Below are 142,649 nucleotides of genomic sequence, written 5' to 3'. Positions count from 1 at the left end.
ACAAAACAAACAAAACCCAACTTTCCCAAACACTCACCTCGGTCAAAAATTAAAGGCGCATTGGGCCCGATGAGCAGAGCAACGGCCCCGACCCCGCCTGTAGGTCTAGCGTTCCCTGTGGCATACACAGCAATATCCCCCGCAACCACCAGGGCGTACCGTCCTGAAAAACAGTGTCCATACAAAAGAAGGTGATCCACACTATAAATGCTGTACATGGAGACAGAAGAGTTACGTTTTCCCCAGAATACGCTTTCCAACTTTCGTAAAGAAAGAAAATGTCTGACTAAATTTTGATAATTACCATACACGATAAAGACAACCAATTCATAACTCAGGAAAGTTGAGAGTCATAGCTATCCCTCCTGCGTACATTCCAACAAGCCCAAGTGCTGACGTTTGCACACAGCAATGACTCAAGGTAGCCTGGGCCCATCTGCCTCCCAGGAGCGTTTCTGGGGAGCAGAGACATACCATCCCACGAGCTGGACTCGATCCAGTTCACAGCGTTGAAGACGGCGGCCGTGCCGCCGTAGCAGGCGTTCATGGTGTCCACTCCCTCTATGTCCGTGTTCCCAGACTCCTCGAAGAGCTGCATCAGGTTGCTCTTCACGGACTTGGACTTGTCGATGATCGTCTCTGTTCCCACTTCTAGCCGCCCAATGCAGTCATAAGAAAGGTTGTTTCTCTCCATCAGATTCTGAACCACAGTCATGCAGAGAGAGTTGATATCTTCTCTATCTGTACAGAAGCCCATCCTGGCCTGGCCCAAGCCAACAGTATACTTTCCAGCATCTACACCATCGTATTTTTCCAACTCTGCTTGATCAACATATTGAGAAGGAAAATAGATCTCCAGCGCAACAATTCCCACATCTTTTGGCCAACAGGCTTCTGCATTCAGAGGAAGCGACCCAGGCATGGTGAAAGAGCTTTAGAAAGAAAAACAGAAAAATACTGTTTTGTTATCAATTGTCAAGTTCAAACTTGATAAATTGACATTAAGAGTTCAACTATCACCTAAAATATTAGTTTACTTCCTAAGTTTAGTATGTTTTCTCAGGGCAGTCAAATCTAAGTTTTTGTGGCAAGTAGCAACTATAGCGAGAATTAAATACTACTATTTAAAATGATCATCCTTCAGAAAGGCTTGCACTTTATTTAAAACTAGATAGGTTTATAGATTTACAATACTATTATTAGAAATAAAAAAAGCTCAAACAAGAATCTTACATGTTGTAAAGAACTGTAAGATGAAATACAATGGCAGTTTAGTAATACAACCCACGAATCAGAAGTACCTGATGTATTTCTGGCCACCCGAAGTTTAAATTAAGTCAGTCAGCCCTTCGTTACAGATACATTGGTTATTCACAGCTACTGACTTTACAAATTGTTAGATCAAACAATACTGCATTCTCTATTAATCTAAACAATTCCAGCAAGTACAAAAGCCACACTGCAGAAGTCTACCAATCTATACAAGCCAATCTGCACACAGCCTTATACCTGGTCCTATCCTTCCAAAGAAACCCCCTTTCCAGAAACCCAAATGATTATAATTTTGTGCAAAGACAAGTTCCAGAACCTATCACAGGGTCAAATGTCAATATTCTATACTTCCTACAGCTAGTGTATAGGTAATAAATGATCATAAAACCACAAGGTATCACTTTGCTTCTAAATTAGGGAAAAAATCTGATTAAATTTGAAAATTGGTAGTTCACACATTATTAGTATGGCAACTAATTCTGAGATAACGACTCTTAAAACCACCCCTTCTCTTTTTAAAAGGGCACCAAAAGTCTGGACACACTGTCAATACTTACAGTTATTAAGATACACTTATTAACAGCAAAAAAAAAAAAAGGTTCTGGCCACTTAAGACCATTGCTCGGTGCATATAGGCAAGCCACATAAACTATCAGAGCCTCAATTTCTTCAGAGGTTGTATTAACTAGGAAAACAGAAACTATTCTATATACTTCAGGAGGGACTTTAACACAGGGAAATGGTTCCAAGGCTGTAGGCCAAGGTGCAGGAGCAAAGAGCAAAGAGGTGGTGGTTATTGAGATCCCGTGAGCCTGTTCCTCCAGAGCTGCCGGAGCCACCAGCACCAGCCCTTTTGCTGCCAAGTTAGACCCAGAGACCCAGGCCAGGCTGCTGCCGCCCACGAGGACACAGGGCCCTCCTTTTTCCTCGTGATCTCACTGGAGCGCTGCGACCAGGGGTATCCCAGAGCCCAACTGGCACAGGGGGCAGAGAAATATAGGTGTCAGGCTTTGAGGAGTGGCACAGCCCTTATTTTTAGAGAGAAAATTCTTTCCATACCTGGCCTCTGCAACTCAATTTCCTTTTTGGGTTTCCCATCACAGGATGCTTTGCTTCAGTGGCAGGTTCACAGTTCCTCCAAGACAAAGGTCCTGGCTTACGAGAGTTACCTGGGTCAGACTGCCTCACTAACTTTCCACAGCATTTACCAACTCACCACGAGTCTGACCCCTGAAAATGGAGAGTCGGCTCCTGTATCCGTGTCACTTGTCCTCTGCCACCCTACGAACTCGGGAGCAGCATTAGGTGAAATGAAATTACAGACTACTGCCACGGTGAGCTAGCTGTTGAAGTCTTGAGAGAACATCAAAAGTAGAAAGGATGTCCTTAAATCATGATATCTACCCTCAGCCCATATGTCATTAAATTGTGTGTGCATTAAAACCTAAAAAATAATCACCTTAAGTATAATCAAATAATCTAAGTGAAAGGCTTTAAGGGGTACCTGTTGAATCTTCCTTCTAAATATTACTTATTCATATTTTGTTTCATCCAACCAATGATAACACATTCCATGCCAAAGATCAGGGTAAGTTTCAGAGCGGAGGGCCCTCGCCCTCTCAAACAGTCCCTGCCTGGTGGGAGGGTGAGACACGACATCAGCCGCATTATGGTTGGAGAATTACGAGCCCGCCTGGTGGTGGGGGCAGCGGGAAGAAAGGCTGCCGGTTTCTGCTGCAGACTCGAGTCTCAGGAATGAGGAGGCGCGATGGGTCAAGCGCTGCAGAAGCCAAGGGTGCTGGGAGAGCTTTGACAAGGTGGACAGCACACACAAAGGCACCCTCCAAAGGACCGTAAAATGTGTCACTAATCTGTCGACGTGAAGTGTGAGGCCCAGGGAGTAGATCAGAGAGTTGACAGCTGGACCTGGTGACTGACCAGGTCACAAAGGCTCTGGCCTGCTGACATGGGGCGGGGGGGGGGGGGCATCAGCGTTACCTCGGGGACATTGAGAAGCCATCAGAGAACTGAAAGCGGGAATAACATGGTCGTATTTAGTGTTCAGATGAGTGTTTGTCCAATTCTAGAATCAAGTCCGTGGATGACAAACAACACATTTTTCAATTTAAAAATCAGAAAATATCAGATCGTATAGCACATGGTAAATGCAAGAATTTTTTTTTCATGAAATTTCTGTTTCAATTATGCACACACATATAAAGTGTGCTTCTTACTGAGGGTCACTGTCTTTACAGACACTGGTGCTGTGCAGAAAACGGACTTGAGCTGGGAAGCTGAGGCAGCAGCCCAGATAAGACACAGGTCATGAACTAGAGCATGACCTACAGAGCCTACGGGGTGAAGAAAAAACAGCTTCCAAAAATATGGAAGAAGCAAAAAACTGGCAAAATTGTGACTGACCAGACGTCAGGAAAAGAAACGATCAGGATGACTCCCAGGCAGGTAGCCTGTCCTGTTCTGACCCGAGAGGCTCACTGTTGGATACTCTAAGTGAACAGAGAGAGAGAGAGAGAGAGAGAGAAGCAAGTCTCCACATTGTTTTGCCTTTCTCCTCGCCCACGCAAACATGTTAATTTATAATCTAAAACTTTGTTACACTGAAGTTGAAATGAGGATATAAAGGGCTACGTGACATGTCACTAGGCAGATTCTAAGTTTAGAGAAAAATAAAAATAAGATTAAATCTTCTGCACAGTCCACAGAAAAGAGCTCTACAACTAGTGTTTAAAAAAAAATTCGATCCTGGGTTTCAGCACCAAATCAATCAATGACCCATCCACATAGTTAGGAGAGGAGCTCCTCCTATTGGCTACCTTCTAAGTCACCAGGGCAGAGGCAGGAGGATTAGCTTCCCGGCCTGTCCCACCACAAGGTTCCCCTTCCGATTCTTATTCTTTTCAACTTTCCAGTCTGTGCTAAACACGCTGGAGACAGTGTATCTCCCCTGCCCCGCCCAGTGGCTTGCAGTGCTTTTGGAAATAAAATGGACAGGGATGTATCACCTTCTGAAGGTATAAACAACTTTGTAACAAGCCATGAATGTCACGCTTTAGTTCCAGAATTAATCTGTATGTACCTTATTTATGGTAATTGACTAGCTCTGATTAATTCTTGTATTATGGCACTTACAAAATAAGCTGTATTCTTAAACTGTTTCATTTGGAAAACAAATGTAACTAAACTAAAATAACCCACACACATCAGGTTGAATCATGACTCCGATCTTGGTATGAAAAACATTTTTTTTTACATTGTTTAACTCAGTCAATATTGCTCATTCTCTTGGCTAAGTTTTCATGATACTCTTGGTAAGAAGCCATCTAATGTGAAATATTTAGATTTTGATTAAAATTAAGGAAGAGTAAGATTAAGAAGGAAAGAGGAAAAATACAGGGAAGTAATTAGCTTCCATGACATTTAAAACCACACAAAGTTTGATATGTTTCTGGTCTGTAATGTTTAAGTTTAACTTTCCTATCAAGTGTATGTTCTTATGTTGTCTTCTCAAATCTTCTCTGAAGTAGGCCAGTTACAAATTAGAAAAAGAAAGGGAAAAAAAGCCTAACTAAAGCTCTGAGATGTTCACATTATGGTATCTACCCTTAACCCCCAAGTCATTGAATTATGTGTATATTAAAACCTAAAAAACAAGCACCCTAAGTATAATCACATAATCTCAGAAAATGGCGTATTTCAGATTAATTCACTATTCTGTATCTATCACAAAAAATTTAAATAGAATACAGTTTTAAAATCTGATAGTTTAAAAAATTATCTGCATATCTTTTTAACCTTTTGCTGATAAAAAGGTACTTCGTTATTTCTCAGAGCATTGTACTCATAATAATAAAGAAAAAGAGCCTAAGGAGGATAATGGGGATTCTGTTTTTATAATAAAACATGTAAATTTCTTTAAAGAGGACGCTAAAGGTACACTTTTACCACAATTCTGCAAACCTTTCAAAGTTATCTTCCAACAACAACAGACCAACAAGAGACTCAAGTCTTTTCTAAAGTGAAGGCTCACCCCTTCCGTGGACGAAAGGAGCTCCAGGCCACAGGAGGGACCAATATGACCCACTGAGAACTTAAAATCTGTGCACAAAGGGAACTAGGATGGACATGGAGATAAGCCTGGAACGCAGCCCCCACTAGCCCTGCGGCTGGGGAGGCAGGGACTTCAGCATTCACCCTGGGTGGGGACTGATACCAGCTTCCTCAGTGAGTTCTCTGCCTGCACCCTCACCTGCACTCGGCTAATATTTTCAAAACGCACACCTGACTATTGTCAAGATGCTACTGGAAACTTTGTCAGGTTTCTGTTAATTAGGGTCTACCTCTCTGCATGAGACAAAAAGCTTCCAGAGACCAGGAACTGTGTCTTGTTCGTCCCTGTGTCCCAGTACCTACCCCAGCATTTGGCTTATGGCAGAAGCTGAATGTTGAATAAATGAATTTCTACTAGCCTTCTGAAGTCAGTAATAATCGTGGGAAATTGCAATACTGAAGCACACACACACACAAAATCAGAATTGTGAGTAATAAGATTACTGCTTCAAACACACTGACAATCATTGTTCAACTCACATGAAGGTGAAACTCCACCCACAGCCCAGCTACGCACCATTTCTGCATGTAATCTTCAAAGCGCCATGGGCACCAATGCTTACTGGTGCTTTTCCCAATCACACCATGCGCATGGTTATAGTTTATTATCTTGTGAGTGAGCACTAACTTGCCAAATCAGCGCTAGGTTTTAGCCATTCGTCAACTAAACACAAATCAGATGGGCTCCCAAAGCACGAGTGCGTCACTCATATTTAAGGCTGGATGTAACCCCACACAGAGTCTGCAGACGTGTGGTACGTGGCTATTTGCCCCCCGGGTGGGGGGGGAGTGAAACTCCCCCTCCCATTCAGAGGAACAGCCCTTACCTGTGTGAGGGACAATGAACTTCAGTCTCCAGGTCTGTCAGTGTTCCCTCCTTCAGGCACTAGAAATGGCAAATGAAAACTTTGTTTAAAGTCATCAACAAATAATGGCTTCAATTCAAAGTGAGTTAAAATAAACATATCCTGGTCCAATCACATTATGTACTACAGAATTTGACTTTGAGTAGAAAAAACAGTCCTTAAAGCTCATAAATGAAACTTTTCCCCTTTATTTTATTACCAGGCTCGAACCTCCCCCTAGGGATGAGGGAGGTTCGATCCTGGTAATGATCCAACTGACATAAGTCCATGTTCAGGCTTTCAAGCAAGTACGATGCTGGGAGAGCTGTAGTCTTTATACTAAATTTGGGTTTTCAAGAATTAGGAGAGAGGACCCTAGCTGGTGTGACTCAGTGGATTGAATGCTGACCTGCAAACCAAAGAGTCACCAGTTCAATTCCTAGTCAGGGCACGTGCCTGGATTTCAGCAGTAATCTTATTACTCCCCAGTGGGGGCACGAGACAGGCAACCACACACTGATACACCTCTCCCTCTCTTTCTCCTTCCCTTCCCCTGTCAAATAAATATATAAAACTCCTTTAAAAAAAGAGAGAAAGGAATATAGGTAAGTTGTACTGGGCTAGCAAATTTCCAGATTAAGAGACTTTATACTTTCAAGAGCTTGCTGAGCATTTAGGAGTTTGTGGCTTTAATAATTTGTGCCTCATTGAGCCTCAATTCCCCCATCTGTAAAATGGAGCTAATCCCTGCCTTCCCCAGCTCACTGTGAGGGATTGTTGAGAAGACAAAATATGTGAATAATGCTTTGTAACAGAAAGGAGCAATACAAAATTTTCTGTATTGAGACAGAGAAACGTCAATTTGTTGTTCCACTTATTTATGCATTCATCAGCTGATTCTTGTTTATGTGCCATGATCAGGATAGAACTCACAACCTTGGCGTTATCTGGAAAACACTTTTTTTTAAAGGCCCCTAGGCCCCTCCTCTGTCTCCCCCTTAGCCCTGACATGTTGGGACTATGTCAGTAACAGTAATATTTCTTCTTGAAGCCATGGAAGTATACACATCTGACACTATTTGTGCCAAGGAAGTTTCCCCGAACTGCCTGTTCACCCTCTTTCACTATTGATTATTTTAACTGAGGAAGGAGTGCATTTGAGATTTTGCTCCCCGGCATTATGTCATCAGTTTGGTTCAAATAAACTCTTATAAAAATTCAAAAAATAATAGATAAATAAATTGGGCAGGAAGGTTGGGGGAGAGGGAAGAGAGGAGGGGAGGGGGAAGAGAGGAGGTGGAGGGGGCCAAAGAGGGGGGCTGTGGGGAGAGCAGGCACTGGGGCAGACAGATGAGGGAGATGGAGTCCCAGAGGGCGGCTGTGCTGCTCAGGCTGCCCCGGAAGGGGCCTGGAGAACAAGTGCAGGCAGCAATGCCACTCTGGGGGGGGGGGCCCACTGGAAAGGGATTAGGCTCCCCATCTTCTTCTGCTCTGGCTAGAGGGGCTCTCTACTCTGGCTACAACATCAAGTCTCCAGCAGGCCAGTTTATTTCCTGCTAAGGGTGTTCTCTGAGCACGTGCCAGAGTGGAGCAGGGCTGGTCAGGACGAAGTTAAAGAATCACAAGCCACTGGGCAGGTTGCTACAGGGCAAGTTCGGAGATTCCTGAGAGGCAATCAATTGAGTTTGGCAAAGGTGAAAACTGAAGAACGCAGGCACTGCCCAGGGCCAGCCAGGTTCCTGCCCTGCCGCTCTCTGCCGGGGCCCAGTCAGTGCCCTAGGCCCCTCCTCTGTCTCCCCCTTAGCCTGGACTCAAGCAGGTAGGCAGAGAAGTTCATCCGGTACACATCTTGGTACAAGGGAAACTATAGGCAGTTTTACCTGGTGATCTTTTCCACTATTACAGGAGAGAAATCCAGCTGCCTTTCCACCTTAGGAGTAAGGAGGCAAAACCACTGTTAAGAAAGCCTTGCTGACACTGTACACGCTGCTGGTCTAGTTTTCCAAGCACAAAATAGGGATTTCCCTGCCTATGCCCCTCCCCTCCTTGCACCTCATCCCCCCAGTTACTGCTCTACTTATCAGAGATTCTATTCCAAGATCCTCTAGTAAACTACCTCTTCCAGGAAGATCTCCTTGTTTTCTAACCAGGGCCCTGTACTCCTATAGCAGGCTGGTCACCCACACCTAAGTCTTCACATTCTGCTCTGAAAAGAAAACTACCAGGGATCTCATCCACGCAGACTACTGTTGGGGGAGGGACTGTATTTTGATTCTCTTGAAAGCCCTCTGAGACCTTGGAGTAAAGGCACTCAACTGCCATTTTTTTTAAGTGGCTGAATGTGGAGTTACAACAACTAGGGGACAAATGTTGTAGATGCAAGTACTTGCAGCAGCGCTTACTAGTGCGTTCTTTTTGCTGTCATTTTTAAGATGGGCTGTAGCACCCGTGTCCAGAAAATTGTCTTTCTACTGTTGTTGTTCAAGCAAATGATGGGTTTCAACTGCTCCCAGATCCTAACCTGAAAAATGTGAGGAGTTGAAACAGAATCAGAAGAGACCATCTGTGGTTCTTACAATCATTTCCATATGCACATCCCCGCAACCACAAACCCTACAAAAATGAAGACTGGGAGTCTGAGAGATTAGCTTAGCCCTACTGCTCTAACGATACTCAGTCGGTAGACAGCAAGTGAGCGTTGTCCTGTGCCAAGCATTAGGATGAATAGATTATTGACAACTGAGTCCTACCATGCTTCCATCAGGCTGGGTAATATGTTTCCCAACTTTTTTAACCTATAAAGAAACAAAAATACCACATCCTACTGTTCTTTTTGTAACCCAACCTAAAATTATAAGACTTTATATTCATATCTAAATGAAATTAAATAGAGATTCTGATATATAGCCCAACAAGCTCCTCCATCCACAACCAACTCTATCTCCCCACATTCTGTTCCACTGGATTATGATTTTAAATCATTCTAGGCTACCCAGGAAACACATTATATCAATATCAGGGTTTTGCATTTCCTGGGAGAAAAGCTTCCTAAGGTTCTTGATAAAAAATTCTCAAAATCAATCCCAGTTAAGAGAAACAGGATGTGAAAGCATTTTGGAGGAATATTTAAGTGAACAAGATCAAAAACAAAATCCAGAATTAGCCTAACAGATGGCATGCCCTTCTATAGCTTCAAATGTAACATCTGTAGAACTCTCCCCATTGGAAGCACCTTCTGAGAACTGGAATTATGGACTAAAGCAGAATCAAACTGAACTAGAATTGTAAACTGGGCAAACTTGCAAACTTGAAAGAGAAACCTACAAAGGATAGACACAAAGAAAAGCATGTCTTACTTCCCTCCCATAAGATGCGCTATTCCCGCTCTTCTGATCCAAACAAAAATACGTGAAATTAAAAAAAAAAAGTTTTGATCAAAGAAAGAACACAAACTTCTTAGATGTCTCAAGCTTCAAGGAAACGTTTGGCACAGACATTTGATTAAGGACTTTCTAACACAATTTGTGCAATAAAAGTCCACACTCTATCTCAGAAGGAAAAATCTGTCAACTATATGAGCACTTCCATTTGTCATAATTTGGCCATTTTTCTTGTCATCCTTTTTCCTGATTCCTCCCTGAAACAGCAAATGTTACTCAGTAGCAGCAGAACACACCGCCCTGCTGCAGCAACTTGGCGAGAGCATCGGGAGGGAAGCGCTGCGGCAGAGGCGAGTATCCAAAGGAGCCCGTGAAGCCCTAAGACCAAGGCCACAGGGCAAGCACGACAAGGAGGGGCAACCTCACGTTACCTGTGGTCCAATCCCTCCTCTACCGTGGCTCTGAAATGTCCTTGTGTGTGAAGGCTCGCGGGTGCCTGCTCACTAAACCATCCTAGCAGGTCAGGCTAGTCCTGGAGCTGTTAGCAGGAGGGAGGTACAGGATTTCGGAACACCGCGAAACCTTTTTCTTTTTAACAGGCATAAAGAATATGGAGGCGGGCAGGTGGGGTAGGCAGGAATCTGTGGTATCTGAGGCAAGCACAGTCAGAGCAGTCAGGAGCACGAGTACTCGGCCAGGCTAGGTCGCGGGTGTGATGCTTCCTCGCACCTGCACCAGGAAGTGGGGCTGCCCACCCTCCTTCCTCCCTTCCCCCGCCCGGGTCTGGGGCGCCAGGAGACACACCCCCGGCCACCTACCACCTGAGCGTGATCTTCCCCATCCTTCGGCGTCCACCTTCATCTACCCCAGGCTCCGGACGCCCTGGCGGCCCAGCTCCCTTCTCGCCCCTCCTGATGCCCACCCCCCGCCCCACCCCCTCGGTGGTCACGACCACTGCCCTGGCACAGCCAGCTCCCGGCTGGAACACTGGAACCGTAACCTTCAACGCCCTTTCGCCTTCTCCCCTCCGCAGCTCGCCAGCCCGCACCCGGGTCCCGGACTCTCCTCCCCCCAGGTTCCGTGCGGGGGAGCCCCGCACGGACCAGACTCTCGGCGGGCCGCCCCCGGGGCCAGGTACCCCTCTGTCCTGAGCCAGACCGATCCCGAGCTCCTTCAGGCCTAGTCAAGGGCACCGCCTCCACCCGACCCTCAGCCCGCCCGCGGCCCCTCAGCAGCCCAGCGCCGGTCCCCCTCGCGGGCCACTCACCCGAAGGTGTCCAGGTGGCGGTACAGGAAGAGAAGAGAGCCACGAAAGCGCAGGGTGCGGTGCCGGCCCTCGCCACCAGCTTTATAGCCTTCCAGCCTCCCGACTCCGGCACCGCCGGGAGGCGGTGGAAGGCGGGGCTGGGGCTCGAGCAGCCAATCGTGGCCGGCAGGCTAGGCTGGCAGTGCCCGCCCCGCAGCCCGCCGTCTTCCAATCAGAAGGAAGACGGAGGCGGGAGCTCGCTAAATTTTTCCCTCGTGGATGGAAGGGCGGGAGGAGGGGCGGTGTCGATGTCTGAGGACAGAGGAAGTGGGGTGAGAGAGTGACGTGAAGTGGCCCGAGAACCGGCCTGCCAATGACAGAGCGGCACGAGGCGGCGACAACCAACGGGAGCGGACTGAGAGGTTCTCCGACCAATTGGAGCCGAGCGAGGGGAGACGGTGGCCAATGGGGCCGGCGCGTCCCACCACTGGGGAGAGATGGCTAAGTGTGCCTGACAGGTTGGTCCTCACTGAGAGTTTGTCAGGTTGCCTAGCAACCAGAGCTCGGCTTCTCCTGTAAGATTTGTGAAGTACTTGTTTTACATTCAATCTTAACGTGTTCTAGTTTCCAGACCTGGAAACTACACTAGTACAAGCTGTAGCAGAACACGCCACCCAGAGTGTGTAAAACTGTAAATATTCCAAATATGCGATTTGTAAATACCCAAATGGTCACCTCTATTCAAAGCCACTGTGACTTTTTAACAGACTGCTAGTCGGACAGCCCTTCCTAACTAAACCCAAGACAAGATAGTTTGGGGTGAGACACCAGCAAGGACAGAAAGGGGGCTTGACCCTGATTCTGGGATCTTTGCTAGCCCATGCACTCCGAGAAAGGGGCTCCGCGGGGCTTAGTCCCCACTGCGTCTTCTGAGCTTCAGATGTCGTAGGTGCCAGATCAAGGGCCATTGAAGAAAGGAAGACACCCCATGATTCTCAGTGTAGAGAATCCCCAGAATAGGGAGTGCCCCCAGAAAGCAGAGAGGAGCCATTCAAGCCGGAGGAAATCACTGGAATGCTATTTGGGAGAATCCAAAGGAGGGCAATTAGGGCCTTATGTTAGATTCTGTCTCCTCTCTTCCTCAGATAGGGAAACCCCAACACTTAGCTTTGTTGGGGGGCCAAGGGAGATTCAGAGTTGTTCGTATCTCTCACCCTCTGAGTTTGGAAGCTGCTGATAAAATGGTCATGATGATTCTGTGCATCATGTAACTGCTGTTATGAGAAAATGTATTATCCACCATAGATACTGATCTAGTAGGAGACATTCTGTGCAGCAAAACAGCAACATACATTGGTTATGGAACAAGAGGTGGCATTAAGTTTTCCAGGGGAGAGGAGCACTCCTTAACCGTTTTCTCTCCACAGTGCTGCCCTTGACATTCATTCTGTTCCAGAATCAATGCCATTTCATATTTTCTGAGAGTAACTAGGTGATAAAGGGACAGACACAGCCCAAGTGTGATCAATTGCAATTTTGAGAGAGGGATTAAACATTCTTGGCCTCTTAGAAACCATTGAGAAGCAGTTAAGGACTAACATAAGAAAGAAGACACAGCTTTGTCCTTAAGAAAGGGAGGACAAATAGTTCCAACCCCAGGAGTACACAATGGGAAATGATTAGCCAGATAGTCATGAGGATGATCATTTTGTACAACAGGAAATTTCCACCAGGCACAGACTATCTTTTTGATCAAATCCATCTTCATTTAAAGTGAGCATGACTGTTCATCGTTGGGAACCCAAGCAATGGATAGCAAAATGGGTTTAGTAATTAAATACAGAACGGCTCAACTGAATTTTAAAAAGCAAGCCTCTGAGGTTCTGTAAAATATAGGAGATAATACCAGGCTCCACAAGTATCGGGTATGGCCATGCAATTGAGGACAAAGTATACATACTCCTCCTATATTTACTCTGCAGGGGTTTTTTGAGCTATAATTTGACACATGCAGAGTAAAGTCAGTGTCCTACTTGAATGTGCATTGTTAAGATATGGTAAGATATGTTTTATTACATTGTTTCAAAATGTCCTGCCAAGTAGTATTGGCCAAACCTGGCTGTTCATCAGTTTATTATTCTGCACTACTTTGAAAGGAGCAAAAGTTTCTCAAGAGTCAGGCAGATGTAACGATACCATTTAGTATTATAAATTCGTCCAGTGAATAAATATTTACTTTATACCTGCCCTGTGGCAGGGATTGAGCTAGACCTGTTCTGGCAAACACTAGCTACATGTGTCTCTTGAGTATCTGAAAGGTGGCTGGTCCAAAGTGAGATGTGCTATATGTGTAAAATAATACGCTAAATTTTAAAGACCTAGTGCAAAACAAAAGGGAAACATCTCATTAATACTTTTTATGTTGATTATATGTAAGGATGATGTTTTTGTTATATTGGGTTAAATAAAAAATAATTATTAAAATTAATCTTACCTGTTTCTTTTTAGTGTTAAAGGTAGCTGCTAGAAAAATGTAAAACTGCAGAGGCAGCTTCCACTTGTGCTGGACAATTGGAAGACCAGAGTGTTCTTTCAAGAGTTCATGGTCTAAAGAGTGGAGGAGAGAAAAACAAAGAGCAAAGAACTGGGTTTCCAGCCTGTAACTCACTAGTTAAAGAGTAGGAGAGGGTGGGGTGGGAGGAACTTCCAAATTTGCCAACAGAGATATTTCCATCTCTTCAGATTTAAACAGCTGGATTTGCCTGAATATTCCATCAATTCAAAGTCGAATTTCCTGTCAGGACCATCTCTCCACAAGCCTTCCACTAGGCAAGACGGCATCGGGTTTCATGGAACTTACTGGGTTGTTGTCACATGGGAGGAGGGGTCAGCTCTACTTGTGGGTTCTGGTACTGGCCTCCATGGCTGACCAGGCCCCAGCCTTGGCTGTCCCCAGGGCCGTTGAGACCTAAGGCATCACATTAGGCTCACCCAGCCTATTTGCAGCAAAACGCTGCGGCCCTGCCACCCAGCAGGGCTGGCTATCTTCTGCCCCCTGCTCCACAGGAGTTTCTGTAATCCCTCCACAGGATTTGGGAATGGGGGTGGGGGTGGCAGGGTGACCTGTCCCTACCTGAGTGCGCAGCGACATGTGTCCTACTCTCCGGCCACATTCCAAAGTGGTCTTGTGGGTCCCAGTGAGATATTCCCCTCTCTCCAGGATGTGGCCACCTCAAAAGTTCTGAATAGAAACTTGATCAGAAACCCTACTGATCTAACGCCCCCACCCCAGCAGTCCAGTGTGTTTTCCCACACTGCTCCGCTCTGCAGTTTGACCTCTGGCCCTTCCTCTCACCCATCTCTCACTCCTGAAAAGGTCACTACTGTGGGAGGATGCAAGAATGGCAGTTTTTATTAAAATTTTTTTTCCTTACTCGTGGACATGCTTAGTGATTTTAGAGAGGGGAAGGAAAAGGAAAAGAGAAGGAGAGAAACATCATTCGGTTGCTTTCATAGGCGCCCCAAAGGGTGACCTAAACCGCAACATAGGCATGTGCCCTGACTGGGAATAGAACCCATGACCTTTCGGTTTGTAGGATGATGCCCAACCAACTAAACCACACTGGCCAGGGTGAAAGGCAGTTTTTAAATAACACAATTGGTAGTTTTAATACAGTTCAAGTGCTACACAAAGAAACATACCCAAAGGATAATGCAAGTTCAAAGGAATATGTAATCCATCCTGGGGTCAAAGAAGGCTTTTCAGAGCATGTGATATTCATCCCTGTGTCACATTCTGAAATCCGGATTGAGTACTGCGGGGTACCAGGCACTGTCCTAGGCTCAGAGGTTCTGGGTTGTGCACAAGACAAACGCGGTTTCTGACCCAGTCAAGCTTGGTGGGAGAAAACTCAGCACTATGTAAAAAAACTGGTAAGTTGAGCTATCTTCAGACAGTGACAATGCAGTAAAGAAAATAATGCAGAGCAATGAGACAGCAAACACTATGGGGTGGATAAGTGCCTGAGGTGGTTAGGAGAGGTCTTTCTGAAATGGTGTCACTTGAGGATAAGAAGGGGCCAATCTACGGAACTCTGGGAGCCCAGTGTTCCATAGCTGGGCTCCCAGAGACAAGCGGGGGTGGGGGGAGTGAGGGGGGGCGGGGGCAGCAGGAGCCAAGGTGTGCCTGTTTGAAGAACCGGAAACAAAAGGCCCAGGTGCCTGAGCTGAGTTTTGAAGGACTACCCAGAGTTCTCTGGGTCGAGGACCAGGGGGTGTGAAGAAGAGGAGGGGGAGGGGGAGTCATTTCAGGGACAGGGATACTTCCAGTGTGCAATGCAGGGACTGTGTCTCTAATCACAGGCGAAGTCAAAGTCATGATCAGTGACTGTGAACTCTCTTTTGGGCCGGGGTTTTCAGGTAAAAGGAGTAGGAATGGAGCCAGGTGCCATATTCTCTCTTCACGGGGAGGGAAAGGAAGAGTTCAAGGAAATACCCTTCCCACACTGTGCTCCTGAGAGTAATCCATTACTCACTTGGCGACATCTGTAGTGAGAGTTTGCTGAGTATTTATTCTTTTCCAGATTCTAATATGTGTTCTTTCTTTACTTTATCCCTTCAGTCAACCCCACTATACAAACTCCAAATTACAAATGAGGACATGCAGGCCCAGAGAGGTTGGGTGGCTTGTTCCAAACTACTCAGCCTCAAAGTAGCAAAGCTGGAGCTCACACCCAGGTCTTCTGGTGTCAGAGCCCCCGTTCCTTCCACTGTTCCGAAGACAAAATGACAGCTGTGCTCAGAAATGGGGGGGGAGAGGCAAGGTGGGTAATAACGGGCCAGCCCTGACTACCTTGCGGAATCTCACCTTAGAACAGCTTTGGCGCTTGGCTCGTGGGCTCCAGACTTCTTTTCGGTTCGGTTTGGTTTTGAATATTTTATTGTTTATGCAGTTATGATTGTCCATGCCTGTGGGTCATGCATCTTTATATAAATACATATAAAATATATTTACAAATATAAATGTTCATGTTTATAAATATATTCATAAACATATGTGTTTATATTTTTATAAATAAATTCCCCAAACAGAACTTATTTATTAAAAATTGTGCATTTCCTCTTACACATGTAAACTTCAGTCACCTTCAGAGTACTCTGCATTTGGTGCAATACACCTATTGAGATTTTTTCCCACTGCTCAAAACAGATTTTGAATGCATTGATTTTGATGTCTTTTAGTGCTTCTGCCATTTTTTGTTTCATCTCTTCCACATCAGCAAAACAGTCCCTTCTGAAGTCTGTTTATGTCTGCTTTATTAATGATAGTCATTCCTACAGGTGTGAGGTGATGTCTCATTGTGATTTTAATTTGCATCTCTCTGATGGCTAGTGATGTCGAACATTTTTTCTATGTCTATGGGCCATCTGGCGGTCCTTCTTGGAGAAGTGTCTGTTTAGGTCCTTTGCTCATTTTTTAATTGGATTCTTTGTCTTCCTGGTGTTGAGTCATATGGGTTCTTTATATAGTTGGAGATTAGACCCTTATCTAATATATCATGAGCAAATATATTTTCTCATACAGCAGATTCCCTTTTCATTTTGGTGTTGGTTACTTTAGCCATGCAGAAGCTTTTTAATTTGATGTAGTCCCATTTTTTAATTTTCTTCCTTCATTTCTTTTGCTTTAGGAGATCTATCGGCAAAAATATTGCTACATGAGATATCTGAAATTGTAGTGCCTATTTCTTCTATAGGATTTTTATGATATTGTGACTTATATTTGTCTTTTATCCATTTTGAGCATATTTTTGGTGTATGGTGTACATTGGTGGTCTAGTCCCATTCTTTTTCAAGTACAGTCCAGTTCCATCAACACCGTTTATTGAAAAGACTATCTTTACTCCATCGTGTGCTTATGCTCCCTTGTCAAATATTAATTGACCATAGAGCCTTAGGTTTATTTCGGGCTGTCTACTCTGTACCACCAATCTATGCATATGTTCTTATGCCAATGTCAGGCTGTTTTGATTACTGTGGCCATGTAATATAGTTTGATGTCAGGTATTGTGATCTCTCCTACTTTGTTCTTCTGTCTCAAGATTGCTGAAGCTATTCAGGGTCTTTTTGTTGTTGTTGTTCCATATAAGTTTGGGGAATATTTGTTCTAGATCTGTGAAATATGTCATTGGTATTTTAATAGGAATTGCATTGAATCTGCAGGTCACTTTGGGCAGTATGGACATTTTAATGATGTTACTTCTTTCAATCCATGAACGTGGTATATTCTTGCACTTATTTGTATCTTCCTCAGTTTTTGTCTTCAGTATCAGTATCCTGTAGTTTTCTAAATACAGGTCTTTTATCACCTTGCTTAAATTTATTCTTATGTACATCATTTCTTTTTTGTTGCAATAGTAAATGGGACTGTTTTCTTAGTTTCCCTTTCTGATAGTTCATTATTGGTGTATAGTAATGCCATTGCCACTGATTTCTGAGTATTGATTTTGTATCCTGCTACTTTGCCAAATTCATTTATTAGGTCTAGTTGTTTTTTTCTTCTGATCAAAAGTTAATCAATTTTGTTTATCTTTTTAAAGAACAAGCTCCTGGATTCACTGATCTTTTAAATTTCTTTTCAGTCTCTATGTCATTTCCTCTTTGATCTTGATAATTTCCTTCTTCCTATTTCACTTAGGCTTTGGTTGTCGTTTTTTTTGTTGTTGTTCTTTTAAGTATAGGGTTAGACTGTCTATTTGAGATTTTTCTATCTTCTGAGGTAGGTCTATAATGCCATGGACTTCCCTCTTAGGACTACTTTTGCTGTGTCCCATAGGTTTTGGGTTGGTGTGTGTTCATTTTCATTTGTTTCCAGGTGCTTTTTTTTATTTCTTCCCTGATCTTATTGATGGCCCAATCATTATGCTATTTAGTCTCCATGTGTTTGAATAATTTTGATTTTTTTTTACTGAGGTTGATTCTAGTTTCATGCCATTGTGATCCAAGAAAATATTTGATATGATTTCAATTTTCTTGAAGTTGTTAAGACTTATTTTGTGTCCTAACATGTGATCCATCTTTGGGAATATTCCATGTGCACTTGAGATGAACGCGAATTCTGTTGCTTTGGGATGAAACATTCTATAAATGTCAATTAAATCTATTTGATCTAGTGTGTCATTTAAGGTAGCTGTTTCCTTGTGGATTTTTTTATCTGGAAGAATATATCCATTGATGACAATGGGGTGTTAAAATCCCCTTCAATGACTGTATTGCTGTGAGTCTCTTCCTCAAAGTCCACCAAGATCTTCTTTATATCTTAAAGTGCTCCTGTATTGGGCACATAATATGTTTATAAGGGCCATATCCTTTTGTAGGAACTATACCTTTGGTATTATGTAGTTACCTTCTTTGTCTCTTGTTATGGCCTTTATTTTGAAGTCTATTTTGTCAGATATAAGTACTGTCACCACGGCTTTTTTTTTGTCTCTATTAGCATGGAATATTTTTTTTCTATCCCTTGATTTTCATCCTGTGTAAATCTTTTGATCTGAGGTGGGTCCCTTGTGGACAGCATATATAATGGGATACTTTTCTTACCCATTCAGCTGCCCTACGTCTTTTGATTGGAGCATTTAGTCCATTTACATGTAAGGTTATTATTGATAGGTACTTGTTCATTGTCATTTTATTTATTTTTTAAAAGATTTTTATTTATTTATCTTTAGATGGGAAAGGAAGGAGAGAGGGAGAGAAATATCAATGTATGGTTGCCTCGCATGTGTCCCCTGCTGGGAACTGGCCTGCAACCCAGGCATGTGTCCTGACTGGGAATTGAATCGCGATCCTTTGGTTCACAGGCCTGCACTCAAACCACTGAGCTATGCAAGCCAGGGCGTCATTTTATTCTTTTATACCTATGTCCCCCACCTCCCAATATCTTCTTCTTAAAACAGTCTCTTTAACATCTCTTGTAATGCTGGTTTGCTGTTCATGAACTTTAGATTCTTTTTTGGGGGGGGGGATATGTCTGGGAAGCTCTTTATTTCAATTTTAAATAATAGCTTTGCTGGTTAGAGTAGTCTTGCTTGCAGATCCTTGCTTTTCATTACTTAGAATACTTTATGCCAATCCCTTCTGGCCTGAACTGTTGTTTAAGAAATCAGCTGGCAGTCTTATGGAAGCTCCCTTATAGGTAACTGATTGATTCTGCTGCCTTTAAGACTCTCTCTTTGTCTTTAAACTTTGCCATTTTAATTATGATGTGTCTCGTGTGGACCTCTTCAGGTTCATCTTGATTGGGACTCTGTATTTCCTGAACTTGTGTGACTTTTTCCTTCACCAGGTTAGGGAATTTTTTTGTCATTATTTCTTCAAACAGGTTTTCTATCCCTTGCTCACTTTCTTCTTTCTGGTGTCCCTATGATGTGGATTGTTATATTTCATGTTGTTCCAAAGTTCCCTTAAACCTTCCTAGGTCTTTTTAAGTCTCTCTCTCTCTTTTTTTTGCTTTGATTGAGGATTTTTCTTATCTTGTCTTCCAAATTGCTATTTTGATTCTCTGCTTCATTCTAGTCTGTCTTTAATTCCTTCTAGTGTACTCTTCATTTCAAATATTGCATTCTTTATTTCCAACTGGTTCTTAAATATAGTTTTTATGTCCTTTTTCATGCTGATGTAGTTCCCACTAAGTTTCTTGTAGTTCTCACTAATTCCCTTGAGCATCCTTTTAAATATTACTTTCTCTGATAAATTACTCACTTTAATTTCATTTGGCTCCTTTTCAGGAGATTCTGCCTTTTCTTTTATTTGGGGGTTGCTTCTTTGTTCCCTATTTTAGTTGACTCTTTGTTTATTTCTATTTATTAACCAGGTCTGCTTTGACTTCCTGTCTCCGTGGGTTGCCTTATGTGGTTGGAGTCCTGCGGGGCTCAGTGTGCAGTCTCCTAGATCTCCTGAGCTGGATGCTCTCACCATGCCCCTGTGTGGGTTGTGTAAGCTCTCCCTGTTGTATTTGGTCTTGGTTGTTGTGGCCCATTCATTGTGGGATCTCCCCTCTGGCTTGGCTGACTGAGAGGCTCAACACCCACCAGGTCTCTATGCTGCTGTACAGGTACCAACAGAACAAAACCAAACCAAACCCAACAATAACAGCAACATTAATGACAAAAGAGCAAAGAATAATACAAGTGGAAAAAGAAATAGGATATTATAAGAAAAAAAAGAGCCCTGGTTGGTGTGGCTCAGTGGGTTGTGTGCCAGCCTTTGAACCAAATGGTCACCAGTTCGATTCCCAGTCAGGGCACATGCCTGGGTTGCAGGCAAGGTCCCCAGTTGGGGCCATGAAAGAGGCAGCCACACACTGATGTTTCTCTCCCTCTCTTTCTCCCTCCCTTCCTCATTCTCTAAAAATAAGTAACTAAAATCTTTTAAAAAAAAAAGAATATGAGAAGACCTCAGGAAAGAAAAATAATTATGAGAGGACAGAAGAAAGAAAAACAATAAGAGTAAAGAGTAGAAAGAGGAAATCACCACAAAAGAACAAAGAAAGGGAAAAAATAAAATAAAAAATAAAAAAAAGGAGAAGGCAAAATGGAGTAAGAAAAGGGAAGAGTAAAATACAAGATATGAAAGAAAAAATAAGAAAAAAGATAAAAAGCTATGTGAAAGGAAAATAATCAAAAAGAACAACATGGAATTTGTCTCAGCAGAGTTTACTGGTTGCCTGCTGGGTTCACCCTTTGGATATGACCCTGATGTTGTCTGAAACCGGTGTAAGCCAAGGTTGGATGCTGTCCACGTCTAGTCCTAGGCAGGCTGATAGAAGCTACAAGTGATCCGCAGTCTGTGGCTGTCTCCTCTGGTCACGGCTGCATTGGGGATAGGCCTCGCTGCTCTACAAGGCTGGCTTTTATTAGCATTGGCCCTGGGGTGGGTCAACTAATGACCAAAAGCACCGCAGGACCTGCCCTCTCCGGTTTCTGCCTGCTAAAGCCAGTCTTTGACACCCCCGAGTTTGCCTATGTTGCTGTCTCCTTGGCAGAGGTTAAGAGACAGGTTGAGGGGAAAGTAAGAAACAAGAGGAAAAAAAGCCTTGGCTGGTCTGGCTCAGTAGATTGAGTGCCAGCCTGTGAACCAAACTGTTGCCAGTTCACTTCCCAGTCAGGGCACATGCCTGGGTTACGGGCCAGGTCCCCAGAAAGGGGCACCCAAGAGGCACCCACACACTGATTTTTCTCTCCCTCCCTTCCCTACTGTCTAAAATAAATAAACAAATGAATAATTTTTTTTTAAAGAAAAAAAAAAAGATGCAGGATGGGGTGAGCGGGATTCCGGAGGGTGGGACTCACAGCATTCCAGGGGGTGGGATGAATGGTTCCCCACAGGGTGGGGCTATTGTTTTTTTGCCTGGGAGAGGCTTGTGCTTCTCAAGAACAATGGCTGCCACCGTATGGAGGTCCCAGCACCAGGAACACACCAGCGAGGCTCCTCCGTGACTCTCCCGACAGCGCACCACTCCAGACTCTCCTCACATGACTGCAGACCACGCTGCCTTCCCTTCGTTGGAGTCCAAGGTGAGTAGCTATGAATGAGAAACCTGTGCTTGGCCCCTTAGAAAAAAAGGGAAAAAAGTGGCTTTGTCTGCAGTGGGCTCTGTCTCTAGAGGATAAAAACCCCATGGTCTCTCAGCACTGGGGGCTACATGGGTGGCTGATGCCTAGCTCTGTGTTTGGGAGCCTGGTCTGGGGTCCAGGCTTCAGTCCTTTTGGGGGTGGGGGGTAAGCTCCCACAACCATGCTGCCACCTCGGTCCGCCGCCCATGAAAGCAGCAGCAGCCCCCTTCCCATCCCTGCTCTCCTTACGGGTCTCAAGGTGGCTTCTGCCCATCCTTAGGTAAGTGTCTCCTCTTCAGTTGTTTATTTTGGGTGACCGTTGCCCTCCTTTATTTTCGGCTTGATTCTGGGAAGCAGCACAAGACAGATCCTTCTACTCCACCGTCATCCTGCCCCTGGCTCATCAGACTTCTTTCATCAGCTTGCTAAGAACAAGTTCATCTCTGAGGAGTGGAATACATTAAGCAAGTTTATGATGCATAAAATCAGAATGCCAGTTTACTACTTATAGTACAAAAGGGACCACACCCCTCAAAATCTACATCACTCACCCTCTAGGTCAACCTACACAGGAACAAAGTTGTCCTCAGGGCACCGATTGGCATGAAATCGAGCAGGGAAAAGTTAAACACAGCGCTTCCAAGCTACTGAGGTTCAGAGAAGATGATGTATCCATTTGTCAGTAGGACATTATTCCCATTAGGGGTAGAAATATGGCAAGGTCCTAAAGCTATCAATTGCCTTCCCCCATTCCCCTTTGAGAATGGCTTCACTAATGAGACGAATCCTTGAAGTCCATGGTCAAGCTCTCTTCCTCTGTAGACTGCCCTTAATTGAACCCCGCATTTACAGCTACCACTCCCCTTTTTTACAAGGCCATGGCTAACCATCTCCACTTTCTGCTGTCAATTCTTTAAACAAGTCAGTATGATCAATCAGATTAGAGTCTAAACTGCCCAATTGATATTTGGCTTCTTTCAGGTGACTTCTTCTATACCCACTCCAGTCTGTGTCAACTTTTTCAAGCTTGTTCCTCTGCCGATGGTCTTGTTTCAGGGGCCTGAGGGAGTGCCCCACAGCAGACTCCACCCGCTGAGAACTCATACTGCCCCCACTCTCCCTCACTGCACAGTGTGGTGTGGAACGAATGCATCGGGACAGCTCCAGTCCACGGGTAGCCGCAGCGCCTGCAGTCCGGTCCCACCGCTGCCTTAAAAAGTCCTGGGGGGCATGGAGAGAGGGTCCTAGGAGGAGCATTACCTGCATCCCCTGGGGGAGGGGATGAACACACAGAAACATGGAGATGGGTGTCTGCAGAGTTCTGAAAGAAAACTTGTGGGAGTGGTCCCGTGAAAAAGGTGAGGGTGGATTGTAGTGCTTTCTTTCAGTGCCTTGGAGGAAGATGGCGGAACACCCCCAGCCCAGGACACCACCACCCTGAGAGAGCATGAAAGAACCCCAGCAGCAGGTCCCCCACCTCCAGCGACTCAGAGGACGAGAGGAGCAAGAGCTGCACAGCAGCTGTGTGCAGACCTCACTCTGGTTTTGCTTTGTCGTCTGCCTTTGTCCTCAGGTTTATTCCCCCACAGTGCATCCCACCCCACTTTAGCATGTTCCTGTAATGACGACCTAGTAACTAATAGGTGGCTACAGATAAGCAGCCTGTTTGCTTAAGAACGCCAGGAACTGATTTTACCGCAAACAGATTTCGACCTTCAGGCATTCCAGTTCTGGGATATTTGCTGTCCTTCAGCCTTCAAACCATGTTGATGTCAAATCGGAATGATGAAAACCAGAATGATGAAAGTCAGACCTTCGACTGACCAGCTCTGAGATGGCTATCAGAGCTGGCTGTTCTCACACACAGTATCCTCCACAGAGCCCATGGCCCCCGCTGGTTTTCTTTGTTCTGCCTCCTATTCCCTGTTTATAAACACTCCTGCCTGCCCTGAGATGTTAAGAGGGTCTTTATGATGAGGGTCCACCATCTTTGCAGGCTGCCCGCTTTTCCTTGCACCAGCCCATCTCCTGAGTATTGGCTTTCAAGAAGAGGCAGCTGCACCCGGAGATGCCAACAGCAGGAGATGGTTGCCGCAGGTCTAAGCGTCGCATTTTCAGAACAATATTCCAACGTGAGAGGGGGAAAGGGCATTCTTTTCTAACTCCTTTGGAAGAGCAAAGAAGACTTTCCCAGAAGTTTCCCATGGACTTCCTCTCCTAGCTGGTTGGGCAGAATTACACCACATGCTCATTTCTAAATCAGTGACTACAGGGGGATTGTAATTATCTTCAGCCATTCCTTTGGAAAGTGCTAGATTCTGTTTACAAGGAAGATTGAGCAAAGGGCTGAAGGATGGGCAGAAGCCGAGTCTGCCTGGGGGGCCGGCGTCCCCAGCGGGGAGCTCGTGCACCTGACCGGCCCACTTCCTGTGTGTGAGTGCGGGTGCCTGCGAGCTGTGCGGAGGGTGAGCAATCACAGGACCTCTGCTGCCAGGCTTGGGGTTCTTTGATAATGGATTGCTGGTTGATTTAATTTGAAGATTCCATTTACTGGTATATTAGCCAGTACTCCTTTGGTTTCAAAGAACAGAAACCAGCCCAAAGTTGCTTAATCACTTGGTTCTCATAATGAAAAAGCCAGGTAGCTGCTTTCATTTCGAGAATAATTGGATCCACAGAGTCAGCTGATGTCTTTTACTGTTATTGTGTTCTTCGTCTCTAAGACGTGATTTCCTCGGTGTTGGCGTTTTTCTCAGGAAGCCTCCTTCCTTGCTTAAGGTTCCCACCCTACAAGCTCAATCTTTGGAAACAAGACAGGCCAAGTCCTTGTCCCCGCAGAGCTTACTTTCCAGTGGAGTGGTCTCCTACCTGGGGTGGGGGTCCTCCACCCCGGCACTCTGCGACCACCACACTGCTGCAGTTCTCACACCAGACGTGGGTGTTCCACACGCCAAGCAATTCTTTGGCACCAGCTCGGTGCCATAGAGCTTAACTCAGTTCTGACCCCATCTGCCAGCAGATAATCATCAGATCCCACAGGTTAAGAGCCCAGTCCTGCAAGACTGCCTCCCACCCCAACCCGCTTCCGACGCCAATCTCAGGTCTAGGTCACCACCTGTGCTGCTGGCCCACCAGCTATAATCGGAGACTCCCCAGACCCTTGGTTTACAGTAATTGGCTAGAACAGCTTGCAGAACGCAGGAAAACAATAGCAGTGTGGGAACCGTAACTTTAACCAAAAGAGGAAATCTCATCCTCAAAGTGACACGATACTCCGAGGTGAGGGGACATGTGGCAGGTGTGGTCAGCAGCCCAGAAACCCAGCGTGCTGGGTTCTCCCCCTGTGCCAGGCGGGGCAGAAGGAGTGAGTTCCATGCAGTGTTCTTTGTTCACTGTGATTCTAGGAGTTAACTGCTAACCACACATGCGAAAATGTTTTAATGCTAGCTAGCAGTTACGGAGCATCTACTATTTTCTAGGCATTGTACCAGGCATCTTAGGTACATCATCCTCCCCATGAACCTTTAAGTAGATATTATTCCCAATTTACAAGTGAAGAATTGAGGCGCAGAGAGTTTAAGTAATTTGTCCACAGTAAATAAGCTGCGATTCAAACCCAAGTCTTCTTTGCCAAAACTCAGGTTCTTTCCACTATTCTATGTACCCCCCCCAAAAAAACCCCAACCAACTAGCCAAACAAAAAAGCAGAGTCGTGACCATAGATGGGGCGGGTGGCAGACTTTGGAAAGAAAGAGAGGAGGCAGTTTTTCAGAGGCGTGCACAGGACGGTACTCATTCCTCTGAAGAACTGAACATGCTCGGGGATTTGACCCTGTGGGCTCAGAAGCCAGCTTTTAGCAAAAGGCTCAGGAGTAAGAGTCCATCCACCAAGCTGATAATGTGGATTATAATGCAATCAGAATGCCAGTTCCAAATATGGTTGCCAGGAAAAGCACAGACCAATAAAATATGTAAACAAGAATATAAAATGTCCGTCGACAAACATGTTTGAAGAAAAACACTTTTTTGAAACTATTTTTGACGCATGCAGGCATGTCCTGATGTGTCCCTTCTGTGGGAGAAGCACAAAAAGCTTGCACTCTCGTGGCTTTCGACCGAGCACACGAAATGCTACCAGGCAAAAGTTGTTTTCAAGTATTAATTGCATATCCTGTCAGAACCTGCTCTCAAAATGAGAGTCTCAATTCACAGCAAGTGTTAAGATGAAGAATAATTAAGGGGAAAGATGCCCAGAACACTTATGAAAACTGAACACTTAAAAAAAAGGATTGTTCTCAGATGTCTGCATGGGGAAAAAGACACACGTGTGCACACACACACATATTTTATAGGTAAATATATACATATAAAGCTCAGAACTTGTATTTTCCAGACTACTTTATGAGGGATTACAATTAAAGTGCTGAAATATTCGCATTAGGATTAAGTTTAAATGATATGCAGTCAATGTGTTTTTAAGAAAAAAGCAGGAAGAAAAGCAGACATAAGCTGGGTTGCTAGTTTTGAGCATCGGATTGAGGCTCGGTTTCTGAATGGAGAAAAGGATGTTAAATCATGGTCCTCACATTCTGAATACTTCCAGTCTTAAAACAGAAAGATGTGAGAACTAGTAAACATGTGAATTCAAGTATTTCTTGGCGTAGGTATTTCCTTTCTTGATTCTCCTAGTTGGAATGAAGACAAACAATTACTGCTACATGGACTTTTTGTCTTGTGGAGTTTAACTCTTTAAAAGTCAAACTGTGCATCTCATGCCTCGTGGTAATAAAGGCATGACCGAGTACAAAATTGAGGTTTACACATGACCTGTTTTGACGCACACAAACATTGGGTTATTTGCACTAAGGCCCAAAATAGCTGTTGTGCATGTTTGTTGCGGTTTTTCCTTGACTTCTTAGCAGGTGGACCTCTTTCCTTTATGGACCAAACTCCCCATGAATATTTCTTGATGTCTTTTTCCCACAATCTGTTGAGAAGAGCAAATAATCACTTTGTTGGAATCTCTAAAGGACAGGGAGAAAGCACGTAACCTAAATTCAGCTTGTTAGATGCACCCGCTTGGGACTTTGACTCTGAAGCCAGTGTTGCCAAGAGGGGAAGAAAGTGGGGGATTCCTCCTGCCAGTGGCTGCCGTGGCTGTGCCGTCCATCTTCCGGAGGCAAAGGCCCCAGGTGTGTTCTGGATGAGGGATGCAAGCCACGGCCCTGGCGAGTGTTCACAGGCCCTTGCCAGCCCGTGTGTGTGGCTCCTGCAGGGACTGGCTGGCCTCCCTTCGTGGTCATCCATTTTCCAATGCTGGTTTTCCAGCCTTCCCGGAAATTCTCCAAGATGCCCAATATTGTTTCAGTAAATCCCTTTTCTGCTTAAACCAGCCAGAAATGGGGTCTGATACAACGGCTAACTTTCTACAGGTTGCACCTTGCTGAATATGTTGTACTTAATTTTATGCTAAAAATAACCTCTACGGTTATTTGATTCTCCCTATTGGTATTGGGGGGTTATGAATGTGAGATTTTAATGGGTGTGTGTTATAACCCAATTTGCCTGACTCTTTTAAAAATTCATGTATTGGGGTGACATTGGTTAATAACATCATACAGTTTCAGGTTTATGACTTTATGAGACCCCATCTGTTCACTCTATCGTGAGCTCATCGCCAAAGTCAAGTCTCCTTCTGTCAACTTGTGTTGGATCCCCTTCGCCCTCTTCATCTGAGTCTTTTTAAAATTTGTCCTCGTGGATGAAAAATAATGTAAAAATGGCGTAGGCCTTGTTGATGTTGGGAGGGGGTCAGGTGGAGGGCAAGGCTGTATAATATTACCAGCCTCTCTGTACTTACTCATTCCCCTCCTCTGGAAGGAACCTAGTTAGAGGCTGAGGGTGAAGGTACCAGGTATGTGGCCCTGCCCCCACATTGGGAGCAGCGACCTGCCCAGAGAGGTGCTCTCAGTTGCCATCTACTGTGGAGTAGCTTGATGTACTGACCTGGCCCTCCTGGGAGAGGCTGGTGCCCCATGACCTGTGCCTGGGAGGACAAGCATGTGTTTCTGGGGTGCAGTATTAGGAAGCGCATGGATACTACACACTAGACCGTGTCTTTTGCCTTGGCTTTCATCAAAGGCAGTACTTAAACCCTGGCCCACAATTGTTTCAGAACTTGACAGGAGAAAAAAAGAATCTTTTATGGAAGCCCCCTCAGAGTCTCAACAGATTTACACAAATTGTTTCATGTATACTCTCAGAGTCAAATGTAAAAGTTTAAGATGTCTATTTTGCTGGTGGGGGGGGGTTGCTGTTTTTTTTTTTCTTTCTTTCAATGTCAGTCTTTTCCCGATTGGGAAAGAGAAAACACCCAGCAATTTAAAAAGAAAATTTTTAATGTTAAGAATTATTGAGTAAATCACAAGATTGAGATAAGAGGGATTGGCTGGTCCAGAAGTAAAAGGAACCGTGAAGAAAACAGGAACAGCAGAGAGGAGCCACCACCATCGCTGAGGCAGAGAGAGCGCGTGGGAGGGGAACACCTCGCTCCCCCAGGCTGAGACCCAGGCTGTGGGGGAGCTCGGCGAGGCTCACCAATGGGCAGGGAGGTCACTGTGGTGCCTTTAGGTCCTTTGGAAATTCACCCTCCTGGGTGCTGGAGAGCTTGGGGCTCACCAGAGACAGTGGGTAATAAAACTATGCAGGGCCAGGGAGCTGTTTTGGTGGGTGGAAAGTGACTGGCCTCTGGATGCCACCAGGGGCCCCTCCCATCGCTGCACTGTGCTTTGCAGGAGTCTGATAGGAGGGGCACGTGGAGCAGAGGAGCAAAGCCCCTCTTCCTCTTTCAGTGTCTCCCTAGTGCTGTTGGTAAAACAACACCGGAGGTCGGATCACGGAGGTCAGACCACGGATCAGCAGCCTCAGCATTTGAGTTCGGGCTAAGAAAGAATTCAGGGCCAAGACTCCAATTATAAGAGAAAGTTTATTTAGAAATGTCACAGAGGTAGAAAAGGTGAGCCAGCTGGTCTGCGTAGGCTTGGGAAATAAGTTACAGAGGTAAAAGAAGGGCCTTTGGAGCTTAGGAGAGACAAAGGCGAAGGTAACTGGCCTGGGGGAGGAAGGGAAAGGGACAGGGAAAGGCGTGGGCTCGCTCCTGAGAGCGTGTGCCAGGGAAAGAAGCTGGGTAGGTGCGGTCTTGCTCCAGAGAAGGAGAGAGCCACGGGCCCTTTGTCTTAAGGTTTTTATCTGTTTTCCAAAGGCAGAAATGAGTCCTGGAGAAGGATCTCAATAGAATATTCATCAGCTTTATACTGATGCACTAAAATGAGATTTATTCTGGACTTTATCCATCCTTGCAAGTGGTGAGTGCAAATGGCACTAATTAGATTTGCGTTATTTATCTTCCTGAGTAGGGTGATAAGAGCTATTTCCACTCTGGTTGGGGAGGAGAAATAGAAACCATTTACTCTGAAGTGTCCATAGTTAGAGAAGATAGGGTTTTGCAATTTACTGGATGGCTGTAAACCTCTTGGCCACTTAATGGTCTGTCTGAGTTTCCCTATTTCCCTGGTCCTGGCTCACTGACCTGCCTCACTAGCACCTCTGTACTGGCGCAGCTGACCGTTGTGCTGAAGGAGAAATATTGAATGGTTCCAGGACCGTTGGCACAGAGCAGGCATACGGGTGAAGTTAAACCCAAGACAGAGCAAACCCATAACTGTCATACTGAGATATGATTTGATTGTATTTTACAGTGATATCAAGTTGATGTACTTTATGACACTCTGGACTGCTTTGGAAAATTCACTGTAACCCAACACTGAAGCAGTGTCTATCTGTGTTTATCCAAAGGCATTAGAGGATTTGGAGCCCACTGTTTGCATTCTCCGTCATTCCCTGTGAGGGAACAAGGATAATTTTCTTCCCTGCAGATACATGGTTACATATTGAGATGATACTGGTAGGTTCACCCGTTTTTTTATCACCCCCTCATGTCCTTCTTCTCAAGTCTCTTCCTATTGTCTCTTTTTCTAGGCTTCCTATCTTTGTGGATTTATGGCTTCTTATTTTTTTCCAGAAATGGTCATTTTAATGCAGAAAACCAAGATGATTTACAAATGAATTGGTAGGGACCTCAAGAGTAAAAGATTTTAACTTCAGTCATTGTTGTTAGGCTTAAGTGATTAATGCACATGGAAAGCTGTTACTCCAGGAGCTGGAATGCATGACCTATGCGATCCCAGGAGGTGAACAAACAGTTCAGTCTTGTGCCCCAGGAGGTCTGCAGTGATAGATTTGGTATGTGAGCTATTGTGTTCCGGGGAGGGAACATCAGTTATTTGTATAAAGAATTGTTGAGCAACAGATAAAGAAGTATTAGGAAAATTGCAACAGGCCTGCACCTCTTCTCTGATTAACCTTTTCCCCAAATCCCTTACCTACCCTTTCTTCTCCTTATAAAAAGGTCGGCTTGAGGTGAGCTGTTAAGACAGTTTTTGAGGGTACAGAAGCAGCTGTCTTCTCGGATTGCCAGTTTCTGAATAAAGAGCCCATAAAGATTCAATCCTTGTCTCTACTTATTGGTTCTGGTGGTGACAAGCGGCACAAGTGCCAAATTTTCCAGCTTCATACCCAGTCTGAGGGGTGGAAGTCAAAGCCCCCTCTCCCCTCACTAAACTGTTTCTTAGGCACTCCTCTTTCAACTCACTGATATACCCTTTGTATCAGTCACGGTTCAACCAGAGAAAAAGAATCAATACAAAATATATATATGGACTGACTGTAAGGAATTGACTTACATGATTGTGGAGGCAAACCCATGGGCCAGGCCAGCAGGTAGGACGGGCTGGAAGCTGCACCCACAGGTGGGATTTCGTGTTCTTCGGAGACGCCTCAGCCCACTCTTAAAGCTTTTCTCCCGAGGCACCAGGCCCGCCCAGAGTGTCTACATATCTCCCTTAAAGTCAACTGATTTTGGATTTTAATTACAAAATGCTTTCTCAGCAGTACCTAGATTAGTGTTTGATTGAATAGTAACTGTAGCTTAGCTAAACTGGCACATCACACCCTTATTATGGGTTGAATATTTTTTAGAATAGCGAAACCAGTGCTTAAATATTTCCTTTGAAAATCTACATCTTATTTGAGTACTCACTTTGCAGTTTTATATCTGTTATACCAATTTAATTTCTTTTTTTTAAAGATTTTATTTATTTATTTTTAGAGAGGAAGGAAAGGAGAGAAGGAGAGAAATATCAATGTATGGTTGCTCTCATGTGTCCCCTGCTGGGAACTGGCCTGCAACCCAGGCATGTGACCTGACTGGGAATCAAACTGTGATCGTGTGGTTCACAGGCCTGCACTCAATCCACTGAGCTACACCAGCCAGGGCCCAATTTAATTTCTTTATGTGTCATCTTGATGCCCAGCATAAGAAAATAGTCCCAACTAATGAGCCCCTTATTTGTAGTTCCCTGAATCCCCCTTCCTCACCCTTAGTTTGTACCATAAGTTTCTGCTCAAGACATCTCTTGGCTTTGTTGGTTCTTAAGCTGGCTGCCAAGTTTTGCAGTTATGGCCTCACTCTGATGCATGCCCCATTCCTGGCTCACACATTTAATTGGCTATGCTTACCCCCATATTATTCATATAGAACACTCTGGGTTCCCTGTCTTTTCCTGCCTCATTCAAGGAACATGCTTTTCTCCAGTTTGTCATATGCTCTGTGTCTACATTGGGGGTGCAATGTGGCTCTGACTTCTTACCGTCCTATGCTGAGAAGCACCAGGCCAGGTAAAGTCCTCCATCTTTACACCCGAAGGCACAAACGGAACACTCCTCATTACAGAATTAATACCACAGCCACATTCATTTAAAGCCCTCCATAATATTCTGGTCTATTACAGAATTTTCTCAGCAAACCGGGTGATTTGCTCTTTTTCAAATTCAATCTATCCTTTCTGTGGAGGAAAAAATATTGCTGTAATAAATCATCAACCCCTATCTGGGCAGGTCCTGGTGGGCAGCCACGCCCCAGGCCTGTGACTTTGGTGAAAGGTCCTTAAGCCAGTTCTGTCCACTGCTTTTCCTCATCTCGGCTGGCACACCTTGGAAATGTTGGGAGTGACACCCCTCAAAGACATAACCACCCCCAGGAGAGCACACGGTCTTAACTGTGCTGCAGTCCAGTCCCAGCCTTGCTGTCCCCTCTCCACGTCATCTTCCTTAGGTTTCCTCCTTAATTCCAACTGCGTGAAAGAAACTGCACACTGTTATTCTCTGGAGCATTGGCGATCTTGCTTCTAGGCATTTGTTGTTGGTTTTGGTGCAAACTCATAAAAATTCTGCACAGGGTCAGATGTTTCTTATGCGAATATTTCCCGCATTTGTGACTTAGCTTGAGCTCTTCTCCTGTCTACAATGTCTTGCCTTCCTCAGCTCCACCCACCAAAATCTCATCCATCTTTCAAAGTTCACCACAAACGATACTGTAACCATACAGAAACTCCATTTTTTAAACATGACCTTTCTCCTTTCTGTTTGTCCACTCACTTTCTTAATCATTAAGCCCTTCGGGCATCAGATTCTGGTCAGCATGCAACTGTTGTAAGAAGAAAGCAGAAGGTCTATCGACCACAGAAACAGAGTTTTTGTCAAGCTAAAGATAATATCTTGATGTCACCTGTGCTTCAGTCCCAGGCCCATGAAAGCTGAATCAAACCACATCCTCATGCAACCAGACAGAGCAGCACCATCCGCGGCGGACACTGGGTCCTCATACAGTGACCCGCTGCTCCTGACCCTGGTCCCAGCCACTCAGGAGAGCCCAGGCCCCCCAACTCCCTTAGTCACCGTGACTCCTGATTTCTTTTCCTTACATAACCCATTCCCTGGAGGTCATCCGGGAGCCAGGCCTTGGAGCGTTTCTCACCTGTGACTCCGGGCATGGTGTCATCTCCTCAATCAATAAACCCTCACTTTCTTGGCTGCAAACTTCTGTTCATGCTTGGCTGGCCTTTGATGTGGGCAGGCAGATGGACCCCTTTAGTCTGGTTTCAATTTCCCCTGCACGAATCCTTTTTTAATATCCTTTACAGGATGTCAGGTCCTCCCTCCTCACAACCGCATGACTCTATATTACTCTCACTTTCATTGTAGTTATCTCACCTGTTGGTGTTATTTCCCACCCATCCCCAAATTGGAGGCTCTTGGGAACAGATACTGTTCTGACTCATGTTTCCATGGCCTCTAGCATCTAGCACAATGCTTTGCCCAAAGTAGGTCCTTAATAACTATTTTCTAAGATGAATGTATTTGATCTGGGTCATTATTTCCCTTAACATTTTGTAAAGGGGCTGGACACACAATCTCTGAATAAGGAAAGTTGGCTTTGAGCTTGCCCTTGTTAACTTCATTTTTTTTTTTTGCCCTCATTCTCTTCATCTTTAAAATGAGAAGTTTGGACCAGATGATTTTCAGAGTTCCTGCTATGTTCCTAAGTTCTAAGATTTTTTTAATACCTAAAATGAGAATGCTGGCTTTTCACAGTTCCTCAAATAAATAATCTTTGCTCCAAGGAGAAAGGTATGCTATTCAAGGTGGCAAAGTTTGAGTTGCTGACATGTTAGTGGGTTGGCAGCCCTGACCTGCCCTGTCTTGCCCTGCCTGGGGCAGCATCCACCCAAACTGCACCCAGTCAGGGAGCAGAAAACCCTGTCTCATGTACTAGGGTGACAGCAGACGACATGGGAGGAAATGAAGGGCAAGAGGAGAAATTGAATGCCATTCCTTAGGAGAGGAATTTCTAACCCTTAAGGAAAGAGAAGAAAGAGATATCAATGAGTGAAATTGAAGCAAAAGAACAATTTCTTGGACCCCACTCCTGATATGGACAACAGGGAAGCCAGTAAGAGTTACCATCTTTGAACTTCAGCTATGGTGCTGGGAAAGGAGGCACGATGGCAAGTGGAAGCAGAGCGGAAAACCGAAACCAAAATATTATGAAGCTGCTCAACTCATCTGCTCATTTCACAAAGCTGTAGCTATACTTTGCCTTTCCCTCTTGTCTTCTCTCTAATTTCCTCATGTAGGTCTCAGTGGTTTTGATTAAAAAAAAAAGCGGGGCGGGGGGGAGTAAGGGGCAGCAAAGCTATGACATTTTCTAACTTTTCCCCCATTCAATTCAAATCCATAAAATAGAAGCCACTTCCATGTCGTGAATACATGTGACTCAAAGATAGGGCACATTATTTGGATGCTCAGGGAAGACCTCTTGTAATCCCACCACCTGAATGGTCGGAGCTCACCTTTTTGCAATGTGACCTCCCCACCCCCCAGGGCGCAGGGGCATCGTCCCAACTGTGCTCAGGAAGAGGCAACTTCTGTGCTCTTGCTCGGGCACAGAAATTATTTCTTATTTCTGTTGCCCTCTTGTTTCCTCAGCTGCCCATGACCCACATGAAGTTGCTGCTGCTGCTGCTAAGGGCACAGACATGCCCTCTTCTCTTAGTGACTTCCCAACATCACTTCTCAGGCTGAGTGAGGACAATGCTCTCCCTTTCCTTGATTTTTTCAGGTGCAAGGCAGGTCCTTCCCCAACTCTCCAGGACTCGACTGAGGCCAGGCCATCGCGTCTAAAAGGGGCTCCAGTGCCAGGAATCAGAGCATGAAAGTCAAGCTGGAGAGATCGCCTTCACTCTCAAAGCAGACTGCAGTCACCCCCGAAACAACGAATAGTTCTGAGAGCCTCTGGTGTGGCGAGCACAGTGCTGTACGTTAAATCTTCACAACAATCTTTCTTTTTTTAGATGACTTAAAACAACACAAATTTACTGTCTAAATTTCTGGAGATCCGAAGTTTGAAATGAGTCTCTCTGGGCCCAATTCAAGGTGACAGTAGGGCGGTGCTCCCCTCGGCACCTCAGGGACCATCGTTTTCTCGCCCTTTCTGGCTCCTGGAAGTTCCCCACGTCCACAGGCTTGTGGGCTCTTCCTCCAGCTCTGAAAGCAGCGGCAGTGGTGGGTCGAATTTCTCTCGCAGCACGTCACAGTTGTGCCGAGAGACGGATTATTCTCTATTGTGTCTACTTCGCTGTCTTCACAACCAGCCAGGTTTCTCCGTCTCCTCCAGCAGATAGACCAACCGACGTGTCCACAAGGGTCTCAGTAAGGCCCCGCTGACCAAAGCAATCAGTGCTCTTTCAACCACCAACGCGGCACAAACAGATAACCAAATGTGAAAATTAGCTTTAAAAAACAATGTTCATTTTACATTAATGAAAATAATGCTTATTACTGTCCAAATGATTATCTGGAGAAGTTTCTTTAGATAAGAAACTCTCCTGCTTCATTCAAAATTGATTTCAGCCCCAACTGTAGCTCGGTTAGCTGGGTGTCGACCTGCAAAGCAAAAGGTCATCGGTTCAATTCCTGGGTCGAGGAGGGTTGTGGGTTCAGAATGATGTTTCTTTCTCTCTCCCTTCTCCTCTCTCTAAAAATAAATAAATAAAATCTTTAAAATAAAAATTATAATTGATTTTAATTTATAAAGATAAATGCAATACTGACAGTTTCCAGGAATGTTTAACTTATAAAAAAGATTCACATACAATTTCAAGTTGTGTGTGTTTTTAAACAGCAATTACTGATGCCCCAAAACTCATGCCAAGACTATTAAAACTAGTATTATGTTTGAAATATTTACATAGCAGTCAGGTGAGTATATTAGTTCCATATATACTGCCCTGTCTTCACTGCTTCTGATTTCTCTGCCTGAAATAGGGGGAAATTGGTTTTGAAATTTAGTTTGGGGACTAGAAATGACACCTTTCTTCTTTTACTTCTGGGAAGTAACTTGAGCCCATTTTGGATCAAGGAGCTGTTTCTAACATTAAAAAATACAGATTTTTTTTTTTTTTTGTATTGAGAATCACACCCATGGACAATAAGCCTTATTCGGGTGTGTTCTGTCAGGGATTTGAGCCTTCCATCTGTCACCTGTGGTCTGTGATAAATATTGAATGCAAATAGTACAACTTGTTCCTCTGGCTTGGGTCATAAATACAGCTGTACTACTTTTGTTTTTCCAAAACATTGATTGAAAATTGATTCACCTTTATTCACAAGAACTAGAATATGTCCCTCCCAAGTCCCCTCGGACTCCTCCACAGGAGGCGTTTGAGAATTCAGTCCCAAGCAGGACACCCCTGCTTTCCAAACACCAGCTAAAGAGAGAGAGATGCCTGTTGACCAGCTCTGTCGCTGTGCTTGCTACCTTGGGGTTTCGTCACTGAACGGCATGAACACAGGTTCCATGTTTCCTATTAGCAACTTTGAGGCTCAGATATTCACTGAGCACCTTCAGATGCTGGGCTGCGCACCAGGACATAGCTTCTGTCCCCGTGAGCCTTTCCCAGTGCAATGGCGTCCAGAGGATGCTGCCTTACTCAGCCTCAGGGGACGCACCGTGCTTGGATTCCGCAGAGGCCGCTCTCCAGGGTCACACACAGGCTCAGACAACACACCCTAAGGGGCAGCGTCTTGAGAACTGCTGACCACATGCCAAGGTAGAAGGAATCCACCTTCATGTGCCCAAGCACGGAGCCCCTCTGTCAAGCCTGAGTCATCCGCCTCGAGGAAGCCTGCCTGTGAGGTGAGTTTGCCTCACTGGCAAAGGGGTGCCTTGCCACCGGCAGCCCCGGGAAGGTGACCCTGACCAGCTTCCCTAACTCCCACTTCAGCGGTTCCAGTTGGAGGGTTGGCCCTTTCCCCAGATGCTCCTGCCTCCTTGTACAAACCGTGCGCTTCTTCCCCAGAATTTTGCAGAGATCCATGGAAGAAACTGCTGCTAAGCCACCAAGGGGGACAGGGAGATCTTACCGTGACGCTTGTCTTCGCCCACCAACCTTACATTTATGCAGCACATGGAAGCCGCTCAAGAAACCCCTCGCAGAAGGACTCAGACTGACCAATCACCACCCAAAGGTGACTTCCGGTCTCTGCCTGGGAAGAAGAGGCTGAGATCATTGATGCAAGAAGAGCTCAGCCTCACCGGCTTCATCCTCAGGAACAGGGAGGGGACGCTCCACTCCAGGGAATTCTTATTTGTATAGACTTTGTTTTCCCATGTACAGGGTTAGGCACAAGTAATGCCCCCGCCCCCGCTTTTTTTTTTTTTTTTTACCAGGTTTAACACCCATCACTACACTGTTACAAACTTTTGTGTGTGTGACGAGAACTCTTCATATCCACTTTCTTAGCAACTCTCTAATACACAACACAGTATAGTCACTATACTGTGTACGTCACCGCGCTGTGTACGACATCCCATGACATTATAACTGACGGTCTGTGCCTTTTGGCCACCTCCACCCACTTTACCTGCCTCCCCACCCTTGCCTCTGGCGACCACCCATCTGTTGTCTGTGTCTGTGAGTTTGGGTTTGTTTGTTTTGTTTTTTTAAGATTTCACATACACATGAGATTATAGGTGATTATGTTTCAACTGGAGCAACACTGAGCAAAGCTGAGTGTTCTCCTCCTCTCACTCTGCACTGAGCTTTGGGGGTAGAGTGAGGGGAGGAGAAAAAGACAGTGATTCTTCACGAAAGCAACACGTGTGTGTGTGCACACGCGTTGTGTATGTTGTTATATGTAAATACAAAATATTTTATATATTTATGTCATTCCATGTTTTACATATGAAATTTTGGTTGTTTATCACTATGCTAACCCATGAAGTTAAGAAATGGGCAATTCTGATGTCTCCCATACAAATCTTTATATATTCTTCTCTAAATTTTCTTATCTTTATTATTTTTTTCCATTACCATTTGGTTCCCTTATACCGACTCCCACCAATCACTACACTGCTGTCCATGTCCATGAGTCCTTTTTCCTTTTTGCTCAATTCCCCACCCCCTAATTTCCCCCTCCCCCAACAATTCTAGTGTTTCCCATACAAATCTTTATATATGTTTTTTAAAACTTTTTAATTAAAAAATCTGTTCAATTACTGCTGGCATTTAATATTATTTTGTATTAGTTTCAGGTGTACAGCTTAGTGATTAAATAATCATATACTTTGCAAAGTGTTCCCCCCAAAACTTCCAGTACCCACCTGGCATCACACATAGTTACCACAACGTAACTGATTGTGTTTTCTATGGGGTGCCTTACATCCCCGTGACTGTTCTGTAACTACCATTTGTACTTGTTAATCCCTTTGCCTTCCTCACCCAGCCCCGCAACCCTCCTCTCCTCTGGCAACCGTCGGTCTAGTCTGTTCTCTGTACCCATGAACCTGTTGGGGAAGGGTACCAGACTCGAGTACACTGTGTGCCCTACCAGAGAACAACACTAGCAGAATCAGGATGGTAAGGGTGCTGTTTATTGGTTGTGTTAGTTTTCTATTGCTGCATTACAAAGCACCGCAAACTCAGCCACGTAAAACAACACTCATTTGTTAGCTCACGGTCTCTCGGTCAGGAGCCTGGATGTGGCGTGACTGGGCTCTCTGCTGTGGGTCTCACGAGGCTGGGGCCAAGGTGTTGGCTGATCTGCATTCCCACTGCAGGCCCCAAGGAAGGACCTGCTCCAAGCTCATTCTTGTTCCTGACTGAATTCAGTTCCTTCCGGTTATAGGACCCAGGTCCCTGTTTTCTTGCTCTCTGTCAACTGAAGGTGACTCTCAGCTCGGGGGCTACCTGTATTTCTTGGGACTTGGCCTTCTTCATCTTCAAAGTCAGCGATGGCAAGTGGAAGCCTTCTCATGTTCCCAGTCTCTCTGACGACCTGCCTCTGACCTCTAGACCCAGACTGAAAGGGCTCCTGGGACTGTCCCTCCCACTCAGATAACCTCCTTATCTTAAGGTTAACTGACTTGCGACTCTTACATCTGCAAAATACCTTCCCTGCTACACCCAGGTTACTGTTTAGGAGAAGGTGTGTGTATTCCAGGAAAGAAGGCTGTATCATTGTAGCATCCTAATCTCCAAAGGCCGAGGGACACGGAGAAGAGCCCTCACACCCAGGCGCTGCCGAGGCCCCCCAGCCTGTGTCGCTGACCTCCTCCCGCCTGGCCCAGCCTGCTCCTCCAGGACGCCCCACGCTCCACCACACCAGCGTCGGACACGCGGGTCTGCTTCCTCAGGGCGTCAGTCCCCTCTGAGGGCTCCTGGCTGACACAAAACTGATACTGAATAAATGTGTGTGCTTTTCTCTTGTTGCTCTTTGTCAGTTTAGTTTTAGGACCTACCCACGTGTCCGAAGGGGACTGAGGGAAGAAACATTTTCCTCCCCTTACCACCAGAAGTAAACTTGGCTCCTTGACTTGCTTATTTAAAGTTCCTAAGATTACGTGTTGTTTTTTTTTCTCTCATTTTGGCTGTATAGCAAACTGTTTCAATCCACAGCTGTGCCTTTTAGTTGGGTTAAAACTGTGTTATGCAATCTGTCATTAATACTTGTGGTTAAAACAACAAAAAAAATGAACAAAAAAAGTTAAAAGAGTTTGTGCCAAATAAGTAGATTTGGGATTAGGAAGGCTAAGTGAGAAAATGTTGATTTTCATTATAAATTCTGCTGTACTTTAGATTTTTCTCTACTCACGGTATTACTTTAACAAATATAACCTAAAAAAAACTTTGAGATTAATTCTGGGGCCTAAACAGTGTTGGTAACGCAGTGATGCTCTGATAGGCTCATGTCGGAGCCTGTGAAGTGGGATTTCCCTCAGGAACTGCACACGGTCCAGAGAAGGTTTTCCTTATTTGCATTGCTATAAAATCAAAAGTTTTTGAAGTCTATTTTATTGATTATATGATTACAGTTGCCCCAAGTTTTCCACTTTGCCTCCCTCCACCTGGTACCCCCTTTCCCTCCAGCCAGCCCCCCACCTTTGGTCACGTCCATGGGTCATGTGTGTGAGTTCTTTGGCTTCTCCATTTCCTACACTCTTCTTCACCCCCCCCCCCCGGTCTATTTTGTTCCTACCCAATTATTTTTGCTTTTTAATCCCGGCACCTTTCCCCCCACTCTTCTCCCTCCCTGCTGATGACCCTCTAGATGATCTCCATTTCTGTGATTCTGTTCCTGTTCTGCTTGTTTGTGTAGTTTGTTTATTTGAGATTCAGTTGTTGGAAGTTGTGGATTTGTTGCCTTTTTAATGTTCATGGTTTTGATCTTCTTTTTCTTAGATAAGTCCCTTGAACATTTCCTGTGATGTGGCTTGGTGATGATGAACTCCTTTAGCTCCTCCCCTGGAAAGCACTTTATCTGCCCTTCCATTCTAAATGATAGCTTTGCTGGATGGAGTCATCTAGGTTGTAGGTCCTTACTTTTTATCACTTTGAATACTTCTTGCCAGTTCCTTCTTGCCTGCGAAATTTCTTTTGAGAAATCAGCTGAGAGTTTTATGGGAACTCTCCTGTAGGTAACTAACTAATCTTCTCTTTCTGCTTTTAAGATTCTTTCTTTATCTTTAATTTTTAGCATTTTAATTATGATGCATCTTAGAGTGGGCCTCCTGGCATTCGTCTTGTTTGGGACTCTTAGGCTTATATGCCTATTTCCTTCACCAAATTAGAGAAGTTTTCTTTCATTATTTGTTCAAATAAGTTTTCAATTTCCTGTTCTTCCTCTTCTTTTTCTGGCACCTTTATGATGTGGGTGTTGGTATGTTTAAAGTTGTCCCAGAGGTGCCTAAGCCTATGCTCATTTTTTTAAAATTCTTTTTTCTTTCTGTTCTGGTTGAATGTTTATTTCTTCCTTCTGTTCCAAATTCTTGATTTGAATCCCTCTTTCCTTCCCTTTATTGTTGGTTCCCTGTGGATTTTTCTTTATTTCACTTAGTGTAACCTTCATTTCTTCCCTTAAGCATTTGCCATACTCAGTGAGTTCTCTGAGCATCCTGATCACTGGTGTTTTGGACTCTGTATCTGATAGGTTGGTTGCCTCTGTTTCATTCTTCCCCTGGGGTTTTGTTCTGTTCTTTCATTTGGGCCATATTTCTTTTTCTCCTCATTTCGGCAGCCTCCCTGTGTTGGTTTCTGTGCATTAGCGAGAGCTGCTTTGACTCCCCGTAAAAGGTACCTGTAAATTGTATGGGGTGGAGCCTCAGGCAATCGCCAGGGTGGGGTAACCTGCTTCACCAGTTTGTGGCTCTGTGGGGGTTAGGGAGGGCTTAGAGAGGGGCCAGTGCTGCTGTCTAGCTTCAGGAGGTTCGTCCAGCACCCACCCCGTTTCCAGTCACTTCACCCACTTCCCCTATGTGATTGGTCCCCTTCCAGCTGCTGTCCTGGTGATGAAACCCAGAGTGGGTGCGTTTGCATAGTTCTAAGTCAGTGTGGGCCCTTTAAGCAGCAAAAATCCAGCAGTTTCTTCTGCTGCCCCAACCCCCACTGGTTTTCATAGCCAGAGGTAGTGGGCATTTACCCTTCTGGTGCTGGACCCCTGGGATCCGTGGTCTGTCCTGGGGCTGGAACCACTTGCTTCTAAGGTGTCCCTTCCTGATTTTTTCCCACCATATGTAAGCATCCATTCCGCCACTGCTGCTGCCGCCTCTCCGTCTACCTCTGTGACTCTCTGCCCTCCTACCTGTCTAGACGAATGTGGCTTCTTTACATCCTTGGTTGTCCGGCTTCCACACAGCTCGATTTTCTGATGGTTCTGGGTGTTATTTGTTTTGAATTCTGGTTGTAATTCTCCCTATGGTTGCACAAGGAGGCACAGCACGTCTATACATGCTTCCCTCTTGACCAGAAGTAATTAAAATAAAAAATTTAAAATGTAGCGTATAGCTCTAGTCAGTTTAGCTCAGTTGGTTGGGCATCGCCCTGCAAACCAAAAGGTCAAGGGTTCGGTTCCTGGTCAGGACACATGCCTAGACTGCAGGTTCAGTCCCCAGTCAGGGTGCATACAAAAGGCTTCCCATGGCTATTTCTCTCCTCTCACATTGGTGTTTCTCTTCCTCTCTTTGGCTTTTAGAACCTGTAATTTGCCGTGGCTGGTGTGGTTCAGGGGATTGAGCACCTCCTGCGAACCAAAAGGTTGCCAGTTTGATTCCCAGTCAGGGCACATGCCTGGGTTGTGGGCCAGGTCCGCAGCCAGGGGCATGTGAGAAGCAACCAAGTGATGTGTCTCTCACACACTGATGTTTCTCTCCTTCTCTTTCTCCACCCCCCCCAAAATGTGATGCCATTGTATGACAGTGCGGTGGTCTGAATGTTTGTGTCCCCTCAAACTCCTTTGTTGAAATCATAACCCCCATGGTATTTGTGGGTGGAAGTCTTCAGGGCATGAGGGTGGAGGGTGGGGCACTCATGAATGGGATTAATGATTTAGAGAAAGGATGACAGTCCCAGCTGGTGTGGCTCAGTGCATGGAGCGCCAGCCTGTGAGCCAAAGGGTCAGTGCCTTGATTCCTGGTCAGGACACATGCCTGGGTTGCTGGCCAGGTCCCCAGTAGGGGGCGCTCATGAGAAAACAATGCATTGATGTTTCCCTCCCTTCCCCTCTCTCTAAAATTAAATAAATAATATCTTTTAAAAAAACCTAAGAGCTTTAAAAATATCTTTAAAATGGTGGCCAGAGAGATCCCCAGTCCTTGCCACCATGTGAGGACACAGTGCGAAAGTCAGTTGTCTACAACCCGGCAGAGGGTTTAATCCAGACCCCGAATCTGCTGAGGCCACTGCCCAGGGCTTCCCAGCCTCCAGAACCAGGAGAAATAGATGCTTGTTGTTCTAAGCCACCTGTCCAGTACTTTGTTGTAGCAGCCTGAACCAACCAAGACATGGAGAAACTGTTTTCCTCTGATCACCATCATATTATTATAGAAAGAAGCTTAATGGGGTTGAGTGAAAGAATGCTGAGTTTTTTACATAATCTGACTTTAAGTTGAAGAACCTGATGAGGCAGAGTTTGCAAAACAAAGGTGACAAACAGCACGCAATGCTCTCTGCTGCTTGAGGTTGAGAAACTCGGTAGAGACAGGTTGGGGCCTGCTGTGATCCTTGAGGCTGGTGACTGCGGTGCGGGCACCCTCAATGCCCGTGGCTGTGTGGTGCGCTTTCCGTCTTAGGCAGACCTGCCAGCAGGCACCCGCTAGGCCCCTGGGAAGCGCCAGGTGCGCAGATCTTGATCTGAATTCCTCTCCCTCTGCCCCACCTCTGGGCCCGCACCATCCAGGGCTCTCTGCTGGGCCTGAGGAGAGAGCAGGAAGCGGCTGGAGACCTGGCCACAAGGCTTATCTTGGCCACTTACTGTGTGACCTTAGGCAAAGTATTTAATGCCTACGAGACCCAGGTTTCCTTATCCAAAAAGTGGAGATAGCAATAAATCACAGCATTATTGGTGAGAGTAGGTAAATCACCTGCTGAGTTGTTGTTGATGTTAGACAAAGGGTGCTTGGTGATACTTTAAATTGTATCAGGCTCAGCACCTCTGTGTGTCCCTTCTCACACTTTCAAGTCATCCTGGCGACACCACTGCCTGGGACCGGCCAGCAGGGAGAGGGACAGGCCACCTGGCACCTGGCTAAGTGGAGACGCTCTCCTGACACCTATTAGCTGCTGATGAAACCAGGTCTGACTCTACCTCCGAACCGTCTGTGGGAAAGGAAGCTAAGAAAGGGTTGGCCCACCGGGTGTGGGGAAGGTGGTCAGCAGTTCAGAGAGGTGGGCTCCTTGCTCAGGGAGAGTGTAACATTGTCATCCGGTCTGGGACCCCCTTCCAGACCCGCTCTCCCCCCCCCGCCCTCCCAAAGCTCTAAGGACTGACTGGGGGTGGGGGGAGGCTCCTGGAACGCAGCAGGCCTTTTGTTTTTAGTATTGGAATTTATCGATCAGTTATCAATATTCAAACTAGGTATTTTAAAGCGATATTCAGCTAAAACTTCACATAGAAAATGAGCTGCAATGTTTATAACTCCAAATAATGCAACAAGAATACACAGACTCACACAGGAAGCGTTCTTACTGAAAATGTTGAACCTCAGTGCGCTCATGGGGAACAGACAAACCCACAGACTTCTTTGAAAAAATCTTTGCCATGGGAAGAAAGAAAAAAAGCAGAGAGACTTTCTTAGATTAAAAGATACTAAAGAAATATAATAATTAATTGCAATATGTACACCTTGATTGAGTGATTGAAAAAACTATATAAAATACTTCGGGAATAGCTGGGCGAATTTGAATGTGGCATATATTGGTCTGAAACTGTAATTTTTTTTACGTATAAAGCTGATCATGTGATTATATAGAAAATGTCTTTATTCTTGAGGAACACTGGTTGTAACAGTAAAAAGAAATGTAGAAGTGAAGTATCGTGATGTTTGCAACTTAATTTCCAGTAGTTTAGCAAAAAATGTATATACTTCTATATAATGTTTTATATACATACAGAGAGAGAGAGAGAAAACGAGTGGGCAAAACATGAACAATGATTCATCTGGATGACAAACAGGCATCATTGTACCGCCCTTTCCACTTCTCTGTAGGCTTGGAAAACTTCACTGTGACCAAGCTGAAGAAACTGTATCTGTATCCTGTGCTCTTAAAATGCTATGTGAAGATAAGTATTAGGTCCTCATTTCATTTTTCAGTTCAGTGTATTATCAGCTACCTTTGCCTGCTGTGTCATTGTGTCTTTCAACAAACATTGTTTTGTTTGGCCCCGTGGGCTCCCAAGAAGGAACTTTCACATGATAAACTTATAACCAGCTTGGCCACGCTCACGTCAGGAAGGTGTTCACGGGGTCATCTGGGCTGCTGTGTCGGAGAAGGAGCTCCGTGGCCCTGTTCTTTGTCCCCCCGACGAGGGGCCGAGTTACCGCTCCTTTTGTTGTGGTGTCTCCTCTTGCGGCAGATGTGGCCTTTGGCATTTCTCTTGCCTGCTTGATCTTTCATCCACTGCTTAACAGTGCGACTGTGTGGGCTGACGCAGATTCTTCTGCGCTTGAAGTGCAGGCTGCCGAAAAGAGAATGAAAGAAAATCACTGGTGGAAAGGACAAGCAAACACTTGGTGACTCACCGGCAGTTCCCACTTTCAGACACGGTGGATTCTTACGGACTGAACCCTGAAACTGAACACCATGAGGTCAAAGCTTTACTACGCTGTGGCCTGTGGCTCCCTGGCAGCAGAAAGTCCTAAAGGAAGAAGGAGAAGGGACTGGGGGAGGAAGAGGAGAAGGGGAGGAGGGGGGAGGAGGGGAGAAGCAGGGGGAGGTAATAAACCAAGTGAAAACAATTCTCTTTCTGGACCCCAGGCTTCATCCGACAAAACCGACTCAGCCCTCGCTGCCCGTCTCAGCCATGCCCTCCCCTCCTCAGTCAAGTTTTCTAGACCCGCTCAGCTGAGCGCCCCCTTTCCCCTCTGAGTCCCCATGGCCCTGTCCCTGGTCCCTCTCCTGGCACTTGGCTGACTCCGTCTTTTATTCGAGTACGTGCCTCAAACTCTCTCCTTTTCCTGGGGTGTCATTCTTTGAGGGAGGAGGAGTCTGCAGGTGTCTGGAGAAGGTCTCGTTCACCGTAGGAGTTCAGGAATTAGTTGTAGATACGAAGTGAAAATTGTTCAAAATAAGGACCATTTGGTTTCCAACGAAATGATCAACTGAAGTATTCTAGGTTTTTGTTAACATTTTAATGCACTATAGGTCTACACCGCATCTCAGAATTTGTCTCCTTTTTCTGTGTGAGAATCTGATTGTGGGGTGACAAACCCCATTCCCAGTTTCCAGTAACTAGAAGACTTTCTTGTTACAAAAAACATTACGACTTTTGACCCCTCATCAGATACCATCCAGTTTTTATTAAATGAATGTTGCAGATCCTGTTGGCTCCACATACGCACGAGTTCTGGGTCTGGGTAAACAGAAATCCTGTCGCGGGAAGGGTGGGGAGAGGCAGAGGGAGCTGCTCTTTCCCCAGGTGACCCTCGGGATCGTCAGCTCGTGGGGGACTCCTGAAATGGGGGGACCAGCTGGGAAAGGTTTGAATGAGCTTCGGCACAATCAAGCCAACGCAAAGGGCTGGCTGGCAGAGTCTGGCTCCATAAGCTGTGTCCGAGCAGTCAGGGGTGTGAGGAGCAGCACATGATGCAATGCCCGACGTGCTGGAGTTGCCACATCCGCTTGGAAGAGGCGGGGCATCCTAACAGAGGACAAAACCGCTGCTTCTGTAGCTCGCAAGTCTCTATCGTGCACCTGCTTATCCCCAGGAAACTTCTCTGACACTACTGTCACCAACAGTGTCCCCTGAAGATCCCAGCATGTGCTCTACTCACACACACTGGAAACGTCCAGTTTCTAGTTTTCCAGAGCACTGTCTATCTGCAAACGGCCTATGAATTTTCACTCTCCAACTACCACCAACACTATTTAGGAAGATTATATTTTAAAAACCTGATAGAATTGTGGCCGGGCATACGCTGAAGTTTGTCAAAGGACATGGTCACTTGAAGCAGCCCTCGGGAGGCACCCGAGCTGATGCATGGAGCCCCCGTGGTGGCGTGAACTCAGGAGAGGCTGCGAAAAAAGTACTCGGTCTGCTCCCTTCCCCCACGTGGCCAGCCTCTCGTGGAAATCCGTGGCCCTTCTCCCCAGAAACACACTCACACGTTCACAGCCACAAATGTCGGGGCCTTTGCGGCCCCCGCCCTGAGGGAAGTCTATCAGAGACACCTCACAAATGCTTCCTCTGTACTTCTAAGAGCCTGGTCTTGGAGCAGGGGGTCTCGAAGCTGGGTAACTTTGGCTTCCTCTGAAAAGGGGGGAAATGCACTCTAACTCTCAGAGGGTGGCGCACAGGACCCAGCCAGGGAGATGCTCCTGGACACCTGGAGTGTTGCAGACTGCTCTGACTGATTTTAGGAATTGTGTCTCTACCCCTTGTGGCTAAGGGCGAGAGACGACCTTTGGAATGCCAGCCTCAGGAGACAAAGCCTGTCTCTGGTAGCAAACGCTGCCTCAGTTCCTCTCCCTGCCCCCAGAGCTTGGTCGGAAGTCAATGACGGGTAAGACCCCTCACATTGGGGGGCAACCTAAGCCAGACTCGATCACTTGGGAGGCCTTCATGGAAGGACTGGCGTGGGGGGGGGGCTGCAACAAAGAGCAATGGACTCTCGCCCCCAGCTTTGACAATGCCTGAGTCCACATGTCTTCTGGGAGAGGTGCTTCCTGGCTCTAATCCCCTTAAGCCTGAATACCTGTTGGGGAGGGGTGCAGCTCCTTGCCTTGCTAGAGTGTGTCCTGGGGAAAAAATCTGGCATCACAAAGACTTGCTGATAAACCTGTGAAATCTGCTCTGCTAAGAGTGCTTTCATTCATATGATAAGGGTCCGAGAGGAAATGAGTTTGTCTCCCAAAGTTTCCGCAACTCTCTTCCTGATAGACACTGACTCAGACTTTGAAGCCCTCAGATCTCTTTGAAATGTGATTTACTGTTTGATCCTTGCCGCCCTGTATTCTTGTGTATTACAACCCAATAAAAGGCTATGGAGAAAGGCGCTCCAGGCCTTTTTCTCCTCAGAAAAACTGGCCACTGCTGGCCTTTGTCTCCCCTGAGAAACTGGCCACAGCCCACTCCTCCTCCCCAAACAGATCCAGCATGTCTCGGTCATTATTCATTCTCATGTCCGTGGTACCAGGGGGACTTGCGAGAGAAGTTGCCCCCAAACTGGAGGGCAGAGTCTGTTTTGTCACTGGTGCGTCCCCAGCATGTAGTATGGTACCTAATCTCGAATCAGTGACTGTGCACTGAATTCACTGGGTAAATAAGGAGGTTCCCCAGTGACTCAGGAACTCGGGGATGAGCAACAGGCCTGGGTGGCCCGCAGAGGGGCACGCTGAAGGGCTCGCTGGCAGAGTCTGGCTCCATAAGCCGCATCCGGAGCGGTCGGCGGTGTTAGGAGCAGCACGCAATGCGATGCCCGACGTGCTCGAGTTGCCATGTCCTCTTCCAACCACGTTGTCTGACAAGGTCCAGATGTGGAAAGAAGGAATTCAAGGAATCCATCTTTATGGAAGAGAATGTGGCATGCAAAGAGGGGGCGGTAATTTTGGGGGGACTGCTCTTAGTACCTTCCTTGCTGATGTTATTCATGGTCTTACGTTGTACCCTGATTCCCATAGGAACAGGCCAGGAGGAGAAAGAGGCTTGAAGTGAGTCAATGATTGACTTTGAGGAAAATTCTGAAGGGACAACTAGTTCTCCCCAGACCATTGAATCATGCCCCCCAAATTGTATAAACAAGGTGTTTATAAACCTGAGTAAGAAATTATCCCCTACTGTTCCCATATAAGAACTCATGTGATCAAAAGGTTAGGAACTCATGTGATCAAAAGGTGTGATCAAAATGGTAGGATTGTTAGACACCTGTATTTCAGGTTCATTGATTTGCATAATTCCAATGAAGTTGTACAAAATAATTCCTTGACCAGAGAACAAAATCCCCCCTAATGAAATAGCCCCTGAATGGTCCTGGCTGGTGTAGCTCAGTGGATCGAGCATGGGCCTGTGAACCACAACCCCAGGTCACATGCCTGGGTTGCAGGCTGGTTCCCAGCAGGGGATGCACAAGAAGCAACCGTACATTGATATTTCTCTCCCTCTCTCTTTCCCTTCCCTTCTAAAGATAAATAAAAAAGAAAAGAAAGAAATACCTCCTGAATGTCTAAAAGTTGTTGGAGTAACAGCCCCTCCTTTACTTTGAATAGGAATATATACCAATTAGAATTAGGCAAAGAAATAAGAGAAGCTGGTTAGCTATTACAAACTAAGTATGTAGAAACAATTACCAGGGAGTCAGAGTCCATATTACACAGAGAAACATCTTAGACAGAAAAGATACATAGCTAAGTTAGACATCACCAAGGCCTTATAATAATTTCCTATAACCTCTACTCAATCTAGCGTATCCTTTTGCCCCGTGACAAATTCTGAGCACTTTAATAAACAACAAGGCATTCAAACTCTGTACTTACAGCTACTTCTAATAGTCTGATTCCAGGTAGAAAATTTCATGCTTCACCTAACCACAAATGTTAATCACTGCCCAAAATGAAAATATAAAACCTGCTTGTACTTGCAATAAACGGAAGAGAGCTTCACTGTCCTGAGTCATGTTGTGGTCCATCTCCCACGGCCGCTGCCTTACCCACCTTTCAGCAGCCCCTGGACCCAGCTGCGGCTGGAGCGCGGCAGCGAGTGGGGGAGCACTGCATGGTGGGTCCCACCATCGCTCATGCGAGACCGGGAAGGGCACAGTGCTCCAGACCAAGCTGTTCACTAGCTGCATGCCACTGGGCGAAAGGACACAGCCAGCGCCATTTGCGATTGTGGCATCATTTGCCCAGCAGGCCTGTGACCTTGGTTACACGTGACGGTCACTTTACTTTTCTGGGCTTACGTCCCCAGGAGTGGAAATGGCTGGAAGCAGGAACAGGACTGACCTCTCCCTACAGCCACAGGCGGAGGATAACATCGGAGCAAACTGCAGCCTCAGTTCCCCGCCGGCAGCCAGGGGCCATGCAGCAGCAACCCCACCCTTTGTAAATCCGATTTAACCCGATAGAAGCCCAAAGCCCCCACCCCTCAGTGCTGGTGTCTCTCTCCCCACCACGCCCTTCTCTTCTTTTGGAGAGTGAACGAAATCTTTACTCTCTGCACTTTCTTCTCCTTATGAATTCGTTCACAGCCTGCATCCCCGACCCCCCAACACCTGGTGCACTCTGTGAGCTCCCTGTCACATCTTCCTCCTGAGGGATGTGGCTCACATGTGCCTTCCTCACGGGCATTGACGTCAGCATCCAGATTTGCAAAACGCCAATGCATTTCAGATTCTGCCATCTCCATGGAGACACCAAGTACACCTAAGTCTACAGTTTCAATGACCAAGCCAAGGGTGGAGGTGGGACAGAGTGAGAGGGTTCACCACGAGCCGACAGCCCTGGATGGAGAGCAAAGGAAGGTGTCTGTGCTTGATGGCACGTGGCAGTTGTGACAGGTGCAGTAGCCTCTGCACTTCTGTTTGACCTCACACACACCCTGGATGAATTCAGGAGTGAAAAGGACACCGCCCCACACGCTTGCTGGGAAAACTTACTGCCGGAGCCAAGACATAGAACAGTCACCTTCTGGTTTTATGTTTGTTTGTTTTTCACTCAGAAAGTCCATTGTTTTCTTTGGGAAATTTGTGCGCCTTGCTCAGTGACTGAAGGCGAGTAGCCCTGATCTCAGCCCTGTGGTGAGGGCAGCAGGGGGTGAGGGGGGTCTGGACACCCTAGTTCAGGTACAGGGAACCAGCATCACCCCGAGAGGTGGGGGGGTGCAGTGTGGACTGTCCCCTCCCCGCTTCAGTGAACATTTGCATGTGGTGTATCAGGCGGAGCCTTTCCGCGAAATGATCACTGTTCAGGTATGGACCTCCCGGAGGACCGACCAACACTCACATGACGGCTGCCAAGTCACAGTCCCCATCAGCTCTCTGGATGCGACAGACATTCACTCTCTCCAGAAGCCTTCGGGAGATATGCTGGGAGACCTCGGTGCAGCAGCTGGAGGCAATGGGAAGTATGGCTAAAAGAAGAAAAGAAGAAAAATGTTAAATTTACAGTTTAAGGGACGACGGCCCAGTTCTCATCTTAGAGATTCCGGAGAAACCCAAGGTTAATCCTCTCGAGCCTGTGCTGATGGACGGCTTCCTGCATGCAGCCCCGGAGCAGACACGCGTCTGCCTCCCAGAACTGACCCTGTGTTTGCGGAGATAAAACTAAGAACACGCACGGAGCGCGTGGAGAGATGGAAAAATGCTCCAGACCACAACGCTAGTCGGGGAGTCCAGACCGACTGGATAAAAGACGGAAGAAGCGAGGCTCACTCAGTCCCTCAGAGAGCGAGCACATGGCCCCTGCAGCAGGTTTGAAAGTTTCCCACCTGGGAAGGACTTGGCTGAATCCTGAAGGGTTCACACGGGTGGAGAAAACTCGAGACTCACCCAGACTAAGTGCACAGTCAAGAGTTTGACATACGCTCCGACCGGGGTGGCTCAGTGGATTGGGCAACGGCCCCGCAAAGAGAAAGTTTGCCAGGTTCGATTCCCAGTCAGGGCGCGTGCCTAAGTTTCAGGTTTGGTCCCTGGGCTGGGCGTGTATGAAAGTTCTGAGATAGGGAAGCATGAAGTACATTTCAGGTGCATCTAAGGTGTAGAGAAAATAGACCCCTCTGTCTGGATTGAGTGGCTAGGAAGATGAGGGATGTAGACTGTTGTTCAAAAGACAGAGGACACGCCACTGAGACCTTACATGTCAGTCTCAGAGGGTTAGCTTTTATGGAATGGAGAGCATTAAAGATCAGAGAAAGGAGGAGGGTTTTAGGAAAATCCACATTGCAGTGATAAAGCAAGATGGATTAATGGATTAAAATGGGAGGGACGGGGGCAGGAACTCGAGCTAGGAGGGGTTCCTGTCACCCAGAGGTAAGGGGATGAGGGCAACACCAACGTAAAAGGAAATCTCACCCCTACTGAGTGTGTTCCTGCAAATTCCCACCTGACACAGGCACTTGGCATTTTCCTACAGTTCCAGTTTCACCAATACATAGGAAATTAAAGAAAAAAATGTAGGAATTAGAATCAAGAGGTTGCAGGTGGCAGCATGATCATTTCAAACAGATGTTAGCCCCTGAGTGAGGAGTTAACAGAGGGGCTTCAGCTGCTTGGTGCTGTCAGCTGTAAGCAACAGTCACCTGCCCCGGGGAGAGGAGGGCAGCTCCGTGTCCCTGCCTGGCCCACGACGACCTCAGGCCCCCGCACAGCTGTGGGCAGAGAGCAGCCGAATATGAAGAGAGACTCTGTGTGACTCACTCTCTGGGCACCAGAACTTTCCATTGCCGTTCCTCCCTTTATCTGTTCATTTAATTATTCAATAAATGTTTAAACCAAGCAGTTACAGGCACCATACTCATCGCTGGGAGATACATAAATAAATAAAATAATACGTCGCTGTCCTTAAGAGGCCGGAGTAGTGGAGACAGATTTGGAACTAAATCCTTCTGAAATTACTGTGTCGGCCCATGCTAATTGTACATCAGATGTTTGGCCCCCCTGAAAGGTTCCTGCAAGCCATAGAGACAGGTGCAGAGGTGCTCACTAGAGCAAAACCTTAGAGACCATCAGCATGTCTGCCTGTGGATAAATAACTAATGGTCCATCTGAATGGAGGAAAGGATGAGGTTGGTATATAGATGCTCATGTATGTGAACCCCATAATTTATTGTGAAGTGAGGAAAGCAAATCTCAGTATGAGAACTATAAATGATTCAATTTTTATTAAAAAATGTGCACAGACACACTGAAGAAAAGGAGAGGGAATAGATAGCCCCAGATTTATAAGCAAAGACTTCTTCTAGAAAGGGGACAGATTTTCAACTGGCCTGTAAGCTGGGCCCAAATAAGGTCCTACCCTGGACTCTTTGGAACCCTGGGATAACAGCATGAAGGACGTTTTTTCTTTTCCTTGATATGGAGACATGGTCACAGCACTTCCCACAGCATGGACGCTGGAGTGGCCAGGGGGGTCTTCCTGAAGGGGGTGGGTAATTTTAGGGGCCACAGAGACACGCTGAGAGGCATCGCTGCACTGTAGTTGCGCTTACAGAGACAGACAACCAGGTTAGATTCCTGGCTCGGCCACGTACGAGCCGATGTTGGGTGAGCTACTTAACTCTCTGTCCCAGTTCCTTTATTTGGAATGTCGTCTAGGAGGGGAATGGCACCTACCCAACAGGATTGAGTTTGTGCACAAAAGTGCTTAGAACAGAGGTGACAAAACGTAAGCACTCAATAAATGGAAATGAGCAAACAAAAACATCTGTATGGAGGCCAATGTGCAGCACAGTCCCCGCCCCGTGGCAGGCATCCAGGTGTCTATTCAGTGCTTGGGGCATGTGTCGATTTATTGCCCCTCCGCTTCAAATTCAGCCCTAATTGCCAATATTTAAAATACTACTTTTCCTTCTCCAGCTGTCATATTACACTTTGTCGGGAGAGGGCACTAGAGAGGCGTTGCCTGAAGAAAGGCTTCCCGGAGCTCTTCAAAGCGCGCGCGTTCTGCGGCAGCTTCTCTAGCACCGGGCTCTGCGGGAGCGCAGCGGGCGGCAGCGCCCCCCTCCGGTCAGATACCTGATAACTTCCCCCTGCAAACTGGAGGGCTGACCCAGTGATTATTTTTTGCCTTTCAGGGGAGCTGTGGCTGTGCCCTCTCCCAGCTCTGGATCTCAGTTGAGCAGCAGAGGGGTGCAGGGTCTTCTTGAAAACCCCGTCTCAGTCCTAGGAATCTCAATATGAGCACTTCTTTCCAGCCTAGTCCTTGGTATAGTTAATAATTTGTTACATTGAACTTTCCCTGTTCAAATTATTCTCTAGTTTCTTCCTTGATAGGACTCTGATTGATAGTGAATGAATCAATGAAACTGTAATGTTCCAAATTGTTCTGGGATGTTTGTGTGTTGTCTATAAAATAAATGATGCAAAATTTTATGACATAATTGTGTGTGTTGAACAGGTATACTGTTATGATTAAATAAAATGATTAATTTATATAAATTTTTAATTCCGGTTGACATTTAATATTATTTATATTAGTTTCAGATGTACAGAATCATAGTTAGAACAATTAATTTTTTAAACAATATGTGGACTGTGGTCCTATTTATTTTTTAAAAAATAAGTATGGATATAAATGGGTTCATATTTGTAAATTCACAGAGGAAGTTCTGGAAGGACACACAAGGAACCCAGAAGAGTTATTAACTTAGGGGAGGGGAGAGAGATTTAAAAAATGGAGAAGAAGTGCATTCGTCTTTTTAAATCTATATTTTATATTTAAAATTTTCATGCTAACAATGATTGAACAGCCACTATGTACCAGACACGTTCTGTATAGTCTCATTTAATCATGAAAATAACCAGGTAAGAGATGACTGTTATTTCTATATTACCGATCAGAAAACTGGAGCTCAGAGTAATTAAGCAACTTCCCACATTCTGACTTGGCCTTCGGGAGGTCAAAGCCCACCCAGACTCTTCCTAGTTGAGAATTCCAACATTCCTCAAACTTGCCCTTTCATTGACCTCTGGGGAGGGGCTCATGGATGTGCTCTCAGGGTTCCTGAGCTCTGCAGACCCTTCCTAAATTTAAGTGTGTCATTTTAGGGATAATCTTTAAATAGACAGGTTCTGGGCCTTCTGGAAGGCCATCTTAAAAGAACACGTTCGGAACATTTGAATGGCACTTGTTTGCGTTAGTGTTGTTACCCAGCCACTCCCTGCCTTAACTGTCCCAGGCCACTCAGAAGAGGACACAGCGGATTCGCAAGGCATTCACGCTGAGGGCGGGCCAAATTATAGCCCCGAGGCTCAACCAGAACAAAGTGGTGGGAAAAAACACCTCTTATTCTGAAGTGGCAGTACATGCCCGTCAAACTCCAAACCCGCACCTGGAGAATCAGCTCTGTATGCGTGTTTGGAAAGGTGATTTGTGTTTCGCCAAACAGCATTATTATATTAAGTTCATGTTACCTGTACGTCTTCCTGGCTTTGTAGCTGTGTTTTCATTTACACTTTAAATTGATTTTGATTTTATAATTCCAGAAGAGAGAGATATATGTATACAATTTTACTTTAATACATCAAGTAATATAGTAAAATAATTTAAAAGTCATCATTGAGAATTTTAAAAAATGGCTTCTTTCTAGGGGGCTCACATGTGACTCAAGTTTGAGAAGATTGCTGTTAATCACTCTGCCTCTGGACATAACAAAGGGCATTTTTAAAAGCCCTGGACTACATTATAGATATGACGACTGGGGTTTTTTTTAAACCGAAATCGAGACCCTTCGTCTAACTGTGCTGTTGAGGAACGCAGGACATACTGTTTTCACTAAAGGGCACACCTAGGGGGAACCGAAGGGCAGGTCACCTCTCGGGGACCACTCCTGCAGACAGAGAGAGTCCCCACGGTGCAGAACAACTTCCAGGCACAAATGTACAGCCTGGGGAGCCCTCCCTGGGAAGTCTGCTTCGATTAAAGCAAGCAAGAGACAGTTCTCTCTTACACAGGCTGCAGGCAGCAAGTCTCTAGCGAGTGCCTGTGTGATCAGGAGCCATGCCAATCTGAGAAGGTAGGTCGTCGGTCAGAAGGAAGCCAGTTTGGGACTCAGTGCAGCCAAATCCCCAGCTTGCATCTGGCGGACATGGCCTGGCCCACGAAGCCCCACCAGGGCTGTCCAGCCTGTGACAGGCAGGCCGCATGCAGCCCAGGATGGCTGTGAACACCGCCCGACACAAAATCGTAAACTTACTTAAAACATTATGAGATTTTGTTTTGTGATTATGTGTTGCAATGTATTTAATGTGTGGCCCCCCAAAACTCTTCTTCTTCCAGTGGGGCCCAGAGATGCCAAAAGTTTGGACAACCCTGCGTGCGGCTTTTAAGTCTGGCTCAGGGCCGCAGGGAGTGGATGATAGACTTTTTTATGGTCTTGATATTGAGTTCTGGGAGCCAGTCGCCATGCCAGCAGGGGGGTTGTGTGCCCTCTTTCCTATGGGCAGACTCCAAGGCTTTTGTTTGCTGCTTCCTAATTTGTGCAGAACACTTTGGGAATGCCAGTCTCTGCTGGCTACCCTATCCAGGTGGTCACTGCAGGGACCAGTAAGAAAACTGAACTGTCAATACCTGGAAGGACAAAATGTATTTCCCAGAGTCCCGAACTGGCACAGACCACTTCCCTATTCCCTCCCCTGGCCTGCAACAATGATCAAGGTCACCTGCCCTTCTTTCCCTGCACTTCTCGGTCTTCCCGGCCTCCCTCCCCACTCTGTCTGGTCCCCAGCCCTATCCAGCTGGGGTCCCCAAGAGCCTCCCCAGGGTCCTGGAACACAGACACTGAGAGTCTGCTGGGGACAGCAGAGGGTGGCCCTCTCACTTCCACAGCTGTGCTCAGGCCTATTCTCATGCATTTTAACCCCAAAGCACTCATTTTCTAAAGGGTGGAGAGTTGGGTCTTCTCACATAATGTAAAGTTCCTCTGGCCCAAAGGGCCTTAGGAAAAGCCCCAAAACTAACCCAAAAGACTATGGTTGGGTCTCCTCAGCTCCCTTTCTCTCCTTCATCACTGACTGTTCTTTTCCAAACAAGGAGGAATCTGTTGGCTGGCCCCTGTCTCAGCCTGGACTCAGTCCCAGGAACTTGGCCCGGGACCTGGCAGGACCTCCTCCACTGCCTGCCCCTCCGCCCTCCCTTCCCTGCCCCACCTCCTGGTCCTGCAGGCAGGTGGATTTGCGTTGCCAAAAGGCCCTAGTTTAGATAAAGCCTTAGCAGGTAGACCTTTGAGAAACAGTGAAAGTGAGTCCTAAAATTCCAATGGTGAATTTTTCTAAAGAATATTACAGAAACATAAAATGAAATACTCTGTTCTCTGTCTTGATCTAATGGATTGACAGAAATCCATTTTATGTTTTAAATGGAAGAGATTTCCAGATTTTTCCCGGGTTCGGTAATATAAACCCAGGTCCCTGGTACACCACCCTGGCCCCTACACAAACGCCTCGGGCCCTAGGCAGTTCTGGGGATGCCAGCGGCTCCAGAGAGGCGCCAAGGCTGGTCTGCTCCCGACGGTCCCCACCCAGTACCTGGGACCGTGGCTGCCAGACCCGCTTTCTCAAGAGCAGATTTAAACTCCAATTTGTACATGTGTTTGTGTGAGTAGGTGATTGTGAAATTGGTCTGTGTTTAAAAGTCGGCTTAAATTTTTTAAAAAAAGCAGACCAATATTTCATCTCTGTTCTGGATTTAGAGAACCTTTTCAGGGTAAAGTTTTAGAAAAAAAGATGGGGAGGAAAGAGTCGACTCAGTTTGGTGTTACGCCCCTGAGTTCAGGGTTTTCTGAATAAGCAGGAAGCTTCCTCGGGCCCACATGCAGTTACAGTGAATATTGGCAGCTCACAAGTTTCGTTCTCTGTGATGCAATTTGTACAGGTCAGTCTCCTATATCCTGCACCTCTTTTTAAGGTCGGATGGAAGTTCAGGTTTTCAGTAGCCAAAGGGCTGACTTTGTCCAGAAAACTTGCCATTTACCCAACCCCAACCCAGAAGGTCAAGTCCGTCTTTCTTCCAGGAGCGTGCACACCCGTGTCCAGTCAGTTCAGCGGGTTAGGGCGAGGGGAGACAGATGCATCACAGAGCCTCCCGCCCTACCTCTCCCGGGGGTGTCTAAGTTGCTGCCACCAGAAAAGGAAACACAGCCCAAACTCGCACCCCTACAGAAGGAACTCGTCAACCAGGCAGCGAATCACTGGTACTTCTGTTCAGATGAGGTCCCTTCCCAAAAATGCCTGGAGATCAGGAATTTAAACTTTTGCCATTATCCTGTAAGTCACTGTTAACTCCTATCTGAAGACTGAAATTCCTGCTCCAAATTGCTAGCAGCCCCGCCTCACCTTGGGAGGCAGGCCCCCCACTTCCCCTGGAGGCTGAGAAGCAGGCACCCCCACTTACCTTCTGAAGGGTAAAGAGCGACACAGGCAGCCAAGGCCGCGAGAGCCAGTCCCGCCTGCTGCATTCCTGCCTGTCGCCCGGGCTCAGGCTCTCACGCAGCGCAGGTGAGGCTGTACGGTCAGGAAGTGAGGCTAAAGTCTTCCCGGGGTGCAGAGAAAGAGCCTGAGGAAAAAGGCCTGCAAACCCCGCCCCCCGGAGGTACTGGGGCACCTATTTCTCAAGTTTGTTTCCTGGAGAACAGGCTCTTTCTTGACACGGGACCTGTCTGGCCACAGGGGACTGTCAGTGGCCATCTGACAGCTGGTGATGTCATTGTGAGTTGGGGATATGCTTCAGGTCACTTGGAAAGCATTAAAAAAATAAAATAGCTGTCTACAAGAATTTTCCCATGGACCCATGAGTCAGAATTTTGGAGTAGGAGGCCAGTAATTTGAATTTTTAAAAAAGCTGGTTGGAACATTGTCCTGATGCCAAGGTTGTGGTCAAGGCATAAACAAGAACCCCCCGCCCCAGATCTTTGGCGTTGAGAACAATCTCCTCTCAGCCTGTGTGATGTCTGACTTGTGGGGAGCAGCTTCATGGAGCAGGGCAGAGCCAGGAAGGATTCTCATACTCAGAACACTTCACGGCAGGCTCTGAGCTACAATTTTTTAAATACAGTATGCTGTTCTCTTCTGATTACAAAATTATATCCAGTCCCCTGGAGAAAATTTGCAGTGTGCAAAAACAGTATAAAGAAGGAGAGTGTTTGAATATCCAGAAAAAAAGCTTTCTTAACCCTTTGGCACATATTCCTTTAGTCTTCTTTCTAGGCAGATCTAGATTCATTGCACCGACCTTTATCAGGGACCTATTGTGTTGTGTTAGGTGCAAGGTGTTGTGTCAGACAAGTGGCTGCAAAGGGGCGGCAGTCCCTCTGAAGACAGGACAAGAAGGCAAGTCCTAGTGATAAACCCTGGTCGGCGGCCACGCAGGGAAGCACAGGTTCAGGGTTCTCGCAGCAGGGCTGCTGCACCTGGTCCACGGGTGAACCGGTTCTCACACGTGCTTTTGCATTGCTGCCTAGTTTAGTATTTCACAGCACAAAGGTTTTGTGCTGTATTGAGTGCACCTCTTAAGACTGAACTTTTAGACTGTGGATTCTTTCCCTATTATAAATAATTCGGCAATGCCTCACTCACAGAATTCAAACCTTTACATTCATTCTTTAGAATAAATTTTGGAAAGGAGAATTGCGAAGTTAAAGGGCAGGAATATTCCACAAAAGCCCGGATCTCCTGGTTGCGGCTCTGGTCTGGTTGCTCTGCCTGGACCATCTTCCCAGCCCCTCCCGTCCCAGCTAGAAAGCTCCTACTCATCCCTTAGGGCACGACTCCGGGGTCACTCTGAGCACCCCTGGCCCGCCTTCTTCACCCCCTGGCTGGGGCTGCCCTCTGTCCTCACTGCACCCTGAGAGCAGGAAGCTCTTCCAGTTGGCTTTGCCTCCCCGGGGGGCCATTCAGGCGGGACCCATGGGTGCCCCACTCCTGGGTGCGAGTGAGGGGAGCACGGCCACCGGGCCAGGGGCCCTGCACCCACCGCCTGTGTCTTCGTGAACTCCTGTCCTGACCAAAAATGTCCTCGTCAAGTGTTTATGTGAATGTGAAATACAATATTCATTCACATTAACGTGTATTTATCACAGTGTGTTGTTATGTGAGAATATGAAAGTCATCTGTAACCACATAGCCAGTCAAATGTGAACTCCTCTTGAACACTCGGATGTCTGTCCTTCTGGAAGTTTCTTTTCTCTGTACGTTCTGCTTACACACAGAGAGTCATGTGACCCTCACTGTGACTTCGGTTTTTAGTGAAAGGGTCGGGAACAGTCCTCCACGGCATGGCCACACCTGTTGAGCTGCGCTGTCTTTTCTCTGGCAAGGGACTCATAGCGTTTGCGATTTTGCTGTGGTGTAGTCACTTAATTGTCTCCGCTGCTGAATGTTTAGGTAGTTTGGTTGTATCCCTTTTCTGGTGTTTATCATTACTATTGAAATCAGTCGCTTTGTTCACTCGTCTAAACATTATTTTTTAATTCTTAGAAGTGGAACTTCTCAATGCATATGCCCAATGAAATCTCTTTCATATGTATTGCCACGTTATCTCACACTATTACAAGTGTCCCTGTGTGTGCCTTTATCCACCAATCGAGGGGCTCAGTGAGGGAGGGACCTTCATCTTATTCATCGTTACACAGCCAATGCCTAGCTCAGTGCTCCGCAAGCGCTGGATGCTTAGTGGTTGTTGAATGAACAAGGAATTGGGTTATTCAAACAAACAGGCCTTCATCACACGGGCCAAATCTTACCAATGTGGTCACAGAAGTCTACAGTGATAATCCCCTGGCCTCTTCTGAATATTTGTAGCCTGACCGGTAATAATATTTTATATGTCCATTTCTCAGTAGAAATGGTTTCCTATACCACACACAAAGCCCCCCCCCCCCCAAATTATACACTGAGTTTCCCTTAAAGCATGGAGAATGGTTAGATATAAAACTACGTAGCACCAGGGGATTTATAGGCTTGAAACAAGAGCCAAGGGGAGTGTGCATCTGATATTTCAGAAATCTGTGTTCTTTAGAAACAGGGTGGAACTTCTCGCAGTTGAGACGTCTTTCGGGAGAGCCAAGCCGGGTCCCTGCCCTTGCCGTGTTCCTCACTTACTCTCTTCGGCTAAGTGTGCGATGGGGTTGGGCCCAGGGAATGCCAAAGTCAACAGAGGAAAGTGCAGGACTTATCTCAGCAAACAGAGTTTGAACCTGGAGCCAGGGTAGGGAATTTCCCTCTACTCAATTCTTATTCCTGGTGAACACTGTGGTTTCCTTCCCAGACTTAAATTCGCAATTCTTCCTTTTTAGGACTCATGCTTTTCAGACGTAGCAATAACCCAAACTCGCCCCAGGGCCATTGCTACCGGTTTTACGGTGATGCTGAAGCCCAGGAGTTCAGAAACTTGCCTAAGATTAGTAACTAAATGGGGAATTGGCGGGGGAGAAGATCATTTCAAGCTAGTAAAGCACAGAGAACACCAGCAGGAAAATCTGAAAAAGAAAAGCAGGAAAGGGCCTGGTTGGTGTGGCTCAGTGGATGGAGCACAGGCTTGTGAAGCAAAGGGTCACTGGTTTGATTCCCAGTCAGGGCACATGCTTGCATTGAGGACCAGGTCCCCAGTGGGGGACACATGAGAGGCAACCACACATTGATGTTTCTCTCCTGCTCTTTCTCCTTCCTGTCCCCTCTCTCTAAAAATAAATAAATAAAATATGAAAAAAAGAAAAGCAGGAAAGGATCTTTTTATGTAAAACACACTGTGTGTCTACTGTTGACACCAGACACAGATGCACACATGCACAAGCTGTGACGTTTGTGTGAGCTGAACACACAGGAAAGTTAGCATTTCACATCAGGGAAAGCGGTGAGTATCCACGAATGGCTTAGAAATGCCTGGTGAGCCATGTGGGCAAAATAAGCAGAAGTCTTAAATCCCACATGTATTAAATATTTAATATAAAGAATTAAAATATAAAATTATCCAGAAGAAATATGGAAGCTTTTTTTTTTTTTTAATATTTTATTATTTATTTGGGGGAAGTGGGGGAGGAGAGGGGAGAAAACTCTCCTTTGGAAATATGGAAGCTTTTGTAAGTTTTAAAGCAGGATGGAGTTTCTAACAGAAGCCATAAAGAAAAGAATGAAAAATCTGTTCATATGGAAAAAGTGAAACTTCATGGAAATACATGGGAAAAAATCTCACTGAAATGCAAATAGCAAACAGCCGTGTGTGTATGTGTGTGTGCATGTGTGTGGTGAGGGTGGGGGCACATTTGTAAGACCATGAAGGGCTGCTATACAAAGAGGTAATACCAGTAAGGAAGTGTTCAATGACTCATCAGAAAAAAGGTGCTATGGATATAAATGGAACTAAAAAGGCTTATAGATATTCCTCAATGCTCAACTGTATTGAAGTTAGCAAAACAAAGTGAGATGTGTTCTCACCTATCAGACCGTCAAAGGTCAAACTGTTTCACGTTACATAGCGGTGTTAGTGACTACTTACTCACATGTGGTTAGTAGGAACGCAAATTGGTGCTGCGTCCCAGAGGGTAAATGTGGAAATACCTGTCAATTCAACAGGAATACGTCCTTTGACTTCAGAGTCGCACTATTGGAATTTACACCACAGACGCGGAGACATGTGTGCAGAGATGTAAGTTTGAGACCTCTTTGTATAGCAGTCCTTCATGGTCTTACAAATGTGCCCCCACCCTCACCACACACATGCACACACACATACACACACGGCTGTTTGCTATTTGCATTTCAGTGAGATTTTTTCCCATGTATTTCCATGAAGTTTCACTTTTTCCATATGAACAGATTTTTCATTCTTTTCTTTATAGCTTCTGTTAGAAAGTCCATCCTGCTCTAAAACTTACAAAAGCTTCCATATTTCTTCTGGATAATTTTATATTTTAATTCTTTATATTAAATATTTAATACATGTGGGATTTAAGACTTCTGCTTATTTTGCCCACATGGCTCACCAGGCATTTCTAAGCCATTCGTGGATACTCACCGCTTTCCCTGATGTGAAATGCTAACTTTCCTGTGTGTTCAGCTCACACGAACATCACAGCTTCTGCATGTGTGCATCTGTGTCTGGTGTCAACAGTAGCATTGTTTCCAATAGAAGATTGTTAAAAACAACCCACATATCCATCAACAGAGTGTCAAAGAAGTAACCTGTGGCGTACCTGCACAATGGACTATAATTTAACAGTAAAAAGGGGTAGCAGTGTGTTGTCTGCGAGGGAAAAGACAAAATGGGGTGCAAAGCAGTGGAGACACACACAGACCTGCACACAGTCCCTCCCTCTGGTTCCCTCCGCACACCTGGCGCCCAGCCTTGCCAGCCATTTACCTGCGGGGAGTAAAGGATGAAACCACAGCACTGAAGGAGACTTTGTCTGGCTCTTCTAAAAGCAACCTCAGCTGGAAAATGTTCCATCTTCTTTCTAAATCATACAGACTTCTAAAATATCTCACACACTCCCTCACTGTCCGTGGCTGTTTAACCATATACCTAGATCTCCATAGATCTGTAGCCATAATGTATGTCTACACTCAGACAGATGTATGAAAGTGCTTGTTATGCACAGACGATTTCTGGAATGTTGAAGCACAAATTTTTACTGGGTTTGCCTCTGACAAGGGGGAAGGTCTGGGGTGGTGGAAAAATCTTTTCATTGTTTATACCTTTAATGGTTGGAATTTTTACTAATGACATTTGTTTCCTATTGCTGGATTACAAATTAGCAAAACTTAATGACTTAAAACAACATCTTTTTATTAGCTCACAGTTTCTATGGGTCAGGAGTCCAGTGTGGCTTACCTGTCCTGCTCAGGATCTCAGGAGGCTGTAGAGTCAGCCGGGGCTGTGGGGCCACCTGAGGCCGGGGCTGGGCAAGCTCACCTGGTGGCTGACCCTCATTTCCTCACTGCTGAACTCAGGGCGGCTTGCTCTCCAAGACTGGCAAGAGGGCCCGCTCCTGATCCTCCTTCAGAGGGCTCGCCTGTTTTGGTCGGGTCCACCCAGGATAATCTCCCTTTTATCGAAGTCAAGTTCAGGGACTTCATTCCATCTGCAAAATCCTTTTACCTTTGCTATATTCTATCAGCTATTAGGGAGTCCTGTGGCCCCCCTGCAGTCACGGCGAGGCCCTCCCACAGCGGCCGGAGACCAGGAAGTGAAGTCAGCGGGGCCTCCTTAGAGCTCCTGTCCACCACGCCGGTATCACCAACTGTGAAGCCACTGTGACCACTGCAGAAATATCTGATATGTTAGAGAACTTGCTCTGTAGCAGGCACTGCTTCAAACACTTTGCGCGTATTGTCACTAAATTGGCAGAACAGCCCTAAGAAGTAGAAAATCTTATTACCTCCATTTCACAGGTAAGAAAACAGGGGCATGAGTTCATGCAATTTGCTCAAGGTCATGAAACTTACAAGGGTTGGGGCTCGCACAACCGGAACCCAGGCAGTCCACGTCCACAGTTCTGTGTTCCGCACCATACTAGGTGTACATTTCGCAGAAAAACAGCAGTAAAAAAACATGTTTTAAGTGTTCCAATGACTGTAACAAACAGGCCAATGCCTGTGGCCTCAACAACCACAGCATTTTATTTCACTCACGAGTCCATGCCTTACGCCCGGCTTCACCTGGGTGACTGGCAGCTGCAATCACCTGGAGGGGCTCACTCCCTTGTCCTGCCACTGATGCTGGTTGCCAGCTCTACCTCGGTGGCCTATCCATGCGACTAGCTTGCTTTCCTCCTCACAGCATGGTGGCCGTCGAGTATCTCGCGAGTGTGAGAGCGAGCTGGGTGGACGCCGTACTGCCTTTTATAACCTGTCTTGGAAACTTATGCAGGTTCATGTCTACCACATTTAATTAGTGGGGATAGCCACAAGGTCCTGCCCAGGTTGTAAGGAAAGTCCTACCCAGGGAAACAGGCTTCACCTGTCCAAGGAGCGTGAGGACCTGAAGTACTGCTGTCCATCTGCCTCAGAAAGTTTGACCAATTTTCTCTTCTATGTCACAGCTAGCTGTCTCCAGACCACCCCAATAATTTAGCTATTGTTTTTTTAAAAGCACCCCAGAGAGGCCCCATGATCTCACATAATAAAACATCAAAGTCATATCCATCTTCCTCTCCTCCTACATGTCTTTCCTTAGGCTAAAGAACAAATGAATGGTGAGCTCCCATCAGTTCTTCACTGCTAGCCTTGAACCTGGAAAATTATGTTTTCTTTCTTTTATTTTTATCTTTATTATATTTATTTCTATTACTATTTAGTCCCCTTATATCACCCCCACCCCAGGAATCACCACACTGTTGTCCATGTCCATGAGTCCTTTTTCCTTTTTGCTCAACCCCCCCCCCCCCCCTAATTCCCCCCAACCCCTAGCTGTCATCTGTTCTCCATCTATGAGTCTGTCTCTCTTTTGCTTGTTAGTTCGGTTTGTTCATTAGATTCCATATATGAGTGAAATCACATGGTATTTGTCTTTCTCTGACTGGCTTATTTCACTTAATATAATGTTCTCCAGGTCCATCCATGCTGTTGAAAAGAGTAAAATTTTCCTGTCTTTTATGGCCAAGTAGTATTCCGCTGTGTAAATGCCCCATAGTAGTTTTATCCACTCATCTACTGATGGACACTTGGGCTGCTTCCATATCTTGGTGACTGTAAATAATGCTGCAGTGAACATAGGGGTGCTTGTGTTCTTTCAAATTAGTGTTTTGGGTTCCTTCAGTGTTTTCCTTCTTTTAGCTGCTACTTCAGGGAAGAAACCTGATATAAGATGGTCTGGGATGTGTCAGCTCTTATCTTCTAAGAAAACAGATGTAACCATTCACTCACTCCATTCATTTATTCATTCAGTGAAAATGTGTCGAGTCCCCACCTTGCACTGCGGAAAGAGTGAGAGATGGGGCCAATGTCTCTGCCCTTGAGGAACCTGGGCTGCTGCAGGGAGGGAGGAGGAGAACCAACAGTTTCAGTGCTAGTTCTGGTGGTAGGTCCCAGGCTTTTGTGCTCCTCCGGGGAGATCTGACAGCCACCTGCAGGTCCCCCGCTGGGCCCCTTCTCGTCTGGGACTGATGCTTCCTAGCACCAAAATCCTCAACAAGAAGGCTTATGGCACATGACGATCAGTAATTTGAGTCCCAAACTCTGCCGAGATACCACAGGTTTCTGCAACCAGCTCTTAGGGTGCTGTGGAATATTCCTAATTATGGGGGTGGGGGGAACTCAGGGGCATCTGTGGGGCGCCACACACCTGCTAGTACTCAGATCTAACAAAAGAACAGGAACTGTTTTGTATTTCTTTTGGTCTAGTGGTACAGTAAAAATCACTGCGATGTGAAGAACTGTCAGCCAAGAAAGTGTGAGAGCTCCCACAGACCCTCATCTATCCATTTTCCTAATACTTCCTTATGTTTGTTTGTTTTTCCCCAAAGTGAACACACACAGTGTGAGCCAATCTTTCTCTGGGGCAAGGTGTCATCTCCTGGGCCTTGTGCAGGGGACTCTCCAGCAGGGGGTGGGGGCATCAGTTCCCGGCTCTCCCTCCCTGCTCTGGGTTCCGTGCGCCCTCAGCCAGGCACTGGCCCCTGCCTTGGGAGATCATCCTCGGTCCTCACTGGTGCCTCCTGCTGACCCAAAGATTCTGCACCCCCGGCCTCTCTGCCTCTGCCCAGTTACGGCTGCTCAGCCAAAGGTGGAGACATTGTGAAGGGCTGTGGTGGGTTCAGCACCACAGATGAATTTCCCTTTGAATCCCTGGTGAGTCCTTTCCCTTCACCAACATGTCTTTGCCCTGGTTTCTTGTCGACTAATGTCTGGGGCTCCCTTCCTGAGAGAGCACTGAGCCTTTTACATAAACAAATAATAAATGATAATTGCACAGATGTGTTCGAATTGGAAGGCCTCTCCCCCAGCGGCTGAATAAGGGTCGCACAGGATGAGCCTTTGGGCCTTGCCCCACATCACGCTGTGATGACAGGACTGGAGGACAGAAGGACACAGAGGACTGCAGGGCGCTGGAGCCGTAGCTCTGCCATGAGAGGACTGAGAGGCGGGAGATGGTGTACGCACAGCACACACCTGAGTCTGGAGGGAGCCAGAGCTGCTCAGACGTGTGCGTGGGGAAGGGAAAGGCTTCCAGAGAGGGAGCGGGATGTGCACAGAGGCGGGCCCCGCGCATTCGTCCCAGGCTCTGTGATGGTCCAGGGCTCCGTGCAGGGAGGCTGGACGTCATCCGCAAAGGCCACCCTCCAGGGCAGAGGGACCACGTTCCTGATCTGGTGAAGGGAGGGGTGATTTTCCTTCGATAGCCTTCCTAGTGTTTTACTCTCAGATTGTAAGCAGCCCCAGTTTGGAGGTAACTGGCACTGAATCCAAGGCATCTTAGTGCTGCTACCCCTCTGTCCTCCGACAGTTCTCGATGGGAAGGACACAGGCCTGTGAGACACCAAGTGAAATGCCCGGGGCTCTAGGATTCAGCTCCGTTACAGCTTCCAGAAAGGAAGGCTGACCGGACCCAGCAGGCCGCAGGCTTCAACCCTTCGGGGTTCGTTCCCACAGCGCCCTCAGGTTACCGGGCCAGCTCCTGCAGCGGTGGGCGGTTTTCCCGTCCTTGGTCACGTCAGCCTGCTGCCTCCAAGCCCCTCTCCCACCCAAACACACGCTCCAGCAATGCGCATCACCCGCAGCCCCACTCCGGGCTTCCTGAAGGCCGAGCCCCTGCCTCCCCTCTGAGGATCTTCCACCCCTCCCTTGAACAACCCCCCCCCTTTGCTGGAGCCCTCCTGCTTTGCTCTTAGTGTTCAGTAACCTGCTCTTTCTTCCCCAGGGGCCCCAGAGGCCCCGTGTTTGCTGCTACAATAGCACTTACCACGCTGTCCCAAACTGTCCTGTCTCTGTATGGCCAACCCCCCCACCATGGAACCCGGCGTTCTTCTGGGAGGCCGTGTCTCTTTCACCATTAGAACGTTGGTCTTTAACACACAGACTGTGGCCAAGGAACACATTAAACATTTGTTCAGTAGCTGCTGAACCAATGTTATGTGAGGGCAAGCATTGTATTCATTTTTACCCACAGGAGCTAGGAACGGTTACCTGGCCGAGGCTTATATGGAACTGAAATCTTAATTTTTAAATGGAGAATAGAGAAAGGGTTTGCATAAAGATTCAATAATTCTACACGGAGAAAGCAGAAGAGTGACAGAACCGTAAGCATTAATGGTAAGGGGAAGAGAAGGACATTATTATCCCAAGAGTAAATTGAACTCTGGCAAGACAAGTTCAAGGGCCTTTCCCCAAAATTCGAGGAACCCACTGCTGCTGGGACCAGTCTGGGCATTACAGACAGCGTGGGAGGGGGTCTTGGAAAGCACCTGGCCTATCCTTCGTCAGCTCGAAGAGGATGAGTTACTGGTCCAAAGGCAGCCAGGCTAGATTGAAGCCGGGCTAGATTCTGGTCCAGGGCACAGGATTCGGGATAGCAGTCGTGGGAAGGTGGGGTGGGTGGCTTGGCAGCTCATATTAAACAAACAAAACCATGACCAACAAAACAACAATTAAAAATAAGGGTAAACAGAATATTGGCCCCAAAGATCCCCCCCATCCTAATCCCTGGAACCTGTCAATAGGCTACCTTATGTAGCCCCAGAAGCTTTGTAATGTGACTAAGAACCCTGAGATGAAGAGCTTAGCCTGGGTGATCCAGGTGAGCCCCAAGTAATCACATGCGCCCCTAACTCAGAGAACCTTCCCAGCTGGGGTTGAGGTGGACGTGACTATGGCAGGAGGGCCAGGGAGATGCCAGGTGAGAAGGAAACCGAGCTGGCCTTTGCCAGCTTCGATTGAATTGGGAGGAGGCGGCCATGAGCCCAAGTGCAGGAGGCGTGCAGAAGCTGAAAGAGGGGAGACGATTCTCCCCTGCGACTCTGGAGGAGCCAGCCCCGCTGATGCCTGATTTTAGCCCAGGCAGACCGGTGCTGGATTTCAAACATAAGAACTGTCAGATAATGTTTGTCTTGTCTTGAAGCACTGAGTTTATGGTAATTTGTTACTGTATTTGTTACAATACAGTACACACACACACACACACACACACACACACTCCTCTAAGTGGGCCACACAGCTTCCCCTCTCTTGTATGCTTTCTTCTCACTCTTTTGTAGTAGTTTTACCCTTTCAAAGATCCCTGGAAGTCATTTCCATCCCATTTCTCTTGAATTGATATGTCGAGGTGGGGGCATGTGGCTCGCACAGTGATTTGCTTTGAGTTTCATACCCTGGGACTGGCCTCGGGCGCCTGCCCCTCTCTGGGAAGCCGGATTGGCCAGGGGCAGCCTGGTGCCTGTCTGTTCAGGATGCGGAGGAACATCAGCTTCTCTGCTGGCCAAGAAACCAGGCCTAACACTGGGACTATTGTTCCAGGCAAACACCCTGGAGGTCTGTAAGAAGGAAGTGTATTTATATGTGGATCTCCAAGATGGGGCCACACAGCTTACAATGTGGTCCTAATAACTGGCCTCTTATTGATGCCTGAAAAAGCTCCAGCCACTCCCCGTGACTGTGAAATAGCTGAGGGTAGTGAGGTATGACCACTGACATTTTGAGGAGGTACACTGCCTGCCCTCGGGTATGGAATGCTAGTCCACATTTTATGCTCTATTTAGCACCACCCAAATATTTAGGGAAAATTTTCTCCCTGCCTTCCCCTTTGTGTGATTGGATGGTATTGCTGACCTGGGCACCTGGCCAGTGCTCTTAATTAAGCAATTAAGTCAAATCCGTATTGAATGTGTAAAGGTGTGTGAATTCAGGTGGGTGCTTTAATAACACACAGATATGTAAGGAAGATGAAAGCACGTGTCCAGGTAATTATGGAGCTGATGGGACTGGACGGCTGCCCAGACCTCAAAGTGACATCAGTCAGTGCTGCTGGGTATGTAAACCCAACTGAAACGGGGCACAGCCAAGAGGGGGCCCCAGAAAAGAATTTGGGATGGGGGCCAGAGCTCAGGGTGTCCGGGAAATATTAAGATGTGTTCCCCCTCCCCCAACAGGTATCAGTTGGGGGATGGGACAAATGGAGCAGGGCCATTGAGAGCTGTTTTGCATAGCAACAGTTTCATAGCTAACCTCTGGAATGGTCATTTAACATATCTATAACCTTTAACTGGTTTCATAGATATGTTAAATAGCTGTGGCCATGCTTTGAGCCAGGGAGAAGGGAGTGACTTCCACCCAGGATGTAACTGGGGGCTGGTCCCCTGAGTGAGTGCCTGTGTGAGTGCTTGGAGTTGACTGGCTCCATGCCATGGGGCCACACCTGCCCAGACTCACTATGGCAGCCCAGTAAAGCTGGGAGGATACGGGAGTCCTGGCAGGTGTAACTGATTGTGGGAGGAGTCGGAAATGGGGCTGCAAAGGACTGGCGCAGGGATTTAAATGCAGACGCGGTAGCCATTGAGGAGACAGCCATGCAGTTTTGCCAGAGTGGGGACCCTTGCAGCTTTGGTAGAAGAGGACCACATGGCTTTGGGATGCCCCCTTTGGCTCCCTGGCCTGGGAAGCAGGAGAGACTTTGCCTGGAAGAAGGGTGAAAGAACTCTCTGCCAGTGGACCATGAGAGGGTGCCACATGGCTTTGGAGTAATTAGAGATCCTGCCTGGACAGTGACACAGCTGACAGTGCCAGTGACCTGGAAACATGGACGTGTGCTTCTTTTCCTGAGATACGGTACCTGGAATTAGGGCAGGGGGAGAAGGAAGTGCTGTGGGCATCGGTAGTTATCCTAAAGGACTTTGATATTTTTTATGGGGACATTGGGTCACTACTTTAAGTCTGTATAGCTTTGAATAAATCTTTCCTTTCCTTTTCACAAATCTCTGGCATTGAGAGATGTCTTTCCTCCGGTGGCGGACAGATGAGCCCAGTAGGTATTAGTATACCGTCCTTGGGAGGGGCCCTTGTTTTCTGTAACAGTTTTTGGCATCCCTTGGTGGGCCACATATTGTCCCCCCCGGACCTCTGTTTGGTAACACAACGACTCCTGGCAAGGGCAAGCAACACTGTAAAATGCTTCAGAAACTCATTAATTATTATCATGATTCCCGGTAAGTGAGCAAATGCCAAGGGGACATGTGTGGTAATGCTGTGGATTTGTGCAAATGCAATGATTCCTCATAGGAGTTTCTCAGATCAGAATGGAAGCCTCTGGGCCTCCTGGCTGGGAGTGGCTCTAACAGAGGTCTTGGAACATCCCTGGGTCGGGGGACACACAGTTAAGTGCGTCAGAGCCATGTGGGTCTACCCGAGGTGGTGAGTCCACGGGGACACAGAAGCATGTGGACGGCTTGCTCCCCCACTGGGACAACCACGCCGGCACCCGCGGCACGGGCTTCCGAGGACCCTGGGTGTCGGGGCTCACGTCAGAGCAGACCCACTCTGCAGCCTGAGAACTGCGCTTATGATAGAAAAGTGGAAACACCGATTTCACAAAAATGAAACCATACTGTTCCACTACTGGTTTTTAAATGTTTCATACAGATGGTTTTGCATATCATTACATGGGTCTGCTTCATCTGTTAGTATTCTACTGTTCAATAACAGGGTGTAATTCTCTAGTTAAAGGCTTTTAAGTGGTACTTTGTGTTTTCATTTTCAGCAACCAACAAAATTCTTTCTCCTTTGTACACATACCTGTTTAGTTCTTCAGAATAAATTCCTAGCATTGGAATTTGGAATTCCTCGGTAAAATGACTTAGACTTTAAAATCATATTACTAAATTCCCTCTGGCAAAAAAGTTCCATTCCACACCAACGATGCCCACTCGCTTTACACATCCTGCCAACACTGAGTCGTCTCGATCTTTCTAAAATGTGCCAAACTGAGAATCTGAACAATTCACTACTGTTTTATCTTACATGTTAATTAGATTCAGTGGTTTGGGTTTACATTTAAATAAAGACTTATTTCTATAACAGCAATTATGATACTTACAATAATTTGCAACAATTAGAAACAAGCATTTTTTGATAAAAGGGAGAGGTAAAAAGTACCCTAATAAACAAAATAATATCTATAAATTCATAACAAGACTAAATCAAAAGCCCCCTCTTACCACATCTATGGACTTCATTAGAACTAAGTTCAGTCTGTCTTTCATCCTGTGGAACAGGTGTTACTAACACAGTCACCACTGGCGAGAATTGGCGAGTGTCTTTTCTCAGGAGACCCCGAGACTACGGGCCTGCACCCACGTGGAATGATTTATAAGCTATTCTGCACCGAGGCAAAAAGGTCATCAGATTTCCCTGAGGTCCTGGGATAGTGCAGTTTTGTGCTGGGGGAGTCACGTAATGAGATGAGCGGATTCGTTATTTGGCAAAGAAATCCCTTACGGGCTAGAGCTTTGCGACTTGAGTCCAGAGGAGACACCGCAGGAAACCAAGCGGAAACTCGCCCGCACGTGTGATGGCTGGGTTACTGTTTGTCAGGACATCCCGGCTTACGTAGCCTGACAGACGCCCCTTCGCTGGGAGCCCAGGCACAGTCCCATGATTCTTCTGTCCGCACGGCCCGGGTGTGTCCTGGCCTCCGGAAGAGGGCGCAGAGCACGCACAGTGACGCACGGGGAAGTGAGAACACCCTCCTTCAATCCAGTGTTTCCGGGAGGCGTTGGGATTGTGGCTCGTAAGAATTTGGTTCGGGGTACCTGCTGATCCCCAGCTTTCTGAAAACAGTCACAGGGAGGAAAATCATAATGTGAGATTCTCTCTCACCCTGTTTTTGTGTCCCGAGATGTTGGGGCTGTCACCACTGAGGATATTCTCAGGTTCCCTCCAGCCGGGGCACAGCTGGGAGGGCTTGAGTCAGGTGGCTAACCAGCTGGCTGGGAGCCGGGGACACGAAGTGACAAGCAGCGTTCTCTCTGCCTTGGCCATCAGGGGAGTGTGGACTGACTCACCAGGGGTCCCAGTCTGTAAGAGGTCTGTCCTCTTCTCCTGCGTGGCCCTGTGGGTGCTGGGGAGATCTCCACCCCAGCATCGCCTTTCCAGAAACAGATTAGGGGGTCTGCCACATTTCCACGGGAGATCAGTTTCACGGCCTCCTGTGATAATGGCTCTGGAAGCGGAAGGCTGTATCTTTTGCAGCTAATTTGGTGATGCCTCTTCTGTCCCAGGTGAAGCCAGAAAAGGCTTATTGGTTGTAAGCCGTAGAAAGGCAGAGAGTGGGCTCACTGACGAGCGGGGAGGGAGGGGAACGAAGTGAAGGGAGCAGGGTGGGTGCAGAGCCCTGGTTCCTGGGTGTGGTCCCCGGGCCGCAGCACAGGCATCCACTGGGAACCTGCTGGAAACCCGAATTCTCGGTGTCTACGCCAAAACTCTGGTCCCGAGCCATCCCTGCTTCAACCTGACTTACAGGCGACACTGACGTCTGCTAGTTGCTCTGGGAGGGAAAAAGAAACCAGTCGGAGGTCTCGGGGCTGAGCAGCGGCACCTGCAAGGGAGGTACGAGACCTGCCACACGGTGCAGGGCTGGTGGCGTGTGATGGTGACGAGAGTCAGGGCTCAGCTGAAGAGGGAAATACTGAAGCCCGGAGTTCCTGCGGCCCCCTGATGCCTGAGGGTGACCTCGGACGACAAAAGGGACCCAAGTGCTCACGTGGTCCAAGGTGGGAGTGGTCCTAGAGGGTGTGTGTGAGGGTGAGGAGGGTTTGGGGGAGTAACAGCAGGAGATACCAAATGAAGAAAACTGAGAACTCGGATGGATAAAAGGTTTGGCTGTGACAGGGTGAGCAAAGACCAGAACAGCCCCTATTCCTGTCCCCTTCGGATGGGACAAAGGACAAAACTAAGTAAGTGTCCCGCCAGTGAAAAGAGCCCGGGGGGGATCTGCCTGATGGGGTGCAGGTGGGAGGCTGGTAAATGGGAATTTTTAACCCATAGGCGTGGGTTTAACTAAGGAAAACGAGGCTCGGGATGCTGAGTTCAGGGTGAAGGCCTCTGGGCAGACAGCGGACCCGGTGTGGCTCAGGAAGGTGGCAGTGTGGGCAGGCGGGACAGGTAAGAGGACGGAGGACGTCCAGGGGACAGACGTGGCACACGTGCAGACGAGACACAGCCCAGCCGTCAGGCTAAGGTCGTGACAAAAACTCTTTCACTAAGAAAAGGAACAGAACCAGGGCACAGGAGGTTAGCTGCCGTGTTTCTAGAGGTGACAGCTTTCAGAGACCACTGCAGGGACGGGAAACACTTCTGATGGCAGTGGTAAGAGCAAGGATGAGCCCACACTTAATTGTTTAGGCAGAGCATCACGGGCAAAGTGAACCCCCATTCTAATAAAGAAAGTTAGAACAACACCCAAATTTTCATTGTGACATTCTTAAGGAAGGCCCTATGTTTTAAAGATAGTCCTTTGTTTAATACGGAGAAAGAGAAAAGTAGAGTTTTATAATTTAGTCAGGAAAAGTTATACAAGATACAGACTTTATTTCCATGGATTTCTGAAGTCATACGCTTTGTAAAAACCTCTACCTTCATTTACCCCCCACAATATTTACCATTAAACCAAACAAATGGATACAATAACTGCTCTCATAAGATAATGACAGATTGTAAGACCCAGTAAGTTGTAAAATATAATAGATGACAACCAACTGGTTAACAACAACAACAACAAAAACTAAACCGAAGGCCTGGAGCCTTGGTAACAATTTACAGAACCACTCAACCTAATGACAAAGGTCTGCTTCAGATCAGTAAGGCCTCGCCGCACCGATTCTCAGAGAGGAAGGCACAGAATCACTAGCGTCGAAAGTCACCAGTGAATGCGTGTGGGGTGTGTGCGCGAAAGTCGGTGCCTTTGCGGCGCGGACTTTTATGTCTAAGTAACATAAACTGCTCATGTAAAATTTACAGTATTAGATTCCCTTTGCTAATAAAGGCTAATCATTTTTGACAGAAGGTCAGCCTGAAAGAAAAAAAGGAAAAAATCAACTTTTCTAAGACTACTTTGAACAAAAACGCGTCATCCCTCAATATCAGGCAGACTTTTAAGAAAATGATATAACTGGTACAATACTTCCGAAGAGTGTGTAAACACATTGACAGCAACTAACACCATTCTGATGGCACATTCAGGAGCTCACATTCAAAATGACATCACTGGAAAGTCCTTTTCTGGGTGTGAATTCAAATTCTATGGTTATGAGCCACATATCAATGTTTTGTTCATGTTAATTTTTAATAAATGTTTTGTTAAATTTAGTTATGCTTTTCAAAACAGCTGAAACCGTAGCATGTGAGATCTTGGGGCAAAGACACCAAAAACAGCACTTCAAGAAGATGTTACTCTGGCCTAAAGTGACTGCTGAACAGTAACTTAGATCTAGTGTCAGTTACTGTCATGTACGAATATCATGACAGTTTCTCACAAGACCACTGAAGGTGATTCTGTCAGAAATCACAACGCACTAAAGCACCTGGCAAGTTAAAGTTCAGTCCAGACACACACACAGCAGAGGGAAGTGTGAGCACTGCCTAGTCATCTCATTCAGTTTCACTAACACGGCCGTTCCACTGCTTCCACGTCTCAGGAAAACGAGGATCCAAATATAATGCTAACTTTCCACAAATCAGTCCCCCTAAAATCTGAACTGGTTTTCATCAGGAAATAGACTCCCTTAAAACTATACGTCCAGAAAACTTAACCGGATGTCGATCTAGTAGAGCTGCTAGCAAAGCCAGATGGACAGAAGAAACGATGGAATAAACGGACCTCTAGCACTGCACTACATACAGACGGAGAAGCAGAATGATAAGTACACCACTTTAAAAATGTGTCCATGCCTGCCGAGCAAGAGGAGTCAGGAATTATCATAATTAACGCGAGGACCTAATATGTGTTCTAGAACTCCCTTTAACGTGGGCTGCCCTTCACTGTCCGTCTGAGCCGGGCTCCTCACAGGCTGCCACGTGGTCAGCTCAGACGTCGATGCGAATGCCGTGCTTTGAAGACATCACGTGTCTGGCCCCGGTGAAATACATTGCCAGGGAGCAGAGGTGCGGTAAGGACGAAGTGACTACCACGTACAGCCAGAATGGCAAGGGAGAAGTGTTCCCAAATGGGCATAGCCACAAGCCGTGGCGGATGCCATCGCGGACGTGGTGTGAGGTCCAGGACATGAACACCATCCAGGGCAGGAAGCACCAGGAGTCTTTGAGCTGGAAGAGGTGCATTGTGAACTTGAGGGTCAGAGCCACAGCGGGGATCACCGTGGAACAGTGCAGGAAAGGCCTTTGCGGGAGAGTCAGTGCGGCCTGCCGGGAAAAAGGTTCACACTTCATTCAAAACCCAGGATCAATAAAGAGGTCGGGTCGAAAAAAAAGTGAAGTGATTAAGCAAGATACTGGGTTTGCCAAAAAGTCTGTTAAGCTTCTTTTGTAAAATAAAAGACAGAGTTTTCAGATTCACCAATAACTTTACTCATTTGGATATTTGGAGCATATCAGCTATTTTCTGTAAGGTATAATGTTGACTGTTCTCAATTAATGAATGTCTTGGTTTGATCGCTATTGACTTCAACTAGTCTACCCGACTGTGGAGCATCGTCCAAGGAGAAATCTCCAGCACGAAACTTCACAAACCACTTCTGACACGTTCCATCAGTCACAGCACCTTCTCCATACACTGCACAAATCCTGTTTTGCATTTCAGTTGCATTTTTACCTTCCTTGAAATGATAAAGCATAATATGCCGAAAGTGTGTATTTCTTCCACCGACAACATTAAAATGGCTATGCAAAGAGTCACCAATTTTGATGTTTTTTTTTAAAGCACACATGATATGACAGCTGTCACAATACAATCTGACAAAACCGTTTCAAAGAAGTTAAAGACAGCTAAGTGCTACGAGCCCCATCTTACAGAAAGAACCAAACTCTTGGCCAACCCAATATGTATATATATCTAAAAGTAATACACAGGCACCAGTATGGTGACAGCCAGAAGAAAAGGGGGTGGGGGGAGGTGGGAGAGAGGAAAGGGGATAATTGGGGATGAAGAGACTTGACAGTGGGGAATGGGCGCACGAGGCAGCACGCAGATGACGCTTTGTTGAGCTGTACGTTTGAAACCTGTATGGTTTTACCCAAAGGCATCCCAATAAACTCTTTAAGAAATTACTTAATTTAAAAAAAAAGGATTAGTATCAGCACAATGCTATACTTTACCTGCACTATCTCATTTAATTCTTATAATAGTCCCATGAGCCCGAGATTATTTTACGAAGAGGAAGCTGAGACTTGGAAAGGTTAAGCAACTGCCCGGCGCTGGGCGGCTCGGTGGTAGAGCTGGAACTGATGCCGGGCCCCTGCCTGACCCCGTGGCCTACAGTCTTAACACCATGGCTTCCAAATGAATCAAAGAATCAGCAGGGCAAACAGCCCACATAGCTTTAAAAATTGCAATAAGAGAGATGGATTCTGGAGCTCATCCTGGTCTCTAATGTTTGTTTGTTGCTCACTATTTGTTAAGGAGCCTAGTGTCACTGCTCATTTGATCCTCATAACAACCCTCTGAGACAGTTAATGTTACAATCCGCATTCCACCCACGAGGAGGCTGGGACTTAGGGAAGAAAAGGAGTGGCTGACATTGTACACAACACCGCGACCCAAACTCAGACTTCTGACCCCAATCTTGCACGGTTCTACAGAGAGCAAAAAAGAGCCAAACTTGTCTTTAGTCAGGAGTTACCGATTCTACACTGGCCAAGTCTCTAAACCAGAAAGGCAGCCTCTGAGAGACACCTGGTGCAATGCTGACACAGGACGGGGAGAAGGGGCCACCGTTTCCCCTTCGTTCAACAAGTCTCTACGGAACACCACGAGGTGGGCCGGGCACTGTTCTAGGCCAGTGGGGACAGAAGTCCTTGCTCTGAATTGATATTTCTTTCCATGAAATGTTTACAGATCATAAACATGTGAAAGGTAGGCAAATCTGCTGACACCAGAAGGTATTATCTGACCTGCCACGCTACGCTAGGTTCATTTGCAAGGCCAGCAGTCACTGTATGGCTAAACCCGACGACGTAACAAAATCCCGCAACTTCTCCGCCAGGGACTGTGTCCCGACCAGCCCACTGAAATGCACAGCTGTGGTTCCCAGAGGGGCTCGAGAATGAATCCACTGAAGTCACTCCCCAGGCCTGGGATCATCTTAAAGCCATTCAGCTGTTAGGGATAAATCATGAAGAATATGCGGGCAAATGTAAGTGTGGTCCTGAAGAAGAACTCGGACACAGGGAGGGCAGGACAGCCCCGAGAACGACCCCGCTGCCTGTGCGCACCGTCGGGGGAGCATTGACACAAAGTGCTCAAAAGAGGCAGATGGATGATGGGCTTTCTCATCCATCTCATTTTAAAATAGAGCTCACCTTCTACAGCTCTAGCTAAAATGATGCTGCAAAGTTCCATATATTGGAGCTAACGACATTAAAGGAAAGAACCCCAAAAGTAAACAGACATGCTTCTTACCTTTAAAGACAGGGATCTAGCTAAGAAAAAGTGGTCTACATCAATAACAGAGGCTAAAAATCCAGCCAACATGATTTCTCTCAAGTCGGTCTTCTTCTTGACTCCGATGACGATTGCCCAGGACCACATGCCGATCACGCCGTGCACGGCATTGTCAGAGAGGGCGCGCAGCCAGGGATTCTGCTGGATTATGGAAAACTGCAGGAGCCTGTCAGCGATGAGGCAGAAGATCCCCAGCCCGAGGCTGGAAAGAAGAGACTCGGGGCTGCAAGACTGGAGTAGGGCCTGGGTCTTCTCAGCCTCGGATGCCATCACAGACGAAGTATCAGTGCACACGCAACGCCATCAGGACACGGGCAGCCGATTCTCGTTGCCATTCCCAGTCACGCTAGCATGGGAAGCAGAGAAAAATATTAAGACGAAGATTATGGGCTGCCATATAATACTATCAAAACATTATCAGCAGTACTTTCACCAACACAAAAACCAAGTTCTAAAAGTTCTTTAAACTGTCATCGGTAATCTTACTTTTCCTAGCTTTCTTGAGATATAATCAACTGGGTACCCTGTGTAAGCTAAGGTGGACAGTTTTATGACTTAACATACATACATACTTTGAAGTGATTACCAGAGTAAGGTTAGTTAACACATACACCACTTCACATTGTCGTCTTTTCTTGTGTGTTGAGAGCATTACAGATCTACTCTCTCAGTAACTTTCAGGTACAAAAAAACGGCATTTCTTACATGATACACATTATATGCTAAGTGACCCGAAGAGGACAGCTTTGTAGGCAAGACAGGCTGGATGGGAATGTGTGTCAGGGATGTTTGAGAGCGTGCTGGTTGTCGCCTATTTCTCTGAGGCCACGCCTCCCTCAGCACCGTTCACTACACGGCCATGGGCACCGTCCTGCACCCAGCAGTACTTTCCATACTCCCTCTGCTAACAGCAACCTCTTTCTTTGGGAAAACAGCACATCCCAACATCCAAACTCCAGAGCCGACCAATTAGGATCTTCCATCTCCCTTATTAGTAGTTGTGATTAGTTAATAATGTCTAATTAGTAATCATTTCCCAGTAGTGGTTGATTAGTAGTGATTAAATGAGTGATGGAGATGGCCCAGGCTGGACCAGACTCCTTTCCACAATTTTCCGGAGTGGAGCTGGTGAGGAACGTTCATTTCCTTCTTGCAGACTATGGGCTCAGTGACACAGGGCAGGCTGGGGAAAAAAATCATAAAGCCCTCGGGTCCAGCGCCCAGTTCTCAGAGCTGCCCTGCATTCCTGTGGCTCACCCTTCACAGCTACGAGCTACTCAGTACTTTCCCAATAAACCCCTTTCTCCTCCCTGGGGCCTCTAACGGAAGAACCTTAACTGATATGAAATGTCTGTTGCAGAGTGGTTAGCTGGCACAGAATACTGAAATCATTTATCTAGTTAAAGTTGTCCATATTGTGTGACACCCGAATTTTTGTTTTGTATTGTTTTAATTCTGAGACTAAAGAATAACTAAATGATTCATTGAGAATGACTGATCTTCCACTCTGTAATAACAACTACATACAGATCATTATATTTTGAACTTTATAGGGAAATGCAAAAGACCCAGAATAGGAACACTTTGAAAAGGACGAATTAAGTGGAAGCACTACACCATTTGATTTCAAGCCGTATTATAAAGCTACAGTGATCAGAACTGTGGTACTAGGCCCTGGCCGGGTGGCTTAGTTGGTTGGGCCTCACCCCGCAAAGTGATAGATTCCTGGTCATAGCATGTGCCCGGGGTTGGGACCTTGCTCCCTGGTCAGGGCGTGTTCGAGAAGCAACCAATAGATGTTTCTCTCACACTGATGTTTCTCTCCTTTCTTTCTCTTAGTTTATTATGTGTCAGTTACACTCCAAAAAAGACATACTTTATTGTCAATAACAACAGCAGACTTCCATGTAAAAGGAGCCACCTGAAAACAAGACAGAGGTTATGGAGATGAAAAGCCTGACTGCCCAGCTGAAGGCTTGGCAACAGCATTGCAAAGGGAAACTACTGCTTCAAAAACCACAAAGTGAATACAAACAGTTTCAATTTTTATTTTTCCCCTCCAAAGTCTGAGGGGGAAAAAAAGAGCAAAGACCTGAGCATTAAAGGAAAAAATAAATCTATACAACAGGAAATTCTTTATCGGTATTCAAGCCAGGAAAAAACAAAAAGGCTATCTGCAAAACAGTGTGACTGACATTAACACTGACACTAACACTGCAACGTCGTGGGGCACAGAGGTCTGAGGGCAAAGGGTCGCTGTGGGATTCTCCACACAGGCAAATGAAGAATTTTGAGAGTTCCGCCTTGGAAATTACACCTGTGTAGGATTCCTGGGGAAAAAGACTGAGGGGCAGGGCTTCTAAATCTCTCAATCTCTAGGGAGAGGGGAGAGGAATAGAGAACACTTGATCAATACAGTACGGCAGAACAGAAAAGGAAAAAAAGCAAAGAAAACCTTACCGCCACCTCAAAAGCAATTGGGACCAAACACAGCAAACACAAATACCACAGTGAATGTAAGTGTATTACATTTCTCTATTAAGAGACAGGCTGAGACAAAAGAAAAGATCCTTTTTAAGCCTCTAAGTTTTGGGGTAATTCATTATACAGCAAGAATTACGAAACAGTTTCTGGTTTTAGAAAGGTAGGATTATGGTCCCAGAAACACAATTCTGACATCTACTCCTCTCCAACTATTGGCGCAGATGTTCAGACTCTCAGTGCGAGACAGAGAGATTTAGGGAGTGTACTTTATCTTCCTTACTGTGTCTGACCAGGACACCTAAGGGACCCATTTGTATTCTCCCTTTGTTCATCCCTTTTCTAACTCCTGCTTCTCCCCCCACAAATAGAATGACTCAGGCACCTCCCAAATCGTAAAAGAGCCTTCTGTTTATTTCACATACTCACTTTTTGGGAGCAGGGTCCTTAAGAATGGTAATTATCATTTTCTTTTAAACCTGTCATGCATAAAATCTAATGTGCTCAGGTGTTTAATAAATATTTCATTATACTAATAAAAGGGATGAGCAGTGCAACAACCCTCAGCCTTGGAACGAAAGCTGTGACTGTTCTGCCCTCAGAGCCAGTCTCCCACATCATACATTTCTCTTACTCACAGGAACCAGTTTCTGCCATTGCCAAACTCTGCCACACCTCGTCCTCATTACAGTAAAATGCCATCAACTATGGGGCCTTCAAAGTGTACACGGCAGTCATCTCCTTTTCCTTAACTCCACAAACACATAATTAACCAGTATCTTAAATGATACACTGTTATGTATTGTCTGCCAATAATCTCTTAGACATATTTCTGCCAAAACAAATCAGGGATAACAAATTCCCAATGTAAACATAATTTCCTACTTCACCCCCTTCCTCTCCCCTAATCACAAACATTTACAAAAACTGGAGGTTAAACGCACAATATAAAATCAGAAAACTGCCTTTATTATGCTTTACAAATAAGTCCTCTTCACTGAACTGTAGTTGCTGAGAAGCTTGTATTCCTTTAACACTACAATACCCAAAGCAGATGCCGAATCTAATACAGCTAGTTGGCAAAGAAACACAAATCTTGCTCACTTTCACGGTAACTTTTTATAGCCTGAGTATAAAATGTTTAGCTCCTCTTACCATTACAAATAAAACATACAATGCTGCATTTCAACTTGATGTTTCAAGTCTCAGTAAAGTCTCAAAGTCATTCTTTCGTCAGGTTTTTGTGATGCCATAACTTTTAAGACAATTAAGAAAACAGGGCAGGAAACCACGGCGTCTGCAGGGAAAACACTCAGTCACATTCGTGGCATCCATGTCTCCCAGGATGGGGGCGCCCAAGGGCTCTGCAGCCAGGTCACGAGAGCGGGCAGCTCTATCAGATCCCAGGTATCCCCCGGCCCCATCCCCCGGCTCCCCAGCCTGGGTCAGAGAAACGCCAGTGGCACGGAACCGAAGTGAAGACAGGAGAAGCAGAGGGCACGCCCTCCGCTGTGGGGCTCTGTGCAAGTCCCTGCGGCCCCCGAGGGGCCAAGCACACCCAGCTTGCTCTCGGGTCCGAAGTGCCTGCCGCACCTGCACGCCTTCCCCATCTGGAACCTGGACCTTCCAGAGTTCAGGCTCAGCTGGCCCCTGCTGAGGATGGCCCCACATTGAGGGCGCAGTTTCACAGCACCCATCATGTCCCCTCTCCCACCCGCCCACCACCGCAGCTTGTCGCACCCACCCTCGGCTCTGACAGCGGAGGCCCCGGGGGCCAGCCGAGGCCCCGCCCCTCCAATCTGTCAGTACCATAGAGATGCCGGCGCCGGCCAGAGCGGCTCCAGTCCCTCCACGCCGCCCGGGAGGACCACGGGATAGACGCCGCTAGGAGCCGACACCAACCTGTATTCGAATGTTCTTTGGTGCGGGGACTGGATGCCTCGGGTTCTTCCCTATCATGTCCCCTCAGAAGACCTTTGGGACGACAGGGTGGGACTGAAAAATGCTATGTTGGCCCCGTCTGTCAAACCTGCATTTGTTCTTGGATGGCGCCCTGCAGACCCAAGTGCAACCCGGGAAGCCAGGGCGCGGAGTGAACCTCGCCGAACGGGGTGAGGGGCCCTCCACGCGCCCCAAAGGGGTGGAAGTAGTCCCGACGCCCCCTGCGCCGGTGCCGGGCGCAGACGCCCTCCGCAGCGCTGCACCGCCCCCTTGGGGCTGTCTGCGTAATCGACAAGCCTTGGTTGATAGTGAATGCCTCCCAAGATAAAACGAACTTTAAATTTTTTCTCATAAATGTGAAATAAAAGTAGTTCAAAATTTCAAAATAGCTCTTTATTAATAAAGTACTTTATAAGTGTATATTTTAAGTTTACAGGTTTCTAAGTTTACAGGTTACAAAGTTTAATATCACTTCTCATGTAATTATTGTACAGAAGTCATATATACAATTCCTTGGCTTTCCAGTAATTTTATACTAGTCACTTGAAACAACGCCCTTAAGATTTAGTAATATAATAATCCCATTTCACTTTATAGAGTTTGATAGAAGACAGTCAATATCCTGAATAACTTCAGAGATTTTTTTCAATGCTACAGATACTGTCTTTTCATTAACTTCTTCTAGCAAGGTTCCTGAATGTTCTGGTTTATTTTCAGAAGACTGTTCACTCTTCTTGTTAGACATCTGACTTAGGACATCACTATTCTCCAATAATGCTAAGTTGCTTGGTTAAGGAGATTTTATCCACATTTTTTCATTATACAAGTATTTTTAATTTCAGGAAGCCTGACCTTCATATTAAAATACGATTTTTCCATTGGGAAGAAGATCTCTTGGCACTTCAAAACTTATCAACTCTGTCCTTTATAGATGAAACTAGAGTATAAGAGAGGGGTAAAGGAAAGCGTATGTGTATGTGTTTGGATGAAGGTTTGATGATAGGAAAGAAATAAAAGAACTAAAATCTCAGTAAACCTTTAGCTATATTTACTAAGGAAAAAAGTGAGAGGACTCAATTAAAATTACAATAGAAATAAATAGGGAGATTGCAACTGATAGCACATAATATAAAGGAGCATAAGGAACTGCTATGAACAATCGTGCACCGACAATTGGACGATCTAGAAGAAATGGGTAAATTCCTAAAAACAGGCAACCTAGGAAGAGTGAGTCATGGGTAGAAAATCTGAACAGACTGAATGCTAGTAAGGAGATTGAAACAGAAATCAAAACCTCCCAACAAACTAGAGCCCAGGACCAGATAGTTTCACTAGTGAATTCTACCAAACATTTAAGGAAGAATAAATACCAATCAGGGGAGGGAACACTTTCAAACTCATTGTATAAGGCCAGCATTACTCTGACAACCACGACCAGACAAAGGCACTTATAAGAAAAGAAAATTACAGGTCAATATCCCTGATACACATGCAAAAATCTATAAGATGTACCTTCTACAGACAAAATACATCTTGAGTTTCTTAAATATTCAATGAAGCTCCACAATATATGTGTGGATTAACATAAGCTACAGTCATGAATTAAGCCTAGAATGGAAAGGATGTGATTATGCAGGACAATACATTAAAGGATACAGTTAAACTTCTGTATCTTTTCAAGTTCAGAAGCCACACACCTGTGGGGGGAAAAAAGTACATTCATGCTAGTTGTCTCATTCTTATTTTATCCACAATATTTTAAATAAGCATACTTGAGTTTTTTCATAAAGGTTAGAGTTTTAGAAAAACCTAAAAGAGTTTTTTATATTGGCTTTATCAAAAAATCAACTTGACTCAGCTGATAAATTTACTGAGTGCTTTTAATGAGTAAGCCAAGTGAATAAAAGTACCCACCTCCAGGAATTTTTAATCAAGTATTGATATTTGAAGGTAATGGCCTTCCTGCTATAACTTCTTAGAATTAACCTAACATACCCTCTATTTCCTTAAAGTATACTCAAATTTTAAAAACCTACTAAAATCTCATCACTTTTGTAAAGTAAGTGATTTCTCCTTCCTTGAATTCCTATAGATTATGTCAATTAATCCTACACCTATATGTAATGTCTTCTCTTGAACTATTTTATTTCCTTAACACCTAGATTGTCTCTTTCAGTAGAATGGATCTTTTCCTATTCTCCTGTATTGTGCACATGCAGCAAGACCTCATTTACATGGAACTCAGGGTACGGATGGTTTGGGAGGGTTTTTATGCAGTTGAACCAGGTCATAAAACATAACAGTTTCTATTACATTCCTTCTGGAATAGACTACCTTGTCATTTTACTGGTTAAGAATAACCACAGTATACTAAACATTCTCTTCTTGACTTGTAGGATTAACATTATGAACATTAGCTCTTACCATTTTCCACAGAAACAGATTTTGGGGCAACTGGTATGGAGTAGAAGGCAACTCCAGCAGAGCCCCTTGCTTGTGTGTTCTTTTTCCTCATCAAGCTACAATAAAACATGAGCAGTAGAATACAACTAGAAAATAATGTGACTCAACTAGCTCTCTGCAAAATTAAGGAGGGCATTAATGTTTAAAACACCTCTTTATTCAAGTCAGTAGAAAGGTCTTCTTGAGAGTACCTAAGAGGATTCGTGACTTCTCCACTGGCTTTCCTACAACGGTCCACAGGTACCTCCTTGTCAGCTTACACTCCCTCCCTGTACTCCAGCCTATGGCTGTAGAATGAGAGATCTTTCATGACTTGAAGCATTTATGATAAAGACTTGGAATAACTCATTTCAAAACCTGCTGGTTTTTCATCACTTCAAAATACCTATTTTTTTTAAACAGAAACTTTTTTTTTCCTGGCAATAAACAATGAAACAAACTACCTTTAGTTCTGTTGCTCATATAATGAATAAACTTCTTATCAAACATCTTCTATATTATTTTTAGACTAGCATCCCTATTAAGAAGTTGAATCAGACTTTCGGCCAAGATGGAGGCGTAGTAGACACACTGTGCCTCCTTGTACAACCAAAATTAGGACGACAAAAATTTAGAAACAAAAAAGCACCCAAAACTCTCAGAAAACTGAACTGTACGGAAGTCCGACTACCATTCATCCAGACCGGTAAGAGAGGAAGAGTTGGCGGCCAGCAGAGAGGGGTTAGGGCAGGAAAAAAGCGGTGGCTGGAGACGGTGGTTGGCAGACCCCAGGAGCGCAGGCAACAGCTGGCAGACCCTGGGTGCGGGGTGGCAACGAGCAGACCCAGTGAGGCCCACAAGGCGGCAGATGACCACGGTCACACATTCGCACACAGATAAACCAGGTGAAAATGGGCAGCAAGACAGACCGCGAAACCCAGGGCCCCAGTGATGGGAAATGAAACCTAAAAGCATGGACTGAAAACACTTGTGGGGGTTGAGGTGCCAGGAGAGATACCCAGACTCACAGGAGAGTTCGCTGGAGAGACCCACAGGGTCCTAGAATGTACACAAGACCACCCACCAGGGAACCAGCACCACAAGGGCCCAATTTGCTTGTGGGAAGCAGCAGAAGGGACTGAAATCAGAGAGAGCAGAGCAAGCATCATTGTTCCCTCTCTGACCCCACCCCCACATACAGCCTAACAACCCAGTGACTGGGTTGCCCTGCCCTGGTGAATACTTAAGGCTCCACCCCTCATAGGTAACAGGCGTGACCAGACCCCACCCCCACAGAATGGCTCAAAAAGAAAAACAAATCAAAGCCCCAGAGCCAGTACATCTAAGCGACCAAGAGATAGCCAACCTATCAAATGCACAGTTCAAAACACTGTGAACTGTGTTTTGAACTGAGCATCAGGATCCTGACAGAACTGGTTGATTTTACTCACAAATTAGAGGAACAAATGAAGGCTACACTAAGTGACATGAAGGAAAATGCACAGGGAACCAATAGTGGTGGGAAGAAAACAGGGACTCAAATCAATGGAGTGGACCAGAAGGAAGAAAGAAACAATCAAACAGAAAAGAATGAAGAAACAAGAATTCAAAAAAATGAGAAGAAGGTTAGAAACCTCCAGGACATCTTTAAATGTTCCAACATCCGAATTATAGGGGTAGCATGAGGGGAAGAGGAAGAGAAACAAGTGGAAAACTTATTTGAACAAATAATAAAGGAGAACTTCCCCAATCTGGCAAAGGAAATAGACTTTGAGGAAGTCCAAGAAGCTCAGGGAGTCCCAAAGAAGTTGAACCCAAAGAGGAGTACACCAAGGCACATCATAATTACATTACCCAAGATAAAAATGAAGGAGAGAATCCTAGAAGCATCAAGAGATAAGGGGACAGTCACCTACAAAGGAGTTCCCATCAGACTATCAGCTGATTTCTCAAAAGAGACCTTACAGGCAAGAAGGGGCTGGAAAGAAGTATTCCAAGTCATGAAAGGCAAGGACCTACATCCAAGATGGCTCTATCCAGCAAAGCTTTCACTTGGAATGGAAGGACAGATAAAATGTTTCTCAGATAAGGTCAAGTTAAAGGAGTTCATCATCACCAAGCCCTTATTATATGAAATGTTAAAGAGACTTATCTAAGAAAAAGATAAAAAATAAGAATATGAACAGTAAAAAGGCAGCAAACTCAGTTATTAACAACCACACCTAAAACAAAAGCAAACTAAGCAAACAACTAGAACAGGAACAGAACCACAGAAATGAAGATCACATGGAGGGATAGCAACAGGGGAGTGGGAGGAGGAGAGGGGAAAAAAGTACAGAGAATAAGTAGCATAGACAGTAGGTAGAAAATAGACAAGGGGAGGGCAAGAATAGTATGGGAAATGTAGAAGCTAAAGAATTTATGACCCATGGACATGAACTAAAGGGGGGAATGTGGGTGGGAGGGAGTGTGCAGGGTGGAGGGGAATGAAGGGGGAAATGGGACAACTGTAATAGGATAATCAATAAAATATATTTTTTAAAAAGTTGAATCAGTAGACTAATAACAGAGGTGAGTTGAGAAAAAATACTGAAGGACCATTTAGGTAGCTATTTATTATGCAGTCTCTTCTCTTTCCTCGGCCTACTTCTGACAAGAAAACAATGTACAGTGGGAGATGACTTAGGGCTTTCTGCAAAGGAAATGGGGCTAATGCACGTGGTTCCCCCCCCCCACTCCTCTTCAATTCCTTTGTCTCCCTGCGGCTCCTCATTGTTTCTACTCACCGCTGCCATCACCATTCTTCACCTCCTTTCCCTCACTTTTTTGTGTCTTGACAGTTACCCTCTTCTAAGCTGTCACGTAAAAAGGCTAGCCTCTTACAAACTGTGCCAGCCGAGCGATGATGAAGTGACAATCTTATAGCTACGTACTATTTCCCTTCCTTCCTATGTGTTTTGCTAGGTACTTGGACAACTTTTCTGCTCCCAAACAGGCTGTAGTGGAAGAATGACGGATAGGGAAAGCTGAATCCTTAAAACAGTGGAGGCAATCAACTAATATCATTTAGTGTGGGCCTCTTTATCTAAGTAACCTCAGAAAAAGTGATAAGAATCTGGCTAATGTTTCTATTTTTTCACCACACTATGCTAAGCACCTTACAACCTACTTTAACGCTTCCTAAATTGTTCCTGGTACCTTTCTTTTCCAGTGTGTTCAGATTATTTGCTCAGAAATACTAACCTTCCCAATGACCTTTCTTCCTGTCATTTTTTCCATTTGAAAAAATGGAATTTTTCCTTGTAATTCCATTCAGTCTGAATTCCCTTAGTGAATAAAAGATCCATTCAAACCCCCACTATACCTAACGGACAGCACCTGCTCCATAAAAACTATCTTCTAACGATCTCCACATTTCAAAATATCCACTTTTTCCTCTGTCCTTACTTCCTCCCTAAAATGTCTCACTTTCCCTAAATATTTCTTTGGGTGCAATGCCAGTGTCCTGCACACCAAAAGGCACACAAGAGGAACCAAAACACTTGTTTTATTTGTTGATTTGCCAGTTAACTTGGGGAAGGTACTAAAAATCTATTTTTTCTGAAAGCTTATTATGTAGTCAACATTTATTTCCCTTAATATTACTAAAGGTTTTTTTTTTTTTAAAAACCTCCTTTAAATTTTTTCATAAAGTTTTGAGGATGAATTGCTCACATTGAAAGAGTCACATTTTGACATGATGTTTTCAGTGTAGTTTTCTGACCTCCAGATGAAATATAAGATGATGAACTATAATAACTTATATATCTGATTAAAGATAAATTATTTTTAATCCTAAGCTATCAAAATATAGTTAAATATATTTAAGAAAAGGTATTCTTAGGGAAAAAGTCTTAGTTTACCATTTGACATTTTAATTTTTAAGTAGTAAAAATTGGCTGTACAAGTTGGCTCCTTGTGCAGAGTAAAGGAAATAAGCATGGAACATAAAGGAAATAATAAACAAATGGGACTTCACCAAAATAAAAAGCTTCTGCACGGCTAAAGAAAACATCAGCAAATGGAAAGGGAACCAACCAAATGTACAGGAAAATACATTTGCCAATTACACCTTGGACAAGGGTTCGATTCCAAAATGTATAAAGAATGCACATAATTCCACTCCAGGAGGACAAACAATCCAATTAAGAAATGGGCAAAGGACCTGAACAGACACTTCCTCAAGGAGGACATACAGAGGGCCCATAGGCATATGAAAGGATGCTCAGCATCACTAGCCATCAAAGAGATACAAATTAAAACCACAGTGATACCACTTCACACCGGTCAGAATGGCCATCATAAACAGATAAAATAAACAGTGCTGGAAATTAAAAATGGAACTGCCTTTTGACCTGGCAATTCCACCATTGTGGTTATACCCTAAGAATCCTGAAAAACCAATTCAAAAGAACCTATGCACCCCAATGTTCATAGCAGCACAATTTACAATAGCCAAGTGCTGGAAGCAACCTAGGCGCCCACCAGTAAATGAATGAATCAGAAAACTATGGTACATTTACATGATGGAATACCACTCAGTAGAAAGAAAGAAGGAGCTCCCACCCTTTGCAACAGCATGGATGCAACTGGAGAGCATTATGCTAAGTGAAATAAGCCAGGTGGTGAAAGACAAATACCATATGATCTCACATATAACCTAATCAACAAAACAAACAGGCAAGCAAAATATAACCAGAGACATGGAAATAAAGACCAAACTGACAGTAATCAGAGGGGAGGGGAGAGGGATTACGGGGAACAGAAGAGGAAGGGTCATCAAGGAACATGTAAAAGACTCATGGACAAAACTAAAGGGAGGTAGGATTGAGGGTGGAAGGTGGAGGTGGGTAGCGCAGGGGAGAGTGGTGGGGGAAAATAGAGACAGCTGTGCTTCAACAACAATTTAAAAAATTTAAATGATATATAAATACCAATTTTCTTCAGGAACAGAAAATGAAGGATTTGTGAGCGTCTCTCTCTGACTAGTCTGAGTCAGTTTTCTGCACCATGATATTACCACTGACATATACCTAGATTGAATACATTAAAAGAAATACGTGTATAATATTTATAAAAATACTAAAAAATGATTAAAAAATTAAGATAATTTGGGGAGAAGGGTAAATAGAATATCTAAAGTAAGGCATTCACTTCATTGGAAATATTCATCAAGGAGAAAATTATTTACTCACATACATTCATGATTAATGAAGATGAGATTTAAGAGTCAGAACAAAGGGGATATTTGGATTGCATTCAAAGTTCAATTTCAAATGTCTAAATTCTCCTTTTAGTTTTTCAAAGAAAAATTAATTTCATTAAACTTTATCATGTAAATGTATTCATACATAAGACTAAGTGAGCATTTGCTTTTTACAATTTAAACTAGAAGATACCCATTAATGCATGTGTGTGTGTGTGTATATAATTCACTGAATATGCAAAACAAAGATCACGTTTAAGAAAATGATTGTTCTGAAGTAACTGGCTAAGAACAAATATAGCAATGTTTGCTAAAGATACTATCTTTTTGAGGCAAATTATTCAAACTAGCAATGAGTATCAGAGCAGTTAGACCATGATGCAGTAAATCCCAACAGAAAAATAAATTCAAGAGATAAAAAAACAATTCTCTTGTGAACGTTCTCGAAGCAAAATCACTAAAATGTCAAAAACAACGCAAGTACAGTGATGATAACAAATTATATAAACAAACAAAAAAAGTACATTCATAAAAAGCTGCTTTTGAGAATCTTCTTCATTTTAAGAATAACCAGTTAATTAATTTTTTTCTACTTCATAGAAATTTACAAAGGGGTAGTTATTTGTGGTTGCAAACCTTATTTCAAATTGGTTAATTGGTACATACCTGACCATAACCTCCACAGCAGACCTGTTATATTTAACACGCTCACTTGGAAAAACCACTTGAGTACAAATGGAAGTGATTAAAGCCGACCTGATCTCTGCAGTTATTATGCTAGAGGCCAATGTAACTGTGAGCTGTGAAAGTTGTGAAATGACTTCATTCACATGTCATATTTTTACATTCACATGTAAAAATAAAAACATAACATGCAAATATAGTTTATACCTTTCCTGTCAATTAAAAGTAAAGGTTTTTTACTAACATAAAAGTAATTTTTTTAAATTGCCTTTTAGTACCTTTCATATGGTCCGGAGTGTTCAATCTGAATTAACTGCTCTTGTCCATCAGGAAAAGTTAACTTACACCAGCCTAAGCTGAGTCCTTGATTTACCTTAAGAAGAAAGAAGGAAAGGTAAGTTTTATCATTCGAAAATGGGTTGGGGGAGAACCCAAAGAAAACCCTCTGCTAACTTAACAATTTTAAAAAGTATATAAATCATAAAAAATTTATTGTGACTAATTTAAAAGTTATATGAGATATGATGATTAAACTACCACTGTTATATAAATAATTACCAAAAGAACAAAAATACTAGCCCTTCCCTCTAATAGTTACCTTTATAAAAATGACTATTTGCCACACACACCTATCTGATTTTTGCTAGGAATTCCAATGAGATCAGTAAAGCCTCTTGACAAATTTTATACTTCAAAAAATAAATAGAGATATAACAAAATAACAAAAAAATAAGTACCAAAGTATTTCCACAGATTAAAAAAATACAAACTAGATTTCAGTCTTAAGTATACTCACCTGACTCTTTTCAATATATGAGCCAAAATTCCAATTTAGGGTCAGAGTAACGCCATCTAAAAAGATAACGTGTACTTTGTCATCAGAATATGCAAGAAATCTTCCCACGCTGGGTATGAATGATTCTCTCAAAAGCAAAGGCAGTATATTGTTATCCTTTATCCCAGGGACCTAAACCAAGTAAGTAAAAACAGCAGAAAGTAGAGTTATCCATTGATAAGATTTAAATGATTAATAAACTCTGAGGCAACTTTCAGATTCTTATGCAGAAGTTCAATACTGTAGAATCCTTATATGTTATAACTTTTCCAGAAGTGAATGCCCAAAACAGTCTATTACAAGGAAATTAAGTTCCAGTATCTTGGAAAAGTCACTGTTTTGCTCTGGACTTTACATAGGACACAGACAAAAATTACAGAAACATAACCAAATTAGTAAAATATAGAAATCAAAGTCTGAAATCACTTCCTCCAAGTAAGCATTAAAGAATATACTTTTACAATATGAAAAGAGTAGAAGATTGTAATACTAAGGTTTATAATAACTGTTACATAGGAACAGAGCAAGTAGTTATTTGAACTTAAAGGCCATAAAAATATACAAATCCCATCAATTCCCATGGCCTTCTCGTTACTTTAAAAGAAGGAAAAAACATACAATATACAATAAAAATATAACATAAAAGCATCATTTTGCAGTATTTATCCATTAAGTGGATATGTTTCTGAATAAATCAATACTAATGTTATAAAGAACTTCTCACACAACTCAGATGAAAGTAGAACTTAGTATATATATATGAATAAAAACAATTTAAAATATCTTGCTCTTGAAATAATTTTAAGATACCATTTTCCAGCAGCATATACAATAGTTATGGCTTAGAGAAAGCCTCATCTTGGCACAATGCTGAAGAATCCTGTGAATTGGAAAAACACGATTTCAACACTTGCAAATAATAGCATTTTCAAATTGTAGCAAAACATTCTCAATGCCATAGAACAGCTAGTTTCATCCTTTTTCCTCCTGTGGCACACATAAACTAAAAATTCTCCAGCACACCAAAAAATATATTTCTTGCCTGACAAAAAATAGCTACAATTTTGATTCATTCATAGCAGATGGCTGTCGTTATTTTTTTTTTGTTTGACAGTCTAAGGGGAGAGAGGTCAGTGCCCCTGACTAAATATTCAGGTATTGTGTGTTGTAAAAATTCTTTGTTTTTTCATTTATTAATTTGAGAGAGAGAAAAGAAGCAGGGGGTGGTGCGGAGAGAGAGAAACCTTGATTTTGTTGTTCTACTTACTGATGCATTCATTGGTTGATTCTTCTATGTGTCCTGACCAGGGACGGCACCCGCAACCTTGGCTACTCAGGACATCTCTCCAACCACCTGAGCTACCTGACCAGGGTCTTGTATGTCTCAAAATTCTTGTGGCAGCACAGGTTGAAACCACTGCCATCCAACAGCTCAGGCAAGTAGTTCATTTCCACTGAAACATGTCCAGACCTATTTCCTTCCACAAGCCCTCCAGCCCGTAGATGAGAACCACTACTGTCCCTTTGTGCTAATCTTTTGTACTTAAAGTTATTCCTCTAATTTTTAGCAATGAAATGACTCCAAACAATTTGCAGGTGCAAATTCTTTTTAAGAGGGAAAGATTCACAGTGGCTGAAAGGCTTAGCATAAGCTATTGTTGCGGGATATAAAGTGTTTCTAGCAAATCAAATTACAGATCTGCTCCTTCAAATCTACTGGGGAACTGGCTTAGACATAGTTCATAAAAATAAATCACTTAATCTAACATTACCCTTTCATTCTCCTGAGTGCTACAGATTAATTAATTAGAATAAAAAAAACCCGTATGAACCGATCTACACTTCATCTTCAGCACACCTTAGAAATCTTTATCACTCTGAAGATAATAAAGAAGTATGAAAATTTTAAATGTATCATCAAATCCTCAACTTAATTCCAAGAAGTAATAATGATGCCAAATTTATGAGAAGTCACCTATTTCTTAGCAGTGCTTGCTCACCACATATAAGTGTTTTTCCATAGTTCACTTATATTTCAAAGACGGAGTTACTCTTTTAACGATATAGTGATTACCTTGTTTTATAAATGATGAGACCAGAAAAGTTGACAGATTTTTACCAGATACTTATGTTTCCATTGTACTACCAATTCTTAATTTCATCCTAACGGTTAGAAAAGGTATCAAGGTTATCAGAACTTACCTGGTTGCCTGTTTGATTAGAGAACGCACGGAGAACAGACTTCCTGGTCTATCTGGAGGAAGGTTATTTACTGAATACATTTTCTCTTCTCTCTGAAAATTAGTTTAAAATGAAAAATATCATTAGTAATAAATATTGGCCATTATTACTTAGCTATTTTTCTCGAAATATGTGTTTACGTAGGAACGAAGCAAGCAGTTAACTTAAAGGCCATAAAAACTGTATGTTTAAAAGTATTTTATGATACTTTTCCATTTTTCCTACCTATTCAAAAATTATATTCTCAGAGCCTGTAACTTACTGTCCAATTTAAACTTTGGCTATACTTAAATTAACATGGTTATAAACTAATTTTTCTACATATTAGGAAACATCACATAAGCTTTTCTCTTTAGACTAATAAACAAAAAAAACCTAAACAGCAAAAAATCATTTTAATTTCATGAATCATTTTGTTACATTTTATTAATGGAATAACTATTGCTACAGTTTATGGAAGACAATATTATTTACAGTTTTGAATTTAAAAAATCATTCCTTCTGAATTTCCTTTCTCAAACTCTTTACTGATAGTGTTTTCCAGGACTCTGCCTCCAGCCTTCTCTTCTGGCTTTCCTGGTTTCTTCTTGGGTTAATTCCACAGGGTTCAAAGCTAAGTTTGTAATCATTACAACAGCAACAGCTAACGTTTACTGAATAGTTATGTGCTAGACGCCTATTTTTAGGTAAGGAAACAGGCTTGAGGGCTGAGAAGTAGTTGAGATCTGTTGTGAAACACAAGAGAACACAGCCCATACTTCACCATCAGAATTCAGTAATAGTAGGTACTTAACCAGTAATCTCTGCCCTTTTATTCTGGGCTGTGGACTTTGCTGTCTGAATTGTTACTGGGCTTCTCCCCTGACTACCTTGGAAAAGAAAAGAGCTAGTTCAAAATATATGTATAAGATTTAAGTCCCTCCTGATCCCCCTCCCTCACAGAATTTCAGACTCCTCTCTGAAAGTAATCAGTTCGGTGTCTATCTGCCCAGATCCTTCTCTGTGCATTCACATGTGTATGTATGTGTGTGTGCATATACACACACAGTAATACAGTAATATATAGGTTTGGGGCTTTTTTTTAATGTAAAGGATATCACTGTACATGTTGTTAGTGCAATTTTCTTTTTTTTCACTCAACAGTGTCTTGGAGAGCTTCCAATGTCCCTTATGCACCTACATTCTCCTTTTTCTTTGAAACTGCTGCACAGCATTCCCCAACCTGATCACTAACGCTCACTGCATCATTTCCCTACTGATGAACGTGTAGGTTGCCTTATTTCTTGCTACACAAACAATGACACAATGGACATTCTTGGCCATGCTTCTTTGTATGTATGTGCCAATATTCTTCTAGGACACACTCACAGAAGCATTTCTGGGCAATTTTATATGACATTATCAAAGTGGCCTCCTTGACGGCTGAACCAATTCACACTCCAGCAATGAAAGCACCCCATTTCCTACACCCGTGCTGGTACATAGTCTCCACCTTTTAAATTTTTGACAAGTTGATGAGCGAAAAGTCTTAAAATTATTCATTTTCATTTCCCTGAAACAAGAGTAAAGTTGAACATGTTTTCAAATATTATGGGTTATATTCATTGCCTTTGCTATTATTATAACCATGAGGAGAGGATTATAACTGATTTATAATGTATTTTTCCATGCCTTTGCGTTTTTTGCTTTATCTAATTTAACAAACATTAAATATTTAAAATTTAATGTAAGCTTGAAAATTTCAAACTTACCAAACTTTTATGGCTTCTGTTTTTTCTGGATTGTACTTAAGAAGGCCTCTCCTACACCAAGATTATTAACACTTTTCTCCTCTATTTTCTAACAATTATATAAAGGTTTGGTTTCTGACATTTAGCCCTTAAATCCATCCAAGACTTATTTTGGAGTATGGGTGAAAGTAAGGTGCAAACAATTTTATCCCCCAAAGAGAGCCAATTGTTTATCATCTTTTCACTCAAGTAGACAGAGGATAGTGCAAGTGCAAAAATTCCACCATAAAGACACAGCTTGTTTGAAAGTTTTGTTTTATCCCCAAAGCTCATGCTTCTAATCCATGTCTGTTTCAATATAAAAATGGTCATCCCCTCCTCCTGATGCCTGCGAGTAGAACAGGAGTTCCAGGAGGACGTACTGTATTCATCTTGTGGTTCTGTGGACTCCCGGTGCACAGCAGTCGACAGTGTGCGTAAGCATACCCACTCCTACCTGCCTGTTTACTCGGTTGCTTCATGTAACCCCCCACACACATTACTGGCCACACTTTCATTTCATTTGCTTGTTTGCCAATCTAACCACTAGACTGTGAACTCTCGAAGCCAGGAAATCTTCTTCACCCAGTGAAGACCACCTGCCTACGAGTGTTCAATGAATACTTATTGAACAAATGAATACTCTCCTATAAATAGACCCCAGAAGGGAATCTGTTCCAGTGTACACTAACATGTTTATGAATGAAACACTTGGGATTTATGTAAAGTTAAATTGGGAGTCAAGGGGGCAATGGGAAGTATAGATGAAACAATTCGGGTGATGGGTACACGAAGGTCTGTTACACTTGTCTTTCTACTTTTGTATTTGTTTGCAAGTTCCCATAGTTAAAAAGAAAAAACCTTGCTCTATTTTTAACTCTTCTCCCTAGCACTTCTGACAATCTTATCACTTAAATACTCTCTTCTGTAACAGGGAAGGAAAACACGTTTATTATGTTCCATCCTGCAAAGCAAAGCCATGTGACACTACGGTGAGCCCTGTAAAAGGGTGATGTCAAGTGTCGAATTGGGGACAAGAATTATTAACAAAATATCCACATGATCACATTTCCATCTGATTTATTAAATATATCATGTTATGTTTCACTGTTTCAACAACAGAAAACAATCTTGTTCAGTTTTCTAGTTATACATAAAGATTTAGGAGTTAAGAGATGTTTAAAATATGCAAACAATACATGCTGGGGGAAAAGGGTATGCTTTTTAATGTGCAAGTATTAATCCAAAGAAGTATATCAATTCAAAGTAATGCTGCTGGTATTAGTGCTTCCTATCGATAAATTGACAGAGAAATTTAACTTCTGATTTAAACACAAATTGCTTAGGCAAAAGGAAGACAAAATACAGTATGAGAACACAGTGAAAATAAGGTGATTAATAACTGTTGTGCCAATGCTGCAGTAGGTTATGTTCATTGTTTAGCCTAAGTAGTAGCAAGCTATGTTATATAAAGATCAAATCTCCCATATAGATCCACAATTATTTGGAAACAGTTATATACCAAAAATCTTGAGTTGAGACCTCATTGTCAGCTCACCTCTTCTGATCCTTCCCGAGTGGAGTAATATGTAAAAAAGTTCCCAAAATAAGCTCCTTCTGATTTGAAAACAGATCCATCTCCAGGATAAATCTCTATTGAGTTCACATTTTTATGGGTAAGTCTAAGGAAAAGAAATAATCATTTAAAAAATGTTTTTCTAGTTGAGATTAGAACACGCATCAAGTCAATTATCAAACAAAAACAAAAACAAAGATGAATTTTTATCTACCTAGCAAATGGGTAATTTCATATTCTGCACCACCAGCCAGCTAAATGAATTTTTTGCAAAAGAATAAATACGACACAGAGAACTGGTTCATGTATCTACTTCAGTTAACTAAGCTCTGCTTCTGGAAGCGAAGCCTCCTCATCCTGGTATCCCCACATCAGAGTGGCTGGTATGTAAGTCACCAAAGCAATGCTCATTGCCTAGGAGCTAAATACAACAACTCTAGAACCTGAAAATAAGATTCCCTTTTAATAATGAACTAGTAAAATTCATATCCGATAGGTGAGAAGTCATGTGAGGTATAAAAACTTAAGCCAAAAGAGAGCCCAGGAATAAATGACTTGCAGTCCTCCTCGGCAATCTTTACAGACGTGAACCTCCAGGTCTGGCCAGCACCAGTGCTCCAGCCACTGGGGAGGGAGGGCTAGCTCAGTGGAATAGTGCAGGCACGAAGCAGTCGCTTGGTGAGTACCTGCTGAGTGAGTGCAGGTCGAAATCTCCCCTAAGCTACCTAACCTGTCTCATTCCACACTCACCGGGCAACCTTCTGCTTGGACTAATTCAGACAGCTGGACCCCCCATGTTTGGATGGGGGTGTCCTAAATAGATGACATGTGTACTGCATTCACTAGCAAAACTAATCCCTGCCTTTGGAGGTGTCACAGAAATCTTGCAAATATGGTTAATGTGAATTAGTAACAAGACCCCTGTTGCCCTAATATAATTAAGTTTTGTGACCTTAAATCTCAGGACCAAACACAGGAGCATGGTGGCCCCCACCAAAGTGTATTCTCTTGTAGTTTCTCTGCAAGGCTAGTCTTGGCCCCTCTGTGACGTTCCCGAAGGGCTCCAGCTCCGACACAGGCGCCTCACCTGTACGTAATACCCTTGAACCACACCACTTTCACTAGTTCAGGATAGGCCTGCTCTTCATCAGACTGTCCCGGCGAGAGTGAATCAGAAAAACTCCACCTGTGCAGGATCAAATACAAGTTATTGTTTCAGGTTACTCAACACAATTATCTGGAGAAGTCAACAAAGTAGTGCTACTGTAACAAAAGTTATTTCTTGCTTCATTCATTAGATTAAAAAAAAAGTAAAAATTAATATGAAAGTATATTAATTAAATTTTAAAATGAGTCAGTTTTTCATGCATTTTCAATGATCTCGTTATTGAATCTCAGCACGATTGCATAAATTAAGTTTTACTAACCTTAAAAATTTAGGACCCAAACAACAAATGCTCCCTGAACGAATACTCCCGGTCTCTACGGTGGGCCAGGCACTGTACATACACCGGGGATATAACACCCAGAAAAGCAAACATGGTCGCTGTGATGCTAGAGGGTAAATACTGGGCATGAAGAAAGGGGAATTTCTGAACGCTACAGCACTGTGTAAGAACCTCGTCCAGTCTCCGGACGTGGAGGCAACCACTCTCGGGAAGTAAGGCTTACACAGAGACCTGGACCTGAACATAAGTTAGCAGCGTATTCCTGGTAGAAGAAAGGGCAGGCGCAGTGGCAACAGAAGCCTGAGCAAACTCTCCAGGGTCTGCAAGAAGTCCAGGTCAGCAAGAGGGTCGGGGATCACAGATACAGAAAGGAACCAGGCTGTGAAGGCCTATTAAGCCATGTTTAAGGATAATGAATTTCAATCTACAGGCAGTGGCAAGTTATTGAAAAATTATTGATTTAGAAGCATTAATCTCTTTTGATGCGTATCGTGTTTAAATAACAAATATGTATTCAAAAGACTGCCTCAGATCAAATTCCAATTTTGCAAGTACTAGCTATGCGACTTTGCTCAGGTTGTTTAACATTTGTCTCTCCAATTCCTCCACAAAATGAGGTGATGACAGATAGTACTTATTATCCCACGGGGTTACGACGGGGAGGAAACGGAAAAGCACAGCCATGCCTAGCACACAGTGAGTGCTTGGGGTTAGCCATCATCCTTATCACTGCATTGCTTCCACAACATTCATGTTACAAGTCTAGCACCACCAGGTTCTTCGCCTCTTAGTGGAGGTAAAAGGTTTATACCCAGATATCCCAAAGCCTTTCCATGGTACCCCTTTATAAAAAAGACACCTCTGTAGTCAACCAAAGACAGGGACGGCCTGTGAGACCAAGTGTGACAGAAAGAACCAGCGGTCATAAACTTCTCAGCGCTGTCTGCAACAGTCAAGGGAACAGGCTCCACCGAGTGGCGTGGACGTGCCCACAGAGCACCGTGCAAGTCCCGGGGCCATCCCTTCCCACACTAACAATCTTTTCAGCCTGGCCTGGGCAGCTCGGTTGGCTAGAGTCCTGATGTGCCAAGGTTGTGGGTTCAATCCTCCGTCAGGGATATGCAAGAATTAACCAATGACTGCATGAAATTGATGTCCCCCCCCCAAATCAATACATTAAAAAATTTAAAAATAAAAAATAAATAAATAATCCTTTCAGTGACAGTGACCCTCGCTAGACCATAAGCTCCTAGAAAGCAGGGACTGTGTCTTAGTCATCTCTGCCTCTGTGCTTAACAAAGCATCCAGTGCACCGGTGGCCTTCCCTAGACATTCATTCCATGGACACAGAGTTAAGACGCACATGCTAGGGAAATTATTTACTAGCAGTTTTAAACAAAATTTTGGATCAACTGAATGAACTCTCCTTATAAGTGGTATCAGATAATTTAGAAAGAAAAACTACCCTTAGGAAGACTGGTTCTGACTGGTTATGCCAACTAAGTAATTATGCCGTTACCTGTGCAGGTGTGGCACAGGGCAGCTGAGTGGCAGGGCCCTGGAAAGTACAGAAACCTCTTTTCCTCTTTCCTCCGAAACATCAGAAGTTAAAGTTGCATTCTGGGTGACAGCTACATCAGTTCCGGACAAACTGTGTATTTTATCATGAAAACGAAGTGCTAAAGACAGAGGGTACTTCCACTCCTCTGGACAGGAGGCCACAGGCCAGCGCTGCTCCACCCACGCGTGCACACACGTGTGCTTTGGGCCAGGAGGAGGCAGCGCCTCCTCCCCCTCGGTTCCATTCCCACAATGCTCCTTCTCCGAAGGTCCTTTGGCTTTCATGATCTCACAGTGAAGTTCATTGTCTTTATTCTTCAGTCTCTGTCCTGGTAAGTTTCCACATGCAAGGGTTTTGCCTGCTTTTTCCACCAGTTTATCTTTCTTGGCTTGACTTTTTTTTTCTGACAATACTATAGATGAGTCTGGCTTCTGGCTTACTTTACACAGAAAATGCACAGTGAATTCATGCTGAGATGCGGGCAGGCAGAGGTAGGCGTGGCCATCTAAAGAGGCCACTTTCACGGTGCCACCCTGCAGCCACGCCGTGCTGTCATCGGTATCAGGACTGGGCCACCTCACTTCCGAGATGTCGAGGAGGACATGCTGAGTTGAGGGGAGAAAGGAGATGGTCAATATTTTCTGTTAACAGACCAAATTTTCCACACATTTGATACTTACTTATGTGTAAGAAAGCTCTTCAAGTCTGTTTTACTACCTAGAGAGAATGAAAAAGGAGATCCAGGTGTCAGCCTACATATGATTTTACACAGAATATCTGATATCTCTTTAGAGCGGTAGAACACACACACACTGACCAAAAAAGAGAGAAAAGAAGAAAAAATCATCCTAATTATATCTAGTATTAGATGTTTTTGCTTAAAATGTACAGTGAATCGGAGATAAAAAGATTTTGAGCCCCTCCCAAAAGTCTACTCTAAAAAAAAAAACTATAGCCCGTTCGATTCCCAGTCCGAGCACATGCCTGGGTTGTGGGCCAGGTCCCCAGTCAGGAGTGTGTGAGAGGCAACAGATCGATGTGTCTCTGGTACACTGATGCTTCTCTCCCTTTCTCCCTCTGTCTAAAAATAAGTAAATAGAATTTTTTAAAAAGAAAATTAAAATAAAAAAGACTATAAATGAAGGAAGATTAGCACTATAATGTACTATATTAAAAGCAATCATAACTTAAATGGTATGAAATTAGCACATAAGTCACTGATAGAACAATTCAGAGAATACAGAAATAGACTCAATATATCTTAAAAATGCTACATGCGATAACAAGTTTTTCAAAACAAAGGGGAAAAGGGAGAATTATTTAAGAAATGGTACTGAATCATTGAACAGCACTTAGGAAATGTTATACCAGAGGGTTATGACCTGGACTAAAGCCCCTGCCCCGGACAGCACCCTACACACCACACACTAAAATCAATTCCAGGAGCAACACGCTTAACAACTGAATTACTCGAAGGTCAGTGGATGCTGACCAACGGCACACAGACTCGTAACAGGTCGCAGTGCCTGCCGTGAAGTTTCATGTCAGATCGAAACAGCAGGCGTCACAGAACAGGCTTTTCATCGGTTCATCCCACCGACGACTAAATGTTTCAATTTCCATTTCCATAAAACTTTAAACTTACCAAAACCATTGTCCAGAAAGCCTCTTCAATTTTCACTGCTATGCTAGGACACTAAAATTAAGGGCGGTATTCACTGATGGCAAAGCTGGTTTGTAAGGATGATCAGTTCAGAAGGTTCTCTCTTCTAAATTAGACTACCGGATGCTCCTCCCGCAGCATCAGCGGCAAGATAGCCAATTTCAATGAGTAAAGTTACCCCACAGATAGAGTGGGAAAACAGCCTTGTAGACTAAGTTACAGCTCACAGTTTTTCATGGCTTCTTTGTCACGACACAGCGTAATAGGAAATCGTGACAGTAGTAGAAATAGGCAACGGATTAGGCAGCTTCAGGGTCAAACAGACTGGGTTCAAATCACTCGGCCAGTAAGAAAATTTCTATGGAAAAGTTAGGCAAACTCTCCGAGATTTAGTTCTTTCGCTTGTGAAAAGGAGTTGGTATCTAGCCAATACACCTTTTCTGATTGGTTGGACGTCCACTTTGATCAGCAGGCTCCCCAAGGCATAGGGGTGCTGTCAAATATTCTTAATGTCACTCCCAGTTCTTGGCCCATAGTAAACCTTCAGTAAAGGATAGTTACTATTATTATTCCAAGTTCAAAACAGAATACAAGCAAAAGAATAAAATTTGTATGCTTGTGAGTGATCACATATTTCTATTACACATGAACAAACAACTATACATACATAAGCTACTAAAAATGTCCACATAATTTCTGAAATTTCACATTTCCAGCAATCAAACAGTCACCAATATGAAAAGTTCTGAGTATAATCCTGGGCTATAAAGAAAAAAACAGGGTAACAAAATATGCAACTTCTGTGTCTCAATCAATATACAAAATAAGAAAACTCCCTAGTCTGGTGAAATATAAAGGCCTATTCACCCTATAGCAACATGTCCATTCCAAGTGTCATAAAGAAAAAAGACTAAATATTAAAAAACCTATTCTAATCACTTGTCCTCAAATCTTACAAAATTGAGTTTTAAAAAATTACCTTTTTTCTTTCAGAAGGTATGATGTTTTCAGATAAAAAAGGGCAAGTGGCGAAAGAGTTTCGAAAATCTAGGGCTCGCTGTAGTTGTTCCTGCAAAAAGACACAAATACAATCTTGAAGAATTATTGCAAAAACATTTAGCATGGCAGCAATCCAGCATACTGACTACTTTCCACATTTTGGCCACCTCCACAACATCTCGGCACTAAAAAGAGTGGTGTTTGTGTCATCTGTACTTACTCGGTAAGTGCTAATAACAAAGTGTGTCCTTTGACGAATTCTTTCTGGTTGTTCTAAAGGATGTGCTGAAACAGGAGGTGCCTTTTCAAACACAAATTCAGAGCCACAGGGAGAGAGCTGCAGTCTGGAACCGTCCACATACTGTACTTGCACTGCATCGTCTTCATAAAGCACCATTCGCACTTCAGCCGCCATCGCTATTGTGATGGGTCAAATGTCCTTCCCCGGCAAAGCCTGAGGGATTAGGAAACAGGAGCAGATACAAGTTCTATCAAAATAAGCTGATGCATTTTCTAAGAGCATAAGTAAAACACACTGCCATTGCATTTACTGTTGTTGAAAGAAAAGTGATTACCGTTATTTTTCAGAAAATAAGACACACTACCGCCCTGCCGTTTGGGAAAAATAATGGTTGTTAATGCTGCTGTCGAGTTCTGTTTACGTTTACATTGGTGAAATATTATGTTATTTATGTTATTAAATATTTTACCTTCAAAATTTTTTTCCTATTTTCCTCCCCTAAAACCTGGGTGCATCTTATGGTCCAAAAAATATGGCATCTTAATGATCTGAAATTAACATCCTTAACAGAATGCCCTGATTAACCCCCAAGGCTTTACTCCAGGGTAGGTATAGAACCTAGAGAGCAAAGACGGCCCACCAGGTTATTACTGCCTTTATCATTTTAGGAGCTTTACTTCCCCTGGAGTTCAATTTCAGAATATCATATGTTCAACATCTTACTTCCGATAGCAAGTAAATTCCACCTTTGCAATAAGAATCCAGGAGATCATCTGTAATGCAATGCAAAAGGCAGGCCAAAAGTAACTATCAGACCTAAAGGAACACCTGGATTCTTGCCCTCGCTTGGCATTCAGGAGGTATCTTCATGTCACTACAGAGCAAGCTAACTCATCTCTTAGGTCTTAGATTCATTCTCGTCTCACTTGGTCCAATTTCCTCTTTTCCACCTTTAACACGACTTACTACCTGCACCTATGCCTTCCATACAGGTACAAGGGAAATGGAATTAGAGGGCTGGGCTCCATTCACGTCTATCATGTACTAGTTAAATGCTTCAGGTTGTTTGTTTTCTATTGTAGCGTGGGGACGGTAAAGGACTATTGTGAGGATTAAAATGAGGTAACACATATGACAGTACCTAGTATGGTGAATGTCACCTCGTAGGAACTCAATAAATACAATTCCTCTCTAACACTCACTGCATCTCCTTCTAGGACATTATTTCCTTCTACTACTCAGGTGATCAAAATTCACCTGTCAGAAAAAAATAAATTCCCATGGATGCACTTTCCCCAGTCTACCCCTATTTCCTACCGATACACCTCTCAGTGCAGTGTCTGCTCATTGCCCATCAGTCTTCACTACACTGCAATCCAGCTTTCTCCTCCACCTCCGAACTGAAATCATTTCACGACAGTCCCCAACATCTCCCTGCACCCAGTGACTTCAGTCTTCATCCTGGCAAACTGGTCAGCTTTCGGCAGCACTGTCCACCTTTCTCTGTAGCAAATTCTCTCTTCCTCTGCCTCTTATTTTTAAAACGGGGGAGAGGGGCTGCCAGTTTCCCCACTGCCCCCCAAGTCTACATCTGTTTTAGTGTAATGATTCTTCTTCATCGTTCTCTTAAACCAAGGATTCAAGACCTGACCTGAGTCCCCATTTCATTTCTTAACCATATACACTCACGTCAGTTTTATGCCCACCCTTGCTTTAAAAAAAAATCTTACCCCCTTTCAATGTATGTAATCGCTACATGTGATTAGCTAACAATTGTTTATGGACTATGTGAGGATATAAATAAATGTTAAAGTGCAGGGTCTCTCCTGAGAGGAGATTCACGCAACTTTAATTATTTTCTTTCTGTAAAGACTTTACAAATCTACCCGACCCTCCTCCAGAGTTTCCAGCTGCTGGCTCCGCCCCCCAACCCCCCACCCTGCGCCTGTCCGCAGAGAAATCACACTCAACGTGACTAAGGAACTCGGATACTCCAGCAAGCAGACTTCTGCAACAGCCCCCAATTCCACTTCCAACACTCACCTCCCTCTCAGTCAGGCTGCCTACGTAGCCAGAGGCATCTTTTAAAATAAAAATGAGACCTTGCTCCCTGGCTCACAACCTGCTTCTTGCACTTAAAATAAAACCCAAATTCCTAACCATGGCCCGAACCTAAGCCACACAGTCTGGCCACTCTGCCCTCGAAATGTCCTCTCCTAATTCTCTCCCTGTTCAGGGCACTAGCTCCATTGGCCTTTTTTGTGTTTTTTAAAACAAGCTGTCTCCCACCCCAGAACCTCTGCACTACTCTTCCTGCCTAGCTGGTCCTTTTCCTGGCTCGTCATAGGTTGGCTCTCTGTCACCATTAAGATCTCAGTGCAAGGGTCACTCCTTCAGAGGCCTGACTTGACCATCGCAACTGACCATCTCAATTACGGTTGCTCCCAATGACCTTTTATCCACGTCATCCTCTTCCTTCAGGGCATCTATCGCTCTCAGAACGGATTCTACTTTTTTACTCACTGTTTGTCTTTTCCCTCTAGGACATAAATGCAATCAAAGAAGAGACTTCATTTTTCTTGGTCAGAATTGTACCCCTGGCAACTAAAACAATACTTGGAAAATGATAAGGGTGAAATAAATATTTACTTAATAATGAAAGAATAAGTATATTTTAAAATTCTTGCTTTTTGTCGACAGCCATACCCCCATTTGGCACCTGAGCTGATCTAAATTTCTTGCTTTTCTTGACTTTGCAATTTGGGTTAGCAAATATTGCGGCTCAGTGTTAGCAATATTTGACTTCTGACTGTTTCCTTCCACACTCTTGAACAAGTCCTGTTCATTTGGTCTCTCTCAGGAGCCTGGCTCCTCCTGTTCTACTTCAGGCCGTCCACTCTCCCCAGACCCTGCGGCTCCGTGGGACCTTTCTCCGGCGGCTTCCCTCCCCCATCCGTTTCCAGTACTGCTGTCAGGGGTAGCTGTGCACAGCCCAGCCCATACCAACCGCTTCACAGCACTCGTTCGCATGCTGGTGGTGTGCAATACATATTAACAGCCACATATATGATGTCTACCTGCTATTGGGGGGGGGGTAGAAAATAGGTGCATACACAAAGGAGGAAGCCCTGGCTGGTGTGGCTCAGTGGATTGAGTGCTGGCCTGCGAACCAAGGGGTCGCTCGCTGGTTAGAGTCCCAGTTCAGGGCACAAGCCTGGGCTGCGGGCCCGGTCCTCCCCATTAGGTGGGCCCAGGAGCGGCCACATTCCTGTATCTCTCTGTCTCTCCCCCCTTTCCCCTCTTTCTAAAAATAAATAAATCTTTTTTAAAAGGTCACAAAAACACTAGTGTTAAAAAAAAGGCGGAAAACATATTTTGTAATAACAAAAATACTTGGGAAAGTATCTTTGGCCAAGGTTTTTATTTCTTTATAAACAGCTTATTGAGGTATAATTTTTTTAATAAGAAGTTTACACAAGAACATAAGTATAAAGTTCCAGGTATATCATAAATCTGCCCCAGTCCACATTTCTAGCCACAACTGTCTTACTGCTTCCTGCTTGTTTTCAACACCTAGAACACCTTACGTCTGAGTATGTTTAACGATCAAAAGGCCACAAGTCTGTTATTATTTTTTTAAGCCACAACTCTGTTCTTAATGTCACTATCAATCTAATTTTTCTTTTTGTTTTAGAGAGAGGACAGGAGGAAGGGGGAAAGAGAGAGAGAGAGACATCGATTTGTCGTTCCGCTTATTTACGTATCTATCGTAAATAGATTCTGGGGAACCGCAACCTCGGCGTCACAGGACGTTCTCACCAGCCGAGCCAGGCGGCGGGGCAACCTCGTTCTTCAAGATGCAATATCTAGTTACAGAAAAAGTTCCCCAAAGCGAACAACGTTCTGAACTCACACAGCAGTTCCGAGCTGAAAAGTCGTGGAAACGAAGCCAATCAACGGCCCTTGCACTTTAACTTGCCGAAAGGCTCCGACCGCAGCGCCAGTCCATGACTGCTTCTCGAGGAATTTCTCTCGAATTTAACAAATTACCAACAAGTGATGTTTCTCGATGAAACAATCACAACCGCGGAGGCCTAAGGCCACTGGGAGAGTGTTCTGTCCGACGCGTCCGTCAGGCCTGTGTAGCTAGAGCAGCAGCAGTGACAAGGGCCGGCGACGCCACCGTAGAGAAAGCGCTGGCAAACAACTGTGATTCAAACTTTCCCGCCCCCTGGGGCAACCACCTCCCACTCTGGAAAGCGGAAAGCCGGAAGTTCCGCCCCGGCCACCCTCCTCTTCCTGGGCCACGCCCCCTCGCGCTCCCGGATGTGGGAAGGGCCGGAAGTGGGGAAACGTCGGCGGGGGTCCGAATCCGGAATCTCGTCCACTCCTTTTCCGAGGTTACTTCCGGTACCTCAGCTTAGAAGCAGTCCGACCCCACCGTGGGAAGGCTGGTGGCAGTGAGCTTGTAACGGTCCGCCGCGCGGGCGGGCCCTGGTGCAGCGACGCTACTTTAAGTAACCGACCGACGGTTGCATCTCAAGAAGGATGTTAACGAAGATCTTGACCTTTTCTTCTAATTTGGTGTCAGAAAATGTCTTTTCGTGTCTGCACCTGTATCTAAAATGGCAAGTAGGCTTGACTGCTGTTTCTTGTCATTAAACAAGTATTTACGGAGCGCCTGCTCTGCGCCAGGCAAGCTGGGGAGAAAGCAGGAAGGGGGTCCCAAGGTCGAGGCTGGGAGCTAGAGAGTAACTGGAAAGAAACGACTAGACAGGAATTTGATCAGACCTGTGGTAAGTGATCCTAAAATAAAATGCACCGGCCTGTGCCAGCAGCATCTAGTGGTAGCCCTAATCTGGGCTGAGGAAATCCAAAGGATGAGTAGCCAGGTAAAGAGAAGTGTTTCAGACAGAGGTGACGGCCTGGGTTAAGGCCCTGAGGCCAGGAAACCAGTTTGGTTTAGGAAGGATTAAAGAGCAGGCCTTTAGGGCAGAGAAACCTGAAAGGGGCTACGAGGTAGGCAGGGCAAGGTCATTAGAATTTATGGATTACAGACTTCATCTTAAAAGCAATGGTAAACTATTACAAGGGCTTTGAGCAAAGGTGGCAGCACCACGGGGTGGGGAGAGGTCTACCTGCTTAAGTCCATCTCCTTTTTTAAACGTCTGATACACACATTGACCTCAACCTTACCTGAAGTTTTGTATCATACAGTGGGAACTCAGGTCCTGTCCCTCTCCACCTTTTTTCTCTCCAGTGTCTGAGAACCTCCTAGATGTAAATTCTCTTTACAACTCACGGGTTATGTGATGCTCTTCGTACTTTAGAAATGTGCCTGGGACAGCTGAGTGGAGAATGGATTGTGGGATACAAGAGAGGATGTGGGAGCCCAGCAGAAGGCCCTTGAAAGAAGAGAGAGATGGCAGTTCAGACTGGGCGGTGAGGATGGAGAGCACAGCTCCAGGGAATAGTTAGATGAACTATATAATCTTGGTAGTGCTTGAGTGTGGGGCTTTGAGGGGGACGGTTGAAGTTGAAAAGTTCCAGGTTCTCCGTTTGGTGCACATGGCTAGGAGGCAGCACCATCAGTGTGTGTGGGGGGTGTGTGTGTGTGCAAGTGACTTCGAGCAAATTTTGAGGCTAGTGCGACTTCGAGTTTGTAAGTCCTCCTGGTGGAAATGACAAGTTAGCAAAGGTGCAGAATCAGAATGCAAACAGATCTGGTGGTCACCTTGGCCTGATGACTGCTGATTGCAGTCCGAGAATAATGCAACATGGGAAAAGAATGCCAGGGACCCAGCTTTCAGGAAGACCAATATGTACAGATGAGGTGAGGGACGAGAACCCCACAAAAACCCCGGGGAACAGCACAGAACCAGAAAGGCAAGCTACTGTGCTCTGGATGTCCAGAGGTGTTCAATTTTGGTGTCACTTGACAGTGTCAGATATCACCTGGAGAACAAGCTAAAGAATGACAGGTCTACTAGATATAGTGACATGCAGGTCATTGGCCTCCAGTGAGAGCTGTTGTGTATATGGGGGGCAGAAGCTATAGTGGGTTTGAAGAACAAACAGAAGGGAAGGAAATTGAATAATTGGGATGACACTTAAGTCTGACTAGGAAGCAGAGAGAGTAGTTGAAGCGGGGGGGGGGATGTTCAACAGCTCATGCAAAAGAGCCAATGGGGAGACATAAAAAAATACAGACCAAGTAATTAATAGAGCTCATGGGAGTGAGAGAGGATAGGATTTCAACACATTAAAAACGGGCCTTTCATAGGAGCAGTACTTCCTGTACAGCAGGGGTGTTAAAATCATTTTCACCGGGGGCCTCATCAGCCTTTCGGTTACCTTCGAAGGGCCAAATGTAATTTTAGGACTGTGTTAATGTAACTACTCCTTAACTAGGGGCAAGGAGCTTGGCACTGCCATGGGGTATAAACAAGGTGGAGGGTGGGATTTGGTCGGCCCTGGGGCCTTGTGTTTGCCACCTGTGCTGTACGAGAAGAGGGACAAAATGAATGCCGATGCATTTGTGAACATTTGTGGCCTTTTTTTTCCTTTCTGTGAAGCGAGTCATCATTTAGGGGATAGAGCAGATCAAGAGGGTCTAAAAAAGGAATGAAGAAACAGTAAAATTATTGGCAGTGCTGACAGCCTAAATGAAGGTGGTGACAATGAATTTATAGGGGTATAACCCTACCAGAAATATGAACTTCAGCTGTCTGGCTGCAGCCCCCATGTAGGGTTCATCCAAGTCTGGCATCTTGATAGGCTGACACAATATGGCAGTAGCACACATGACCTTGAATTATTTACATCTGCCAAAGTCATCAAAGACTACTAGTATATGCTCAAGCCTGCAGTTGGTCAGAATAATTTTGACCGACTTGCAGGCCAGGGGTGCACTGCAGAGGAGCTGCGGGAGTTGGGGGTCGGGGTGGGGAGGTCCAGGCTCCTGCGGAAGGTGCTGCAGAAGGTGCTGCGGAAGAGAGATGAGTTCTGGGTTGGGTGTGGTCTCTGCAGCAGGATGAGGAGAGGCAGGGGCTAACTCGAATGGGTGCTGTGGGGAGCAAGGGCAGTCTAGCCACTGGGTGTCCCCAGGAATAGGTGGGTGGGGACAGCAAAGAAGTCTGGAGGTGCCCTTGTTAACAAAGCAGCAGTCACACAAAGAATGGGTCATGGGTCATGGTGACAGTTTAGTTGCCGCATGACCTTGGAAGAAAAGACATTTCCTGTAGATTTGCAGTGGGCCTTCTCTGCATCTGTCCTCCTGGCCTGTGAACAGCAGGGCCTCCCCCCGCCCAACCAAGTTTGAGTCCATTTTTAGTCCTTCAGTCCTGGATGACTTTTTCCTTTCATACCAAGCCAAATTTCCTCTTCTCTTGCTAAATGTGCCTTTTCAAATAAATTACAACTTAATCTGTACCTGTCTGTCCCCTATTAAGATTTAATAGAATACCCAATTATAGAATTGCCCCTTTCTGATAACATGTAGCAGGGGTGCCAACCCGTGGCCTGTGGGCCACACGCAGCCTGGGATGGCTATGCATGTGGCCCAACACAGCCATAAATTCACTTAAAACTTTTCTTTTGCTAATCAGTTTTTGTTAGTGTTTGTGTACTTGATGTGTGGCCCAGAGACTCTAACGAAAGGTTGGACATCCTTGCTTAGACTCCCAAATCACCCCATCAAAGCCCAAATCCTGTAATTTATTGTTTCTTACACAACCCACAGTTCCCCATAGTGTATATTCTGCCTTACTACAGGACTAAACCCAGCGTGTTCAGGGTCAGGTGTGTTCCTGGCAGTCTCTGGCTGAGGGCATTGAGAATACAAAGACAGAGGGTCTGAGGTGATGACAGGACCGCCAGGCTCAGACCAGGATTTGCACTTCACTGCCGTAAGCATGGCTCTCACTGGCTCCTTTGTGTCCTCTGTGCAGACTTGTACTAATAATGAATAATCCTGACCTAAGACTGACTCATACTTCTGTAAGATACAGTAATCCTAAAGTCTGATTGTAGTAGCATAGGACCAACTTCTCCTTTAATTATGTACTGTTGCAATTTTAAAACATGGCCACACATTCCCCGATGGCCCCGTTAAATGTGGCCTCAGCGGCTGGAACAAAAGACTACAGTGGAGGTAATGCTGCCCACAGCCTCTGAATGCAGGCTCTTCCTGCGTCCTCTGGGACGGGCACCCCTCCTCTGCCGGTGATGTCTTCTCATCACCTCAGCTGTTCAAGCCACCCCAATACCCCAGTCCTTAGTTTTCCCAGCCGAGGCCTCGAACACTAGAATAGGAGGCACAGGATCCATAAGCACAATAAAGTGCTTATGTACGAAGACTAAGTTGGGGTAGTTTTTTAAGCAGCACCAGTAACTACCAGATACACTGACCACGTTGGAGGCTGTTAGGAGCAGGGGTAGATGGCAATGAGCTAGTGGACAAAAGGACAACTGATGTTATTCACAGAGCAAACGCTACAAGTTTAAAGTATTCAGTTAGCATATATGTGCCCCCCACTCCAGCCTCATGTCCTGTCCCTTTCCTTGCCCTCACAGAGGCAGTGAGCACCCTCTTTAGAAAGCTGTGGATTACGGTAACAGCCACCACATTATAGGAGCCATTTAGAAAAAAAGAGTTCTGACTATTAGGAGTTCCAAAAACCCTAAATGCATATACCAGTTGGGGCAGAAGTGGGTTTACAGTTGTGAGTACACAAAAGTTTATTCTTGTATTATTATTTACTAATTATAAGTCTTTTCCATATGAACTGTAAACCTACTTTTGCCCCACCCTGTATACTTCTTTTACAATGAAGAATCTAAAAGTTTTAATGTTTTACATTTGCCAGTTTTTCCAACTAGTTATTGAACTGAATTTTTATTCAAGAGACAATGGATAGACTGTCTTCTATACCAGTACAGTTTCTGATTTCAAACCATAATTTTACAATGTCATATTAAAAAAGTTCAACACAAATTGTTTTAAAAACCAGGATACCATTCCAAAAAGTTAGAGAAAACAAAAACATTTCAAATTTATTTTCAAAGTCTAATTTTAATCCAGACTGAACAAACAAGCAGAAAAGTGAGAAAGCCAACTGTAGTAGCAGACACAGGTGTACCAAATGTAAAACAGGGGGGTTATTAACAGAACTATTTACATGCATATTTACAAGCAATCCTTTTGTACATAAGTTTTACTTGTAGTTAGTTGGAAAAGATTTCTGACATTAGGTAAAAATAGGACTAAGGTGGTACCACATTATAGCAAAAGTATTAGAAAAGTGATCCTCAAGGTGTATCAATTATAAAGGAGATGAAAACCGAGTGACAAAGATCTAGCAAAATTCTCTAGTAAAAAAGTCAATGCAACTCATGCTACTAAATAAAAATGAGAAAGCCTTATAAATAAAGCAGAATAATGTCCTAGGCTTCTGAGTAATGAAGTTGGGTGAAAACAATTGAGCAATTTAGAATTGCAATAAATCCTCAGTGAAGAATCCTGGTTGTTTAGTTGGGAGTTCTCTTTTTTTATGACATTTTAAAAGCCCTTGGTATCAAATAACATCTGGGTATATAAATCACTTAATGATATATTCTAAGACTTTAGTGCCAGAGATTTTTATGATTGATTCATATTTGAAACCCAGTTCACTGAGACACTAAATGTAAAGCTAATGGAAGGTACAAATTTAACCAAAAAGAAGGATGCTACATTTTTGCAGTAACATGTATTTCCAGACTAAGACTTTTTCCCTCAAGAAAAGCTGAATTTATAGGATAAGCTTCTAACCAGCTAGCAAAATTTACTTTCAACATTTTATTTATTTCAAAATCGATTTTATTGCAGCCAAAACAGTGGAATTAACTGTACATAATAAACTATTTTATATATATACACATTTTAAGTTATAGGGAATAAAGTTTATTTTGGCAGATAGTGTTAAACAAAATTAAAGTTGCATACATTAGTAACGTAACTTAAAATCCTTAATTTGGTATAAGTGACACAATTTTCTTTCTGTCCTGTGTTCTGCTAAATCACCTTAACCTACACTGGTTTATAAAACTGATACACTGAACTTTAACTTTACTGTTTTCGCTTACACTCTGATTCCAAACAAAACTTTTCATAAGCTTCTTCTATCTCTGGGTCCATCTCATCATCGATATCATCCAAGTACCTATGAAAAAAGCAAAGATGACTTGTAAGTTTAATATTTTTCAATGCAGAAAGCTTTGTAAGACACTAAGCCATAACAAAAAGTACCTGACATAACTTTCCTGCAATGAGTTTAACAATGCAAGCACTCTGTATAATTACATTAAATGCAGTCCTTAAACAAAAAGTGCTTAGTACGGTGTGCCGAGTTTCACACTGGCCTGAGTTCCTTTTGTTTGAAGGTTCTGCTATGCTTTTAGACACACGTTAAATTCTTTAACCTAATCTAAAAGTTAAATCAAAGGTTTTACGTATCAAAAAGTTGGGATATCAAGACTGATATTAATTTCATAAATTTCGCTTGTTACCACTTGCACTAAAATTAGAACATAATTTCAGATGTATCATCCCTCTCTAATGATGCACTAATATTTTATGTCTACTTAACGTCACAAATGGTATTTCTTCAATGACAATGGAAGTCATAATCCAATGGGAATCAGACTTTCATAGCAAGAAGCTACTTCCGAGATCATCTATTATTTCCCCCCCACTACTCAGTAGTTTAAAATGATGGAAAACTAGGCTTTCCATAGTTTAGTGCCCACAAAGGCTTTCATATATACATACCCTACTGAATTCCCACAGTGATCTTAAAGAGGCAGGTGCTACTGTCTGTGAGCTTCCACTGGTACACCCAGCAGGGCGTGACCTTCCCTAGCTGTGCTTGTGTTTAGGTCCTTACGGACCTGTCCTTTTTACTATTAAACTAGTTAATAAGTATGGCACTATATATTAGAAGACCTCGAACTGACTTAAAATGTCACTAGATAGGAAGAGAATAAAAGTGGTTCAACTATTTTTTAAAGCCCACACAACGAGAGAAGGTATGTAAGAAAAATGGAAGTCACAGGTTTAATCTACTCCTCCCACTGCTCAGGAAGAAGGGAGCCCCAAGCAGCCTGTCCAAATTCCTGTAAGCTGTTAACAGAGTGGGGACTAATCCTCACAAACTTTTAATTCCTCCATAAAAAAATGTAGTTAAATCTAATGATAAGTCAGTAATACAAAAATTTCTTTCCATGGCAGGTAAGAAACTGAAATATGACAACAGGACTATAACTTATATCTTCCCATAAATCCAAAAATCTTGATTTTTATTTATTTATTTTTGGGGAAAAAAAAACTTTTTAAAGATTTTGTTTACTTTTAGAGGGTTAGGGAGGGAGAAAGGAGAGACGCATCCATGTGTGGTTGCCTCTCATGCACACCTCCAACTTGGGATGTGGCCTGCAACCCAGGCTTGTACCCTGATTTGGAACCAAACCAGCAACCTTGTGGTTTGTAGGCTCAGTTCACTGAGCGGCATAAGCTAGGGCAGTCCAGACATTTTTATGTCGTCATCTGCTGTCTTCAGTCTGAATTCATCCTGTAACAGCTCAGATTGGTGTCTGCTGCTCTGGGCCAGGGCACTGTCTTCTCCTCCAGTTTTCAGAAAACCTCAAGGAGGGCACTGCCCTTCCTATTTCACAGATGGAGTAACCTACCCATGATCTTACGGTGTTAAGGGCTACTTATTTTAAAATCAGGTATGATAACAGACTTTCATAAAAACTAATTATGCTTGAGTATACTACATTTTAATAGTTTTTTCCCTCAACTATACATAAGCTTTAAAAATCATAGTGTGTGTGATTTTCAACATGATCATCAGAAAATTTTCAGTAAATAAGTACTACATATATACCATAATACCATCAAATCAAAATGCACATTCTTTTATCTATGTTTTTCTATCCTAAATTCTCTATGTAAGCTATGGCCACAGAAATTTCACAAATAAAGTTAGTAGCTAAAGATAACTTACGGATCACTAGCCCCTGATAAATCTGTTCCATTTTCTTCATAATCTGGAAAAAAGTCTTCTCTTTCAAGTAACTCTTGATATTTCTCTTGGTAATCTACAAAAAGTAAATAAATAACAGGAAAAATTTGAATGTTGAAAAATTCATATGAAATGTCCAGTTATTCTTAATTTTTAGTATTATGACATTAAAGTAGCCCCTAATTTTAAATATGTGTAAGCTATGCTTATCTATCAATATCAAGTAAGCTGAATTACATACTTAAAAATAGCTTTTATAAAACTGATACTCTAATTCGCTTGCTTCTGCCCCTCTGCATGCTCATAAAGCTTAGTCATATTCATTCTCCTCTAAGCTGGGAGCCAGAGCCACTGTGAATGCACCAGAGCACGTTTCCTGGCCTGTGTGCATGCTGTCCACGTTCTCTCCCGAATCCTTCCGTCGGACAAAACACCAGCTGTACAGGTTGCTGGGGAAGAACACACTCCCCGCATTCTCCCGTTTTCCTTCCACAAGGAGAGATCTCATTCAAATAACCCGACCTGCAGCTCTGTTATTCCTCCCCAAGGAGGTAAAGTGAGCCATCCATCGGCCTGGCAGGTGATAGCCACTGGCCCATGGTCCTCAATCAGAGGGGCTGCCCTAATGGAGGTTCTGCACACAGGGCATTTTTTTCTTTTCTTCCCTGTCCTTAGACACAGCTGGAAGGTGGCTATCTAATGTTTCAGCTGTACAGTGGGCTCTTCCTAGGCAACACCAGTGATAGTACAGCGCTCCATCTGCCAACTGCCATGGGCAGTTAGAGTCTCTTAGAAGACTAGCATGCCTGTATGGAGTCCTTGCCACTGAATAGTAAAATGGATCAGTGTATATTCAAACTGTTACCTCAAAATTAGTTTCTTGTGAATGGCCACCTCAGGTTTCAAGAGCATAATATAATTATATTTGACTGGGTAAAGACCTTGTTTTCCCAGGACTGTCAGTTACTGTAAAAACTTTAATTCCAGTTTAAAGGATCAGCAGCATTTTGAGAATCAATTCTGGCAATCTGGAGACCATTTGAACTATTAAACCTTCCTGCAACAATAGTTGAGGTATCTGGTAAGACAAACACTCTTTTTAAATGTATAGATGAGGTCACAAAAAACATCAAGTCTCCTGACAACAGAAACGAGAAGGGAACTGAAAGCCACACACAGTTACTGCAGCTGGGAAGTTGGCCGACCACGTGGTAACAAATGAGCTTGGATTTTAAACCGAAAGAAAGGTCCTGGGCCCACTGAAACAGATGGAATCCATGCCCACACTCATCTCACTCTGTACAAAGCCAGGACATTCAAAGGGCTGATTATCTCTAGCAAAAGATGAACCAGGTTAAAAAAAAGTAAAAGACCTCTGTGGCAAAGAAGTCTGGTTATGCCTGTCTGGGTTTGGGGTGGGGGTAGAAGCACTCTGGTTCTCTGGAGAATTTATGACAATAAGCCTACACCTCAAATTTTTACTATCTATGTTAAAAAAAACCCATGACAAGAAAATAAAAACTTATTTCAAGCCACTGTTGTTGTACCTGTGGCTCCCAGCAGTAAATATAAAACCCACGCTGGATAGATGATCCTACGATCCAAGGCACAAGTTCTTGTGAAGAAGAAAGGCACTTAAACACTACAGCAGTCATAAAGAAAGTGTGGACCGAACAGATGATAGGAAAATGGATCAAAGATGACAAAGAACCACCAGGGAATGAAGTAACTTTGAAGTACAAGGGAAGAAGGAAAATTTGTCTCACCAGACTAAGATTTACAGGCAAGATCAGAACAATTAAGAATGTGGTATTGGTGTTCAAAGAGAAGAAAGACACACATAGACAGAGGAATAAGACAGTTTACAGAGCAGTCACATGGTATACAACACAGGAACATTTTGTCTAAAAGAGGAAGAATGATTCAACACCCATTGACATGAAGACTGTGGAAAAAATATTTAATTCCTACTGTGTCCCACATATAAAAATTAGCCAGATCCAAAACCTAAGAATGAAACAATGAGAGATTTACTGAAGAAAATGGAATTTGATGGTAGTAAGGAGACTAAGTCACACAGAGCACAAAGAAGACATAATTTAGTTTGCATTGAACTCAAAGCTCCTCTACACTAAGACAAAAGGGAAAACCGCACATACTGGGAAACGACTGTGAATTACTTTCTAGGCTATGCGAGGAATTACAAAACGACAAGGAAAACAAGTGATCCAATGGAAATACGGGCAAAGAACATGAACAGGCAATTCTCCAAGAAAGAAATCAAAAGTTCAACAGAAACATGACAAGAAATTCAGTATCATTAGTAAGAAAATAAAATTTCACAATCTCATACAATTGGACTGACAAAAATTAGGTCTGGTAATAAGTTTTGCCAAGATGAGACAGGAACCCTCACACGCTGTAAAACATTAAGTGGTATAACTGCCTGAAAAGCAGGCTTAATTTCATTTAGTGAAGTTGAAGACACAAAACAACCCATAACGTGACAATTCTACCTCCTCACAAGGTACACAGGGCCTTAAAGATGTTTGCGCAGCACTGTCTGTAGGAACAAGTGTGAACTACCCGACCACCCACACAGGGGACCTAGGAACTGTGGTTTAGTCTGAGTACTGTTTGGCACTTAAAGGAAAGGAAGCTATATCCATCAACACAGACAAGTAACAAAAATAATACTGAATAAAAATAAGTTGCAAAAGGCAGTGTACAATAAGATACCATTGGGGTTAAAGCTACTGTGTCAATCCAGCACTTTACAGACAAATACGAAGTGAAGAAACATCACGATGACACAAAGTAGGGATGGTTGTCACCTTCGGGAGAGAAGTGATGGAAGCTTGAACTTGGGGGTGAAGGGTCAACAAGAAGAAAAATGGTTTAGTACTGTCTATAGCATTTTATTTCTTTAAAAAGACCCAAAACACACAGTAATATGGCAAAGTGAGCTTGGTTTAATCTTGACTATGAGACAACAGGTCAGTTGTTTGCGGTTTTTGCATTTTTGAATGTTTCTTAATTTAAAGCTAAGTAACCAGCCCTCCTCTCTGCCTCCTTGTGCTGCAGGCAGCGACAGTCGGGGGTCTCTGCCTTCCAGAGAGAACACGGGGAAACGCTGACCCTCCGCTGGTTTATTTGTGCCAGGTGGAGAAGACTTCTCCACGGCTCACGCTGCAGTCTCATTTATCATAATTAGAGCAGTGCTTCTACAAACGCCCTCTTCTGGAAGGGGAAGCATGAAGGCATTTAGGTTTCTGTTAACTTTGATCCACCAAGTATTAACGACATCCGTAATTCTTAATATCTGCAACTATTAGCCCATATTAATGAAAGCTGCTGACTATGTAGTGAATTAGAGCCATCTTTCCCTTTCACTTTAATCACATCAAAGTTTACAGAAAACAAAATATTAGAGGAAATACAAAATAAAAACGGTCACATTTAACTGAGGGATTCTTCTAATTCTTCACTGTTAGAGTGACAAGACACTAGATACTGAGCCCAGATGTTCCACTCAAAATGTTCCAAGTGGTTACTGCGAAGAACTTTCTATATCACATAGGCCTTTACCCTTTTAGAATGATGTGAACTCTTTGAAAAGCTAGGTTTGTGCTGGAGAAGGTACAGTTTTCTGTAATTTACCATCTTACCCAAAAAACCCCAAACCGGGAAAATGACTGAGACAGCATACCTGGATCAGCTGCGGTGAAAGGAACACCATCAGGCGTATAAAATGTTGGCTCATTCTAGGATAAAACAGAGTGATACAAGTATGTAACCATTTCACAATCGGTTTTTTAAAAGCGCAGCATCAGTGAAGCCTGGCCGGGTCACTCACGTGCATCTGGTAACACAATACACAAGGAAGTGAAACACTGACTTCCCGGCAGCTGTATCAGGTCATTGGGAAACTCTATGGCTTTCAGACTTTATTCTATTCGCTCAAGTTCCTGTTCTGACACTGCGCTGGACACGTCACACTCATGGCGAACTGCTGTGCTGTGCCGTGCGGTTTCACACTCGGCTCCCCACCACTTTTTTCTTTAAGAATTTCCAAGACTGGGGCTGTGGGAGCAATTCCTCTATAGCTCCTTCACGCTGGTCATATTGGGAGCTTCAGGGCACCACTGGCCTGGCAACCATTTTTATTTTCTTAGTTTACTGTATGAAAAGACACAAACTAAACTTTGAGATGCAGGGCTTTGTTTTGAATTCTCTGGAAAAACTGTTTCCTGGAATCCGATACTCACCCAAGCCCAAGCCTTGCCAATGTCCCCTGCCACTGCATGGCTCTTTCTAGTCCACCCTGTCCCAGGAGGACTCCATGTTTCTCCTATCTACCTGTTCTGCTGGCTGCCATGTGACCCTACACCCATGAAAAGGTACCAGGCATTACACTTTGGGAACAACTTTGTGTGACTCATCTGGAAATTTCTGAAACTGAATTCAAGCAATAAGCAAAATTTAACAAGTAAACACCGGCATACCATAAAGTAGTTAGGATCATTTTCAGGTGTTGCTTCTCTGTATGTCGAGGTTACATGGACTCTACCCCAGTTACTTGATCGGAGTTCTACGAGCTTCAAGAGCATCTGTTTTACATCTCTGCGGACGAAAGGTCGAGAAGTTAGAGTGCATGCACTGGAGGGGTTCTCGAGGCTCTAAAACACTGCAGAATCCCGAAACTCCTTCATCAACTTAACACGGACATTCAATGCTTTGATTTTCTAGACATTTCCTATAATGACACAAATTTACTTTAAAAAGACTTGAAATTTGTTTCATGTAACCAACTATATGGTTCTTAAAGGCAGCGGCCATCCTGCAAACATTTCTACACTTCCTTATAAGAGTACGTCACCCAAATATCTACTAAATTATTAAAGAAAAATGGCTGAGCAGAAGCCACAGGTAAACTATTATGCCTTTGAAGAAACCGTTTCTGTCGATCAACCTGCACGAGGTCCATGGTTCTGATAAGCACAGCTGATTAAAAACAACCCCCAGGGCGAAGCGAGGCCCGGTACTACCTGCTGCAGTGCGCGTCCAGGACAACGTTCTCGATCCTCTGAATAATTTCTACCATGTCAATTTTTCCTTTGTCCTTCCAGGCGTCTTCCAAAACTGACCCTGTCAACTGAAAAAGCGCAGTTTCAGTAAAATAAAGAATTCAATAAACTACAGATGTTCTAAAAATACATTAGCAGCACTTCAAGCATTCTTTAAACAAGTTATATATTTCCTATTGCTTGTTCTCTACCATCTAGTACTCAGTTACCTCGATGTTGTCTATGTTTTTCTTGACTGAGAGAAATTAAGGAAGTACCATAAAACTTTAATTACAGGTTTTGTGTGTCAATGATTATGTGGTATATACCCGGTATGACTAAGGCCATAAAATCTTTAATCAGTATGTCACTTTAATATATTTTATTGATTATGCTATTAGTTACCCCATTTCCCCCTTTATTCCCCTCCGCCCTGCACACCCCTTCCCACCTGCACTCTCCCCCTTTAGTTCACGTCTATGGGCCGTACATATAAGTTCTTTGGCTTCTCCGTTTCCTATACGACTCTTAACCTCCCCCTATTTTCTACCTACCATTTGTGCTACTTATTCCCTGTACCTCCCCTCTCCCCCTCCCCCACTGATAATCCTCCATGTGATGTCCATTTTGATTCTGTTCCTGTTCTAGTTCTTTGCTTAGGGTTTTTTTTTTTTTTTAAGGTTCAGTTGTTAATAGCTGTGAGTTTGTTGTCATTTTACTGTTCACATTTTTAATCTTCTTTTTCTTAGCTAAGTCCCTTTAACATTTCATATAATAGGGACTGGGTGGTGATGAACTCCTTTAACTTGACCTTATCTGAGAAACACTTTATCTGCCCTTCCATTCTAAATGACAGCTTTGCTGGATAGAGCAATCGTGGATGTAGGTCCTTGCCTTTCATGACTTGGAATACTTCTTTCCAGCCCCTTCTAGCCTGCTGCAAGGTTTCTTTTGAGAAATCAGCTGACAGTCTAATGGGAACTTCTTTGTAGGTAACTGTCTCCTTTTCTCTTGCTGCTTTTAAAATTCTCTCCTTATCTTTAATCCTGGGTAACTTAATTATGATGTGCCTTGGTGTGTTTCTCCCAACTTCTTTGGGACTCTCTGAGCTTCCTGGACTTCCTGAAAGTCTATTTCCTTTGCCAGATTGGGGAAGTTCTCCTTCATAATTTATTCAAATAAGTTTTCAATTTGTGGCTCATCCTCTTCCCCTTCTGGCACCCCTATGATCCGGATGTTGGAACCTTTCAACATGTCCTGGAGGTTCCTAAGCCTCTCCTTATTTTTTAAAAATTCTTGTTTCTTCATCCTGTTCTGGATGAAATGTTTCTTTCTTCTGCTCCAAACCACTGACTTGAGTCCAGGTTTCCTTCCCGTCACTGTTGGTACCTTGCAGATTTTTCTTTATTTCACATAATACAACTTTCATTGCTGCCTGGGTCTTTTTTATGCTGTGGAAGTACCCAGTGAGTTCTGGAGCACCCTGATAACCAGTGTTTTGAACTGTGTATCTGACAGGTTGGCTATCCTGTAGTTGCTTAATTGTATTTTTTACGGAGCACTTAACTGTTCTTTCATTTGGGCTTTTTTTTTTCCTTCTCAGCGTGCCTGTTGCTAGTAAGGGGCAGAGCCTTAGGTATTCACCAGGGCAGGGCAACCCACATCGCTGTACTTGGGGCAGGGGTCTGAGAGGGAACAATGCCACTTGCTCTGCTGTCTGCTGGCTTCCAGTCACTTCCCCCACGACCTACAAGCAAAGTGGGCCTTTCTGATGCTGATTCCCAGGTGAGTGGGCTTGTGTACGTTCTAGGACCCTGTGGGTGTCTCCAAGGAACTCTCCTGTGAGGCTGGGAGTTCTTCCCACTGCTTCCTCAACCCCAACAGGTGTTTTCAATCAGTGGTTTGAGGCTTTGTTTCCAGCGCTGAAGCCCTGGGTTGTGGGTTTGTCTTGCTCCCCAGTAGTTCCCCCCAGTTTATCTGTGCGCGAATGTGGGGCCACCCGGTCTGCAATCTGCTGACTTGCTGGGTCCACCAGCCGCCGCCTTGCCAAGGGTCCTCTCCGCCTGGCTGCCCGACCTCACCATTCCTACTGGTGTGGATAAATGTTTCTTCTTTTACTCCTTGGATGTCAGACCTCCACATAGTTTAATTTTCTGTTAGTTCTGGTTGTTCTTTGTTTTTAAATTTGTGGCTGTCCTTCTTTTGCTTGTGCGAGGAGGCACATGGTGTCTACCTACACCTCCGTCTTGGCTGGAAGTCCAGTATGTCACTTTTTGATACATGCAGGGTGCAATAAATATTGAAGCTTTCAATCAGAACAAAAACTTCAGGAAAAAAATGAGTCAAGGATATAAACAAGTAACACACAGAAATTAAACATGTGTGTAATAAACATGAAGAAATGCTTAACTTCACTAGTGATCAGGAAAATGCAAGTTGAAATGAGGTTTCCATTCTCACTCAGCACCTACAACAGAAGCAAACCCAGGACTGACTGTATCCACCACTGTGAAGGGTGCGGGCGGAAAGAGGTATACTCACTCAGTGCTGTGGGCACACCCTCCAGTTGAGTGTTTGGAAGAGAAATTCGGCATTACGGAAGGCCCCAACTTATGTTAGACTTAAACATTTTTTTAAAGATTTCATTTTATTATTTTTTTTAGAGAGAGGGGAAGGGAAGGAGAATGAGAGGGAGAGAAACATCAATGTGTGGTTGCCTCTCACGTGTTCCATGTTGGGGACCTGGCCTGCAACCCAGGCATGTGCCCTGACTGGGAATCAAAACAGTGATCCTCTTGTTTGCAGTTTGCGCTCAATCCACTGAGCTATACCAGCCAGGCTAGACTTATAATTTTTATACACTTTGCAATGGTTCAAAAACAGTAAGCATCCTGTATAAACTACCTTGAATTTGGTCTTTCCCCAGGCTGGCGATAATGCGGTATGATCCTTTCACAGGATGCTGGACAGTGGCGAGAGCTATACCTCCCGGGCAGGGTCTTAATCATGGGGGTGAGAAATGGAGCCTGCTGTGTTTCTGTGCGTTATATATTCTGCCCAGCGTAACCTAATACAAGTGTTCTGAGCACATTCAGGGTAGGCTTGGCTAAAGCTCTGCTGTTTGGTAGGTCAGGTGTATTAAATGCATTTTCAACTCACAATATTTTCAGCTTTCAATGGGCTTAGTGGGATGTAACCCCATCATCCTAAGTCAAGGAACATGTGTACTCATCAAATTAGGGTACACACTCTCTGGTCCACCAAACCCACATGCAGGAATTTAACCTTCATAAATAACCGCACAGAGCTCTTTTCCCCAGCTGCCACTAAGGTGCTCTGTCCTTCTTAGGGAGCTAAGGCCGCGTTGGGGTGAGACCCTCACTTCATCCGGCGACTAGCACCACTGCCGGCAGCGCTCGCCCAGCCTTCGCCTACACCATGGCCTCCATATCGGAGCTCGCCTGCATCTACTCGGCCCTTATCCTGCACGATGATGAGGTGACGGTGACGGAGGATAAGATCAATGCCCTTATTAAAGCAGCTGGTGTAAATGTTGAACCTTTCTGGCCAGGCTTGTTTGCAAAGGCTCTGGCCAATGTCAACACTGGGAGCCTCATCTGTAATGTAGGGGCTGGTGGACCTGCCCCAGCAGCTAGTGCTGCACCAGCAGGAGGTCCTGCTCCCTCAACTGCTACTGCCCCAGCTGAGGAAAAGAAAGTGGAAGCAAAGAAAGAAGAATCTGAGGAGTCTGATGATGACATGGGCTTTGGACTATTTGACTAAACCTCTTTTGTAACACAGTCAATAAAAATCTGAACTTTAAAATAAAAAAAAATAACCGCACAGAAAAAGACATGCTTATTGACAGTGCTACAGAGAAATAACCAAACTGAAAACACCCAACGGCTAGATGATAGAATGGATACAATGTGCGTGTAAACAATGGAGCACTGGAGGCTACCGCAGAAAGTAAACCAATGCCACACAAAGACCTAAGATCTTCGGTAGGTGGTAAAAAACAAGTGGCAGCACAGTAAGACTGTACTTATGAGAGCTCACCTACAGCACAGGAAAGAGGAAGGGCGAAGGATTTCCACTTCTAAAATCTGCTTCTTACACTACATAAGTATGTATTGCTTTCCAATATTAAATCAGAGAAGAAAGTAAAATGTCAACATTTAAATTAAAGTAGTAATACTTTCTTCAAATTATACATGAAAGGAGTAGAACAATTACACTTTAAGGAAAGAAAAGGAAAACCTACCTTCAGTAATTTTACTGCACAAATTAAGTTATCATCCACAGGGTTAGAAAAGAGGGCATTCAGTAGCTCCCGCAGACCAACCTGAAGAATATCTGCTCTTGTAACCTGTCCATTCGTTCCTTTGATCTTTTGGGACAAAAGAAAAGTAAGCAAGTATGCCAAAACATAATACGACATATAAATGGTCTGACGAAGTGTTGGTCTGACAAGTGTTAAAACAATACAGACATCATAGGAACACACCCTGATATCTTCACAACGTTACTTACCTTCCACGTAACTACATTTCTAACGAGACTAGTAAACTACAGGTAAAATTTTTCATTTATCACATATAACATACAGTCCAGATAATGTAAGTCTCCTTGAATGTTACTGCTTCATGAAGCACCTCCAGTTTATTAAGCTACCATCTTTTGGGGGAATGCACAATTTTACACTGCTGTTTATAACTGTTTAAAATAATGATTTTGCACGATGATGGTTTACTTGTCTCAGCTCTCCAGATGGAAGAACTGCAGGTTCCAGAGCCATGCCCAGTCTGTCCACTGTCCACAGTCCCCCGTACCCGCCACCCCACAGAGCACCGGTGCTTCCAATGAGGAACACAGTGGCATCCTTAAAGTGGCCGTCCATTCAAGGAACACTTTAGACTGTACTCTTAATTCTGGCTTAAGTAACCAACTGAAAAAGATTAAGACAGGAAATTTTATAAAATAAGCCCCTTGTGATAAAAAGCAGTAGTCAATTAGGCCCTAAATTGCACACAGACCTTTAGATGCACTGACACATTTATTTGGTAGTGGATTCATGTGTCTTTTCAGTGGTGTTTATGGCACTAAATCTTGGTTAACAGTTTAAACCTTGGTTCACGGTTTAAAAGGATAAACCCGTATCTGAGACTCGTCAAAACACAAATCACACAAATCCATTACAAAGTAATATCCAACACTTAAGTTTCCTGTTAACAAGCACATGTTCAAGTAAACCACCAATGTGCAAACAAGTTTAGCTGTGTATTTTATACAAATGCATTTTATGTGGAAGATTAATATGTAACAGGACCAAGAACTAATCTGGGTGAATTAGGTGGAAAAACCCAGAAACTCTAGTCTCCCTCTACCTCCTCTCTCAAAGCCTTGTGTTCCGTTGGTCAAGCTGCTTTTCAGCCGCCATTTGAATGTCAACCTACTGTGTGCTAACGTTCCCGATGCAGGAATTCAAAACAGCAAGAATGCCTACATTTCAAAAGCTTAAACATGCACCGAACACCATGGCTTTGCACAAGGACGTGAAGACTTTCAAACCACTTCCCAGCACCTCGCCCTCGAGCAGGAAAACTACCGTTCCCTTGGAGTCCAGATGCCACCACAAGGGGGCGCTGAAGCATTCTTTTCTTTCTCTCCCATTCTCCCTCTCCCATTTCACTCCCAATGCTGTAAGAGTGCAGTGTAAACACAAATTCCTTCCTGAGATCCCACTGTTCTCAAAAGTACTTAGCAAAAGAAAATGTCTCCTCACCTCCAGGTTAAGATAAAGTTCTCCCAGAAAGAGCACAAATGCATGGAATCGTTTTCGAGTTGCTTCATCCCCCTTTGCAGCTTGATCTTTAAGTTCATATTCAGTCCGACATCTGATAAAGATAAATCTTTTATAATCTCACATAGCCTTGTTTTGTAAATAATCAAACAAGATGACCATCTGCCAGTTTGGTCGTCCACAAGCAACACAGAGATGAGTTAACACGCCAACACCCAGCCTTTTTGTGACAAAAAGTGTGACTGTCTATTATAGAGGTCAGACTGTGCACCATCTTTTCATACTGAGACGCCTGGTTTTAAGAGACTTGTAAGAACAGTAGAAAATAAGCCTATGAGACCAAGGTGTAGTAAGTTCAAACACTGTAAGTTTTATGAGGTTCATATTTACTGGCACTGATTTCACAATGCCAAGCTGTCTCTCTGTAAAACGGCCGCTCTTTCTGAGTGGATTAGCTTTGAAACAGATCTTATTAATAAGCCCATTATCCTTGTAATTTCCATTATATAAATCAGAGGAGGAGAAATGAGGTGAAAAACCCCCACCTGAATAGACACACAGAAAGCGATTAATTTGGTCTCTATTTCTAATAGAGACTGAAAGAGTCAAATAACTTATTTTCCCCAAACTTGGTCCATCTGCCTTACATAATAACAAAAAGAAGCTGTCTCCTTAGAGCTTTATGGACACAGTTCCTACAGGATTTCCAAAATCATCGCAACGACCCCTGATCAGTGTGCTTCAGTTGGTCAGAGTAGTGACACACAGACCGAACAGGTCATGGGTTCGGTCCCCAGTCGGGGCCGCTGGTCCATGTCTCTCCACCCCCCCCAAAGTCAACAAGCGTGTCCTTGGGCAAAGATAAAATACACAAAAGTCACCACAGCAAGCCCATCACTGCCCGTGTCAGTGAACAATGGTGTTGGCTACTGCTAATCCCGATTTTTAAAATGGACTCTGAAACTGTTTATCATTTTAGTGTTAAATGTTTTTTTAAAATCTTCACTATTAAGGTGTTGAAAAGCTGGAAAGTCATGTTTTATGAAATTGATCTTGACAATTCTTTTAAATACCAAAGGAGGAGCTTACGGAGACTGGCTTTCATTCCTGAGGGACCAGGTTAGTTTGCCATTTTTTGTCAAAAGAAAAAAAAGGCACTCCTTGACCAAGAATTGTCCTGGGGCCAGTTTATGAATCAACCACAAATAAACCCCAAAAGACAGCTTCCTGTGCACCTCTGTGGCTGAGTCCAGTGCTTAAACGAGCACACCTGCAGGAGTCAGACATGAAGGTGCTCGTTACCCACTCATACGTAGTCATTCCTCATCAGGAAAAAAGGCCGCATCTCTCTAAACAGAACACTACGTGTAATAATGGAAAGACTCAGTTAAATAACGCCAATTCAGTTATCCAAGCGCCTTGTGGCTGCTCTTTTTCTGTCCTTTCTCTTATGACTTTGCAGGTAAAATCTTTGATGAAATGACCTTTTGTTTTATAAATGCTATAACTATTTTACATTAAGACAGGTGAATATATGTGCAAAAGCAAATTCCTACTCATGTACATTATTGATTATCTAGGTGAAAGGAAAGAACCTAAACCTTTTCAAGCTATAGAGTTTCAATTATAAAAGCACGCTTATTTCAGAAAGGTTAAAACAGAGAAAAATAAAGAACAAAGTCACTGCAACCCAGAGATAACTGCTGTGAAGGTGACTTCTGTCTCAAGTGTGTGTATATTTCTAAGTTAGGTAATAGATTATGTCCTGTTTCTGTCCTTGTATGATGAGCATTTTCCCATGTGAACATCTCTGACAGTATCAGCGCTGCAGAAGCTCATGCGGGCAAAGAGGAAAAGAGTCGGAGGAGGGGTTCTTACCCAGGGGTACAGCGGAGACTCGGGAAGTTCTGAAAACCAAGCCGGGCTCCAGCTCAGTCCATTACATGAGAATTTCGCCGAGTGGGGGCAGGGGCTCAGCCCACCTCAGGGCACAGCAGGGTAGGCAGCCCTGAGGGGGTACGAGAGCCTTTCTGCCATCTGCCCCCAGAAGTGCCCATTCTCACATCTTTCCAGAAGCTTTAATTTGTGGTTCCTTAATTATAGGGAAGGTTAGTCATCTTTTTAAAGTTTATCATTTATATTTTTCCAAACTGTACCTATTCAGAACCATTCCAAATATTTCTATTAAAATAGTGGTCTTTTTCTTACTCATTCCTAAGAGGCCTCTCTTTTCATATTAAATTAATGAGCTCATTACCATGTATTATATATTTTCCTATTTTCACTTTAGTTCATATAAATTTATGACCCCCCAAGATACTATACGCTATGCGTAAAACAGTTTCATCTTTGCTTTAAGGCGAAGATGGGTACCCTATCTTACTTAAAAGGGCTTTACCAGCCTAAGATTTCTGTTCGCCAATTCCCCCCCTACTATTTACTGATTCACTTTTACTCACATCTCTCCATACACTGAACTACACTTCGGTGTGCAGGGACAGGGTCCATCTTCGCTTCACTTCCCCCCAACGACCAGCCAGCCAGCTGTGTCGGCTTCACAGCTGACATCGTGCCCGTGTGTCTGGAGCACCACCTTCACCTAAAGCTTGATTTTCAAGTGTCTCTGAAGTGACTTCTGGAATTTTTATCCTGTTCCAGTGCAGCTTAACCACACAATGAAATTATTTTGCAACCATTAAAAGTATCTTTAAAACACTAATGTACTTTCTACCCCTGGCTGGTGTGATTTAGTGGATCAAGTGCCGGACTGTGAACCAAAGGGTCACCAGTTCAATTCCCAGTCAGGGCACATGCCTGCATTTCGGACCAGGTCCGCAGCAGGGGGCGTATTAAGAAGCAACCACACATTGATGTTTCTTTCTCTCCCTTTCTCTCTAAAAATAAATAAATAAAATCTTAAAAAAAGAAAACAAAACAAAACAAGAAAACAACTAATTGTACTTTTAAACAGTAAGGTGATAAAACAAGTGATGAATGGAAAATAATGGAAGTTGGCATCAAAACCCAAATAGAAGGGTACAGGCTGATAAAGGCAGCAAGCATTTCAAATCAATAGAAAAATGGATCATTCACAAAAGTGGTCTGGGGAAAACTGGCCACACATGGCAAGACATAGATCAGACCCTTGCTCAAACCCCAAGTGTGAAAGTGCAAAGAAACACACGTGTGACCCTTTTTCAGAACCTGGAAAAGGCTTTCCTAAGCACAGAACCAAAGGCAGAGACCACTGCAGAAAAAGACTGGTACAGACACGCAACTGCGTGTGACCTTTCAACACCACACGAGTCGGCAGGGTCTGTTCTCTTCTTCCCCGCAACTACCTATGCCCTGCGGTCTTGGGAAAAAAGGAACAGTCAAATTCTAGCTCCTTTAAAAGTAGCTTTCCTTTAATTTCCTGCATTCACACTGACCTTCGAAGCAGCAGTTGGCGGAAGGTGCCACTCTGTGAGCTAATTGTCAGATGATGCGTCAGGTAATTGCACAGGCGAGCTCCCATGTAGGAGAAATTTGGAATAGATGTAGCCTTTCAAAAAGAAAAAGTTTTATGTGATACAGACGCATTGTCATAAATGCAAACAGCAACATTTCAGAGAGGAAAAAACCGTTTGTACTCACCCAACCTTATACCAAGAACCAGAACAAGTACAAAGAAAAAGATTTAAGGTAAGTTCTCCCCCATCATTTACCTGAAGTTACCAAAAGACAAACAGACACTTATCTCTTTGTACTAACCCATTTTTACACAAAATATGTACATGTACCCAGCCGCACAGTGCCAACTATGAATCAGAGTATCTGCCAAACCACTGATCTGTGATGTTTCTCACTAGCGGCAGGCACCGGCTCTGGCATCTGGTCATCCAGAAAGGGATTCCCGGGCCTGTGCTTTGTGGCCCGACTTCACTAAACCTCCCTGAGCTTCGGTTTCTTGATTCCTAAAGAGGCGATTAATGGTACATGATGTGAGAGAGTAATACGTAAAGAACACTTCAAAAACGCTTGGGGTAAAGAGAAAATTAAAAGAAGCCATTTGAAAAAAGTAAGACAGTGAGAAAACACTACCTATCAAAGACTGTATGATATTGCCAAAGCAGTACTCAAGAAGTTTAACTTTCATTGTAGTTTTCAAATAGCAGAGAACAGAGTTCACTACAAAATGTTAGGAAAGACAACAAGACACATTAAGAAGTAAAGGGACTGGCCCAGGCCGCAAAGGTAGTTAACCAGAGTCCCCTTGTGACCCTGTGGTGGTCTCATCACTGGCTGTGGTCACCTTAGAAATATCGCCTCACTTCACTGTAAGATATATATATATAAAATGGGTGTAAGAGCAATGTCACACAACCACTGAGGAAGGAGCAGATGCGTCGACTGCGCGTTGAGCATTCAGCATCACTGGTGGGAGCACTTTGTAATTATTAGACCATTTCCAGTTACTGCCTTGCTCATCCAGGACCCTCAATATTTCTCAAGGAAGACTGGCTTCTCCTGACGTCACGACTGTGTGTCTGATACCACAGAAGACTTGAAGTTATTGGCACTACCTGTTTCTGGTTTACTTAAAAAATGATCGCACACCAGGTAAAGTCAAGAAGTTCTACAAGGCTTGTTACGGCAGGTTCCTGCTCCCTGACCACACCTCGCCTGGACTCCCTCGGACCTCTTTCAATTCTCGCAGGTCAAAGGTTTTAACCCCTGTGTGAGCTGGGACCTTCCAGCTGAGACACTACTTCTTACCAGTTTCCCACCGTGGAAGATGAGCACTTAGTTCTCACCCCACTCAACCTCACGCCATTCCACTGTTTTCCCACCCTTGCATCTACTAATATGGTAATATCACGATTTTACTTACTAGTTTTGTGTTTCCATTTACAGCTTTTGTGTACAACTGTTTTACCTAGACACCAGTTCTTTTTCCTAATACTTTGTTTTCTATACACTTCTCACTGATTTATTCTTAAACTCACTCGTTTGTCAGTTTCTCAGCCCTTGTGCTCACCTCACCAGGGAACCTTCCCGGGGCATCTGCCCCTTCCCAGTGAGACCGGCCCCCGGAAGGTCGTGCTCATGGCCACTATCTCGGGACCGCCTGTCACCATCGCCTGGATGACACACACTTCCATAAAACACCCCGTTTCCTAGCCCCCATGTCGTCGTCCTTGGCTTAATTCCTTTGTTTTGGTGGAGTACCCTCTTCATAACTTCTCAAGAACAGTTCCAGTAAAACTTCAAACTGGCTACTTGGTACAAACATTATCTAGAGGGTCCACTCTTTTTTTTAGATTTTCTTGTAATGTTTTTGCCTCATTCCTTTAGATCCTTATCTTTTTGAAATTCTGCATCACAAACCAGGGAGACTCTCGGCTACCCTCACCGGTCCGGAATTCGACTTATTTAGGTTTGCCAGACCCGTTACCACGCACCCCTCCTGTCTGCGGTCTCCCAACCGGGATTTCCATCTCCTTTCCCCGTCCCAGTCTTTGTGGGCTTTTGGCCTTCGAAAACCCTGTATTGCCACGTCAGTGGTATGTGGGGAGGAATCAAAGTTGAGGATATTTAATGTCATTTTATTTTTTTCCCCACAATAGGTCTTCCTTCCTCAGTTGCTGTGAGTTAATTCCCTCGATGAAATTTAAAAACTGTTTGGCTCTGGCTGGTGTGTCTCAGTGGATTGAACACCAGCCTGTGAACCAGAAGGCTGCTGGTTCAATTCCCAGTCAGGGCACATGCCCGGGTTGCAGGCTGAGAAGAAACTCATTGATGTTTCTCACACACTGCTGTTTCTCTCCCTTTCCTTCTTTCTCCCTTCTACTCTCTCTAAAAATAAATCAAATCTTTAAAAAAAGAGAGAAGGAAATTCAGGAACTGTTGGCAAACCTGTGCATCACCGACCGCACAATGTTAAAACTTAACACTGAGTACACGCTGGCAGAACTGGCTTTGCCACAAGCGCAGCCCTCCCGCCCAGCCCTGAAGAACCACGGTCGGGCGGCCCAGTGAACGGCTGGACCTCAACAGAGGAGAAACCAGGAAAGGTTTAAGGAATGTTAAGTCTTCCATTTCCCTCCCTCACATTCTTTTTGATCCATTTAGAGGCAGAGAGTAGGTATGAGGACAAACAGAGCGCTCTATGCTCCTAAAATCCCAAGCATTTCCAGAAACCTGAAGAATTGGCTAGGACGACTTTCAGCCAGTGCGGTGCGGGAAATTTTAAACCATGTAACACCCCACACTGTTTAGTCAGAGGGCAATGACCTCTTTTCCCTTAGACTGTCAAAAAAATGACAACAGCCAACATAACAACAGCCATCTGGTATGGATGAATCAAAGTTACACCTATTGTTTTCTTTGTCACATCAACAAAACATATTTTTTTGGTGTGCTGCAGTATTTTAGTGATTACTTCGCGTGTGCCAGGAGAGGAGAAGGGTTGGAAATTGCCGGCTGCAGCGCACTGGGGCCCCAGAACAACCCAGAAGCAGCCGGAAACGTAGCCCAAGAGACGCGAGGCGGCAGACACATCCACCTGCCTGCTCTCACCATCACCCACACATTCCAAGCTGGGCTGCTCACTTACAGTGACTGGAAGAACACTCAAAGCTCTATTTATGTTCATTTCCTACTTGTTTTGGTCAGTCTCACATGACCTTCATGTCTAAAAAAATCCAGGGTTGTCGATTTCCCCCTCTTAAAATAGCAGTTAACGTATCAGGGACAGTACGCCAGGATCAAAACGAAGCTGCGTGAAAAAACAATCCAGACATTAGCTTTTCAAGGAATTAAGGTGCAAATTGTTGAGAATTTTATATACAAGCAGCAATGTTAAAACAAGACAGGGTGCTTTGTGATCTGGATTTTTGTTTTTAGAGGACTCATTTATAAGGCAAGAAAATGCTCCCACCTCTTTTCTGCCCTACTGCAATAATGCTGTATTATTCGACATCTAGGAGAAAGGCCTGTGGGCTTTTTAATGTACTGTAATTTCAGGTCCTATAAAACAGAAAGGGATGGGAAAGGTACGATGCTTATAGGAGCCCTCCTCACGAGTGCTCAAAGCTCCTCCCGACGGCCTGCGCAGAGCCCTGGCCACACAGGAGAATCCGCAGTCTGGCCCCAGCCCTGGGTCCCTACCACAGGCGTTTTCCACAACACAAACTTAAAAAGCTCCTGTGCTCCATGAACAGGAGTGTGCAGGTAATGAGTGTGCAGGCAGGTGAACATGAACGTGTCCTCCCTCCGGGAGCAGCTGCCATCCTTGTGCTTCAAGGAAGCTACCTGATGACCATCGAGTGTCACATGCTATCAGCCAACCTACCTGTTGATAGATCAGTTCCACAAGTTCTTGCAAAGCATCGTCAGTTGTAACCCAGCTGTTCAGGGTCTCTGTGAACTGTTCAATGTCGGTTTCAAAACTGCCAGGCTGCTCTGTAAGATGATTCAAAAAATCCTGAACGTATTCTGATAGAGTGGGGTAATCCTCACAACCATCCTCATAGGAGTCCTACAAAGTTAGAAAGAAAAAGTTGTAATCCATGCAACTGGTTAAAACAAGATGAGGCAGCTTTAAGCTGAGATGCCTCTAGCACAAATGATTTTCTTTTAACTGATAGGAAAGTGTTCCAACTTATTGGTGCATTCACTGGTTGATTCTTGAATGTGCCCTGACAAGGGATCAAACCTACAACCTTGGCGTATTGTGATAATGCTCTAGTCAACCGAGCTACCAGGCCAGGGCCCACAAATAATTTTTTTTAAAGAATCCTTCATATGATAAAATGTGTTATTTTCTTCAATAAAATTAAATCCAGTGAACTATCCTTCCTCCTTGTCCAATGGCCAAAAATGTTATAACAGAGGGTTCCATCTAGTTGGTAGGGAATTGTCTTCTCATCCCTGATGGATATGCAAGATGGCCGAGAAATCAAGTTTAAACCAATGTTTTGCTATAATACCAATATCAAAATCACCATCTTAATCTGTCTATGGATATAGTGAGACCCAGGATTTGCAGTGGGAGGTGAGGAGGGGCCACGGATACAGAACTGAGAATGGCCACATGCAGCGAGCTGGCCAGGCCAGCAGGATTCACAATACCACTCTCCACTCTCAGGTGGGTATTTGCCAACTTCCAACTGGAAAAAGTCAGTCTGTCATCTATCTGTTAATCCCCAAGGACAGGGAAATACACAGTCAAGTGACTATCAAATTGCATCACAGCGTACAGTGCCACGTCCAGGTCTCCAGCCAACCTTGAGAACAGAACTTTTTTTCCAACGAATATATCCACCACTATCACCTTTGGAAGTTCCCAACCTTTTCATTAATGGCAAAAAGCTGAGCAGGTGAGCACTGCAAAAGGTAGCAGATGAGAGCACCAGCTTACAATCTTGACATCTGGGTCCCGCCCGAAGCATCCTGGACTATACTTAACAGTCATGCTCCAATGGCAGCCACGTTGCTCGATGAAATTTACCCCTTTCCAAAAGGAGTCAAATGAGAAGCCAATATGAAAGAATTAGAACTATGACTACAGAAAGGGTTAAGTTCTAAGTCAGAGAGTGCACAACCCCCCCCCCCCACACACACACACACATATTTTTGTCAAAATTCCCCTTAGGAAAAGAAAGCTCCTTTCTGGAGATGGACAATCTTGGTGGAAAGTCTGACCCAGAAAACCGTTTCTCCAGTGGTCTGAGGCCCTGACAAGTAGTTTTTATGTACCTATAGACACTAAGCTGATATGTAACATGCCATGAGGCACCAGGGAATCCTAGCAGTGCCTAAGTCGTGCTCAGTGTTCACTGAGAAGAGCAGGCAAACTCACACATCACGTATTTGTTTGATCTCACACAGGCCTGAATCCAAGTCAAGCAACATTAATTTAATTAATGTTGATGCAATTCAAATTCATGAATCCCAAACAGATGTGTGACTGAGGATTACCAGTAAATGAGTTAATCAGTTAAGAGCGTTAATGAGTAAATTCGCCTGGACCAGTGACTAGCACAAAGTAAGGCACTAAGTGCTCAACCAATAAATTTTTAAACTTCCAGTTAAAGACTGAAGCACATGCCGAATGGAACTGCCTTGCCGTCACACCTAAAAGGGCTACGGCGTAAAAAGCAGAATGACAAGAAACCACTGCTTGGTACCTGGGATGATACTCTGACTAGTTCAGTGACGGCACCAGTGCAGGCAGGCTACTCAGTCGGAACCATCTTGGCGTGGGCTGCCCTCGGTGCGGGGAGGACTGTCAGGGCCGAACACAGGACACCAAGTCCTCCTCTGTGGACCCGCTATTCTGTGATGGGAGGCATTATTCAAATAGCGAGACATACTATGAAAAAAAAGGTCAGGGAAGGATCCTGAAGAGGTAACGTGTAAACTGAAACAAAAAGAGGCCCCAAGAGACAGGTGCTTGCCTGACACCTTTGAGAGAGAAAGGCCAGAACACAGAAACCGAGGATGGGGCGGTGGCTAATGACCAATCAGACAGACAGGAAGATCGTGGAGGGTGACGGCAAACGCACTCAGGAGCCTGCCTCACAAGGCAGGGGGAAAAGCCGGAGTGCGGCTGCTGGGGTGGGCTCAGCCGGGAAGGACCAGGTCACTCATGTGCAGTCACAGAGCTAGACCTGAGTGCAGAGCAATGCCTCCCTTTTAGCCTCTGTGCTGCACAAATGACCAACAAAGAAGCTCAAACGCCAACTTCGACTCAAGTACAAAGATACTCAGAGCCAAAATTCATCTAACCATCCATCTATCAGCAAGGAAGTAGTTAAATACATCACCTTATGGATCTATACATGGAATATCACATAGCTACCGAAGGAAACAAGATTTACAAAAATCAATACAGACATATCGCCAATGTAGCATTAAATGAAATGGAAATAGAGAACCATATTTTAGTACAATTAATTTTTTTAAAAAGAGACTTAGAGGTAATGAACCTCTGGAAAGATAAACAAGGGATAATGGTAGTTACCTGTAAAGAACTGTTTTTGTTATAAACATGATCCTTTATCATGCAATTGTGGAAGCAGTCACACATTATAAATACATACATTAAATAATACATTTCATGTTAACCACATACATGTGGGAATTTTACAATTAAAAACCAAGTAAGCTTTTGATACATAGTTTTACAGATCCTATTATTTTACAGATCAGTAGTATCTATTATTATTAATCACGACAAGCAGGAAGTCTACAGGTCCCAGCTGAAGGTTTTCATTTCCTAATGGTTTCTATCAGATGTTATTCATTGTGGCAAAATATATGAGTAGTTTAGATCATTAATTTTAATTTTTTAATAGGCAAAACTCTGTTTTAAGAAAATTTGAGCCCTGGCTGGTGTGGCTCAGTTGATTGGAGCATTATTCCCCATAGACTGAAAGGTCGCAGGTTCGATTCCTAGCCAGGGTGCATATGAGGAGGCGGCCAATCCATGTTTCTGTTTCCTTCTCTCTCCCTCCCTCTCTACGCCCCCCCCCCCTTTAAAAGCAATGAAAAAATGTCCTCAGGTGAGGATTAGAAACAGAAAAATTCTGAAGATGAAAGCAGAGCTTCTCTGAATATAGCAGAATGGGAGTCAGGGCCTATTGTTTTGAGCTAAAGGAGGCAGGTATTCTGAACAAACAAGACTCCAATATATGTGAATCTGAGCTTGTCTTAGTTCTTTGGTGCCAGATTTCTTCAGTCTTCAATGTGGACCTAAATGGCTTCCAGACTGAGAAATATTTAAGTTTTATTTATTTTCTTAGAAAGAACTCTGTGACAGATTAGGAAGGGTATCAGAAAACCCACTACCCCAAAGCAGGTACTCTGAACACACTGATGAAATGAGAACCGAACCCAAAGTGGTTGGAATAAAAGGCGGCTGAGCAGACCCGCAAAAGCTGGAATGGTCATGAAGATGGCTGACTCTTGCACACGGGGTCAAACTGCACAGGTCCGCCTACATGCGGCTGCTTTTTTCCTGATGAAACCCCTGTTCTGTTTTCAGTCTGCAGATGGACATCCAGGGATGCAGAGGGTCGACTGTGCACAGTGTTCTACGCCACTTCATACAGGGGATGTGAGCATCCATGGACTTCGGTATCCGCATGGGTCCAAAATCCATGGATGCTCACATCTGCAATCCCCTGCAGGTACCGAGGGACCACTAAATTTGGGGGGAATCAAAGTTCTACATGGATTTTCGAGTGTGCCGGGGCCAGCATCCGTACCCCTCATGTTGTCCGAGGGTCAACTGCACTTTAGCTAACGGGACGGCAATGTCTGGAGTACGAAAGAGGAAGGTCAGATATACCACCAACGCTGTAGCCTGAGCAGCTAGTTAGGACATAAACACATCAGGAGAGGTTTGCAGAAGATGAATTCTTTTTTATATTTGAGTTTGGATGGGAGATGATCCTTATGAAGAATTCAAAACAAATGGAAACAAGGCATGGAGTTCAGTGGAAAAATCAGATTTTGGAGTTATCGGCAGACAGGCAGGCCGTGGTCAGATGAGCTAACGAAATGGAAGGACGATCCCCTGAGACTGTGGCAGGAATGGCCTCGAAATGAAGAAAGACACTGGCCAACGAGCACAGCGTCGAAGGCGGCAGAGGTTCACAGGCTGAAATCTGAGAGAACGATGGCCAGAGTCGGTGGAGTGCAGGAGACCATGCACAGAGAGGGAAAGTGAAGGGAAAAATCATCACCTTGAATGTTCGGTTCCCACAAAACTAAGAGGGACCTTGAAAGACTGAAAATGTGCCCTTGGCACCTAGCACAGGACCCGGCACACTGTGACCTGCTGGGACTCACAGGTCATCCTGTGGTCAACAAAGCCTAGGATGAGAGCTTAGAGGGTCACAGGTCTTAGAGCTGAGAGTAGCAGTAAGTATCCCCACAACAGTGTCAGTACAATCAGGGGCGTCAGTGTGCAGAGGTCTGACTAGTCAGTGAGATGAGCACCAACTGTGAACAACTAACTTTACATTTCGGAGAACATCGCTGCTGGAAGGCAGAGGAAAACAGGGCAGTGACTTCAAAGTGCATGTTCTTAGAAAAAAGCTGGGATTTGTGTGTGTGTGTGTGTGTGTGTGTGTGTGGGGGGGTGAATTTTGTCTTATAATAAATTCTCCATGAATTCCTACGTGGAGCTTTTGGTTCTCGTAAATGAACTGTGGTTAACTACTGGAGATGTAATCGCTTCTCTGAGCAGCAGCAGTGGCCAGTGGGAGGGATCAGAAACTCACTGGTAAGAAGGCAGAGAGAGCAGGAAATTCTAGCAGCGATGAGAAGGACTGACAACAAAAGGGCCCAGGGTTTCAGAAAGGTTGAGAACGATATTGGCTTTTAGAAGCAGCGCACTTTCTGGAAAGCAGATCAGCTGAGGACACCGAGCAACGGCTGTGCGTGTCTAATGAAAGCAGACTCAAGGGGTTTCTGGAGACCAAGCCTGGAGTCCACCAGAACAGAGGCTCCACAAACGTAGGAATTTTTGACCCTTTTGTTCACTGCGGTACCCCTAGTGTTGACTCAGGACAAGTATTCAACTCCTGTTGAATGAGTGAGTGAACGCAGCTCACTTTGGATTATGGTTACTATAAGGAGAGGTTTCCCTCACAGCAAGACCTTATCCTAAGAGGGGACTAGGGGATTGTAAAAAACACTTAGCCTTGACAGATGGTTAAAGGGTAAAGGCCAGAGAATATACCAGGGCAGGGCAGCAAACTTGAGTGCTGATAAAAATCCAGGTGTATTACAGATAAGTGAAGTAAGCCAGTGAGCAAATTAGAGCTCACACACTCCATCTAAAGGGGCTGCCTCTATTCAGCCAAGTTTTACCAAAATAATAATCCAATGTGACCGATCTTACGATTTCAAGAGAAACCAGAAAATTCAGATGGGCACTATCTAATTTAAGTGTCGGTAACTTATTAAAGATCTTTTTTTAAATAAAGATTTTATTTATTTATTTTTAGAGAGGGGAAGGGAGGAAGACAGAGAGGGAGAGAAGTATCAACACGTGAGGGAAACATCCACTGGCCGCCTCTTATAGGCCCCAACTGGGGACCAGGCAACCCAGGCCCCAACCACCACTGGGAACCAAACTGGTGACCTTCTGGTTTGCAGGCTGGTACTCATTCCAGAGCCACACCAGCCAGGGCTAAAAATCCTTTCAAGAAATAAAAAACAGGACCGAAGGTGGCACACCTGCAGGCCTCATGTGAGCCACAGGCTGCCAGCTTGCAACCCATTCTGGAGAACTGAGCAGGGCAGCGGTGCCGGAGGTCACCGAGAAACGCCTAAAGATGACAGAGGCTCCAAGTGAGTGACTGATGCAGCTCAGCACGCTGCTCCACGGCCAGCCCAGGAATCACCTGAACTACATAAAACTGAAAAAATGGCGCCCCTCCTACCATGAAGTAGCTCAGCCAACGGGCAGTCGTGAACAGACGGGGTCTCTGTGCTGTCAGTAGATAAGCACCCGTAAGAGTTTACTCAACTACTCACGGCTCTCCAATGGTGCCTTTAGTCTCTGGGCCAAACACAATCTTCTGTCAAGAACTCAGGCTGCTCTCAACTTCTACTGTACAGGACTGAGAGCTCCTTTCAACCCAAGTAAATGGCTCTGTCTGTTATGCCTATGTTTTTCCCCTTCCAGCCCCAAAGCTTTTTCCTAATGCGTGGAGTTTCTCAAGCATGAAATACAGCTTCTCCATACTTCCTCTCAAATATGGAAGCAAAGAAAAAAAAAGATGTGCTACCATTAGTTACTGGGTAAATACAAATGAAAGTCACAAGTAGATACCACACACACACTAAAATGGCTCAACTTAAAAAACAGAAAATACTAAGTGAGGCCCAGCAAGCAGAGCACCTGGAAACCCCACTGCCCAAGCGTGCAGAGGGGCCATCTCAGGAAAACTGGCCGGCAGCCTCTGCCAAAGCTGGCTGCCCTGGGTCCCAGCAACTCCACTCTTTGGTATAGACCACACGGAAGCAAGGGTGAATGTCCACCAAGACATGGCCAAGAAGAGCAGCCCTATACATAACAGCCCCAAAGTGGAAGCCACCCCAACGTTCAAGACAAGGGGCATTGCGGTAAGTCACACAGTGGAGTAAGCGACCTGTGACAGTAAGTCATCTCCAATCACCTGCCACAACAGGGATGAATTCTGATGTTGAATGAAGTGAGAAACAAATATTAGGAGACAGAGGGGGCTTTGGGGATGTCGATAATGTTCCTTTCCTTGACTGGATATGAGGTGCCCAGGTGCTGAAGCTTCGAGCTGGCCCGTATATGCACCATCCTCTGCGTTATACGTCAATAAAGCTAAGGGGATAGGAAAGGTAGGACTAACACTAGACTATTAACTATTTCAATACAGAATGGTTCCTGCCCCACTTATCTGTTACTAATTACTATGCATTTACTTAGTAGAACAAATTCCTTTCTATACACCCCAACTGTGCTGTTTTGTCTTGGTATTGAAGAAAAATGTGACCAATTAAAAAATTCTTGACAAAGATCAGTCTGAAAGCTTGTAAGAGTTGTTTATACCTACCTAGACACTTTATCAAAAACCCCTACACATTTCTGTGCAACAGGAGTTAATTAGAACCAGAAACACTTCTATTTTACGAGCCCAGATGTGAACTTCTCAACATTCAAAAACCTACACAAATTAGTTAGCCTCCAAACCACTTTGATTTACCCTAAATCTAAACTCAAATGAAAAATCAGCTTTGTCGGGCCCCTATTTTTTAGGTTGTCCATAAAGTCTGGACAAAAATGTTTGTTTTATAAGTTGAAGGTGGGTGGTCCTTGCCCACATCAAGTTTTACCAGACTAGAGAGACTCTGCAGATGCTGAGAACACAGCAGAGAAGAGAACAGAGTCTACTGTCCACCTTACACTGATGCCCTGAATGTAACTACAAAATACACTCCTGAATCAGTACTGTTTCCTCTTGAGTTCAATGAATTCGGGTTTTTTTGTGCAGTACAGAAAAGAGCAGTATGCTCTGGCTGATGAAGTAACAACCACATTATCCAGTCACATTAGTTTAGAGTTGTACTAAAGGGTGTACTCACTGTGTAATTAGAATAACCTGAAGGGTAAAATTCAGGGGCGTTCACAGACAGCTTGGACATTAATACAGGAGCCACCACCACCTGGGGTTTAGCCATCGCCGACTCTGAGTTCTGCTGGGAAATACTGTCCTGGGCTTTCTCTTGTTCTGAGGAAGGAAAAAAAGGGGGGCGTTAGATGCATTCATACCTTTGTTCAATAACTTACTGTGCAGCGAAAAGCCATTTGAGAAGGACTAGTTATACAAGAGCTAGGATAGGTACGGAGAGCCTGCAAAAAAGAACAATAGACTTGCCCTCGCTCATTTGGGGACACCCTCTTCCTCCGCGGATGCGTGAAGGATGCTCTCTTTCTAAAAGAGTCGGTGAGGAAAAGGTGATTGCTCACCCAAGATGTCCCCTCGGAGGGCCAGGGAAGGGGCGGCGAATTGCTACTTCCTACCCGGACCTCCGCACTCGGAGCCCGCGCGCGGCCCCTCCCCCGCGGGGCGCACAAAGGAGTCCCGCAGCCACCTTCCCGACGGCTCGGGCCGTCCCCACCAGAAACCCCGGGCCCTCGGGCTGCCTTCGGGGGCGGGGCGAGGGGGACACAGCGCGCGCGGGGGCCCCGGAGAACCGGGGCGGCGCGGCTCCGTACCTGGGAGCGGCGCGGGCCGCGGGGGGCCGGCGGGGAGCTCGCACTGGGCCCCTGGCGGCGGGGCCGTCCTGGGCTGGCGCAGCGGCGGCGGCTGCTGGAAGCCCGGGGCTTTGGGCTGCGGCGGCGGGTGCCCCGTCCGCTCCGCAGGCCCCGCTCCGTTCGGGAAACCGCCGCCCTCAGGCCCGCCCCCTCCGCGGCCCAGGCCCCGGCCGCGGCCCCGACCAGCACCTGGGGCCCGATCGAAACCGTCCGACATGCTCCGCCTGCTTCTCCGGAGCCGCGGCGCCGCGCAGCTCTGCGCTGGGGGGAGGACGCGGGGAGGCGCCACGGGCCGCGCGCTCACTCGGGCCTCATGGAACGGGAGGCGGGTGGCCCTGCTCGGTCTTCCGCGCCGCGGGAGAAGCGGACGGCAGCTGCAACACCCGCCGCGAGCGCCCTCCTTCACCGCTCCCCGCCGCTCGCCGACTAGCCCCAGAAGCCCGCTACCCCGCCTCCGGCGCTGCGGGGCCCCGGCGGGTCACAGCGGCCCCCCGCGGCCCGGAGGCCCCCGGCGCGTCCGCCGCGGCCGCTCAGCTCGCGACCGAATAGCAGCCGCGGCCCAGCAGGACCCGCGGCGGGAGGCGTCTGGGACCCGACCCTCCCGCCCGCCGCGGAACGGGCGCGGGGACAGGGTCGCTTACCCCAGACGGGCCCGACCTACGCCGTGGTTCTCCGAAGAGAAGCGCGAGGCTGACGGTTGATGCCGGGAAAATAAAAGCGCGGGGGGAGGGGCGCGGGGCCGGCGGCCGGGCTCGCGGACGCGCACCTCGGTGGGCGCGCAGGTGTGTGGCTCACTGTGGGCTGCTGAGCGGCCCGCCGCCCGTGGAGGAAGCTCCGCCACCCTATTCTTTCGTGGAAGGGGCGGGAGCAGAAAGAGCCGAGGTAGGCCCCCCCCCCCCCCCCCCCGCCTTTTAATTCACTGCAGCCATGTAACTCTAGATCACAGCGCCTGGGGCCGCGCCTCAGTCTCTTCCTTTTTACCTTCCCTTCTGGAAATTTTAAGGAAATACACTAGCTTGGGATGAAACTCTTCTCTGTCTCATTTTCTACCAGGGTCGTACAATAAATACATAGTCCACGCCACAAATGCAGGCCACTTATGTAATTAATTGTGTACGTTTTCTAGAAGCCACATTAAATGAGTAAAAAGAAACAGGTGAAATGAATTTTAATAATGTATTTTTTACGTAACCCACTATATTCAAAATGGTATCATTTCAACACGCAATAAGTACAAAATACTAATGCGATTTTTCACGTTAATCAAAATCTAGTGTGTATTTTTACGCGTTCTGCATCTCAGTTGTGTTTAGGCCCATTTTAAATAACCAATAGCCAACAGGTGGCTAGTGACTACCGCATCGCACAACAAATTTTTTCAGACTTTATGTGTAGATAACTTTTTTAAAAAATCGGGCCTGACTGTGTTGAAGGCAAATGAAGGATGCGGAACATCTCCACAAACTAATTGCAACCCTGTATTTTAAGCAGGGCTTAATGTTTTTCAATCTCATCATCTTGAGAATCATTTCAATTAAGAACAAAAGCTCATGTTGAA

General features: G+C 44.7%; 6 protein-coding genes across 18 annotated transcripts in view; 1 reads left to right on the top strand and 5 right to left on the bottom strand.

The window, feature by feature from the left end:
• HMGCS1 (3-hydroxy-3-methylglutaryl-CoA synthase 1) overlaps window positions 1–11,017 on the bottom strand; it is a 20,337-nt gene extending 9,320 nt beyond the window's left edge. The window contains exons 1-5 of one of the 2 annotated variants that reach the window (XM_037164546.2): window positions 10,893–11,017; window positions 8,126–8,175; window positions 6,228–6,286; window positions 475–932; window positions 38–163 (exon numbers count right to left, since the gene is read on the bottom strand). In XM_037164546.2, coding sequence (XP_037020441.2) covers window positions 38–163; window positions 475–922 — 574 coding nt within the window. In that variant the 5' untranslated portion in view covers window positions 923–932; window positions 6,228–6,286; window positions 8,126–8,175; window positions 10,893–11,017. The remainder of the gene's footprint in view (window positions 1–37; window positions 164–474; window positions 933–6,227; window positions 6,287–8,125; window positions 8,176–10,892) is intronic. The other variant, XM_037164535.2, reaches the window with a different exon arrangement.
• A 32,429-nt stretch (window positions 11,018–43,446) lies between these two features.
• CCL28 (C-C motif chemokine ligand 28) lies at window positions 43,447–57,167 on the bottom strand. The gene is made up of 3 exons (XM_037164427.2): window positions 57,037–57,167; window positions 49,933–50,059; window positions 43,447–44,452 (listed from the first exon to the last, which is right to left on the bottom strand). The coding sequence occupies exons 1-3, from the start codon at window positions 57,098–57,100 to the stop codon at window positions 44,242–44,244; spliced, it is 402 nt and encodes a 133-aa protein (XP_037020322.2). The 5' UTR covers window positions 57,101–57,167; the 3' UTR covers window positions 43,447–44,241.
• A 13,015-nt stretch (window positions 57,168–70,182) lies between these two features.
• TMEM267 (transmembrane protein 267) lies at window positions 70,183–89,162 on the bottom strand. Of its 10 annotated transcripts, none has more exons than XR_008390121.1 (4): window positions 80,875–81,016; window positions 77,197–77,584; window positions 71,627–74,981; window positions 70,183–71,392 (listed from the first exon to the last, which is right to left on the bottom strand). XR_008390121.1 is itself a non-coding variant. In XM_037164586.2 (4 exons), exons 3-4 carry the CDS (start codon window positions 77,506–77,508, stop codon window positions 74,646–74,648), a joined length of 648 nt encoding a protein of 215 aa, XP_037020481.2. In that variant the 5' UTR covers window positions 77,509–77,584; window positions 80,875–81,016; window positions 81,749–81,904; the 3' UTR covers window positions 70,183–74,645. The 10 variants fall into 10 exon arrangements, 8 of the variants coding, with proteins under 8 accessions (XP_037020481.2, XP_037020474.2, XP_053513375.1 ...); XR_008390120.1 differs by having other exon boundaries at window positions 70,183–72,006; window positions 72,082–74,981; XM_037164586.2 differs by adding an exon at window positions 81,749–81,904 and having other exon boundaries at window positions 70,183–74,981.
• Window positions 89,163–90,936: 1,774 nt separating this feature from the next.
• Window positions 90,937–106,593, bottom strand: CUNH5orf34 (chromosome unknown C5orf34 homolog). Its single transcript, XM_053657399.1, has 8 exons — window positions 106,278–106,593; window positions 102,344–102,577; window positions 102,104–102,193; window positions 99,420–100,066; window positions 97,540–97,638; window positions 96,435–96,558; window positions 93,069–93,160; window positions 90,937–90,998 (listed from the first exon to the last, which is right to left on the bottom strand). The coding sequence occupies exons 2-8, from the start codon at window positions 102,536–102,538 to the stop codon at window positions 90,986–90,988; spliced, it is 1,260 nt and encodes a 419-aa protein (XP_053513374.1). The 5' UTR covers window positions 102,539–102,577; window positions 106,278–106,593; the 3' UTR covers window positions 90,937–90,985.
• A 4,799-nt stretch (window positions 106,594–111,392) lies between these two features.
• Window positions 111,393–141,859, bottom strand: PAIP1 (poly(A) binding protein interacting protein 1). 3 transcript variants are annotated; one of them, XM_037164685.2, is made up of 11 exons: window positions 141,733–141,859; window positions 140,419–140,564; window positions 132,635–132,820; window positions 128,730–128,842; window positions 125,281–125,392; window positions 123,760–123,885; window positions 119,478–119,584; window positions 118,935–119,052; window positions 118,139–118,193; window positions 114,412–114,505; window positions 111,393–112,566 (listed from the first exon to the last, which is right to left on the bottom strand). In XM_037164685.2, the coding sequence occupies exons 2-11, from the start codon at window positions 140,512–140,514 to the stop codon at window positions 112,473–112,475; spliced, it is 1,101 nt and encodes a 366-aa protein (XP_037020580.2). In that variant the 5' UTR covers window positions 140,515–140,564; window positions 141,733–141,859; the 3' UTR covers window positions 111,393–112,472. The 3 variants fall into 3 exon arrangements, with proteins under 3 accessions (XP_037020580.2, XP_037020575.2, XP_037020591.2); XM_037164680.2 differs by lacking the exon at window positions 141,733–141,859 and adding an exon at window positions 141,281–141,528; XM_037164696.2 differs by lacking the exon at window positions 141,733–141,859 and adding an exon at window positions 141,053–141,266.
• LOC128626190 (60S acidic ribosomal protein P1-like) lies at window positions 122,792–123,327 on the top strand. The gene has a single exon (XM_053657419.1). It carries the CDS (start codon window positions 122,934–122,936, stop codon window positions 123,276–123,278), a length of 345 nt encoding a protein of 114 aa, XP_053513394.1. The 5' UTR covers window positions 122,792–122,933; the 3' UTR covers window positions 123,279–123,327.
• Window positions 141,860–142,649: the final 790 nt, after the last annotated feature.

Source organism: Artibeus jamaicensis, unplaced genomic scaffold, assembly GCF_021234435.1.
Source record: "Artibeus jamaicensis isolate MK-2021 breed Jamaican fruit bat unplaced genomic scaffold, CSHL_Jam_final scaffold_369, whole genome shotgun sequence".
In the NCBI taxonomy this organism is placed as follows: Eukaryota; Metazoa; Chordata; class Mammalia; order Chiroptera; family Phyllostomidae; genus Artibeus; species Artibeus jamaicensis.
Note: the sequence above shows the minus strand (reverse complement) of the source record. Positions and strands in the feature narration are given on the sequence as shown.

Bases quoted from the DNA above. Each gene is read 5' to 3' on its own strand.
- PAIP1 (XM_037164680.2), bottom strand. From the start codon at position 141,308: ATGTCGGACGGTTTCGATCGGGCCCCAG. The intron at 132,821-140,418 runs GTGAGTACACCC...CTAACTTTGTAG, and splicing joins CAGGTTATTCTAATTACACA to GACTCCTATGAGGATGGTTG. The intron at 119,053-119,477 runs GTAGTACCGGGC...TTTCGTCCGCAG, and splicing joins CTGGACGCGCACTGCAGCAG to AGATGTAAAACAGATGCTCT.
- CCL28 (XM_037164427.2), bottom strand. From the start codon at position 57,100: ATGCAGCAGGCGGGACTGGCTCTCGCGGCCTTGGCTGCCTGTGTCGCT. The intron at 50,060-57,036 runs GTAAGTGGGGGT...TTCTTCTTTTAG, and splicing joins CGCTCTTTACCCTTCAGAAG to CCATACTTCCCATTGCCTCC. The intron at 44,453-49,932 runs GTGAGTGTTGGT...TCTTTTCGGCAG, and splicing joins TGTGACTTGGCAGCCGTCAT to CCTGCACTTCAAGCGCAGAA.
- CUNH5orf34 (XM_053657399.1), bottom strand. From the start codon at position 102,538: ATGGCGGCTGAAGTGCGAATGGTGCTTTATGAAGACGATGCAGTGCAA. The intron at 100,067-102,103 runs GTAATTTTTTAA...CCCTCAACTCAG, and splicing joins TACCTTCTGAAAGAAAAAAG to CATGTCCTCCTCGACATCTC. The intron at 97,639-99,419 runs GTAACGGCATAA...GATCCTGCACAG, and splicing joins CCTGTGCCACACCTGCACAG to GTGGAGTTTTTCTGATTCAC.
- TMEM267 (XM_053657400.1), bottom strand. From the start codon at position 77,508: ATGGCATCCGAGGCTGAGAAGACCCAGGCCCTACTCCAGTCTTGCAGC. The intron at 74,982-77,196 runs GTAAGAAGCATG...TTTTCCCGGCAG, and splicing joins CTAGATCCCTGTCTTTAAAG to GCCGCACTGACTCTCCCGCA.
- LOC128626190 (XM_053657419.1), top strand. From the start codon at position 122,934: ATGGCCTCCATATCGGAGCTCGCCTGCATCTACTCGGCCCTTATCCTG.